At 41.1% G+C, this 144,179-nt stretch overlaps 4 protein-coding genes and 2 pseudogenes across 14 annotated transcripts; 3 read left to right on the top strand and 3 right to left on the bottom strand.

The window, feature by feature from the left end:
* Positions 1-5,526: 5,526 nt before the first annotated feature.
* Positions 5,527-6,181, bottom strand: LOC132431806 (frataxin, mitochondrial pseudogene; annotated as a pseudogene).
* An 8,400-nt stretch (positions 6,182-14,581) lies between these two features.
* DEK (DEK proto-oncogene) lies at positions 14,582-45,392 on the top strand. 2 transcript variants are annotated; one of them, XM_060023585.2, is made up of 11 exons: positions 14,582-14,950; positions 15,309-15,462; positions 18,732-18,833; positions 19,072-19,181; positions 20,537-20,631; positions 21,515-21,635; positions 25,905-26,093; positions 38,470-38,605; positions 38,910-39,058; positions 43,076-43,144; positions 43,827-45,392. In XM_060023585.2, the coding sequence occupies exons 2-11, from the start codon at positions 15,318-15,320 to the stop codon at positions 43,836-43,838; spliced, it is 1,128 nt and encodes a 375-aa protein (XP_059879568.1). In that variant the 5' UTR covers positions 14,582-14,950; positions 15,309-15,317; the 3' UTR covers positions 43,839-45,392. The 2 variants fall into 2 exon arrangements, with proteins under 2 accessions (XP_059879568.1, XP_059879571.1); XM_060023588.1 differs by lacking the exon at positions 14,582-14,950 and having other exon boundaries at positions 15,067-15,462.
* On the bottom strand, positions 35,538-37,585 carry LOC132432801 (large ribosomal subunit protein uL30 pseudogene; annotated as a pseudogene).
* Positions 45,393-47,304: 1,912 nt separating the features above from the next.
* On the bottom strand, positions 47,305-101,366 carry KDM1B (lysine demethylase 1B). Of its 7 annotated transcripts, XM_060023578.1 has the most exons (24): positions 101,236-101,366; positions 100,571-100,918; positions 99,736-99,824; positions 99,546-99,584; positions 97,622-97,721; positions 96,644-96,771; positions 95,457-95,546; positions 94,803-94,914; positions 91,780-91,896; positions 82,270-82,308; positions 78,813-79,017; positions 76,867-77,051; positions 74,116-74,292; positions 73,666-73,740; positions 70,361-70,498; positions 69,298-69,469; positions 66,412-66,539; positions 65,271-65,402; positions 64,798-64,872; positions 55,687-55,803; positions 54,830-54,955; positions 53,797-53,919; positions 51,865-52,017; positions 47,305-47,714 (listed from the first exon to the last, which is right to left on the bottom strand). In XM_060023578.1, exons 5-24 carry the CDS (start codon positions 97,706-97,708, stop codon positions 47,631-47,633), a joined length of 2,463 nt encoding a protein of 820 aa, XP_059879561.1. In that variant the 5' UTR covers positions 97,709-97,721; positions 99,546-99,584; positions 99,736-99,824; positions 100,571-100,918; positions 101,236-101,366; the 3' UTR covers positions 47,305-47,630. The 7 variants fall into 7 exon arrangements, with proteins under 7 accessions (XP_059879561.1, XP_059879566.1, XP_059879562.1 ...); XM_060023583.1 differs by lacking the exon at positions 99,546-99,584; XM_060023579.1 differs by lacking the exon at positions 99,736-99,824.
* Positions 101,367-101,574: 208 nt separating this feature from the next.
* TPMT (thiopurine S-methyltransferase) lies at positions 101,575-125,366 on the top strand. 4 transcript variants are annotated; one of them, XM_060021576.1, is made up of 9 exons: positions 101,575-101,649; positions 106,754-106,937; positions 107,964-108,056; positions 111,956-112,088; positions 115,436-115,488; positions 116,185-116,259; positions 120,577-120,662; positions 123,957-124,001; positions 124,431-125,366. In XM_060021576.1, the coding sequence occupies exons 2-9, from the start codon at positions 106,798-106,800 to the stop codon at positions 124,541-124,543; spliced, it is 738 nt and encodes a 245-aa protein (XP_059877559.1). In that variant the 5' UTR covers positions 101,575-101,649; positions 106,754-106,797; the 3' UTR covers positions 124,544-125,366. The 4 variants fall into 4 exon arrangements, with proteins under 4 accessions (XP_059877559.1, XP_059877561.1, XP_059877560.1 ...); XM_060021577.1 differs by lacking the exon at positions 101,575-101,649 and adding an exon at positions 101,667-101,802; XM_060021578.1 differs by lacking the exon at positions 116,185-116,259.
* Positions 125,367-129,651: 4,285 nt separating this feature from the next.
* NHLRC1 (NHL repeat containing E3 ubiquitin protein ligase 1) lies at positions 129,652-131,826 on the top strand. Its single transcript, XM_060021581.1, has one exon. The coding sequence runs from the start codon at positions 129,696-129,698 to the stop codon at positions 130,881-130,883; it is 1,188 nt and encodes a 395-aa protein (XP_059877564.1). The 5' UTR covers positions 129,652-129,695; the 3' UTR covers positions 130,884-131,826.
* The last annotated feature ends 12,353 nt before the right edge of the window (positions 131,827-144,179 follow it).

Here is a 144,179-nt window from a genome sequence, read left to right as displayed (position 1 = left end):
AAGTCCTTGGAGAGAGGAGCTCTTCCTGAAGGGACGTGGGGAGGGAGGAGAGTCAGCGTGAGAAACAATTGAGAAACAATAGAGGTAAATAGAAATTAGAGATAGAGAGAGAATGGTATGTTTGGGGGGTTGGGTTTTGTTGAGTTTTTTTACAAGATATTTTGTTTATACATAACTCTAGCTCATACAGTTCAAGGATAAAAAGAATGTTGATTTGTTACTGAGTAGTGGAGTAAATTAAAGGAAAATTGGACACACAGGAATCACTGATATATACATATTCCAAATTTCCTGCTTTGGGACAGCAAACCAGTGTGCTCCTACCCCAATAAAGAAGGAGCTCGCCTCTCCTTCTGAGAGAGTTGTTTTATTCCTATTATCTCTCACTCCTGCCATCTAATCGTCTTATGACCTGCCTCGATTTCAATCCATCTGTCGGAAATCAAAGTTCATGCTACTTGTACTAGGCCATGCTCTCTAGATTAGTTTAGGTCTTAGACACCTGTGGCTGCCCCGGTAGCTGAATTACCTTATGGTGTAAGCATGGTGGGCTGTAATCAGAAGATCTAAAGGAAAGCTTAAGTGCTAGTGCTAAGGTGTTTGGAGGTACCAGGGCTCCCTGCTAGACCTTCTCTCTACTCTGAGAGCACAGGGGCAGACGTAATATCCAGGGGGAAAGCTGGCTGACCAGAGCCAGAGGAGGAAAGCCAAACATTTTACCCCTAGCTTTGCTTGTTATTGTTTTGAGATCATTTGCTGCATTCTCTCTCCCTCTCTCTCTCTCTCTCTCTCTCTCTCTCTCCCTCTCCTCTTATTTCTACTATCCTCAATTTTCCTTCATATTTTTCCTTTCCTATTTCTCCTCTCCTCTTTTAATCTTTTTAAATTTTTGTTTTAAATTAATTAATTTATTTATTTTGCTCTTCGTTGCAGTGCGCAGGCTTCTCATTGTGGTGGCTTCTCTTGTTGCGGAGCACAGGCTCTAGGCATGCAGGCTTGCAAGTTGTGGTGCACGGGCTCAGTAGTTGTGGCTCGCGGGCCCTAGAGCGCAGGCTCAGTAATTGTGGTGCACAGGCTTAGTTCCTCCATGGCATGTGGGATCTTCCCAGGCCAGGGCTCGAACCCATATCCCCTGCATAGGCAGGCGGATTTTTTATTTTATTTTATTTTTTTGTGGTATGCGGGCCTCTCACTGTTGTGGCCTCTCCCGTCGCGGAGCACAGGCTCTGGACGCGCAGGCCCAGCGGCCATGGCTCACGGGCCCAGTTGCTCCGCGGCATGTGGGATCTTCCCAGATCGGGGCACGAACCCCTGTCCCCTGCATCGGCAGGCGGACTCTCAACCACTGCGCCACCAGGGAAGCCCGGCAGGCGGATTTTTAACCACTGCACCACCAGGGAAGTCCCTTCTCTTTCCTTTTTAACTCTCTCTACACTTCTCTTTTTCCTTCTTTCCTTTCTCCCTTTCCTCCTTTCTTCATTAATTGATTCACAGATATTTTTGTATCCAGTATCTAGTTTGTATCTATATAGTACAATCTACTCTGTTACTGGCATAAGTGCTGGATCTACAGAGAAAACCAAGGCAAGGGGCTAACCCTTGAATTCATAGCCAGTCGATGTATGAATGAGGACTCTATGGTTGCAGGTAATAGAAATGCAGTCAAGATAACTTGGGGGTCGGGGGGGAGGGGAAGTGTTTAAGAGGTAACAGGGCTGTCACCTGGGAGCCAAACATATGGATACAGACAGCAATCTGAAATGGGAATTGAATACAGTCCTGACTCTCTCTCCTTCCCTTCTCTTGATTCTCTTTTATCTTCATTCTCTCTCTCAATTCCTAATTCCCACGGAGGGGACTAACTGGCCTTACTTGGTCAGATGCCCAGTCAAGGAGGACAAGGTGTCAGGATCATGATGTAAAAACATGCCTACAAAAAGACATAAAGAACCTGAGTTTAGGGCTTCCCTGGTGGCGCAGTGGTTGAGAGTCCACCTGCCGATGCAGGGGACGCGGGTTCGTGCCCCGGTCCAGGAAGATCCCACATGCCGCGGAGCGCCTGGGCCCATGAGCCGTGGACGCTGAGCCTGCACATCCGGAGCCTGTGCTCCGCAACGGGAGAGGTCACAGCAGTGACAGGCCCGCGCACCACAAAAAAAAAAAAAAAAAAAAGAGAACCTGAGTTTAAGTCCTGACACCAGCTGCCCAGGCTGTCAGTGGTCGTGGCAGCACTTCTCAGTGGAGACAGTGCTTAGAGGGGTGCTTCACACAGAACACAGAGCCAGGGTCTGAGGCACGACCCAGCGGACACGTCTGAGGGTTGACCTTGACCGCCTGCGCACACCTCAGATCTCCCAGAGGAGCAATTTCTAAAGATCCGTGTGGCCATGTCGCAGGAAGCCTCTGCAGTGCTGTGCCTTTAACCCCTCTGCAGCACCTTCACATCTCCCCCTGAACTTTGACAGATACCGAAAGCCCCACAGGTGGGAGAAGTTACCTGTGTGCTGCCCACAAGCATGTAGACAGACCCCAGACTGGTTGGAACCAGGTTGATGATGCTGACTCCCAACTGCCTCACCACCAACCAATCAGAAGAATGTCCACAAGCTGATCCTGCCCGCCTCCTTGAACCATTACTATAAAACTCTTCACTACCCCTTCCAGGTCGGGACACAGTTTGGAGGGCATTAGCCTGCTGTGGCCCCCTTTGCCTGGCAAAGCAATAAAGCTATTCTTTTCTACTTCACCAATAAATAAATGAATAAGAGGGAATATCCTGGCAGTCCAGTGGTTAGGACTCGGTGCTTTCACTGCCGTGGCCCGGGTTCAATCCCTGGTCGGGAAACTAAGATCCTGCAAGCCACGCAGCGTGGCCAAAAATAAATAAATCAGTTAATTAATAAAAATAAAAAGAAGAGAGATTTGTCAGAGAATGGGTTTAGCTGTGATATGTTGAATTTCAGATATTAATAGGATATTAAGCAAGGAAATCTGATAGGCAATTATAAGAGTATGATGCTCAAAGAGAAAGTAAGTTGTTAAATATATTGATTTGGATTTTATTCATCTAGAGGTCATTGATACCAGGGGTGTGGACGAGATCACCCAAGAAAATCATGTCTAAGGAAAGAAGCAAGGGCCTATGGGGATCCCTGGAGAACACTAACATTTAAGAAGATAACAGATGCAAGATAGCCAGCAAAGGAGGAGACCCTAGAGAAAGCAATGTCATGCAAGTCAAGAGAAAAAGGTTTTGAAAGAAGGGGATGCTAAACAGTACCCAATGCTGCATAGAAATAAAGTAAAAGTATAGCAGTATTCAAAAGAAGTCTTTCAATTGCCTATTTGGAGATCATTACTGGTCTTTATGAGAGCAGTTTTAGTGGAGTGCTAGGAAAAGAAAGTACTGTACATTGCATGAGATTAAGGTTTCTTAATCTGAGCACTATTGATGTTTTGAACCAAATAATTCTTTGTTGCGTAGGCTGTCTTGTGCATTAAAGGATGTTTAAGCAGCGTCACAAGCCTCTACCCACTAGATGCCAGTAGCACCTCTCCCTACTTGGGACGGCCAAAAATGTCTCCAGACATTGCCAAATGTCCCCTGGGGGCATAATGCCCCCTCCCCCACTTGAGACTCACTGCATTAGATTGAGATGTGGATGAGACAGAGACAAAACAAATGTATTTTTCCAAAAAATATTATTAGGAGGCAGCATCATCTCTTTTTTAAATTTATTTATTTTATTTTATTAATTTTTGGCTATGTTGGGTCTTCGTTGCTGCGAGCGGGCTTTCTCTAGTTGCATCGAGCTGGGGTTGCTCTTCGTTGCGGTGCACGGGCTTCTCATTGCAGTGGCTCCTCTTGTTGCAGACCACGGGTTCTAGGCTCTCAGGCTTCAGTAGTTGTGGCTCACGGGCTCAGTAGCTGTGGCTCATGGGCTCTAGAGCGCAGGCTCAGTAGTTGTGGTGCAGGGGCTTAGTTGCTCTGCAACATGTGGGATCCTCCCGGACCAGGGCTTGAACCCGTGTTGCCTGCACTGGCAGGCGGATTCTTAACCACTGTGCCAGCAGGGAAGCCCAGCACCATCTTTGAAAAACCTTTTTCTTTTTGGTTTTTTTTTTTGGTGTTTTTTTTTTGGCTTATAAACAGAAATTTATTTCTCATAGCTCTGGAGGCTGGGAAGTCCAAGATCAAGGCCCCAGCAGACTGGGCGTCTGGTGAAGGTCTGCTTCCTGGTTCATAGACAGCTGTCTTCTTGCTGTGTCCTCACATGGTGAAAGGGATGAGGAAGCTCTCTGGAGTCTCTCTTATAAGGGCACTAATCTCATTTATGAGGGCTGTGATTGGGGGTTAGGATCAACACCTTAGCATTCAGCCTACAGCCCAGGCTTAGCACAGTAATGGCACAATAAAAGATGATTACTTGAACATGAATTCAACTGAAATTCAAGCTTAAAAAAAACTGTTCACTGTCATCTCCTCTACTAGAGGGAATTAAGCTGGCCTGTTAAGTTGCCTGAGGGGACCACTAAATGTCTAAATTGGGAATCGACTATATTCTATCCAGTTTAACCCTTTCTGTTTACACGGGGAAACAGAGGTCCAGGGAGTTCGAGAAACTGGCCCAGAGACAGACAACTACTTTTGTGCTGGGTCAAGTGTAAGACCAGGGTTCCTTTCATTAACACCAACATCTTTTCATTTATGTGGCCTTTCACAGTTTACCAAGCACCTCTCAGCTCCATGACCTCATTTATTATACTATATCCATGAGCTTACAGAGATGGCTTTTGGGGGATTTTTTGCATCCTCAGACCAGTGTTGCAATAGCTTATTCTATACTGACTCTTAAATTTAAAATATATATATGTACACACACATGTAAATGTATATGTAAAAATACATGTGTGTACACACATATGTACACATATATGCACATATGGAAGACACGGCACCACATCTCCCTGTGTCACCCCATGCGGGCCACACCGGGGCAGTCACAAAGCACCAACAGAAAATGGTCTTCGGTTTCAGAATTCCCGAGTTGCCACTGATGCTTCAATACTAAAGGGCTTGGAAGTGTTTACACTTTCAAGAGGAGTAGGAATGTTTTAGGCTTCCCTTTAATGAGTCTCATTTTGAGATAGAATGGCAAGGTTGGTCACTCTTCATGCAGTTTTTGTAGTAAGTCTTTCAGGGAATGAATGGTGAAGCCAATTCATTTATCCTCCTGGAATTTGTCTTTCTTCTTTTTCTTTGTTGTGAGGTTATATATTAAAGGTATGGGCATACAGACATTACGAAAGATAAGGGCTATCACGGGAGGGAGGAAATCAGACAATAAATCCAAAGAAACCTATGGAAATTAAAAACCTTAACTCAGGGGCAGGGCAAGAGGCGACACGGTCTTTTCACAGAGCCGTTACACATAATGCAACTGTCGTCAAAAGCAGGAATGGAGAAGACTAGACATTCAGCTGCAGAAGGAAGCTGGGGTCTTGGCTTTAGAGCTTTCACTGTCTTTAGCATTCGGCTGGGCAGCAAGTGCCTTTTCCAGAGCAGGCCAGAGAACATAAGTCCAGTTTGGTTTTTAAGGCTTGAGTCAGCTCTGTGGCCAGCAGCTCGTGGAGGGACACACCGTCGTGGGAGTACACCCAGTTTCTCCCAGTCCAGTCGTAACGCTTGCGGACACTGGATGGTGAAGACAACCAGATTTGCTCGTTTGTGGTCTGCTTGTTGATGACGTACGTTCCTAGATCTCCACCCAGTTTAATTCTTAAAACACCACTCCCAAAGGAGACATCATAGTCTTCAAATGTGTAAGGTTTGTCTGCAAGGTCTTCAAAAAAACTCTGCTAAGGAGTCCAGCGTCTCCTCGACCAGTCTTTCATAGGCGGTATTGTCCTGAGGGCCAGCGTCACCCAAAGTTCCCGTTGTCCTCAAATTCATCCAACAGACACACTGCTTTTTGACATTCAGGATCCGGTTGAGGCAGCAGAGACTCAGACTGGGCTGGCTGGGTGTGCCGGCCGCGGCGGTCCCGGTGCGCAGGCCCCGGCAGCCGTAGAGCTGGGGGTCCTTCGTTGGCCGCGGGGCCCCGGCGCGGGCCTAGGCAGAGCCCGGAGGCGCCGAGCGGAGCAAGAGGCTGGCGGCCGCTCGGCGCCCAAGCGTCCACATCGAAAAACCTTTTTCTTTTCCTAACTTGCAAACATCTGTTCATTCTAAATTTAATTTTTTAAACCCAAGCTGCCTATGGGGAAGATACCCACCCAAACTTTCTCTAGTTCCTTCAAATGAAGAATAAGTTTAAAAAAGAAATATTTTATTTATAGAAGTCTATAGACTCAAAATAGGAATTATCTTTCTTTCTTTATATTTATTTATTTTTGGCCATTTGGCTTGTGGGATCTTAGTTCCCCAACCAGGGATTGAACCCAGGCTCTCAGCAGTGAGAGAACAGAGTCCTAACCACTGGACCACCAGTGAATCCCCCCATAGGAATATTTTAGAGTTTCACGTCAATTTTTTAAGATAATGCTCTGTTTTGACAATCTTGTGACAATGTTGAGGATTTCTAGCCAACTTGTAGTGGAAAACACTTTTCTGCCTCTGATGTTATGATTCTACCAACAGTGATGGCATTTAATATAATCTAAACAATGTTAGTCCATAAGTAGAAAAGCCCCTTTCAACAGAGATGATTTTATTTTACAGAAAACAAGGGAAGTAATACCAAAGCTCTGTCGTCTCTATTTTTTTGGCCTCATTCCATGAAACAGTTGCTAAGGATATATTAATAAAATGTGTTGCAAATGATATTTGCTAAATTTAGAGCAAAATTAGATTCTAGGGTGAAAATTTGGTAACCACTTATCCTTTGTTCTCCAACTGTTATTGTCTTACCACCATATCCCTCACCTTCTCCTGCTGCTTACTTTGAATAGTCTTCTCTGGCCATCGTCCAAGCTAGAATATCCCATTTATCAACCAACTGGATATCGTTGCATTCACATATTTTCAAACCTAATCTCAAATTACTAACCTGCATATGATACTTTGGCTAACTCTACCAGAATAGAGTATGATATCTTGTTTTTAGAAGAACCAAATGTGTCACTATATTTATATTTATGACTGGGTTTAAAAGAGAATCTGGTCATCAGCTTATTCGAGCCACGTTAATTTACGGAGCTGGTATTGCTGGAAGGTCTTTAAATGGCATCCAGACAACAGACCCATGCCACTGTCTTAGAACCAAAAGGGGATGCATTTCAATTAAACACATATTTTAGAAGTATTTGTGTTAGGCACTGTGCCAAGGACTGGGAGAGAATAATAAGCATGGATGTGGTCCCTGCCCATGAAGCTTGTCGTCTGGGAAAGATAGATATGTGTGTAAGAAAGATAAGATGTCTGTGTGCAGTGGATGTAAAAACTTCTTAAGGCAGAAATGGAACCAATTTAAGAATCAGGGTTTTAACATTTCCAAAATTAAACCAACAAATATTTTTAAGCATGGTCCCCGTTGATCCCAACAGTACCTTATTTGGTTGTAATTATCATCCCCTCTGTGCAGAGAGAGCAAAGCTCACCAACTGTTCCATATGTGCCCCCATGTTGCCTAGATTCTTTGCAGTGAGGTGGGGTAGCATGACCCATCTGGTCACTAGCCAATGAGCAGAACCCTAGAGGAGCTGGTATGAGTTCGTGTCTTGCTCTATTCCCCTAACACTGTGAACACTCAGGACTCATATCGTGATGGTGGATCACAAGACCAAAAGGAGCCTAGGGCAATGAGTAAATCACAGGAAACGAAGCCCTGCAGAGTTGCCTGAACTGACCAAGAGTTTTATAGAGTGAGAAATAAACTTCTGTTAAACAAAATTGTTTAACTGCGGTTAAATAAACTTTTGCCAAAAGAACCTGTCTCATCCTAATGTACCGTCCCAACGCAATAAACAAAAAATGCTCTGAATCTTCATAATAAGAGTTTATTTTGGTTTGCATGCATTTGGCAAATCCCTATTGATCACTTACTATGCGTCAGGCCCTGCTTTAGGTGCCAAGAATACTGTGATGAACAAGACAAAGTCCCTGCAGCCACAAGGAGTATACATTTTAGTGGGGAAGACAGACAATAAGCAACTAAAAATTTCAGGTAGTGATAAATGCAACAAAAGAAACAAAGACCTTACTTCTTTTGTTGTTGTTGTTATAAATTTATTTATTTATTTTTATTTTTGGCTGCATTGGGTCTTTGCTGCTGTGCGCAGGCTTTCTCTAGTTGTGGCAGGCGGGGGCTGCTCTTCGTTGTGGTGCACAGGCTTCTCATTGCAGTGGCTTCTCTTGCTGCAGAGCACAGGCTCTATGCACACAGGCTTCAGTAGTTGTGGCACGAGGGCTCAGTAGTTGTGGCTCACGGACTGTAGAGCGCAGGCTCAGTAGTTGTGGCACATGGGCTTAGTTGCTCCCCGGCATGTGGGATCTTCCCGGACCAGGGCTCAAACCCGTGTCGCCTGCCTTGGCAGGCGAATTCTTAACCACTTGCCACCAGGGAAGTCCAAGACCTTACTTCTTAATCTTGCCCTATTTTCACCATGTCTCATCCCTCTCACATTGTTACTTTCCTCCCTATTCAACTCCTATTCTATGCTCCATCATTATGTTCATTGTCGCACCCATATCTTCAACTCACCCTTCTCTCCTCTCTTCATACTTGTCTGAAAAAAGGCCAACCTGGTTAAATCCAATTATTTGCCACCTTTATACCTAATCCTAGTAGCTGAATATGGCTGCAGAACAACAATAATCCTGACTGTTCTCACTTTGACTTCATGGCCACTAACCTCAATTGGTCCTCCTTGCCGCTGCCTGGCAACCCTACTACATTCTCTTGTCCACTCGTCTCCCATTCTCCTATATGACTAGCACACATTCCTCTCTCCTGAAACCTCCAACTGTCCTCTCCCACACTGACAGTCAATGATTTTGCTCCTGATTTCACTGAGAAGTTCAAAGGAATAAGAACTTCTGAAGTTCCCACAAATCTGCCAACCCCACCCACTGTCTAAAGCCATATCCTCTGTCTTCCCTTCTGCTACTACGTAGAAATTGTCCTAAGGACAGCTCCTCCACTTGTGTACTAGGTTCCGTTGCCTCTCATCTCCCATGTAGACATGAAGATGTGTCACCTAGATCCCCCTTCAAGGAAGGACCTGTTGCTCAGCTGCAGAGCCCGCAGTCAGCAGACAGCCTCCATGGTCAGCTTGTTCAGCGGCTGCCCCATCTGTGGTCAACTTCATCCCAGGTCATGACCTTCCTGGAGCAGCTTGCATGCAGTGACTGGGCAAGGCGGGGGTATAAAAGCTCAGCCACGGAGGACACTCTGAAGAGCTGTATTCACTCCAGAACTCCCCATGGAGTTGGCTGAAGCTTGGCCAGTTCTGCTTTACAGTTTGACCTCTTCCTCTGCCCACTCTTGCTTTCTCCCCCTTCCTTTCACAGGTACTGATTCCTAATCAATATCTGACACCCCAGATTCTGTTTCAGCATCTGCTTACAGAGCCCAACTTGACATACCAACTTTAGGTCAGCTCCAGCTATTGTCCCCTCCTTCTCTTTCATCACCAATTTCCCCCTCCCTACTGATTCATTTCCATCATCACATAAACATACAGTAATATCTCCCTACTTAAGAACCAAACTCCCAGGTCTTCCCTGGTGGCGCAGTGGTTAAGAATCTGCCTGCCAATGCAGGGGACATGGGTTTGAGCCCTGGTCCAGGAAGATCCCACATGCCGTGGAGCAACTAAACCCATGCGCCACAACTACTGAGCCTGCGCTCTAGAGCCCACGAGCCACAACTACTAGCCCACGTGCCACAACTACTGAAGTCCGCACGCCTAGGACGCATGCTCCGCAACAAGAGAAGCCACAGCAATGAGAAGCCCGTGCACCACAATGAAGAGTAGCCCCCTTTCGCTGCAACTAGAGAAAGCCCGTGCGCAGCAACCAAGACCCAACGCATCCAAAAATAAATGAATAAAATAACTTGATTAAAAAAAAAAAAAAGAACCAAACTCTCTTTGAGTTACTGCTCCATTTTTCTGCTCCCCCGAAATAGTAAAATTTCTGGAAAGTGTCTGATTCCATTCCTTACCTACCTGTCTCTCTCTAACCCCACTCCTGGCACCTTCATACTCACCACTGCAGAGAAACAACTCTTGTCAGTGCCATCATTCTTATAGCCAGCGGTCAATTCTGAGTGCTTATCTCACCTGACCTTTTAGTAGCTTTGACCCAGCTGATCGCTCTCTCAGCTTAGATACTTCTTAATCACTTAGCTTCTGAAGCTCGACATTTTCGCTTGATTTTCCTCCCACTTCACTGGGTTCAGTTGCTCCTTGTCGTCTCCTTGGCTGGTTCCACTTCCTCTCCTGAACCTCTAAACACTGGTGAGCTCCAGGGTACAATCTTGACCCTCTCCTCACCTCTGCTGATGTTCACTCTGTTAGTGTGCTCCTCCAGGCTCAGAGCTTTAAATACCATCTACTACGTGTTGACAACTCCTACATCTATATCTTGGGCTAGAGTTTCACCTGAATGGCAGACTTTCGTATCCAACTGCCTAGCCTGAATCTCCATTTGGATGTTAGCAGGAATCTCAGATCTAACAGGCCTAAAAAATAACTGACTTCCCTCTCCACTACCCCTTCCCCTCCCCTAATAAAAGCCCGCACCCTCCCCCAACCCCTGAGGTCTTCCTCATCTCAGCAAATACATACTCTGTTCTGGTTATTGAACCAAAAACCCAAGGTCATCATAACCCAAATTCAGTACTCTAGAGAATTCTTTAGAATATATCTAGTCTTTCTCCACTGCGCTCATTTACTTAAGATCTCTTTTCAAATGCCATCTTATTAACAAGATCTTCCTTAATTATCAAATATGTAAAATAAAATCCCATCCATCCTACTGGCCCTTCCTATCTCCTTTAACCTGCTTTACTTTCATAGCTATTTGTCATACAATAAATTCACTTGTTTGTTCACTGTCTCAACTAGAATGTAAACTTGAAGATGGCAGGGACTTAGTTCTAGTGACAGGCAGAGAGTAGGTGCTCAATAAATATTTTTTTTAAATTAATTAATTTTATTTTATTTATTTATTTTTGGCTGTGTTGGGTCTTTGTTGCTGCGCGTGGGCTTTCTCTAGTTGCGGAGAGCAGGGGCTACTCTTCGTTGCGGCGAGCAGGCTTCTCATTCTGGTGGCTTGTCTTATTGCAGAGCACAGGCTCTAGGCGCGCGGGCTTCAGTAGTTGTGGCACGTGGGCTCAGCAGTTGTGGCTCGTGGGCTCCAGAGCGCAGGCTCAGCAGTCATGGCGCACAGGCTTAGCTGCTCCACGGCATGTGGTATCTTCCCGGACCAGGGCTCGAACCTGTGTCCCCTGCACTGGCAGGCAGATTCTTAACCACTGCGCCACCAGGGAAGCCCCTCAATAAATATTTTTGAATGAATAAGTGAATGACTGAAAAAGAATGGAAAGGGAATAGTGATGCTATTGGGATAGAAGAAGCACTTGAGCATAGAGCTAAATGATGTGAAGGTAAAATCACTTGAAGATTCTGAGGGAAAAGCAGTCCTGGCAGAAAAAAGGTGGAGAGCCCAAAGGTAGGGGTGAGCTTGGCTTTATGGGGGAACATCAAAGGTATGTGTGGCTGAAACAGCCAAGAGTGTCAGAGAGATGAAACCAAGATTGTCAGCAACTGGATGATGTAGGACCTTATAAACCATGTGGACAAAAAAAAAATTGTTGCCTGCCATTTCAGTAAACAAAGAATGTTGCCTGTCATTCCAGTAAACAGCAAATGTTACCACCATCAAGCCATCAGCCACTGCACCCTGAGGGGAATTCAGGATACAGAAAAACAGGATACTGGCCCTAGATAGTTAAGATGTATTTCTAAGGACTTCCCTGGTGGCGCAGTGGTTAAGAATCTGCCTGCCAATGCAGGGGACACGGGTTCGAGCCCTGGTGCAGGAAGATCCCACGTGCTGCGGAGCAACTAAGCCTGTGTACCACAACTAATGAGCCTGCGCTCTAGAGCCCGTGTGCCACAACTACTGAAGCCCATGTGCCTAGAGCCGGTGCTCTGCAACAAGAGTAGCCACCGCAATGAGAAACCCGCGCACCGCATCGAAGAGTAGCCCCTGCTCACCGCAACTAGAGAAAGCCCGCGGGCAGCCACAAAGACCCAATGCAGCCAAAAATAAAAAATAAAAATAAATAAATTTATAACAACAACAAAAAAGAAGTAAGGTCTTTGATTCTTTTGTTGCATTTATCACTATCTGAAAATTTTAGTTGCTTATTGTCTGTCTTCCCCACTAAAATGTATACTCCTTGTGGCTGCAGGGACTTTGTCTTGTTCATCACAGTATTCTTGGCACCTAAAGCAGGGCCTGACGCATAGTAAGTGATCAGTAGGGATTTGCCAAATGCATGCAAACCAAAATAAACTCTTATTATGAAGATTCAGAGCATTTTTTGTTTATTGTGATGTGATGGTATATTAGGATGAGACAGGTTCTTTTGGCAAAAGTTTATTTAACAGCAGTTAAACAATTTTGTTTAACAGAAGTTTATTTCTCACTCACTGCAACTAGAGAAAGCCTGCATGCAGCAATAAAGACCCAATGCAGCCAAAAATAAAATAAATAATTTATTTATTTTTAAAAAAGAGATGCATTTCTAAGGAATGATTTCCAATGAGCCCAATCTCTTGCATCTTCCCATTCATAGAAAAGCAGTAAAATCATTAACTTGAGATATCTTTTTTTTGTGATTAGCAGTAATCTTTTGATGTTTGACTACATGTTTTTGTTTGGGTTTTGTTGTTGTTGTTTTGTGGGTTTCGTTCAGCAAAAACTCCTATATATCCTGGCTCTTCCCTTACTTATTCAGAGCAGTTCCTCAGAGCGATCTGAGAGGCTGTCTCCCAGGCCATAGTCCTCAGTAAGTTCCCTGAATAAAACATAACTCGAGGCTTCCCTGGTGGCACAGTGGTTGAGAATCTGCCTGCCAATGCAAGGGACACAGGTTTGAGCCCTGGTCTGGGAAGATCCCACATGCCGTGGAGCAACTAAGCTCGTGCACCATAACTACTGAGCTTGCGCTCCAGAGCCCGCGAGCCACAACTACTGAGTCCGCGTGCCACAACTACTGAAGCCCACGTGCCTAGAACTCGTGCTCTGCAACGAGAGAAGCCAGTGCAATGAGAAGCCGGTGCACCACGACGAAGAGTAGCCCCTGCTCGCCACAACTAGAGAAAAGCTCGGGCACAGCAATGAAGACCCAATGCAGTCAAAAATAAATTTATTAAAAAAAAAAAAAAAAGTAACTCGCAACTTTTAGGTTGTGCATTTTTCTTTGGTGGACAACCATAAGTATTTTGAATTTTATTCCAAGTATGATGGGGAATCGTTGGAGAGTCTTAAGCAAGCGAGTACCCAATCTGATAATTAAAACAAAAATACAAACAAATCACCTTGGCTGCTACGTGATTAGTAGGAGGTGGGGCTAGCAATGTGGAAGCCACTTGACCAGTGAGGGACTATGTCCAAATCCAAGCAACAGAGTGGACAGGAGCTGAGTGACATCAGTAGAGTGAAAAACGGTTTTAAATTTGAGAGTATAAGTGACAGGATTTGCTTATGTTTTCAGTACGGGCACAAAAGGAAAAAAGAAGATTCAAAGAAAATGTCTAACTTTTGCCTTACAAACCGGAGTCCATTCAGGGAAATTTAACTGATCATATTTCTGTTAAATTCATCCAGTAAAAGGATCCTGTGGGCAGACAGTGGTTGAGGACTTCGGGGTGGGGGGGCGGGAATGAAGGGAATCAAATACAGTAAGGGGGAGCATTTGGGCGGGGGGAAAGCACTGTGTTGTGTTTTGTTTTTTTTTAAACGAAGCCAAAAGATGAGTTTATTGCTAGGGTTTCGACCTGCAAGCCCGAAAACTCAAGGGTATGGGAGCAATGTGTTCACTTTTTTAAACGTTGAGTTTTAAAGGATTCTGCGGAGCTGGCCTAAACTCTGGGAGAAGAGCCTGGACTGGGTGATACCGTATTTCCTCTATTATAACTAACACACATGATTTCCCCCTACATTTACAGGTCTGGAAATCTTTTTCTCTCCGGTGACTGTGAATTTTCAACGTGGTAGGGGCTTTTCCCTTGCGGTGCACCTTACAAGCGACGGGGTCCTCCGAAATACAGCAGATTCGGAAGTCATCACCAGCGTGATCTCTGGGACCCAAATGAGATCGCTCACTTAGTTATTCCCCTCAACCTCTGGGAAATACTGTAGCAGCGACTTCACGGGATGTAAACTTCTTCACCACCCTCCGCCCGCCCCCTCGCGGACCCGCGGCCGCTCCTCTTTTCCGGGAACAAGCCACGGAGACAATACACATGCAGGCCCTCTAGCGTTCTTCCGCTCGGCGCCGCCTCGCCGGTCCCGCGCCCGCTCCCGCCCGCCGCCCGGGAAGCGGCCTGTCCGCTTTTCAGGCAGAACGCCGACCAGACGCCGGACGCCGCCGGGGGCCGCCTGGGAGCGCGCGGCCCCTGCGCCCGCGGCCAGGGCTACCCTCGCGCCCCCGCCCCAGCCTAGCCCGCCGGGGCTTCCCACAGAGGCGCCGGCCCGCCCCGCCTCCCCCACTCCGCGCGCGCCAACTCCCAGCTCACGGCCCTGATTGGCCGCCGCATTCCCGCTTTCCTTCCCGAACCGCCATTTTGAAAATCTTGTTGATTCTGGGCATTCGAGAGAGCGGCGCAAGCGTCACGCCAGCGAGCAGTCCGCGCGCGTCCTCCTCGGTGCCCGTCGCCACCGCCCGGAGCGTCTTCGTGCCCTCGCGCGCCAGGCCCGCGGCGGCCGAGACCCGTGGTGAGGGCCGCGTTGGCGAAGGACAGGCCGAGAGGGCGCGCGGGGCCCGCCCGCACCGCCGCGGCCATTTGGACGGCGGCCTGGGGCGGGGGAGGGGACGCGGGGCGGCCGGCGGCGCGGGCCGGGCGGTGGGAGGGGCGGCTAGGCGCCCGCGCTTTCCCGCCTCAGGACGGCCGGACTGCCTGCGGGGCAAGAGGGAAGCCGCCCCCGGGGAGTGAGAGCAGCAGACCCGGCTACGCTGGGAGGCAACTTTGCGGTCAGGTTTCCCGCGGCTCCCGGGGGCGGCCGGCTGGAGCCGCCGCGTCTTTCCAGCCGGGGGCGAGGGGACCGAGACGTGTGGCTTCCTTCCCGCTCGCAGGTCCACAGCATGTCCTCCTCCGGCCCTGCTGCGGAGGGAGAGGGAGCCCCCGCCCAGCCCGCGTCCGAGAAAGAGCCCGAAATGCCCGGCCCGAGAGAAGAAAGTGAAGAGGAGGACGAGGACGACGAGGAGGAGGAGGAAGAGGAAGAGAAAGGTGGGGAGGAAGTCTCGTTGCTAGTGATCGATTTTCCCGAAAACGGTTTTCTGGCTGTTTTTGCGCTTAGAGACGCTAAATCGGAGTGATTTTCAGTAGGAATGTTTGCGGAATTAGGGTTTTTCGTGTTGAGCAGTAGCAGAGAAAATAACTTTGGGAATTCCAATTTAAAAAAAATTACTCCTTCCGTTGTTACTACTTTGCAGTGCAGTTTACTTCTCGCCAGCAACAGAGAAGTTCATAACATTTTATCATTTGACAGGAAGTTTGTAAGTTTCAGATCTGTTTTTTTAAAACTGCTAGCCTTGGGAGTTCCTAAGGTAATGTTTTGTTTTTGCTAATTTAAGTACACGTCCTTTGCCTTTTGAAGTTATTGTAGGGTCCTAACTGAAATCATATATTAAGACTTGAAAAAGTTATTAATACGAGTCTTGGAAATATTTTAATAGTTTTAATGTATTTGCCGAACTTCAGCAGACGTTCTTTTCAAAGGCTTAGGGGAGTTACTTTCACGGGGAAACACCGGTGAAAGCTGTTGCTCCCTTAGAAAGTAGTTAAATACGAAAGCAGTGAATTGTGAAAGTTAAATGAGAGCTCAGAGCTGTCTCAGTTTTGGTGTTGAGAGAGAGCGGTAGTAGCCTATTTGGACGCACGAAACCGAGGAGCCTTAGAGAATTGAGTGGTATGCTGCGTCAGTTTATCCAGGATGCATGGGGCAGTGCCCCTTAGGTGTGCCCGCTTCCTAAAATGTTTCTAACCACTTAAAGCTCCGTGTCACAGATCTTATCCTTCTCTCGTGGTGTTAGCCCAATCTAGGTTTGTTTAATATTTGACTACCGCTCAACCAAACTTGGGAAGAGGTTTGAGGATTTCGTCCCAAACCCAGGTTTCACTGTCAATTTTTTTTTTTTTTTAAGTGTAAACCAGTCCACCGTCAGCACTTTTTATAAATACAATCTGGGTTGAGATTACACGGTGTGCCTTTTGTTTGTCTAAAGTGGTATGTGCTCTAAGGGGAAGCATGTCCACGTTTAAGTACAAAAACGCTTAGGAAAAATATGAATTATTTTTAAATTATTCATGATATAATAACTGGAAATTGGCCGCAGTATCTCACTACTAGTCCGAGACTTTCTCAGCGCTTTTTCCTCGAATTTTTGGTTTTGGATACCACCGAGATGATGAATTTCTTCACATCAGGAAGAAATTACAGAAGTCATGTAAAAATTCTGTAAATGACCGGTACAGTAATGCTAGGGAGATGGATGGCAGTTTAAATTGTGATTTTTTTTTTAACATGAAAATTAAAAAAAAAATAGCCCCAGGCAGTTCTATAGTTGTCCTAATTTATTATTGTTCTCCTTTTCCTCATGTGAGGTGTTTGTGGAGCAGTCGAAATTGTGGATGTTTTTATCCTACTTGGCCCTGAAAATTTAACTCTACTACTGAGGCATCATAGAAACAAGACACTGAAATTTGTGCCAAGTAAGGGGGTGAATTGACTTAGCTTGGCAGTGGTTTGGGGAGTGAGGGGAAGGGCGGTAGGAGATGCCTTGTAAAAGATGACCCCTAGGTTTCTGTCTTTGGCAGCTGGGTGGATAATACTGCCATTTTCTGAAAGGTAGAATTCATGAAGGTGAGTGAGTTTGGAGATGATTATGACTTCTGTTTCGGATGCCTTGAGTTTGGTGCCTGTAGGACATGAAGTGGAGCTGTTCAGTTGACAGCCTGAAGCTCAGGAGAAGGCTCTGGACTGGAGGTAGACCAGGAATGTCATTAGCTTATAGATGGTAATCAGCAGCAAGCAAAGGGCTTACATCACTCAGGGAAAGGAAGCGAAGTGGTCACCAGCGTTGGTTTAGGGTGCTTTCTTTCCTTGCCGCACACCATTGCCAGCATACACCTGCTGGAATCCCTTTCTTTTTACTAATTCTTTATGGGCAGATCCTTACGTCTCCAAATCTTACCTGTCCTTCAAAGCCAGATCCAGTGTTTTGGTCCTTTTTCCATAATCGAAAAAGAATTACTCTTTTATCAACTCAGAGAACTTTCAATTATATCTTTCTTAAAGTGTGTTATCATCTACTTTGGAGTATATTTGTGTCTCACGGACCCCAGTAGACATGATCTCTTTCAAGAAATATTCAGTTTCTTAATCTATTGATGCCTCCTTAGTATCTAGTGCAACTTGGCACAAAATAGGCATGCAGGTGAATGAGTGGAAGCACTTCCAGCAATCTATAGTGTCCTCTTATTTATCTGACTTTATCTCAGTCAGAAAGTAAGTGGGTTTTAGAAAATCCAGCCTAGGGACTACCCTGGTGGCTCAGTGGTTAAGAATCTGCCTGCCAGTGCAGGGGACACAGGTTCGAGCCCTGGTCCAGGAAGATCCCACATGCCTCAGAGCAGCTAAGCTCGTGTGCTACAACTACTGAGCCTGCGAGCCACAACTACTGAAGCCCGTGGGCCTAGAGCCCGTGCTCCGCAACAAGAGAAGCCACCGCAATGAGAAGCCTGCGCACCGCAACTAGAGAGAGCCTGTGCGCAGCAGTGAAGACCTAACACAGCCAAAAATAAAAAAAAGAAAATCCAGCATAATGTTTAAATTGTAAAATATATATATTACTTAGCTTAGGGAAAAAAAGCGGTACGGACTAAACATTGCAAAACTTTTTTACAGAGTTTTATGACCATTATTATGAACATCATTTATTGAACTACAAAGTAATGCCCTCCCAATTGATTGCCTTAAATGTAAACTTGTAGAATTTTACCCTAGCCATAGTAACTCCAGGCTGCTCTGCCTTACTGTTGCTTTTCTTCTGTCAGCTTACTAAATTATTGCTTTGCCCTGAATATCTCTTGAAGTTCTTAAAATCTCAATCTAAACTTGCTGTTTTCTGATGTACGGTAAATGGAATCCCAATTAATAGAATTATGTCTAGTCAAATCGTAGGTTTAATGAGTACCTTGGTGATTTTTCACAAATAAAGTGACTGGACTTCCATAGCAATAATTGTAGCTGGATAGAAGTTTGTTTGCTTTCTGATTTTTTTTTTAAAAACTGGTTCCCCTGTGGGGTTGCCAGGTAAGTAAAATGTTACTTTTAAAAAACTTCAGCGACGCTATTAACTTACCACGTATTTTCATCTCTGTTGTATCATTTACTTCTCAAAATCATGCTCAGGAGAAGAGTTTATGTTTATGTAATAAAGTTAATACCTTCTTTAAGCTTTTTGTTATTTAAGAAGTATTAAATTGATTTCTAGAAAAGAGTCTCATCGTGGAAGGCAAGAGGGAAAAGAAAAAAGTAGAGAGGTTGACAATGCAAGTCTCTTCCTTGCAAAGAGAGCCATTTACAATTGCACAAGGTGAGTTTATGTTCCTTTCATTTTATAATGAAAACGCCTAAATGTACAAAATGATGGATAGCAGTGCTTATTAGTTTTTAGTGTTTACTAAGTAGCAATATATAACTGGTGTAATTCTATTTAATTTGCCCTATTAGAACAAGTTATATGTAAATTATGCTGTAAAAAACAATTCTCATTAAATTAAATGTTCTAACACATAATGGGTATTTAACTTTAACATGGTATTTTTTCCTAGGAAAGGGGCAGAAACTTTGTGAAATTGAAAGGATACATTTTTTTCTGAGTAAGAAGAAAACGGATGAACTTAGAAATCTACATAAACTGCTTTACAACAGACCAGGCACAGTAAGACCTTTTTTATACCTTTTACCTAGTAGTATACTTATGTGTTAAAATACTTCACAATGGAAGCATAATTTTAGTTCTGGAAAGGACTTAAGCAATCAACTAGATCAATCTCCATACCATACAAGTGAGCCAGCTGACACACAGTTGAATGACTTATCACAGGACATGTAGCTGGATATTAGCCATTAGTATTTTAACATCCAGGGCTTTTCATACTGTAGTTGTTTTTAAGGCAAACTAAAATTTCACATTGTGAAATCAAAATTATGATGATTTTAGTGATTTTTAACTGTATTAGAAGAAATCTGTTTTTTGGATTTTTAAAAAATTAATTTATATTTATTCATTTATTTGGCTGTGCTGGGTCTTAGTTGTGGCACGCAGGATCTAGTTCCCTGACCAGGGATCAAACCCAGGCACCCTGTATTGGGAGCACGAAGTCTAACCGCTGGACCACGAGGGACCTCCCTTTTTTGGATGTTTCTAACCATTCAGAAATAAATGATTACAGCATATTGTATCTCATTTTGAGGAAATATCTGTTAAATTAGGTGGTAATTTTTTGCCAGTGTTAGAATAAATCAGTGTTTCATTTACTGAATTACTATACTGTACACACAACTTCAGTATTTCATATAAGTGAGGAGACTTTGAGCTGTGAGTGGACAAAGTAAAGTTTGACATTGTTTGATTGTCTGAAGCATGGTAAAATTAATTTTCATGTGTGTTACCTCAGTCGACGCTGACAACAATCTATAATCTACACAAGTCCCATTACTGCTAAATGGTATTAACTTTTGGAGGTGCTCTGTTCTTTTTAAAGAATCAATCCCTGACTTTCTGTTGGAAAATAAGAAATATTACTAGCAACTTGTATTATTTAAGGAAAGGACGTCATTTATTTTTTAATGTTATTTATTTATTTTGGCCACACCGCATGGCTTGTGGGATATTAGTTCCCTGACCGGGGACTGAACCCGGGCCCTTGGCAGTGAGAGCACGGAGCCCTAACCACTGGATCGCCAGGGAGTAGGCTGTCCTTTTAGTAACTTTCCACATTCCCTGGTGCTGTCAGGTAACATTTAGTTGTGGTTTTATAATTACTAGTAAAAATTCCCAGATGAAATTCATTTCAATTCAAATTGTTATTTTCAAAGAATTGAGTTTGAACACTTTATAATGTTAATATTTTAGTAGCAAATACAGTTTTCCAATGTGAAGAAAAAATGTTGAATACACCAATATTGTAGTGTGGAGACAGGTGTGAAAATAAGGTGTTGGCTTTGAAATTTTTCTTGTGTACATTACTGGGTAATAAATAGTAGCATTAATAATAGGAGAAACATTTTCAGGTGTCCTCATTAAAGAAGAATGTGGGTCAGTTCAGTGGATTTCCATTTGAAAAAGGAAGTATCCAATATAAAAAGAAGGAAGAAATGTTGAAAAAGTAAGTTATTTTTATAAATATCATAGTTAATGTGCTTCACACTTAATTTTAAACATTTAAATATAACTGCCCTTACATTTTCAGTAGACTGACGATTCTTTGCTTTAAATTCCAAGAGCATGTCATCATAAAGTATTAACTATTTCTGATAAATAGCGGCTGTCAAGATTATTGAAGACTCAAAAGACATTTTTGTTTCTTAGAAGAATGATACAGGTAAATCATTCACACAGTCCAAAATTCAGGAGGTCCAAAGGAAATGTAGTGAAAACTTCCATTCCTGTTCCCTGCCAGCCACTCTGTTCTCCCACTTATAGGTACCACTTAAACTATTTTGAAGTTAATCAACTTGATAGAAATCATTTCCATTCTAATGCAAACAAGATGATATATTCTTTAAAAAAAATTTTTTTAATGTGATGATATATTCTTATAAGAGTTTTTGTTTGTTAAGTCACTTGTAGTTTAAAAACTCTAAGTATTAAAGGTCATTACCTATACCTTCTTTGAGACATTGTCAGTAGGAATACTCAGGGGAAAATGTGTTGTTTAATCAGTCACCAGCCAGAAGAATTAACAAGTCTGAATTTTATCGTATTGAAAACTTTAGGTTATATTTCAGTGAACTAAGTGAATTTATTTTCATACCACCTTTAAGACTTAATTGGTAAATGATGTTTTCCATTTATTAATAATTACATCTGGTTGTATTTTGTGCAGTAGTCAAGATTATCAGGAGTACTTCTAAGATTCAGAGAAACATTGGCTGTTTTCTTAATATTTGTGGCTGAGCCAGTTTGGTTAGCTATTATCTTTATATTGTGGAGAATGTTTATAAACTTTCCTACATAATCACATTGGTTTCTTCCATTTTCTGTTTCAGATTTAGAAATGCCATGTTAAAGAGCATCTGCGAGGTTCTTGATTTGGAGCGATCAGGTGTAAATAGTGAACTGGTGAAAAGGATCTTGAATTTCTTAATGCATCCAAAGCCTTCTGGCAAAGTGAGGATCACTTTTTACTATTTCAGTAACAAATCAGTTATTTGTAGTGTCTCCATTCTCTTTTTTTCTGGAACATTTTAATTAGCATTGCTGTCAACATTCAGTAATATCTTTTACATTCAAAGAATATGCCTTCCGTTGACATATCTGCAACAATTTCATGACAGAAATAACAGAGAAGGCATACGGATGTGTTCTCCCTTCTCAGATGTAAAGGATGTAAGATTAAGAAAAATAATTGTTAACTAAATGTCAAATGGGACAGAAATACAAAGGAAGTATCCAGAGTTATGTATATAGAAGGCACTTGAAGGACAGAAACAGGTTGAGCTGAGGGTGAGGTGTTGGGCTGGTGAGGGAGAGTGTGCGACCTATAATCAGATCAGGAAAGGCAAGATGGTGTATTAAAGCTGGATATTTACTAGATACTGGAATAAGGTTATGAGAAAGTGACAGAAAAAAGCTGGCTCTTTGAAGTTTCTTGGACTGTATTTCCAGAATCATCAAGAGAGCCCAGGAGCTGGACAGGGAAGTAGAAGTCTTACAGTTTTCCCTACTCTTCTAAAATCTGGATTAGGTTTGCCCTGATTGTTCAACAGTAACAAAGGACATCACTGAGTTAAAATGTTTATTGAAGTATTAATTATATGACCTTGCATTTTCAGTTTGTTTTCAATCTTTTAGCAAATATTTTCATATTTTTTCATTTTGATAGGAAAGAAATTGGGAAGAGATCTAGAGGGCCTAGGAGTTCAGGGGAACACTATCAGTGAGGGGAGAAGGGCATTAAGATTAGAAATCAGAAAATAGCTCTGGGACTTTATTTTTGTCTGCTCTTGGTCCTGTTGACCATTAGCTGGATAGTGATACTTAAGGATATTTTTGTCATACAGCCACAAACTGAAGGCATATGGTAATGGGGGAGGAGGGGTTCTAGTTGATTTATTTAAAAGATGAGTTTGAACACTATTTCCCCAGAAGCAGTTACTAAGTTGCCTGAGATATGAGGGATATGTTTATATTCAACATTTCCTCAGTGATTTTCAAGTGTGTTAGTCTCAAGACCCCATTACCCTTTTAAAATCAATGAGGGCCTCAAGAGCTTTTGTTTATGTGGGTTATTTTGATATTTACTGTATTCTGAATTAAAACTGAAAAGTTCTAAACAGGCTCACTACATGTTAACAAAAGTAATATCTGTATGAAAAATAACTATACTTTACAAAATTTTAATGAGAAGAACGGCCTTCTGTTTTTGCAAATCTGTTTATGTCTGTCTTAAGAGAAGACAGCTCTCTTCTCATTTGCTTCTGCATTTCCTTCTGTTGCAATGTATTGATTTGCTTGAAGTACATGAAGAAAATCCAGCCACACACAGCTGTGTATCTAGAAAAAGGAAGGATATTTTAAAAACCCTTTCAGTTAATTATGGATAGTCTCCTTTGATATAACACCAAAACTCCACAGTGGGGAGGTTCTTAAAGGTTAGTTGTAATGTATCTAAAACCATGTTAATAAACTTGGACCTTTTACCTATGCATATTTTGTAATATGCACTCTCCATTTGGAAAATGTTGGTTCCCTGAATTATGCATATCTTCCAAATGCTGGCGCATTTCATTGAACACTGTCAAAAAGTCACATTCATTAATATAACCTTTGTCTCATCAGAAAAAAATATCTTTAGGTATTGGGAGGCTGTCAGTTCCATGATAGTGGATGTGAACTTTCCAAAATTTTAATTTTCACTTGAAATTTTGATATTTATCATTGGCACTACATACTGTCAGGTTTCTTTTGAGGTGACAGGCTCACATTTATTTCTGAGACTATGTCTGTCAAATACCTAAGTCTGAATAGGCATAGTTTTTTAATTATTCTTTTAAAAATGATATTCCATGAAAAAAGGTAGCTTAGTTCACTGCTCAGTTGTGCAAGTGCTTTTCTTTGAGGAGATCAGTGAACTTCCTTATGTAGCCAAAGTACTCTGTGTGTACCTCCGATTTTGTTATACAGATGTTATAAAGACATGTACTCAAAGGTTGAGAGTTAACACAGTATTTACTGTTTCATCAAGAACTGGTGTGTGGTTGTGAGGAATATAATGACTACAAACACAGTTTGCTGCCTCCATCTCGATAAGGTACCAGTAGGTTTACCCACCTTTGCTTTTTGCACAATTACTACAAATGTCAACGCAGTGAAAAGAGTGAATAAATAATGCCTTGGTATTATTATGAAAATAGTTCTGACCTTTTGGACTTCTGGAAAGGTCTCAGGAAACCGCAGGTTCCATGAACCAGACTTTGAGCACCACTGTTTTATCCTTTTTTATGGAATCTTACTCTTACATCCATTTTTCATATCTGATTCTGTGATGATTACTCCTTAGTCTGATGGTATCAATCTCAAGCTATTTTCTGTGCTACCATATGCTTCCATCATTTGAGGAAAACACTATAAAGTCATTAATACTAATTTTTTCTGCTCTAGGATAGTCTTAAAATTATTGATTTAACATTGTTTTACTATCTTTTTGTACTTCTAGTTTGACTGTTAATCAGATTTTGTTTCCAAAAAGGGATGATGCTCTTGACATTGGATTCTGATTGATAGATTCAGCTATTTTTAGAACCAGTATAGGAAAGCTCTAAGGCATTTATATATTATTACTTTTTAAAAATGAAAGTCTCTTCGTTTATTTTTAGAAGTTGCATTTTCTTGATGGGTTTCTTGAATGATGCAACATTCTTTCACTTTCTTGTATAAATTTATCCAGCACCCATTCCAGTCCTCATCTTACTGATTTCACATGCAGATTATATTCTTATAACCTGCATCTGGTTTCTGAGCTGACATAGGGATATCACATTTTTCAAATACATTCATGTCTTGGATTTCATTTAGTGAGTAGTGAGAGTTTGGACGGTGAGTTACCTTTTCTCCAAACAAGCATATCAAAGAATTTATCCAGATGGATTTGGTTCCTGGTAATAGGTGGTAATGGCAGTAGTTCACATAACAAGGTTATCTGTATACATTCTAGGAGGTTTCTTGTGGAGAACCTCTCTGAGAAATATCTTTGGTCCACTGACTTATTTTCTGGAGGTACCTAGATTGGCTGTTTCCCAGTCTGTCTTTAGAGAAGGGTAGGTCGTTTGGGCAAGCTAGAGGCCGTCCTGTGGGTTGTAGATAGCCTGAAAATGCCACATTACACAAAGCAGCCACCTTTTCTTAATTTTTGTACAGGTAACATTGACCCCTAAGACTGAAATTTCCTGGAAGAGAAGGGACCTGTGGTTCTGCTAGTTTCATGAGACATGCTTAGAGTTACCAGTAACATTTACACAATCGCGTATCTTAAGGTTACGTTACAGAATTTTCCTTATTGTAGAAAATAACATAGGCAAAAATAAAGACAAAAGATGCCCATGATTTTAGAAGTAAATAATTTTAATTCCTTAGTCTTTTCAGATCCTTTATGCAAGGTTATTTTATAGTTTTCAATTTCAGAAGTTAGTAAATACTCCCCTAAGAAAGCATTTAAAAATTAAATTTTTTAGTTAATTAAATTATTTTCCTCATGTGACCTCTGCTTTTTAAATATACATGGTTTAATTGAATATCAGAGTAATGGCAGGGGCACTTATTCTGTGGTTCTTAATTCATTTCATAATTAACATACTCAACACTTATTGCATATTTAAAATCATCAGTGAGAATATAATCCTGGCATTATTGAAAGTAGAACCCATAGGTAATATGAATATAAACTATATGTTTCATCAATTCAAGATGTGTAAAGTGAGGTTTTATTTCCTTTATGGATGATTCCTCCTGGTCGATTAGTGGGTCCCCTAAAGCAAGAAGGCAGTGACAGTTTTAATGCTTGTAGGAGTGAAATAAATAGCAAGTCTAACTGAAAATATCATCTTGATGAAGTATAAACAAATATCTGAACTTAACACAGTGTGCACTTGGGCTTCTAGTCCCATATCAGAATGTAGAACACATACTTCTTTCAAATATGTGAAGAGTCTCTTGCCTAGAACCTAAGGTTCTAAAAAAATGAAAGGGTGTTGGTAGTGCAGACAAAAAGGTTGATTTGACACGTGAAGTTAAAGATGAATTCTCTGTAAAGCTGCTAAGCTTGGAAATAAAATTTCTTGAGACAGGAACAAGAAGAATTGAGTTGAGAAGTAGTTATCAAAAAGATGTGATTGACTTGGAAATATAATAGCTCATTGATGTTATCCTTATTTTATGCAGCCATTGCCAAAATCTAAAAAAACTTCTAGCAAAGGCAACAAGAAGGAACGGAACAGTTCTGGAATGTCCAGGAAAGCTAAGCGAACCAAATGTCCTGAAATTCTGTCAGATGAATCTAGCAGTGATGAAGAGGAAAAGAAAAACAAAGAAGAGTCTTCAGATGATGAAGATAAAGAAAGTGAAGAGGAGGTAAAATGTTGGGGTTTTTTCCTCATTTCTTTCCATGGAGAGAGTTAAATACTCCTGCTATATAATAGATTAAGACAGAAAGCATAGATTTGAAGGAACTATATGTGTACCATGTTGGTTGTTTTTAATTCCAAAGACACAGAAAGGATTAAGTGTAAACCCTTTCTTTCCCTTAAGGAGCTTTTAGTTTTATTGCCATGCCAGAGTGTAAGAGTTGGAAAAGAATGAAGTTGCTGTGCACTGTGTTTGAGCTGGATCTTGAAGACTAGAGTAGGTAAATGAAGGGGGAGGAGTACATATCCTGACAGGAACACAAAGGAGACTTTTAAAGAAATGTTTCATAGTATATTAATACTTTATGATTGACTTGTACCATTTTATTCTGCTTTATGCAAAAAGCAAGGGGTTTAAGGACCACCGTTTTATCTCAGTTTGGGATTATTTAATGAGACTAGTGGCATTTGAAGTTTATTTGATTGGTGGGCAAATTTTGTGTCACTTAGGAATGCCTGTCAGTTTCTTTTACTTGGCAGTATTTATAAAATGTTGAGAATGTTTAGTTTCCGAAGAAAAACTTTGGGAAGCGGAGAGCTGCTGAACCATGTAAGGGGTTAGCTTTACCTCTCCTTAATATCTTCAATCAAGTAGATGAGGGAGAGGGTACAAGGAGGTGATTTCCTGTTATTGTTAACAGTGTTTTGCTGGCTCTGTTTTGACTTGTTTTGGTGCTCTCTTTAATGATCAGAACTTGCTGTGTAAATTGGGTAATCCCCCTTGTCTTATGTAGGGGCTTGATTAATGTGGCTTGACATTTTGGACGAAGATGATTCTTTGGTGTTGGAGGGGGCTGTCTTGTGCATTGCAGAGTATTTGTCCACTAGATGCCGGTAGCACATTCCTGCCCCCAGCCTCCAGCTGTGAAAACCAAAACTGTCTCTAGACATTGCCAAATGTCCCCTGAGGGCAAAATCACCTTCAGTTGATAACTGCTGGATTAGAGAGAATAAAGATGTGGTGAACGGTGATTTTATAGGTGTGCATTTTGTGTATACTTGTCTTTAGGTATTTAAAATCCATGCTTGTTTTAAGGTCAGATTTTATAAAGACTTCTATAAAGCTAAGTGTAGAATGCTTCATAATTTTAAAGAGGATACTACAGATCCAGCAGGTGTTTCATAACTAGTATCTTAATATATTTTTGGTATGAAGGAAGATGAGTAATCTGAGCACTAGCGTTTTTATGGAATAGATTTTAAGGACATGTAGGAGGAAAACGTGTTATTTATATGTGGATATAAATAGTGGCAATTTTGCAGTAATAGATTTCCTCATTCAGCAAATTTTGGGTTATCTACTATTGTGTATTCACTACGCACGCTTCCCAAGACCTTTTTAAAGGCAGACTTAAAGCATGAAAAGTTGTCGTAGAATATAAACATCTAATTTTTTTTGTAGAAGCAAGATGATTAGCATGGCCTTTGGAAACTGGGTTCAAATCCCAGCTGTACTCTGATTGTCACTGTTTGACTTTGGGCAAGTTACTTGTAAATTCTGTACCTCAGTTTCCCACCTTTAAAATGGGGATAATGATAGTACCAGCCTCCAAGGGTTGTATTAAGTGCCTTTATTTAAAGCACTTAAGAGTAGTACTTGGCACAAGTACTATATAAGTATTAGCTGCTGCTGTTACTATTAGTATTAAGATGACATTTTACCATATGCAAGATTTATAAATCCAGTCTTCTTGTCATTACTAAGGTGCAGGTTAAAAAGTGAGGATATTTTACACTCGTTTTCTCATTTGCTTTCCAGATTATTGTCCCTTTGTTCTGAATAGAGTTAGTTGACATCTGTGAATGTAGATGACTCCTGATTTATAACCATATTGGTTCCTGGATAATGATCACAAATGGAACTGTTCCACTACAGATCAAAGCCTTTCTTTCTTCATTGCCTTAAATGAGGATCATTTGCTAGAAACCCAGGTCAAATGATGAAAATCCATGGAGAAAAAAAAACACAAAAATGCCGTTCAGACATTAAGTATGTAAAGCCACACAGTCTAAAAGCTATATCATAATGCTCTGTTTTCTGCTTTGGTTTTTCTACTTGGACTGGTATTGACAGACTTCATAAAATATAATGTCAGTAAAATCTAGACTGAGAAATCTTTTCTTTTCCTGATAAATCACCCTCTAGCAAACATAGGTATTCTTCATTGCTTTAAAGACTCCTTCAAATTTAGGGCCATCCTCCTCAAAAACTTTATTTCTGATTCCATTGCTGTGAAAGGCTCTGATTGCCTTTGAAAGGTAAGTGTTGGCAGGAAGGATAGTATTTCTATAGTAACTTTGTTTTCCCTTATTCTGTTGTTTTGAGGAGTCTGTTAAATGGCATCCTTGTTAGGGACTTCATAAACTGAGGTATTTTTGGTCAATACTATGAAAAGACCTCTTTTCTAAGAGGCTATACAGAGGAATTGCAGGTTGATTGGAAAAGTTGAGGATTGCTTATAGATGTAATTTTTTTTTTTTTTTTTTTTTTGTGGTACGCGGGCCTCTCACTGTTGTGGCCTCTCCCGTTGCGGAGCACAGGCTCCGGATGCGCAGGCACAGCGGCCATGGCTCATGGGCCCAGCTGCTCTGCGGCATGTGGGATCTTCCCGGACCGGGGCACGAACCCGCGTCCCCTGCATCGGCAGGTGGACTCTCAACCACTGCGCCACCAGGGAAGCCCTATAGATGTAATGTTTTTTGCAGATTTTTTTTCATGGAAAATTACTGGGTTAATATTATTTATTTTTATTTCCTGAAATGAATTTTTCCTTCATAGATAAGAGTTCTCCCTGTTAAGATCAGCTGCTTGTTATTTTAGATTCTTGGAGTAAATAACTGAACTTGTTTCTTGTTTCCTCTGTAAATTGAGAGCTTTGGACCAAATAATCTGTATCATATTGCTGAAGTCAGAAGTTTTAAGCAGAAATCCAGTTCAAGTTATAGTTGTTCATTAGCCAGTTATATGAGGCTGAATATTATTCACCTGCTACTTTCCATATTTAGCTGTGTGAAAGAGTAGGATACTTAATTTATAAGTAAATATTATTTTAAAATGTGTGTTTGTAATCACTGAAAACTGCAGTTGAAACAGAATTGACAGGGTTTTTGTTTTTCTTTTTAAGTCTTTTATATGAAATATGTCACATTTAGCATGTTAGCCAGCAATTGCTAAGACATTTTGTTTGAGGTTCTCTGTACCTATACCTCTGTTTCTATGATATGCAGCGAGCGGTTCCCAGTGATTTTTAATTCTCTTTTTCTTTAGAATTAATTCACATAAGGAGGTGCTCTTTCTGAGTGTGACCTGGGTAATAATTCCTTTATAAAAGAGCTGGTCTAAACTTCTTTATCACCTTGGCTCTTGGACATTTGCTTACTTAGGGCAGTAGAAGGAGAGCAATTTGGAACCAGGAAGAAACTGATAGATGAGATTTCTTTAGAATGAGAGAATAGAGGTTTAATTATTTTCTGTAAACTTATTATGAAAATCAACTGATTTACACATTGGAGTAGATCTTTAGGGGAGGATTCCTGAAATGAACCAGTGAGATTAAACCATACTGAGGCATGCCATTCACAACAGGTATTACCTTAGGTACAGAGAAATTATTGAGAGTACAGAAAAAAGAACGGAGAAGCAGTGCTCTCCACATTAGAGAAAACAATTCTAATTATATTTTAGACCCTTAAAAGCTAGCTTAATGCTTCTTCAGTTTTTGTTTCCTAGTGTTTTTATAAATACTCTTTATCTCTAGGAAAGTATAAAACAAACTATAGATATTTACTTTGTGAGTATTGAATTTATCTGAATGTTCCCAGATACATCAGGAATATCTTCAGCTCTGAATACTTAAAAGCCCTACTGATAATGTCCAAAACAGGAGTTCCCTTTTTCTTTCAGGACAAGAAGTCCGCAGAGAGGCAATTCTGGGCTAGTAGAGTGGCTCAAGAAAGGTACTAAGAATTTGGGGACTGTCTCTTCCTGAGCCACCATCTTTACATGTGGCATTAAACCTCATGATCTCAGGATGATTGTTTTACCTTTAGGCATTGTATCCCTGTTCCAGATAAAAAAAGAGTAAAGGGATTTCTTCTAGTGATGTTTTGGCTTTTTCCCCCACTGGCAGGGATACCTTTTACCAGAGATCTCCAGGTACATCTCATTGGCCAGAACTTTTTACCCAGCCACCTCTAGTTGTAGGGGAGGCTAGTAAGACCCAAGTGTTAGCTTTCCTGCATCTATAAGAGGAAGGCAGATAAAAAGTGTGATGTTGAGTGAGCCGTCCTACAATGTTTACCAAGTGAGAGAAATTTTCAGTTATAGTTTTGATAAACATTTGGGCCATTTGAGAAATTATTTGGTAGTGGTGGGAGGGTGAACGTGAAAGCTTTGTTAGTCCTTAAATATGTTCTAAAAAATAAGAATTCCCCCATCTCTATCTGATCAGAGGAATTACAGAATTATATAAACTATTGAAACCTTTTGCTGGAAGGCAAAATTGAATAATTACCATAATAAAATCTGTTTAGGGTTAAACTTGCTTTCATAATCTTTTGTGGAATATAGCAAGGTTTGCACATTCTTTACTCTTGGCACTCTTGAGTTTTCTCAGCCAAGTTGTTAAAAGAATAGTGTATTTTAAGCTAATACTTATTTTGTTCATCTGTTCACCCAGTACAACCTTTCTGCTGTGAGGACAGGATTCTGGCTCTGTGACAGGCGTCTTTTTTGGAGACCCTCCTTCAATAGCCCTGCTGCCTATAAAAGATAGGTAAGCCTTCTCCCAAGAATTTTTTTTTGCCTTCCTTCAAAAAGTGCTCGTGTCATTCCTCTGATTCTATACCTTCACGGTTATCAGACACATGGAAAATCTCCTTCAAATTTTTAAAAATTTATATTACTACAGTACATTGTAAAAAGTTTAGATGACAGTACATTGTACTACCTGAAATTAATGGCAGCTCTCAGTTTTATCTGTTTCCCTTTAGCATGTAAAAAATACCTACAGTACTGGATGGTCCTGATTGAACCACTCACAGCATATTCAAAAATGGCAAGCCAGAATCTTAGAAATAAATCCTATGAGAATTTGGAAACTAGCTTTTTCTTTTTCACCTAATTTTTTCCCATACATTTTGCTAAAAGACTCACAGTCTTGCCTCCTATTTGATTAAATAACAAAGGTGTTAAGTATCATAAGTACTTCCAAGGTTTTTGCTTTATAATGCCACGTATTGTGTTTAATTACTGAAATATTCAGAATATTTTTAAAAAGACTTAAAATAGGGGGCCAGTACTTGGTTTTTAATGTAATCACTTTTCGATTGCTCAGTTCAATAAATTGAGAGTGTGCTAAGTGCTGTTGGGGTTACAGAAAATATTTTCCTACCCAAATACCATTTGATTGACGCTTAATATAGGATTTCAAAAGAAAGAGAACCTCTCTGTTGATGAGTGAAAGCTCTGGGGAGAGATGGAAGAAATACCAATTGAAATTGACCTTGGGGATAGAAAGGAAAGTTGGACACGTGAACAAAGATGGGGAGTAGGAAAGTACTGTGACAGACACGCTTGTTTGTGGTTAGGTAGTTTGTCCAGAAGTAAAGCAGTTAGAGATGAAGCTAGAGCAACGTACCTTGAAGCCAGACTATAGAGAACCCACGTGGTTGGGCATGGCTGTGTAATACAACCTTTGGGGGTAGATTGATCATTCTCCTTCCTTCAGAATGGTTGTCTTATTCTACCTGAGCATTTTGCTAAGTGGGGAAAAGAGACATGGCCTCTGTCTTCCAGGAACTGACAGTCTATCTGGGGAGAAGTACCACTCATTCCATAAGCATTTATTGGTATGTAACAAGGAGGATACTATTGAGATCTGCTGTGTGCCATGTACTTTCACATCTTGCTTCTTATTTAGTCTTGACTCCATGAGAGAAGGTGATATATCCTCATTTTTGTACTTTGAGGATATAATAACCAACTTTCCAGAGCTTTAGGTCATACTTTTTGTCTTCAGCTCTATGTCCAAATCTGATTTTAAGCAGTAGCTTTAGGAAAGTTAATATGGGCATATATCCACTTCTGCTGGAAAAAATTTAAAACTAAAAGCTATTGACATAAAGGATCCTATTGATCTCTTTATCTGGCTCTGTCTTTCCCCTATATGTCTCCAGTAGTTCATGATCTAGACTAGGAGTTGGCAGACTATGGCCTGTATGCCAGATCCGTTTTTCTGGTACAGCCGAGAAGCTAAGAATGGTTTTTCCATTTTTTAAATATTTGTAAAAAAAAAAGGTGAATGTACAACAATGACCATATGAACCAGCAAAAGCTAAAATATTTACTGTCTGGCACTTCATAGAAAAGGCTTGGTGACAGATCTAGACCATATATTTCTCTCTCATTTTACTGTGGTGCTTTTAAAAAATACATGGGTCCCCAGGCTGCACACTTGATTTTTTTTCTCTCTCTCTTAAATGCACAACCTATTCAGGTAAGTTGTGCCAGAAGACTGATACTAAAAATCAAGAAGTTTGGCTAACTGCTATTGATAGAAAAAATGTTTGTCTTAGCAAGCAGAGTGATTCTAATGAAATAGAACCTCAGGGTTGGAATAGATCGTTAAAGTTATCTAGTCTTCAAGGATCTTTTCCCATCCCAGTTTTCCAAATAGTTACATAGCAACTGCTGTGTGCCAGTTCTAAGCTCTGCAGTGGAGATCAAGAGACAAATAAGAGTCTCTGTGTTAAGCCGTTCAATCTAGTTGGTAGGAGGGGAGCGGTCAAAGATTAGGAGGGAGAAAGTACAGTAAGGTATAACTTAAGAGCTAAGAAAGTGGTTTGCTCAAGATGGAGTATTTAACTCTTTCTAGAAGCAGGTAGGGAGCAAAGATCCAGACAGGGAAACGTCATAGGAAGTAGCAATTTGATCTGAGCCTTAAAGGATAAACAGGAGAGGTTGGCATAACAAAAGAAAGATTTGGAGAAAACTATGCAAAATTGGATTACACCCATCTTGGCTTCAAAAAAAAAAAAATTTTTTTTAAAGAAATGATCTTGAGCCCATACAAAGTTAGGAGGTGAGGGCCAGAGACAGCCCTGATACCGAGTTTGGTTGTCCTTTGTTGCCCTTCTATATTTTCTGCCAACATTTTTTATTCATTGTTATTATCAGTAACATTTGTATGTAACAGAAAAAGTTAAATTTAACAGTATGATAAATAGATTATGATATCATTGACTTACTGCATTGGTTTAGTTCAGTAGTTTCACCTCTGGCTTAAAGAAATACATAGGTACATTAGTCATTTCTATAAGCAACTAATGCAGCAGGAGGCACACTGAATTTAATCAAGGTCTTGCTTCTTACTAGCTGTAAGACATTGGCTCACTTAACTATACAGATAAATTTTCCTTATTTATAATGAGATCAACTGTCTTTGGATTTTTTGTGTGTGTGCTTTGTTTTGTTTTTTAGGTCATAGATCGTGTATGTGAAAATAGTGCTATACAAATGCCTTTTTTCTTTTTCCTTTTAATTACATTTTTAACCATGTCCTGGGTTCAGAGTACAGGTAAACCAGATCCTGCAAACGATATACAGAGGTGAACATGACAAGAAATATTTACATGGCTACTTTATGGCGAACACTCTTTTGGTTGTTAGGGACAGATAGAGCTAAATTAGATAGGTGTCTCTTCTTGTGGAGGTTGTCAGATAACGCCCTTAAGAAACTTGTAGTGTAGTGGGAGAAGAGACATGCAACCACCTACAGTTTAAAAAACATAAATACGTTAAATATTTCTTTGGTGCCTTTTATGTATTCACTCATTTGATCCTCACAAAATTTTACAAACATGGCCATAGTTTGTCAAATCTGCAATGCCTGTAAGGCATCATTTTAATGTAGATTGCAAAATGTACCCCAGGATCTGAGATAAGGTGTGGGAGGGGGGAGTGTTAAATTTAGCAAAGTCTGGTATTATTACCTCCAGTTTTACAGATGCGGAATCAGATACAGAAGGGTAAGTGACTTGCCTGAGAATGCAAAATTAGTCACTGGTGGAGTCAGGATTTGAACCAAGGAAGTTTGGCTCTAAAAACTTGTGTTCTAATTCACTGCTTCACAGTGCCTTCCAGAAAGAAGGGGCAAATGAATTGTAGGTCAAGTACTGTGGGATTACAGATTAATCAAGTTGGTGGTATTATAAAAGATTTGGAGGAGGTGATTGCTAAGTTGGGTTGAGACTCATGAGTGAGGTTTTCCTAAGTACAGGAGGGGGAATGAAAGTAATGAAGACTTGAAAGGTCATGTAAAATTTAAGTAGGCATGTTTTTTAACTTTACTTCTCAGTTCTCCCAGGGCCCCTTTTCATTACCTTGGAAATACCAGATTGCCATGTTTGCCTTAACTGCCAAAAATTGTACGTTGGGTTCCAATATCAAGGTCTGTCTTTTGAGATGCCCTGTTTCCCAAAGTTACCTTTTTTTCCTATACATAATATCTCATCTTCAGGGCAGCTCAAATGATTCTTAGCAGCTGCAGGGCTAAAGCACATGATGTGAGTTATTTATCTGATTGCCTCCCTGCTCAAGATGAAACCCATAAGTATGAGTTTCTACAGTTTATTTTACTACCCAGTTCTCACTGTTTCCCCATGCCAACACTTACCAGTATGAAAAAGATACTTTACTGAATTCCTACCTTAAGTTTGTCACAGAGTAATTTGTAACTGGTTACTAAAGATAAGCGAATTCCAGTGTAAATAACATAATTTGTTATTACAGAGATTCGGTTATTTGTGGGTCCAGTTCTACCAGAATGTAATGAAATAAGCATGATGTATCATGGTTAGTTAACACAGGTGTCACTGAGGCAGTCCTACTGCTATTCTATGTATCTATTCTATGTGTTTGCCTTTTAAAGAAAACTTCAGGTTATTGGAGGAAATTACATTTGTATGATGAAAGAATTCCTTTACAAAAGGAAGCACTAATAATAGTAGTAATAGCTAATATTTATTGTTTCCTCTGTGCCCAGCACCATTAAAAGTACTTTTGTGTATTAATGTACTTACTCCCCCTAAGACTGAGTATTATGATTTCCCTCATTTTATAAACAAGGGAACTAGGGCCCAGAGATGTACTAGGTCTAGAATTTGAAACTAGGCAGCTTGCCTCCAGAGCCTACACTCTTATCTATTAGTTTGTATCTTCTATAGTACTTCTGACAGTATGTTTGCAACCTTTTTGTTAATAGATGATAATAGGCTAGTTGTCCTTTTAAAAAACTGTAGAACACTCTCCCTTTTAGAAGATTTAAATATAGAAAGAAGCTTAAATTTAATTTTTTTTTGTTTGTCCAGTTGTAACTTTTTTTTTTTTTTTTTTTTCAATTTGAGAGCAGTCACTGTTTATTAACTGACCGGATTACAAAAATAATCATGGTAGATACCTTAGTTCATCCTTCTTATAAGTCTGTTGATCTGGTCTTCCCTGTTGCCAGCATCTCCACCTTCTACAAAATGGGTAGTCTTTTTCTTCATTCCACCTCGTGGAGAAGACAATTAGAAGGGCCACAGGAAGTTGTTTGCTTCTTTGAAACATTTTCCAACAGTATAGATCTCATGAATCAGATCCTCCATGCAGATAATACCGTATTTGCCAAGAGATCGAGCAATCAACACGTTATCCGTCAGGGCAATTCGCTTCTTGTTGATTTTGCCATAACCACGCTTGTAGATCAATTCATTTACTGACTTCAGGTTTGGGTACCCCCATGCAATGTATGGTTCCACAATTCTCAGCATGTTAATTGAAGCCTTGTTGAGCTTCACAAAGGTGCCATTGAAAATCTGACGGAGGCGAAGAAGCTGCAACACCTTTCGAACCTTGGGGCTCACACCATTGATACCTCTGATCCTGATGACAAATGCCAATTTGGGTTCCGCGGGTACGTAGAAGTTGCCAGCTTTTCTTGCCATCCTAGCCATTCGAATCTCAGTTCTGTACATCTGCTGGTACTCCTTGTGATAGTGCTTAGCTTTTTCATAGATGAGCTTCCTCCTTGCCTTTCGAAGCATCTTCTGGGCAAATTTCTTTCTCAGGCGCTTGATCCTAAGCTCTGCGAAATTCTTTCGCTTTTTCTTAAAGGTTTCTGGCACAGCAGGAACCTTCTTTTTCTTCTCCTCAGCACCTTCCATGGTTCCAGCCGGGAAAGAGGCCAATTGTAACATTTTTTAAAAATTTATTTTATTTATTTATTTATTTGGCTGTGTTGGGTCTTTGTTTCTGTGCGAGGGCTTTCTCTAGTTGCGGCGAGCGGGGACCACTCTTCATCGCGGTGCACGGGCCTCACTGTCGCAGCCTCTCTTGTTGTGGAGCACAGGCTCCAGATGCGCAGGCTCAGCGGCCATGGCTCACGGGCCCAGTTGCTCCGCGGCATGTGGGACCTTCCCAGACCAGGGCTCGAACCCGTGTCCCCTGCATTGGCAGGCAGACTCTCAACCACTGCGCCACCAGGGAAGCCCCAATAGTAACATTTTATGGAGATGGCTTGATTATGCTTTATTTATCACTGCACAGTTTTATGCTTTATCCAATTATTACTACTCCCAAATGCAGGTTTAAAAATGGCACCATAGTGTGTGTTCTTTCTAAAATTTTACCTTATACCCTGGCCTTTAAAGGCTCTGAAAGCATTTTAATCATCTGATTCTAACTCTCTGATTTGAATGGGGATCAAGTGGTAATGCTTATAACATTGTTGCTCTCCCTTCCTCATCCCCCCCCATGCTTTCTGTAATAACTTAAGTTTATTATAAAATATTTGAATGACCCGCAGGTCCAGATTTTATTAACCTTTGACTGATGAGTGATATGTAATAGTCATTATTCTGTGTATTAAGTGCATCAACAGAACTTATGAAGTTTTTAGTATTTCCTTTCAGAGCCTCGTGTGGTTCTTAGGAATTAAGTGGATGCTTAGTAAACTTAAAACTTAGTTCAGGTTAGTCATAGAAAATTGATGAACCATTGATGCCTTTCCAGCAACCCCCGTGTCTGGAACACCTGAGAATTAGGAAAAAAGTATAAATGGCCTCTAAATAGCAAAAATCCATAGGTGAAGCTTATAGACTTTATTTTTAGAAGCATGTTGGCCCTTTGACGCTGCTTAAATCCATTTTTTTAGTCGCAGTTAAACTAGATAGGTTAGCTAGTTTCCGGCCAACAGTGTATTATTGAGGTAGTGTAGGGTGACACTACACTTAAGTAAATATGTACCGTGGATGGCAGTGTAGCAAAAGGAAAGACAAGCACTAAAATCCAATGAACTTCACTTAGAAATAGCTTGAGCCCACCTAAGTTTAGAACAGGTTGGTCTATGTACTTTAATTTTTCTTTACGTTCAACATAATGTCTCTGTCCTTAAAAAAAAAAAAGGTTGAATTTTGATGATAATCTGAAATTCAGAGTATAAAACATTTGGAGAAACATTCTGTCAAAAGTGATTTGCGGTGTTTTTGGTGTGTAAAGATGAGATTTTAAGTTATCTTGAGGTACTTGCCTTATATACAGGTACTTTTACCTTCAGGAACATTAATGAATTAACGTTTCCTAATTTCATAGACTCTGCTTAAGACAAAGTTACAGTGAACGATAATTTTGTCATTTTAATCTAACCGTATGTGTATACTTTGCTTTTATTTTATTATCTGTGAGTTAGTGTAAGAAAACAAGTTCTGGAGTCAGATCTATTTGAATCTCACTTCTTTATTTTATTATGTGACTGGACAAAACCTCTCTGAGCCTTCGTTTCCTCATACATTTATAAATAGTTTTTGAGCAGCTCCTTTGCACCATGCACTGTTATAGGAGTTAGAGATATGTCAGTGAAAACAAAAAGGTCAAAAAAATCCATGTCCTCATGGAACTTACCTTTTAGTTGGGAGAGACTGACAATAAATAACAGAATATTAATAGTACCTATATTTTAGAGTTTTTTTCAAGATTAAGGTCTGATGGGGTAGACCTTAGTTAAGGGAGGGGTAGACAGTTTTCTATCCATAGTGTGTAATAAATGTGAGCACCTAGTAATTTTAATGTTTGATTCTTGACCTCACCTGACTAGTCTCGTGTTGGGATAAAATTAAGTTCATTGAGTGTATTAGTCATCTCAAAAATTAATAATTAGTAATAATTTTTCATTGGTGATATTGAACACATTAATTTTCTCTAATATTGTTGAGGGGTGTGGAGGAGTAGAGGGATCGCAGGTAATCTCTCATCAGTGTATGTACTTTGTTTTTCTTTCCAACAGCCACCAAAAAAGACATCCAAAAGAGAAAAACCCAAACAGAAAGCCACTTCTAAAAGTAAAAAGTCTGTAAAAAGTGCTAATGTTAAGAAGGCAGATAGCAGTACCACCAAGAAGAATCAAAATAGTTCCAAAAAAGGTATGTTAGAAATGACACATTTTCAGCAGCCTAAAGATATACATTATATGCTATAATACAGGTTTTTTTGTTTTGTTTTTTTATAATACAGTTTTTAAGCATGCGTGGAAAATAGGTAAACTCTGAGGAACATTTGAGGGGGGAAAATAGTATACCAGTGTTTTAGTTTTTAATTTTTTAATCTAATACCTTTTCAAGGATCTGATGAATACTTACAGAATTCTTCCTAATGTGTCTTGAATATTAATTTACTTTGCTTTATAAGAAAAATTTATTTTCATGTCATAAAATGTCTTACTTTTAGAAAGTGAATCTGAGGATAGTTCAGATGATGAACCTTTAATTAAAAAATTGAAGAAGCCTCCTACAGATGAAGAGTTAAAGGAAACAGTAAAGAAATTATTGGCCAGTGCTAACTTGGAGGAAGTCACAATGAAACAGATTTGCAAAGAGGTAATTGGACAAATGCTGAGATCATTTTGCTTCTGTTTGAAAAATTCTTTCACCCATCCCTCACTTGGAAGCTAGATTCTTATGTGCATTCATTCATTGAACAAATATTTATTGAACTACCACATGCCAGGTATTCTTACAGGTGCTGGGATACCACTTTCAGTAAAATAGTCAAAACCTGTCCTATTGGAGTCATTTCGTAAATAACATTTGAATGTATCCAGTGAGTAAAGTTAAGGTAATACATTTCAAACTCCGTAGATGTTCTTTTCCTGATCTAGCAACTATTTTTATTGATGCACCCCTAGATTATGTTAGTTTAAATAAGCAGGATCTTGTGGACCACCTTATTTTCAATATTACTATGATAAATGAGATGTTATAGATTAGGTTCTTAGCTCAAACTTCTCTTAAGTTCTTCTGATGCTTCTCAGGAAATGAAATGATCTAGTCTTGAATATGATTCTGTAGCGATTCCATACTGTAGACCAAAATTGGAAGGTTTTAAAATCTAGTTTCTTATGGTAAAATGAAATTAAAATTTGAAATGTACCAAAGGTGGAATATTCTTTACCTTTTTAAGACATACTGTTTTTCTTATTCAGCATTCGCTGAGCCTCTGCTACATATCAGGCACTGGGATAGATGTTAGAGGGGGAGCAGGAGAAGCCATTATTTGGCTTCGGGGTCTTGTGTAATCTAGTGGGTAGAAAGAGGCAGCTGTTTTAGTCACTTAGTACAGTGTGTGAGAGCTGTGTTAGAAGAGTACAGAGGGTGCCACACCACCACAGAACAGAGGGTACCTGCTTGGGAATGGGGGTTGGGGGAGTCTGAAAAGGCATCTTGGAAGAGGTCTTAGAGCTTCAGCTTTCATACAATTGAGGAACATCAACACATTCACATAAAACATGACACGTAATGACTGCGAGGAATAATCATTAGTTTAATTTGCAAGGAATAGTCATTAGTTTAATTTGGCTGAAGACTAGAGTTGGAAGGAATTCTTCACAGAAGTTAGGAGAGAATACTAAAGAATTCTGCAGATTTTATATGTGTTGTTACAGAGTTTGATTTTTCTCCTTGAAGCTAATGAGGAATTGGGAGGCAGGGTAGGTTATTGAAAGGTATTTGGCAGGAGCAGTCTAGGATGACTCTTAAAAAAAAAAAAAAAAAGATTTTTATTTTTTAAGGGTCATCCTAGACACATCAAGAAGAACGGACTGGTGAAGAATGAGACAAGAGTCAAGAGAAACCTTTACATCATAATCAGAGTTATAGGGCTGCCGTAATCCAAGTCTGAAATCGAGAGCCTGATCACAGGTTGCTCCGTGTGGGTGTAAGGGCTTGGGTGCATTAATCATAATAGGGAGTAGAACAAAAGGCTACCTCTTGAGGAAAAGATGAGTTTTGTTCTAGACATTTGAAGATGGATTATTTGAAACATCCAAGTGGGAGAAATGGTGAACATTGTAATTCTCCAAGGTAGGAGAGAAACCTAGACTAGGATATTGCTGGGAGTTAAAACCAGAAGATAAGGTGGCCTAGAGAAGAAGGTAAAGGATGAGAAAGGCAAAGGACAGACCTGGAGACCATTATCATCAGAGTTGGGAAGTAATTCCTACAAAATGTAAGAAATTGTAGAGTCAGTAGTAGAAGGAAGGCCAGAGAGAATAGTGCTGTAAAAGCCAAGCGAGGAGAGTTTCAAGAAGGGGCAGGGAGGGGTAGTTCCCTGCCTAAGAAAAGGTAATTAACTTATATGGGACATTGGACAATGGCTGTGGAAAGTCAGGTCACAGAAAAGAAACATAAATGACCTGTAAACGTGAAAACATTAACCTTCCCTACTAATGAGGAAGATAGAAATCAAAAGGAAATACTTTTGCTTATTAGCTTTAACAAAATCTTTATAAAGATTAACAGTTTTCAAGGTTGGCAGTGGAATAGGGAAACGTACTCTCATCCTTTAAGTTGTAATAACTTTGGCGAATAATTAGGTAGTATATTAAAATTTAAATGGCAAATACCCTTTAACCCAGCAATTCCGTTTCTAGGTCTGTATCCTAAAGACATAGTCACACCTGCACAAAATGATTTCAGTAATGTTAAGCGTGTCTGTAATACTGAAAAGTCAGAAACAACCTAAATGGCCATCAGTAGGAAAATGTTTAAACTGTACATCCATATTTTAGGAATATGAACTGTGTAGCAGTTCAAAAGAACATGGAAAACCTTCCAGGTATTGTCAGATTTTTAAAACAGAGGTATTTCCCTATTTGTGTAAATACAGAAAAATTATATTGCCATTGATATATTTATATGTTTGTATATAAACTCATTTTTAAAGGTCTGGAAGAATACACAGCAAATTGATAACTGGTTTCCTTTAGGGGAGAGGAACAAGGGCAGACTGGAAGGAAGATTGAAGGGAGACTAGTTCTGTTCATTTGAATGAGTTTTGTGAATACATTTGTGTAATTTTAAGGGGATTGTTAATAACATGGAGAGGTCAGGTGAGAAGAACGTAAGGGTTTTTTTTGGACTCAGCAATTAAGAGACAGTTGTTCACATAATAGCAGTTTTGAAGGGTGGTAAATGCCAGGGTTGTTCCTGGGACTGGGAATTAATAGTGAGGAAAGTGAAAGCTTCTGATTTAGTAGTTAAATTGGGGGAAGATACAAGTTGATAAAATACTTTTTAAGGTCAGAGGGGAGTGGAAGCATGCGTTAGGCTAAGGGACAATTCTGGGAAAGAAGATGAAGGTACAGGAGCATTGAGTGTTGGGTCCCTGCAGAGGTAGAGGAAACAGGACTGTTGATGAATCCAGACACAAATGAACTGGAGGAGAACAGGCACGTCAGGAAGTTGAAGGAATTCATAGTAATGGCTTCTTGGCTGAGAGCAGGAGTGTGGGACACTTGAATAAGGGGATGAAATTGCCACTGATGAGAATGTAAAGGGGGACCTGATTAGAAATCCTTGGGATTTCTAGGGAGGCTTTGACATTGAGTACCAAGTGGGACCATTTTTTTTTTTAACTTTATTCAAGTATAGTTGATAAAATGGAACCATTCTTTTCAAATTTGTTACATTTTCGCATTTGTTACATTTTCAGAATTTAACCATATAAAAGTTGGTAGTTAGACCAATTAAGGGTTGGAGTTTTACAGAGAAAGAACAAAGGGCAAACAATTAGAGTAATGTAAATGATTGACTATATTTGCAGAGGTTGGCAAACTACAGCCTGTGGGCCTTTGTAACACAGACATACACCCATCCCTTTAAGTGTTGTCTATGGTAGCTTTTATGCTACAATGACATAATTGAGTAGTTGTGACGGAAACTGTCACTGGATAGCTGAAATCATTTACTGTCTAGCCCTCTACAGAAAACACTTGCTGACCTTGAATTAGACAATAGGAGTGAAGCCAGCTTGGTGTATATGGCAGTTCAGGACCAGAAGTCATTGTGAAGCCAAGCAGGAGGTATCAAGTTGGAAAATTTAGAGAGTAAAAATTTAGGAGTGGAGGACTCAGTGATGCAACTGGATCTCAGTGATGCAGCTTTGGGGAGGGGATTGAGCAATGCTCTGGGGGCTGAAATTCATTAGAGTTGAAGTTCAGCAATCATAAGTAGTGTTAAGATGATGTAACAGAAAAAATAAGAGGATACCTAAAATATCTGATAGATAACCTACCAATATAAAGAATTTAATCCATTTAACCTAAGGTCTATCTAGAAGTTTTCCTCATCCATGTTTATTGTTAGTTCAACTGAAACTCCCACTTTTATAAAACACTGAGAATGTTTTCATGCTAGTTTACTGCTCTATATACAGTATTATTGAAACTACTCATTTGTTGTAGAATGCTACATGGTGAACCACTGGTGGTTAGAACGTACTATTCAAACGTACATGCAGCTCTTGTCCATGGCACACATTTCTTCATTATCCAAAGATAGAGAATATTATTGGATTTTTAAATCTACTTTTAACATTGTTTTTCCTTTTCACTATAGGTATATGAAAATTATCCTGCTTATGACTTAACTGAAAGAAAAGAGTTCATAAAAACAACTGTTAAAGAGGTAACTATATCCAACTTTTCGAACTTGGATCATTTTGGACTTACAAGACAAAAGAAATTACATGTATCAAATACTGCGTGTTTTTCAAAATATTTATGTCACTAAATATCACGTGATGCTCAGATTTCCTCAAAATGGGAAAGATAGTTATTTTCATTCCCATTTTAGAGCTTAAAAATAAAGTTTGAACATTAGTGACAAAACCTGGCCTCAGATGAAGATGTGGGTTCAGTGTACATGGGTAGCTGGGCATCTCAGAGTTCATACAACCACTTGAGCACATGTTCCTTTCTGTCCACCAGTTAAAGGCAGGAGAAGATCAACAGTAGCTGTAGTCTTATATTGATCCCAGCTGATTTCCCAAGGTCACAGTAGTAAAATAGAAGTTAAAAAATAAAATGAGGGCTTTCCTGGTGGCTCAGTGGTTGAGAGTTCACCTGCCGATGCAGGGGATACGGGTTCGTGCCCCAGCCCCGGTCCGGGAGGATCCCATGTGCCGCGGAGCGGCTGGACCCATGAGCCATGGCTGCTGGGCCTGCACGTCCGGGGCCTGTGCTCCGCAGCGGGAGAGGCCACAGCGGTGAGAGGCCCGCGTACCACAAAAAAAAAATAAAATGAGGTTTTATGTGTTCCAACTGTTGTATGTTGGGTATGAGGAAATAACGTTTCTCTTTCATTACAGCTAATTTCTTAAGAGGACAGAAACAGATGACCTGTACCCATGGATTTAAAGATCTGATTTATACCATTATACCAGCAAAGAGAATGTATTTCCTTTTCTAAATCTTTGCAAGCATTGTGTTGGTAGAACTTCCTTCTGACCTTTTTATCTTGAGTGTTAGGTGAATTTGCGTTTGCCATTTTAAATTGCATTTCTATGCAGTTTTTAGTTTAAATTTTTGCATGGCAGTAATTGTCCCTTGCTTTTATAGTTGTATTTTGTACATTTTGGATTTCTTTATATAAGACTATAGATTCTTGAACTGTTGTAGTTTTTAGTGTGCGCGCAATATTAGCTTAAGACATACTTTTAATCTTAGAACAGAAACGATCATAACTGGCATTTATACATGCAGAGACTATTGCAGTATTTAGCATATGAAATATTTTGAATACACATCTGTCAGTGTGAAAGCTCAGTGTGTGTTCATCATATTAAAAATACACAAGCTTCAGCCGTCCAGATGACTGAATCAGAACTTTTCTCCTGCATGTGTATATATGTCAAATTGTCAGCATGACAAGAGTGACAGATGTTATTTTTGTATTTTTAAAAACGAATTTGTTGTATATAAAGTTTTTTTATTTCTTTTGTGCAGATCAATTTTTAAACTCATATAAGTACGTATCTTTACAGTTATTATAAACTATGAAACGTCAGTGTTCAGCCAGATGGTATGACGGAGCAGTGAAAGTCAGAATTCAGTGAAGAAAATACTGAAGGAACATATAGTTCTCTGCTTTGCCTTGGAAGTGTCATCAATTTATAGTTTTAGTGTTAACCCTGCAACAGTGTCTGTAGATACATTTTATAGTGAGGATAGACCAAAATCAACACATCAAAACTTCAAAAATTTGGGAGAGTTGGATTAAGTAGAAGCACATTTTGCTTATAATAAATGAACTGATTTTTATTAACTGCTTTTGCCCATATAAAATGCTGATATTTACAGGAAACCTGGCCACGTTTATAATTATGGTGAAAGTACCAGTTGTAATTCCAGATTAAGATAATGTGTAGACAGTAGTGGGTATCTGACAAAGTATTTCTCAAGTGATAACAGACTTATTTTTAACATTAAAGAAACTTAATGTATTTGTGGAATCAGGGGTGTTAGGCTTTAAATTTTGGCCAATTAGGATTCTAGGTGATCAACGTATGGACCACTCCTGAATGAGACTAATTTTGTCTTTTAACTTAACTGTCTTAATCGGTTTATTAAATTATCTCTTAATTTTAAAATAAAACATGCTGCTTATACAAGAATTAGGCCTTTGATAAACCATTGAGTGTTTAAAATATCTTTGCATCATAGAACAGAAATATATAAAATTGATATGTTGACTGTTAACAGGTGTTTTCACAGGTTTGACTTGTTTCTTGATAAAGTTATTAAGACATTAGAGAAAGGTATACTTAATACAAATTAATGGAATAAACAACTAAATGAGACTTAATAATTGGCATTTGGTTTTAAATATTTAATTTGTTCCTATAAACCTTGTCAATAAAAATAATAAATCACCACCTGTCTCTTTGCATTTGATGTTTTAACATGTATTTCAGAATAGAGATTTTTAAATGGATTTAGCCCCATAGCCTATATAATTTGGAGTGCTCGTCAGTGGTAACTGACTGATTTTACTTTGAATTAAATACATTACAAAGAAATCCCTAGGGAAAACTTGAAGTGCTCTCATGAAACTAAGTTGATCAAAGTTAACAATTATGCGTGACCATTTACTTGAAAGGGATATGCAGTAATGCCTATGACCTAAGAAGTCTAAAGATGGTTTAGAGGTTGAGGGGATTGATTTGGTGTATGTGAAAGTTTGTGGTGAAGATGTATCTGCTTAAGAGTGTGCATTCACCACTACAGTGCACAGTGTATTTGAAAAACAAGTTTTATTAAGCAGTTTTACACAATCAGCGGTTCACAGTCTGCAGTTCAAACAAACATTGTGTATATTCACTGCTACTCAATTACAAAATCTTCAGACAGCAGTGAAAAACATACTCAAATAACTCAAGAAGAAAAAGGTACCGTGGTTCTTTAAAGAACAAAATGTTAGTTGATGTCACTTGAGACAGGAAATGAGGGGTTTTTAAAAAAATTTACCATACTTTATTTAGGTAGGTTTTCCCCTTGTTTGCTTATAGCACTGTACAAGTTTAAGTGCCCAGAAACTAAAGTAGTAATGTACTGTGAACCATTTCACCTTAAAATATTTTGCATTTATCACTCGACACATGCTATTCTTTTAACATTTTAATACATAAAACACTTGAAAACAGAATACTTCCCAATCAGTACCAATGAGTCTCATCAGATAACCTAAATATCAACATTTTCCTGTGTTAACCTTGAAACCAATATACTGCTATTTGCTTTCTTTCAGTTGTAGAATACTTTGCTGGGGAGGGAGGTGTGTCTCAGCTCTGTCTAAAGTTCACCGTATGTTCTTTCTATAAAATACGATTTCTACTTATAAGCTGACTTTAAATTTTAGAAATACCTAATATTTTGAAAAGTGGTTTTAAAGTCATTTTGAGTCCTTTTTTAAGCTGACCAATATATTGAAAGAATTATTCAAAGACTTTTTAAAACAAAAGCACATAAATTACCCATATTTCTAACCTGTAAACTGAAGTTTCCTGGCAAGATGGGCATCCTGAAGACCCTGAAATCAATGTTTATTTTTTCTTGTCATGAGTGAAAGAAGGAAAAAGTAAATATTTACCATGTACTCAGGCTTTTAAGATATGGCTTATAAAATGTGTAATATTTACCAGGATATTACACATTTTTCTGCAGTTTTCCAGTGGACCTGCCTATGGAATACTGAAAACGTAATTCTATAAAAAATATTCCTAGAGATGTAATCAGTTATTTTAAAAAGAGGCAGTGGGGAGAGGCTTAATTATTCTGACAAGATCCTTCTGCGAGTGGTTGCCAAAATTGAAGCTATTTAAAGTGTGCCATCCACCCAAACATGACTAAGAAAAATAGCCATATTCTATGTCTAAAGTATGAAGACCACACTAGCTCTTCCCAGTTCTCAGTGATACAATAACATGTACTGTTGAAGGAACTGAAAATTTTGCTGTTTTGCCAATGAGTGCACAAATCTAAAATTTTTTTATAAGATACCTGAATTTAAATTTCTTTTGAACACCCAATGGGAAGAAATATGTACAATATAAAATAGAAGTTTCATTTACCTTTGACTGAAGAGTTTGTGCTGTATTCAAAACGGAAAGATTTCTTTCTAAATTTTAAGTAAAAGCTCAATATTGGAGCTACATAAAACTCTTAAGGCTCATTGGCAAAGATACTGATAAATTGTCATAGAGGAAAAGTACATGGCTTTTTTTTTTTTTAATCCTGCTTGATTGACTTGGTTTCTAAATGTGTGAAAATTGGTCAGCCAAAAAAATGTCAGATTTAAAGGGAATCTCCAACCATGGAAGGATCATATCCAAGGTCTTAATTTAAGGTTATATTCTGCCTTATTCTGAGATCCGGAAGATTTAGTGCTAGTCAGACCTATGGAAAATGCCATTAAATATAAGTGCTTACAGAAGGATTCTTGGGGCTAGTGCTTTCAGAGTGGTAAAATGGGTTTACATTACCATGCCACCTTAGAACATTTCAGTTTTGCTACCCAGAGAGGATTTTTTGTTTGACTTTATCAAAGTGAGGTTTAACATGTTTTTCAGACTCTCCCATTTGGGAGAAGAAAGCTGGGTCCAGATAAATTCTGTTTAAAATGCCGCAATCTTACTTGCTTCTCGAACACCACTCAAATATGCCCCTGTAACAGTTTGTGGAAAATGCCTGTTTGTTGCCTGTAAAAAAAAAATAATTTTATAATTTGAGATCATGTATAAAGAATTTAGATGAAAATCAAAAGGTAAATACAAACTTACACTTTCTCTGATCCTCCTAAAATACAGACTGTTGTCGCTCCTGTGTGCTCACATGAACACTCTACTCACCCATCCATAGCACCATGTTTCACCAAATTTATTCTACGATATAGTCAGTGCTCCCGTGAAATACTGTGTGACATTCATTAAGATATTGTCTATGTGTGCCAGGTGCTGCAGTTAAGGATAATAAGACACAGTCCCCTCCCATCAGACAATCTTAGTTGTTAAAATCAGTGATAAGTAAAACAAGCACAAAAAGTGAATCACAGTTCATCCACGGCTGGAGTTTTGCTAGATGGGTATAACAGAAAGAGTTGGGTTACTCCAAGGTTAGATCAGTTCAACAGGAAGGGAAAAGACAAAAGGTGAGGACTGTCAACAGGAGAACCTCACTTTCAAGGAGGTTACAGTGGGAACAGAATAAGCAAACCAGGAGGACAGGAAACTTGAATTCATGACCGTTAGATATTAAAGACAAGGTCTGGGATGTGGTTATGGGGAAGAGTAGCTGAAATGGGAGTCGAGTAGGTCACAGAAAAGGGAGGATAAGAAACAGATGAAGTTCCACGTGAACTAATTTAGGTTCCATGTCACCTAAACTGATGAATGGAAAACATCCAGGTGCCAAAGACTTTAGTAAATGGGGGAATGACCAGGAGGTCAGTAGGAATACAGCTACGGGGGGAGGGGGGGAGAGTCACAGTGACAGAAACTTCAAAGAAATGGCTTTTATAAGAAGATGAGGTAACAACTGTATCAAAGCAGCAAAGGAAAGTCAAAAACTTCCAAACCCTGTTCATGACCCTTCGGCACATTAGTCTAATAGGGCCATCTCTTGGAAGCAGTTCACAGCTGTTGCCTGGAATGTAACCATTATGCTCTGTTCCTACAAAGTTGGCTCTTCACAGGCCAAGGAGGAATCAAAGACAGCTGTTTTTAAAATTACATTCTTCTGTAAAAATTCAAAAACCCTGAAGCGAAAAAATTAAAAACACTATTTTAGATGAACCAGGAAGACCTGTATAATCCCAAACTATAATATACAAAGTATGAAGGCAGATCAAAGAGTGCTGAGAATTCGTTTATTCTGCTAAACTGGGTGGATGTGTGTGTGTGGGGGTGGGAGATAGCAAAGGGAAACCAATTCACCCTGAAAAATCCTTCATAAATCTCAGCCATTGGTGCCATCATGGAGGCAGAGGCTTGGCAAGGGTGAAAAACTGAGGACTGGTTTAAAAGACTATGAAGAGCGGGACTTCCCTGGTGGTTAAGAATCCTGCCAATGCAGGCAACACAGGTGCCATCCCTGGTCCGGGAAGATCCCACGTGCTGCTGAGCAACTAAGAAACACAACTACTGAGCCTACAACTACTGAGCCACAACTACTGAGCCTGTGTTCTCAAGCCTGTACTCCACAACAAGAGAAGCCACGGCAATGAGAAGCCCACGCACTGCAATGAAGAGTAGCCCCCCGCTAGATGCAACTAGAGAAAGCCCATGCGCAACAATGAAGATGCAACATGGCCAAAACGAATAAAAAATAGAAAGAATTTGAAGAGCAATTTGGTCCCTCATCAGGTTCCCCACTCCCCCTACTGCAACCCCCAGGAGTTCTGAGGTACAGGGCAGGGGTGAGGTGCCAAACAAAATGCAATTAAATATAACTAAGAGTGAGGCTTCGAGTTCCCAGAATGCCAGGAGGTGAGCCTCTATCATGCAAACGAGAAACTAAGAGAAAAGAGCTATAGATAGATCATGATGTTTGGGCCCCCAACCTCCAGCTGACAAGCTTGCTGTAACCTTCAGTTGGCTTTTTAAAAAGTGCCTCACTCAAATCTGAACAGTCAAGGACTGGACATTCGGACATATGGGAGGCAAAGGCTAAAGTAAACAAAATAGGAACTCAGGAGCCATGTAAGGAACAAGTTACGAAGCAAGAAGAAAATGCTACCAAAAAGGAATAATCTTAGAACAAGAAAGTGCTCATAAAGTAAAGGAGCCAAAGTTTAAAAAATCGACTCAAGGGTTAGAATATAAAAAACAGCAAAGAGTAACAGCAAAGAAGATTAGAATCAATTCAACAGTTCCAATATATGAAATAGAAGATCTAGAAATAAGAGAAAAATTGTAGGAATGAAATGAGCAGAGTAAAAAAAATCTAGAGGATGAAGGACATGAGCTCCAAGATTATAAGGAATGCAAAAAAATGGCACAGAAAGGATTAGGAATTAGAACCACAAAACATTTCTCAACAGAAGTAAATCAAGAAAGAAGAAAGGCTGACCTCACACCCATTAGGACAGCCATCATAAAAAAATAGAAAATAGTAAGTGTTGCCGAGGATGTGGAGAAACTGGAACCCTTGTGTGCTGTTGGTGGGAAGGTAAAGTGGTGCAGCTGCTGTGGAAAAGAGTGGTGGTTCCTCAAAAAACTAAAAAACAGAACTAATATATGATGCAGCAATTCCACTTCTGGGTATACACCCAAAATAACTGAAAGCAGGTTCTCGAAGAAATATTTGTACACCCAGGTTCACAGCAGCATTATTCACAATAGCCAAAAAAGACAGAAGCAACTCAGGTGTCCATGACAGATGAACAAACTAAATGTGATAGGTGCATATAATGGAATATTACTCAGTCTTAAAAAAGAAGGATATTCTGACACATGCCACAACATGGATGAAACTTGAGGGCATTATGCTAAGCGAAATTAGCCAGTCACAAAAGGACAAATACTCTATTATGATTCCACTTATATGATGAGGGACCTAGAACAAATTCAGAGAGACAGACAGTAAGTTGAATGGTGTTTTCTGGGAGCTGGGGGAGGGGGAGTTGTACACAGTTTTGGTTCTGCAGTATAAAAATGTCCCGGAGATGGATGGTAGCAATGGTTGTACAACAGTGTGGATGTATTTAACGCCACTTAACTGGACACTTGAAGATAGTTAAGGTGGTAAATTTTGTTATGTGTTGTTTGCCACAATTTTAAAAATAAATATTAAAAAAAAGAAAAAAGAGAGGGATCTAGGAAATAAGAACCCCAAGCCTGGAAAGTGGTAAGGAGGAGTGCTGGGAGGACAGCTCTGCAGGGGTCCCTGGGATCAATCAGTGCAGCCTGGAGTAGAGGGAAGATGCCAGGAAAGGGGGCTTTGAGAAACAGAACCTACAGGCCGGCCACAGGGATTCAACTGTGAATTAGAGATGACTCAGGAAGGGGGAGGCTTTGGAATTTCCTGGTGGTCCAGTGGTTAAGACTCTGTGCTTCCACTGCAGGGGACACAGGTTCCATCCCTGGTCTGGGAACTAAGAGTCGTGTATACAACGTGGCCAAAAAAAAAAAAAAAAAAAAAAGGAGTGGGGAGGCTTAAGGAGTGGTATAAAAAGAATTAAGCTAGTGAAAGAAGAGGCCATTATGACCGAAGAGAAAACAGCTGTGTAAGAAAGGAATCAGTGAACGCCTTCCTTCCTGGCTCAGCAGTAAGCAGCCACACCATATAAGCACTGACACCAATTTAGTGAAAAGTGTTAAAAACCAGGGTGGGCTAAACCTTTAACCTGATAGGAAGTCGGGAGATATGTCTAACTTCTTAAATCAGAAGACAACAGTATAAAAATCTTAAAGCAGGGCTTCCCTGGTGGCGCAGTGGTTGAGAGTCCGCCTGACGATGCAGGGGACGCGGGTTCGTGCCCCGGTCCGGGAGGATCCCACATGCCGCGGAGCGGCTGGGCCCGTGAGCCATGGCCGCTGGGCCTGCGCATCCGGAGCCTGTGCTCCGCAACGGGAGAGGCCACAACAGTGAGAGGCCCGCGTACCGCAAAAAAAAAAACCCCAAAAAACAAAAAAACTTAAAGCATGAAGTAAATTCCAGAAGAAACAGGAGAAAGAGTTAAAAATGGCTGCTCGGGGAGTTTGAGGAGGGTGCTGTCAGGGTACCTGGGGCTTGTTGCCGTAAGACTTTTGACGGCATTTGATGTTACTTTTAAACTCTGGACATAGATCACTTTAATTAAAAGCAAGTGATCAAAATGAAAGCAATCGGGGTCAGAGTCCCCGTACACACCTCGCCAGCAAAAAAGATGGTTCCTTGTATTTCCTCAGCAAGGATGTCGTAGGCCTCACCACTGCCCCCTGTCTTCACGAAGCTGTATGCCATCTGGATCCAGGGGTCTGTGCTCCACCGGGTGACGAAATACTTCGTGGGATCTGGGACTTCCTGTGTCAAGTAGAAGGAATTGGAAAACGGGATCAAGAAGGGACTTAGACTTGATGCAACCCAATGTATAAAATTACAGTTCTTCCTCCATCTAGAAAGTAAGTTAATCCCTGTAGCATTCTGAGACAGCAGTTCTCAGCATGACCCTCCAGCCCCCTTGCTGCTCTGCCCAGGCGCCGTCTCTGCATTTTCCTCTTTTGCTGCCCCATCTCTCTGACCTTCCCCAGCACACACACATCTCCTCGCTTTAACACTTTATCCTTCTGCCAGAGATGCTTTCTCCCACCTACCAGGGGCCATCACCAACGGCTAAGAGTCCAGGCATTCCCCTTCCCATCGCCTGAAATGCGCTGGACCAGGGGAGGAAAGGGACGGGCAGGGTCTTAGGACCTCTAAGTGGAATTCTCAACAGGCTTCTCCACAAAGCAGCTACACAGGTTAGGTTTCACTCTACGTTTCAAATAATTTTCTAGGCTGACCTCTGCCAAGAGCCACCATGAAATAGATTTCTACGGAGCCTGTGTTAAGTTCCAAATAACTGATTTGAAAACAAATTTTTGAACAAAAGCCCCAAGCTAATAAGAACTACTGTGAGATAGAATCACATCATGTAAAATACGCAATACCCCGAGGGCCCCCCTTTCTTGAATGTATGTAACATTTGAGGCATTTTCATTTCTTTGTACTTCTCCTCCTTTATTTGAAAAAGTTACATGTCACGCCATTTATACTCTCCAGAGATTGTGAGATTTAGTAAACTGGCAACTAGAAAGTACCTTAAGCTTCTTGGAGAAAAGGGGGAGAAGAGACTCGCTGCAGGGTACAGAAAATTCTGGACAACGTCCCTTTGATTAGAAAACTGTCGTCAAAGCTTGCTAGGGTTTGGGTCAATACAGAATCTGTGGAAAATGCTGAGCCTTTTACCTCCTTAGGAAAGAATGGGGGTGTGCATGATGTGAGACAAAAGGGAGGAAGGCAATCATGTAAAAGGAGGAATGGGGTACTATTATGGGCTGCACTGTGTCCCCCCAAAATTCAGATGATGAAACCCTAACCCCCAGTACCTCAGAACGTGACTGTACTTGAGATGCGGCCTTTGACGAGGTAATTGAGTCAAAATGGGATCATTAGGGTGGACCTTAATCCAGTGTGACAGGTGTCCTTCTAAGAAGAGAGGATTAGAACACAGACAAGAGACAGAGCCGCGCCCATGTGAGGACACGGGGAAGGCAGCCATCTGGGAGCCAAGGAGCGAGGCCTCAGGAGAAACCGACCCCTTGATCTGGCGACACCTTGATCTTGGACTTCTAGCCTCCAGAATTGTGAGAAAATAAATTCCTGTTGCTTGAACTACCCAGTTTGTGGCATTTTGTTATGGCGGCCTGAGCAAACTAATCCAGGTACTTAAGTGGCAAGTTGGATACTGAAAGAAGTAAGAAGAATGTGGTCCACTGCCTCAAGCCCCTTCATGTCTGGTATTGACGGATTAGCTTTGGGTTCAAACCACTCCAAAGAGTGAAGTTAGCAGCAAGGGTGTCTTTCTCTCTCTTTTTTTTTAACATCTTTATTGGAGTATAATTGCTCTACAATGTTGCATTAGTTTCTGCTGTATAACAAAGTGAATCAGCTGTACGCCTACGTATATCCCCATATTCCCTCCCTCTTGCGTCTCCCTCCCTCCACCTCCCCATCCCACCCCTCTAGGTGGTCACAAAGCACCGAGCTGATCTCCCTGTGCTATGTGGCTAGTCTTTCTCTTTTCAAAGAGGGGTGTCTGACCTGCTCCTTGAAGAGCTCGCGCAGGGTGGCCATGCACTGCTGCAGCACCTGCTTGTCCTCCAGGCTCTTGACGGCCGCCACCGCCTCCCCCGCGATCACCGACATCAACACGCTGTGCTGCTTCTGGACACGTGACGGGAAAAGCACTTTACACTTTGGACTTCGGGCACCAAAGTCTCTAGACGCACAGTTCCAAACAGAGAAGGACCTCATTCTCACATCAAATGTCATCATTTCCTACTGTCCTGTAGCCTCCTTTCCATCACCCAGGCCACACATACTCATTATTCATTTACGCATTTTATTGTTCCCTGCTGGAAAAACTCCGGAAGTCATGTAAATATCAAATTCCGGGTTCTCTTGGCTTTTCCCTTCTAAGAACTTGTTTTAGAATAAGTAGAAAGACATTGAGAAAGGAAGTCTGCCAGTCAAATAATGGGAAAAAACCTTCTCAAACAGTAAGGACATTTTGCCCTTGGCTCCCATGTGGAACCTCTGAAGATAAAGTGTCTTGGAACAAAGAGGCAGGAGGAAAAACAACTGTGATTCTTTGGCAGGACATCACCACAACTGTCACTTGCAAAGCCCCAGGTATGTCCTCTCCTCGTGTTCCTTGCCCCACCAATCACATCTACCGACTCCCAGACCTGCCCTCACCTGCGCCAGGCATATCCCACCCCTAACCAGGGCTCCCTGGCGGACTCTTGGGGAGTACATTTCAAGTACCACTCGTTACTGTGCTGACACCAATTCTCCCTAAAAGGAATCCTTCCATCAGCCTGAAATAACACATTTCCACGGCAACAAATTCATTTCCCAGGAGGCAATATTAGTACTTTAAGAAAATATGGCAGATACTGGGGCTCTTTTCCTACAGGAAAATGTCCCATCCAAGTGTCCCCCCAGAATATAAACAGACATCTGGAGTGTCCACAATGTCCATTATCTCCTGGGCTGGACACATGAGTAGTTACCAAACCGAATTCTAAACTGTAATCAGGGAATTCACACCACATTCCACCAACGATTTTACCTGGGGATCCATGTCATAGAACACGGCAAAAAGCCCTCGCTTGCTGGCACTAGGAGGAACGTGACCAAAAAAGTCAGCCCCTTGAACTTTACTGTCCCAAAATCTATAGGGAAATTGCAAGGCAATCTGGAAAGCGAGCAAGAGAAAGGTGGTTAACAGCTTCTTGAAATCAGAAGTACAGCAATCTCTAAGAAGCCACCTATAGCTCTTACATACTTCAATTAAAAAAAAAAAAGATGTTCAAAAAACTCAAACATTTCTAAATATTCCCTTTCCATTCTCCTAACCTCCTTTGTTCTCTTTGTGACCATCTGGCTTTTTATGCCACTCAGTCCTGTACTCCCACAGATAATGGTGGGAACCACTGACAGCCTCTAGGCTAATCTGAAGATGCAGAGCATCCCTGAGACCTGGTCTTGAACCTTACGTCCATGAGATAAATTCTTACTAATCATAGGTCTGCTGGTATCTACTGTAGCGCTGAGAGATTCTGCTAAAGGAGCTTTTCAAGGCAAAGGAAGTATAAAACACTCTCGTCACTGGGGCTAATTAGTGCAGGGTAGACATGGAAAGCAGAAAAAAAAAAAAGAATTGCTTATTTATATACCCAGTTCAAATTCTGAATAACAAGAGTCATTCTCCTAAAATCAAAACTTGCAGACCTTAGCCAGCTCTCCTCTTTTTGTTTTGTTAATATCCTTTTATATTCTTCATGAACAATTACTCAAAGGAAAAGGAAATCTTCGAATTTGATTTGGATTCAAAAATTACCTGCTGCTTCCCAATATCAGAAGTTAAAGAACCCCTGTCATCTGATACTCATCTCTCTAGTTCTGAGGCTTAAGTAATTCAGTTACCTTTTCAATGATGCCTGCACCTAAGCTGTTGATAGCCTTCATCTTCTTGTCTGACAACGGTGGATTAAACTGAAGGGAACCTTTCTGCAGTAAGGCCAGGGGCACAGTGACTAACACCTGTGGGAAATAATGAACAGTTAACATACAAACAGCAACTGAATCTAATACTCAGTGGGTTCATTTCCAGGAAAATCTGCCCCCCCCCCCCGCCTTTTATTGCCAGTCATGAGATTATCAACATCCTATGTTGTTACACTGGTAAGAAGAATAACGGCCATGTACAGTTGTGCAGGCTGTTCACTGCACAAGAGTGGACTGGCTGAGCAGAAGCAACATTCATATGGAGGAATCGGCATTAAGGTTTTGATGCATTAATAACCCTGGGTAAGAAGAGTCAGCAGATCTCAATCCTGAAAAGCAATGCTGTAAGAGGAAATAGCCCTAAATACAGAGTCAGGAGAACCAGATTTTGTGTATCATTCCTGACACTTTCTAATGCGTGGCCAAGGTAATACCTGCCCTACTAACCTTAAAGGATTGGGGATATGCTTAAAACTAAAACTCTTACAATATACATCAGTATGCTTCATAAATGGTAAAGCACATCACAAACATTAGGGATTATTATAATCATGTAAAGCCACATACCTTTTTTTTTTAAAAGAGGAAACAATTTATTGCAGGTTTTCAACTAGTTTACAGAATCATTTAGAGCCTCCAAGAACAACTCACAAAACCAGACCATCAAAGAGAGCTGCTGTCTCTCCATACAATCAAGAAATTTCTGGTGAACCATCTGCTGAACAATCATCGACAGGAAGATGCTAGAACTCACCAAAAAAGATACCCCACATCCAAAGACAGAGGAGAAGCTGCAGTGAGATGGTAGGAGGGGTGCAATCACAATGAAATCAAATCCCATAGCTGCTGGGTGGGTGACTCACAAACTGGAGAGCACTTATACCACAGAAGTCCATCCACTGGAGTGAAGGTTCTGAGCCCCACGTCAGGTTCCCAACCTGGGGGTCCAGCAACAGCAGGAGGAATTTCTAGAGAATCAGACTTTGAGGGCTAGCAGGATTTGACTGCAGGACTCCAACAGGACTGGGGGAAACAGAGACTCCACTCTTGGAGGGCACACAAAGTAGTGTGCGCATCGGGACCCAGGGAAAGGAGCAGTGACCCCATAGGAGACTGAACCAGACCTACCTGCTAGTGTTGGAGGGTCTCCTGCAGAGGCGGGGGGTGGCTGTGGCTCACCGTGAGGACAAGGACACTGGCAGTGGAAGTTCTGGGAAGTACTCCTTGGCGTTTCAGTCCTCCCAGAGTCCACCATTAGCCCCACCAAAGAGCCGGGTAGGCTCCAGTGCTGGGTTGCCTCAAGCCAAACAACCAACAGGGAGGGAACCCAGCCCCACCCATCAGCAGACAAGAGGATTAAAGTTTTACTGAGCTCTGCTCACCAGAGCAACACCCAGCTCTACCCACCACCAGTCCCTCCCATCAGGAAGCTTGCACAAGCCTCTTAGATAGCCTCATACACCATAGGGCGGACAGCAGAAGCAAGAACTATAATTCTACAGACTGTGGAACAAAAAACACATTCACAGACAGATAGACAAGATGAAAAGGCAGAGGGCTATGTACCAGATGAAGGAAAAAGATAAAACCCCAGAAAAACAACTAAGTGAAGTGGAGATAGGCAACCTTCCAGAAAAAGAATTCAGAATAATGATAGTGAAGATGATCCAGGACCTCAGAAAAAGAATGGAGGCAAAGATCGAGAAGATGCAAGAAATGTTTAACAAAGACCTAGAAGAATTAAAGAACAAACAGAGATGAACAATACAATAATTGAAATGAAAAATACACTAGAAGGAATCAACAGCAGAATAACTGAGGCAGAAGAACGGAGAAGTGACCTGGAAGACAGAATGGTGGAATAAACAGCCGTGGAACAGAATAAAGGAAAAGAATGAAAAGAATCGAGGACAGTATCAGAGACCTCTGGGACAACATTAAATGCACCAACATTTGAATTATAGGGGTCCCAGATGAAGAAGGGAAAAAGAAGGGGACTGAGAAAATATTTGAAGAGATTCTAGTTGAAAATTTCCCTAACATGGGAAAGGAAATAGCCACCCAAGTCCAGGAAGCACAGAGAGTCCCAGGCAGGATAAACTCAAGGAGAAACACGCCGAGACACATAGTAATCAAAGTGACAAAAATTAAAGACACAGAAAAATTACTGAAAGCAACAAGGGAAAAATGACAACATACAAGGGAACTCCCATAAGGTTAACAGCTGATTTCTCAGCAGAAACTACAAGCCAGAAGGGAGTGGCATGATATATTTAAAGTGATGAAAAGGAAGAACCTACAACCAAGATTACTCCACCTGGCAAGGATCTCATTCAGATTTGATGGAGAAATCAAAAGCTTTACAGACAAGCAGAAGCTAAGAGAATTCAGCACCACCAAACCAGCCCTACAACAAATGCTAAAGGAACTTCTCTAAGTGGGAAACACAAGAGAAGGAAAGGACCTACAAAAACAAACCCAAAACAATTAAGAAAATGGTAATAGGAACATACATATCGATAATTACCTTAAATGTGAGAGGATTATATGCTCCAACCAAAAGACACAAGTTTGCTGAATGGATACAAAAACAAGAACCATAAATATGCTGTCTACAAGAGACCCACTTCAGACCTAGGGACACATACAGACTGAAAGTGAGAGGATGGAAAAAGAATTTCACGCAAACGGAAATCAAAAGAAAGCTGGAGTAGCAATTCTCATATCAGACAAAATCGACTTTAAAATAAAGGCTGTTACAGGAGACAAAGAAGGACACTACATAATGATCAAGGGAACTATCCAAGAAGAAGATATAACACCTGTAAATATTTATGCACCCACCATAGGAGCACCTCAATACATAAGGCAACTGCTAACAGCTATAAAAGAGGAAATCGACAGTAACACAATAATAGTGGGGGACTTTAACACCTCACTTACACCAATGGACAGATCATCAGGACAGAAAATTAATAAGGAAACACAAGTTTTATTTTATTTTATTTATTTATTTTTGTGGTACGTGGGCCTCTCACTGGTGTGGCCTCTCCCACAGGCTCCGGACGTGCAGGCTCAGCGGCCATGGCTCACGGACCCAGCCGCTCCACGGCACATGGGATCTTCCCGGACCGGGGCACGAACCCATGTCCCCTGCATTAGGCGGACTCTCAACCACTGCGCCACCAGGGAAGCCAAGGAAACACAAGTTTTAAATGACACAATAGACCAGATAGATTTAATTGATATTTATAGGACATTCCACCCCAAAACAGCAGATTATACTTTCTTCTCAAGTGCACATGGAATATTCTCCAGGATAGATCATATCCTGGGTCACAAATCAAGCCTCGGTAAATTTAAGAAAATTGAAATCATATCAAGCAACTTTTCCAACCACAACGCCATGAGATTAGAAGTCAATTACAGGGAGAAAAATGTAAAAAACACAACACATGGAGGTTAAACAATATGTTACTAAATAACCAAGAGATCACTGAAGAAATCAAAGAGGTAATCAAAAAATACCTAGAGACAAATGACAACGAAAACACGATGATCCAAAACCTATGGGATGCAGCAAAAACAGTTCTAAGAGGGAAGTTTATAGCAATACAATCCTACCTCAAGAAACAAGAAACATCTCAAATAAACAACCTAACCTTACACCTAAAGGAACTAAAGAACAAAACCCAAAGTTAGTAGAAGGAAAGAAATCATAAAGATCAGATAGAGATAAATGAACTAGAAACGAAGAAAACAATAGCAAAGATCAATAAAACTAAAAGCTAGTTCTTTGAGAAGATAAGCAAAATTGATAAACCTTTAGCCAGACTCATCAAGAAAAAGAGGGAGAGGACTCAAATCAATAAAATTAGAAATGAAAAAGGAGACATTACAACAGACACCACAGAAATACAAAGCATCATAAGAGACTACTACAAGCAACTCTATGCCAATAAAATGGACAACCTGGAAGAAATGGACAAATTCTTAGGAAGGTATAACCTTCCAAGACTGCACCAGAAAGAAACAGAAAATATGAACAGACCAATCACAAGCACTGAAACTGAAACTATGATTAAAAACCTTCAAACAAACAAAAGTCCGGGACCAGATGGCTTCAAAGGTGAATTCTATCAAACATTTTGAGAAGAGCTAACACTCATCCTTCTCAAACTCTTTCCAAAAGATTGCAGAGGAAGGAACACTTCCCAACTCATTCTATGAGGCCACCATCACCCTGATACCAAAACCAGACAAAGATACTACCAAAAAAGAAAATTACAGACCAATATCACCAATGAATATAGACTGAAAAATCCTCAACAAAATACTAGCAAACAGAATCCAACAACACATTAAAAGGATCATACACCATGATCAAGTGGGATTTATCCCAAGGATGCAAGGATTCTTCATTATACGCAAATCAATGAATGTGATATACGATATTAACAAACTGAAGAATAAAAACCATATGATCATCTCCATAGATGCAGAAAAAGCTTCTGACAAAATTCAACACCCATTTATGATAAAAACTCTCCAGAAAGTGGGCATAGAGGGAACCTACCTCAACATAATAAAGGCCATATATGACAAACCCACAGCAAACATCATTCTCAATGGTGAAAAACTGAAAGCATTTCCTCTAAGATCAGGAACAAGACAAGGATGTCCACTCTCATCACTATTATTCAACATAGTTTTGGAAGTCCTAGCCATGGCAATCAGAGAAGAAAAAGAAGTAAAAGGAATACAAATTGGACAAGAAGAAGTAAAACTGTCACTGTCTGCAGATGACATAATCCTATACATAGAGAATCCTAAAGATGCCACCCGAAAACTACTAGAGCTAATCAATGAACTTGGTAAAGTTGCAGGATACAAAATTAATGCACAGAAATCTCTTGCATTCCTATACACTAATGATGAAAAATCTGAAAGAGAAATTAAGGAAATACTCCCATTTACCATTGCAACAACAAGAATAAAATACCTAGGAATAAACCTACATAAGGTGGTAAAAGACCTATACTCAGAAAACTATACCACTGATGAAAGAAATCAAAGATGACACAAACAGATGGAGAGATATACCATGTTCTTGGATTGGAAGAATCAATATTGTGAAAGTGACTATACTACCCAAAGCGATCTACAGCTTCAACGCAATCCCTATCAAATTACCAGTGGCATTTATTACAGAGCTAGAACAAAAAATCTTAAAATTTGTAGGAGACACAAAAGACTCCGAATAGCCAAAGCAGTCTTGAGGGAAAAAAACACAGCTGGAGGAATCAGACTCCTTGACTTCTCACTATACTATAAAGCTACAGTAATCAAGACAATATGGTACTGGCACAAAAACAGAAATATAGAATGGAATGGAACAGGATAGAAAGCCCAGAGATAAACCCACACACCTATGGTCAACTAATCTATGACAAAGGAGGCAAGGATATACAGTGGAGAAAAGACAGTCTCTTCAATAAGTGGTGCTGGGAAAACTGGACACCTACATGTAAAAGAATGAAATTAGAACACTCCCTGACACCATACACAAAAATAAACTCAAAATGGATTAAAGACCTAAATGTAAGACTGGACACTATAAAACTCTCAGAGGAAAACATAGGAAGAACACTCTTTGACATAAATCACAGCAAGATCTTTTTTGATCCACCTCCTGGAGTAATGGAAATAAAACCAAAAATAAACATATGGGACCTAATGAAACTTAAAAGCTTTTGCACAGCAAAGGAAACTATAAACAAGAAGAAAAGACAACCCTCAAAATGGGAGAAAATATTTGCAAATGAATTAACGGACAAAGGATTAATCTCCAAAATATATAAACAGCTCATACAGCTCAATGTTAAAAAAACAGACAGCCCAATCAGAAAATGGGCAGAAGACCTAAATAGACATTTCTCCAAAGAAGACATACAGATGGCCAAGAAGCACATGAAAAGCTGCTCATCATCATTAATTATTAGAGAAATGCAAATCAAAACTACAGTGAGGTATCACCTCATACCAGTTAGTATGGGCATCATCAGAAAATCTACAAACAACAAATGTTGGAGAGGGTGTGGAGCAAAGGGAACCTTCTTGCACCGTTGGTGGGAATGTAAATTGATACAGCCACTATGGAGAACAGTATGGAGGTTCCTTAAAAAACTAAAAGTAGAATTACCATATGACCTAGCAATCCCACTCCTGGGCATATACACTGAGAAAACCATAATTCAAAAAGAGTCATGTACCACAATGTTCATTGCAGCACTATTTACAATAGCCAGGTCATGGAAGCAACCTAAATGCCCATCGACAGATGAATGGATAAAGAAGATGTGGCACATATATACAATGGAATATTACTCAGCCATAAAAAGGAATGAAATTGGATCATTTGTAGAGACGTGGATGGACCCAGAGACTGTCCTACAGAGTGAAGTAATTCAGAAAGAGAAAAACAAATATTGTATATTAACGCATATATGGAGAATCTAGAAAAATGGTACAGATGAACCGGTTTGCAGGGCAGAAATAGAGACAAAGATGTAGAGAGCAAATGTATGGACACCAAGGGGGGAAAGCGGCGGGGGGGGGGTGGTGGTGGTGGTGGGATGAATTGGGAGATTGGGATTGACATGTATACACTGATGTGTATAAAACAGATAATAAGAAAAAAAAAAAAGAAAAAGAAATTTCTGGCTCTAGAACCATGTTACCACTGTCACAGTCAGGAGCCATTACTACGGCTACCAGCTCCAGAAACATGCCACTTATCGAACAAGCTGCACCAGCAAAAAGGATACCTCATGCCCTGGCTCTTGACTTCCAGGTAGTAAATGAGTGGATCCTGGGACCTCTAATGTTCCGGCTGTGGAAGAACCCAACATCTAGACCATTTTGCTTGGCAGCAAAGGCAGCAGAAGTGAAGCAAAAGCCATACCACACCTCCCAAGTCTCATGCGAGTACATCTGACTGGCTAGACCCAATTCATATTTAGACCCTCGGCTGCAAGGGAGACTGGGAAATGTGTGTGTGTGTACGTGTGTACTTTCCATCATCTGCAGTACAGGATAACACAGTTGGATGGGAAAGGAGCTGAACACCAAGGACCATATCGACTGCTACCCTCATCAAAGATGTAGTCTATTGAAACCCCAACTCCAGGATCACTGGAAGTTCAGAGCTCTTCCTGTGATTTTGTCACTATTTTCTGCCACGTGAAAATTTTATAAAATATAAAACATGTTCTCTCTCCTCAATGTGGTTATAGATAATAGCCACCATGCAACAAAAAGAAAAAAAGAAAAAAAGGAACAATTACACTCTTGGGTATATAAGACTATAAGTAAATAAGATCTAGATGTTTTCTTAATGACAAAAAAAAAAAAAAAAAAAGCTTTCAGAAACACACAAACTCAGGTAAACAAATAGGCAAAAGATATAAACATACCCCGGTAAGGAACTAACGCTAGGTCTCAGTGGAAGCAGCCTAGACTGAATTACAGTTTGTTAAGTGTTTATCGGTGTATGCTGTTGGGTTGGAGATCTTTCACTTATAAGCTGGGGAAGCTTTCAATTGAAACTCTGTGATTTGTGCTGACTACTAAAAATAAACACACTTGCTTTTCGCATTTCAGAGCAGGCTTTGAATCACAGCCTGAAACTATGTTCTAATTATTCTAAAGAGCCAGAATACAAAGAAAGAAAGCAAATATGCCTGGTCAGGGTCAGGCAGAGGGTGACCCAGCAGGGTAAGCACACCTAGCATGTTGTCCTGGATGCAAAGAAGCAAAGTCACAAAATACCAGACGTTGAGCCATCAGCCGACTTCCAATTTTATAAGGTGATATTAAAAAAATTTTTTTACCACCAGGAAGAATGTTAGATATTAGCCTGATTCTCACCTGGGGACTCACAGATAAGAACACTGTTGCCCAGTGGTTCTTAACTCTGGTCGCATGTTGGAATCACTTGGGAAGCTTTAAAAATACGACCAGATCAATTCAGCAAGAATCTCTGCAGGGTGGGGCTTGGCAAGCTTTCTTTTTAAGCACCTCCCAGGTGATTCTAAGGTGCAGCCAGGATTGAGAACTACTGCTACTCCAAAGCCTATATGACCAATACTCACTATCCAGCTAGTAAATGGCAGGAATAATGTGAGGAAACATCCCCCTGGGCTCATACACTCTACCCCGTCTTTCCCATTTGACAGGCAGTCCTTCATTTCTGTATGAATATCAAGGACTGTGAAATGTTTTTTTAGCTAGCTGAAAAGCATAAAACACAGCTAGTTTAGGAACTTATGATGGTTCATCAATTACACTTTTTGGTAATCACTTCAGACATAACTAAATTTAAATAAATCTATGGGGTTTATTAATCCCCCTCCACCCCCAACACTTTATTTTCCAACACTACAGAAATCTCAGTGTGATTTCATAGATCACATTACAGCACCTTTCACTGTCCGCCTACTAAAGCTGTTTACAAAAAATTCAAATGATATAAAAGTACTTCTGCCACTTTCAAGATAAAAATGCAGAGTGTTCTTGAGCTGATTTAAAAAAAGTTTCCATGGTACAAACACAAAAAACACCACCAACTTGGAAACCACTGAATTACACAAAGTAAAACAGGTTTTTAAAATGCAGGACTTCTCAGAGCCTTTAATGTGCTCTTATTTAACCCTAAACTTAGACTGTAGTATATAATACTTTACAAACTAATTTGGCCAAGTTTTCTTCTCTTGTCAACTCTCAGAACTAATGTACCGTAGAACCCACTCTGAGAAACACTATTCAGAATTCCATCTGCCATGAATCTATATAGTGTTTGAATAATTAAATCTGATTTGCATATCCATACACAACAAGTAGAGATACAGAGCTCTCCAGAAATCGAACAAGGTTCTGGGCAGATTGCCAAAGGCAAACTGCTTGGTGGAAAACACTGGTCTCCCTTACTCCCAGGCCCCTGGCAGCACCTAGTGGAATCACAGCACTTACCTTTTGTGCTGTACACTCTGTCCCATCTGTAGTGGTAACTTGCACTTCATCTCCAGAATAATCAATACTCTTTACCTGCTCAAGAAAAGCAGTTATGAAAAACATAATAAGGGATGGAACCATATGATCCAGGATCCTTTCTAATTCTCTTATTATGGGAGTTTACATTTCCAAGGCCATGGCGAATCACTTCCTGGCATTCAGAGAACTAAACAACAGGTATTGCTACTTCAGGGAACTCTCACTCAGCCCCTTGATTATTAATGAAAATGCATCTCAGCCACTATTGTTTCCAAACAGCAGCAGCTACCTCGTCGACAAGGATAATGTGACTGATCATAGTATCAAAAGTATTTGCAGACACTGGCTGAACATCAGAGCAGGCACCTGTCTCCTGTGTAATCCACGTGCCCCAAACTTCACATTCTCCAAACACCACCAAACCAGAGCCTCCCACCACTGTGGACACTCACTGGAGATCTGAGCCGAATGTCCAGTCCCTCTGCCAGTTTTTCCAAGATGACGGAGTATCCGGGAGTGAGGAGGGTGTGGTCACCGGCAAACTGGGCAAAGAATTCATTGTGGTCCCAGGAGCGAGCAGACACCTGGGAAACATCAGGATAGGTTGGGAAACAAGAGGTGGTGTAAACCCTGGAGCCTGCACCTGAGGGACAAAAACAGGAGCCCCAAGGTGGGAAAGACCACCTCAGGCCAGAGGGCAGAGGGCAAAACAGAAAGGTGGGGGGGGGTGGGGCATGAATAGATAAACCCAGGTGGATACCGCTGCCAGGGAAAGGAGATCTCTCAATAAAGCACAGGAAAGCTTATTTTGGAACAAAAGGTAGACGTGATTTGGGCATGGGTACCACTCCCTGATAAAAATGAAAGGTGTATTATACATCAACAACCCTGGATAAGGAGAATTCCATGAGAGGAGAATTGCATTCAATCAACTCCATATATAAATATGCCACCTAGATGTCTTCAACATGGAAATTCCACAGACACTGAAATGCAGCATGATTTTGGAAAAGTGTGATTCCAATTGCAAAGAATCACCAAATGGAAACATGAATTGTTGTCCCTGCCCGCCCCACCAAAGAGGATTATTAACTGAGGGGTCATCCACAGAACCGCTGTTCAATGTACAGCATATCCAAGTATCGAGATCACAGTTGGTGACATGAATTAGGCAAGTTTAAATTTATTTTAGCAAGATGAACAGATCCTAATTGCAAAGATGCTCTATTCTGGTTTCTTAGGAGCAGTGTTTTCAGCCCACAGTTGCACAGAAATGGCTCGAGGGCCCCCAAGGAGGGCAAGGGGAAGGCAAGGACACTGGCTCTTGCCGCCTCCCTGACTCAGCCCAGCAGCCCTCCTGTATTCAGGTTTACGGACTGGGTGTCTTCACAGGTATGATTTGAAGACAGGTTTCTCTTGCTTTAAAAATTTTTTTTTTCAAAACCACTGTGGGTTTCATATACTCTAAAGTCCTGGTGTTTGATCTTTTAAACAGCAGACCCATTGTTCCCCGTTTATCCAGACCATCCCAGGCTAAATATCTCAATATATAAAACACACACATACACAGAAACAAGCGTCTTCAAAGCCCACCTGATGGAGGCTGCTGCCACAGGCATATTCCAGGTTACTGAGATGGAACTGAAGGACCTCCTCCTCCAGCTCACTGAACTGGATTCCAGACTCGTTAATAAAAGCTTTGTAGATCTCCTCTATCTTTTCTGCAATGGGAATGGAGCAAAGCAGAAAAAAAAACTTTAACATTATTCTCGAATTCCTTATCTTTTGCGTTCCACCTCCTTCAACCTGCAAGGCCCCAAACTTTCGAAGACCTTTCCCAGGTAAACTCAGGGGGAAAGAGCATCTGTCTTGATAAGGTTGGTTTCTCTCAGGAAGTAAAAGCTTATCTTAATGGGGAACAAAACTATGCAGGTTCTATGTCTTCAACCATGTTTCATTTCTGCTTAGTTGAGAGACTATTTCTTCTTTTGCTCAAGATAAAGGAAAAGTAACCCTTGCACATATAAAGACAGAGAGAGGATTCCCACTCCCTTTCTGGTCCTATTGCCATCACCTTAAAGTCAAGTTCTTATAACAGCTCACCTCAACTAAGAGACCTATCATAGACTGACTGCTGGCTATCTTCTCTCCCAAACATTCCAAATAGTCCATCATGGACTCTCATCATGCCAACCCTCTGGCTCAACACCTTTAATTACTGGTTCTCCATTGCCTATGTAATAAATTCCAAAAACCACAGCCAGACAGTGTTAGCACATTTTTAGCCTTTCCAAAGACAGCAAACACCACCTGTCCACTCACAGGCTCTGCTGCACTGCTGCTCAATCTTTTCCTGGAAATGCCAACCCTGCAAAGTCTGCTACTACCACACCCCTCCCTGGAATGCCCTCCCCACCCCAGTCCCATCCGTCCTTTACAGACCAGCGTCACCTGGTCACTACCAGCCTCAGGAATCGCTCCTTGGTTATCAACCCCCAGCACTTATTTATCCCATTCACCTGGAACTTCGTTCCAATGATTGGCTTAGATTCCTTTTTGGGGGGGGTGGGGGAAGGCTTGTGCCTGACAAAGTATAAGAATCTTAGCACAGGTTACTTCTTTATAACCTTCCCAGTGGTGACAACCACCCCACAGATACATTGCAGTCTCAAAGCTTCTATAAAGTATTGTGCACATGCTTGACTAGAAACAGAACGGAGCATCAGTTAACTTTTCTTTTTTTGACAACTCAAGGTTCTCATTAAAATGTTCCATTCTTATGTTAGACTGTAGTATGGGGATGTCTGTGGCACCTCTGTGCTAGGCTTTTGCCCCTAGACCACTGGGCTTTTTTCCACTTTTAATACCTTTTTGTAGCAATCCCATTCCTGCCTCCTGCTATGTGGTTTCTATTTTCCTTTAGGTTTTGTAGAGGTGTGGGAAGAACCAAGACTGCTAGAACAGTATAAACAGACTGAGAGAAGCCTCAGTGTGATCTCTACGTAAATAACATTTAAAAGCTTTTAGTATATTTGCTTTGTGAAATTCACTCTAGCTTCTTAGTATTTATATTTTTGTCTTTTCAGCTAAATGCTAATAAGGTGAGAGCTCAGACAGCTGAGATAGGGCCAGGCAGGTTCTAATTGTAACCTCAGGGAGAGATGTGCATACTATTATTGAAGCTTTTCCAAAAATATACTAATGAGATGAAACAACTACTTACACAGTAAGTGTTGCTGATCCTCCCTTAATAACTTGTTTTAAGTAAAGCCAAGACAAAGCAATATTGTTAACTTTTGTATTTGGTGGCCCTGAAAGAATTGTAAAGAAAAACGCCACCCAGCGACTATCACACATGTGCAAAAACACTAACCAGATTCTGACAACATAATGCAAGTACGCCTAGTCGCTGTCTTCATTTCCAGAAAATTCAACAACTCACCACTTGGTCTGGACACCACATTTGGTTAAATGTTCCCTGTCAACCCCAGTTAAGTTTCTAAAAATGTTCTGTTACGGTTTGTCAGTCAACACTTACTAAGGGCGATTAGAATGTGGGTTGGTCTCAGAGGCGAAGAATTGAGGTCGCGGTGGGGAGGGCGGGGGGCGAGGGGGGTTGGCGGCGTGGGGCAGGCGGGGAGAGAGGATAAAAAGAGGAGACAGACAGTCCCTGCTCTTGAGAAATGTACCCCAAACAGAGACAGAGTGTATTCCAGGATGGAGACTTGAGACCCCTTGCACAGAAACACATAGCTGAAGCAAATTAATACCCTGCCAATTGGATTCAAATGCTCGTACTGTAAGAAACTCCGACATGCTTCCAAGAATTACAAGTGAATACATTCAGGTCATGAAATTGTAGGTTAAACAAATATCAATTTAAGAAGCAATATAGTAAGATCTCAGCGGGCGCCCGCAGGGAAATGAGCTGTTACAGTCAGGTTTTCTAAAGGGTGAATATTGTCCATTTAGTACCAAAGCCTAAAAACTTTGAATTAAAGTTCTTAAATCATAATACAGAGTCTTGCATTCTTAAACAAAATATACTGGAAAAAAATCTTAACCTACTGTCCAAAAAAGAAAAGGAATCCTTTCACACAGGAACTCTTATCTAGAAGAGTCATTATGTGGTGGCTTGTTATTCACATAGAGCTTACCACATGCTTCCTTAAAAGTAAGCTCTTCTGGGAAATTGAAAATTAAACATTTAAATAATTTTCTTAAACACTGGCTATTGTGTAAAGAATTATGTGTGCGTATGTGCATGCGCGCGCGCGCACACACACACACACACACGCATCTAAAGGTCCCTGAGGCAGTTCTGCTCCCCTCTGTGGAATGGTCAGTTCAAAAGGAACGCTCCTGAGGACTATTCTTGTTGCATCCATCCAGGCTTGTGGATGAATGATGCTACCGCTAATCAAGCTCAGGTTAGAATGAGACTCAGATGGAACAATCAGAACATCATTCTCCCCATACCTCCTAAAGGGACATCTTGGAGCTGAGTCTTATCCTTCCTCCACTCAGAGACCACATCCAAGAGAGCATTAAAATGAAAATCCATGCGCTTGTCAATAGTGGGGTCAGTTATTCTTCCACCTTCCTGAATTAAGTCACATCTTTCTCCAAATTTATGCATGCTGATGCCAAGCTTCAAAATAATAAGAATAAGAAGGTGAAAAGTTTTCCCTGGAAAAAACAGGTACAGGTTCTAAGCTGAAATCAGACAGAGCTCTCATGGAGAAAAGGGTCTAGGACCTCTCAAAAACAAATGCTGATTGGGGAATGGCAGCAAAGTAAGGCAGTGAAAAACCAGCATGGAATCTGCGAATGTAAGCGTGCCAGCAACAGCTCCTATGCCACGCCCTCCACAGCTTTCCAGCCAGTATTTATCAATGTTTCAGACGCTAGAGCTGTGCACCGCCTCTCTCTGCTCTGACATCCTATTTCCTCTGTGGAATCTCATGTGAAAGAGCACACAAACACACGAACGCTCACAGAAGTTGTAATTGAATTGACTGTCAACAAATAGTTCAGAAAAATCCTTGGGCCTACCATAGGTCTTCAAAGACACTAGGTAGGTTTGCCTGATGAAAGATTTGATTCTCAGATAAACAATGAATACTTTTTTTTTTTAAGATAAGTATGTCCCAAATATTGCATGCAAAATATCCCGTGTAATATGTGGGACATACTTATACTAAAAAAATGATTGTTATTTATCTGAAAGTCAAATTTAAGTGGGCATTCTGTAATTTTGTTTGCTTAACCTGGCAACCCTAATCAAGTGGCCTGCGAATAACGCACAAATACAATTAAAGACCTTGGGGCGGGGGGGGGAATATTTTAAGTCCTCTAGTTCCACCTTCGCAGAAAGGAAGAACTATACTTGTTGTTATTTACTTTTCAGAGGGCGTGAGGGGGCAAGAAATCATTTTGGGGTTGTTACATATTATTTAGAAGCATATTAATACTGCACACAAGCAAACTGAGACCATTTTTTCTTTTCTTTATCTACAATACAAATCTTAAAGAAACCCACTTGTTCACACATTAGTGCTACTGGGTTGTTAATACAGCCGTTGACAATCTGGGCTCCTCGTCCCACTGTGACGCCTGTGAAAGACTTATCATCCCACACTCGGCCTCCAATTCTGTCTTTGGCCTCCAGGACAGTCACCTAAAAAGACAATCAGGGAAGCTGAATAGGATGCAGTATAAATGTACAGTGACATTGTTAAATGAGTTTCATATCCGGTTAATGTATTATTATATTATTAGAGAAACAACTTTAAAAAGAGGGCAGTGTGCATATGATCCAGGAATCCCACTCCTGGGCATACAACCAGACAAAACTATAATTCAAAAAGATACATGCGCCTCTATATTCATAGCAGCACTATTCACAATAGCCAAGATATGAAAACAACCTAAATGTCCAACGACGAATGCATAAAGAAGATGTGGTACACATATACAATGGAATACTACTTAGCCATAAAAAAGAATGAAATAATGCCATTTGCAGCAACATGGATGGACCTAGAGATGATCATACTAACTGAAGTACGTCAGAAAGAAAGACAACTACCATATGATATCACTTATATGTGGAATCTAAAATATGACACAAATGAACTTATTTACAAAACAGAAACAGACTCACAGACACAGAGAACAGACTTGTGGTTGCCAAGGGGGAGGGATGGACTGGGAGTTTGGGATTAGCAGATGCAAACTATTATATATAGAATGGATAAACAACAAGGTCCTACTGTAGAGCACAGGGAACTATATTCAATATCCTGTGATAAACCATAATGGAAAAGAATATGGAAAAGAATGTATACATACCTATATGTATAACTGAATCACTTTGCTGTACAGCAGAAATTAACACACTGTAAATCAACACTACTTCAATAAAATAAATTAAAAAAAAAAGAGGGCAGTGTGAATAGGAGCCCAAGTAGATGTTAAAAACAAACAACGCAAGCTCTAGCAAGGAGTAAGTGAGTGGTCTGCTGGAGAAGCCCCTCAAACTGTTTCCTCTCGAATCCCAAAATGATAAGACTGGATGAACTAGCATGTGAAATGCACATTGAAAGCTTTTATTAAATAGTATTCCATAAATTAAAAGGCACTCTTAAAAACTAAGTTAGGGGCTTGCCTGGTGGCACAGTGGTTGGGGGTCCGCCTGCCGATGCAGGGGACGCAGGTTCGTGCCCCGGTCCGGGAGGATCCCACATGCCGCGGAGCGCCTAGGCCCGTGAGCCATGGCCGCTGGGCCTGTGCATCCGGAGCCTGTGCTCCACAACGGGAGAGGCCACAGCAGTGAGAGGCCCGTGTATCGCAAAAAAAAAAAACTAAGTTAAAGAGGTGGTTTTGTCCTATGAAATATCTGTGTCTGTAGCAAAATTCCTTTAGCATTGTAAACAGGCCTTAACTTCCCTATGACTATTATTAAAAAAAAAAAATCATATGTCATTATATCTAAGTATGGCCTCACAGGCTTGGCCAAAGCAGGTTGGTCCCACCACACCCAGACCGTTTTATCTCCTCCAAATTTCTGATGCTGGTGGTGGTGGGAGCTGCTCTCAGGTGGACAGCCCCGTGGCTCAAAGAGCTTCACTGCCCTTGGTTGTGGTAACTGAAAATGTGAATCCTCTTCAGGGCAAAACCAGTCCTTTCATTTCTGGATCCCTAAAAGCACTTCTTCAAATTGCTCCAGGAGGTTCCCCGAGCTAAACATCTCTTAGGTTAGTAGGAGTCTACTTCCTAACCACGAGGGAGTGGGGTGACCTCCCCAGGGTCTCCTTAGAGAAAGGGGAGAATAACAGAGGTCCCCTAAATATGCTTCTTCCTTGGACCTATATTTCTCATTTTCTCCAACTAGAAAGGCTACAGCTTGTGATTCTCCCCTCCCCACCTTCTTTCTCTGACTTCAGATGAACTCAGAACCATCCGTTTCTAGTTTATTTTAGTCTATAAGAGGAAGGCTGAACATTAAAGACAGCACCCCTCCTAGACTTTGGCTAGGACTAACCTTCCTTGTAACATAATCTGTGGGTTTCCCAAGTGAAAAATGAACAAGAAACCTTGGCCCTAATATCTAATGCTGAAATACATAAATGACCAATTAAAACACCTCATAGCTTAATACCACTTAGACAATATTTTGAAATGCAAACAGACTTCTTATACATTCAACTCAGATTCTTCTGTTTTGTCAGCAATATATATAAGAATCCAAGACGTAGGTCTTGCATTCCACCAAAAGGAAAACCTCTTAGGCAGAGCCACTGGAAACTTTCTCATCGCCGAAACTCCTCCAGCAGAGAAAAACGTTGTGAAAAAGAAGTTGTTTCTTTCAGCCAGAGAGAATACAGCGAAAGACTAATTCAATTCTACCAAACTGATTTTCACATTTGGTTTAATGGAAGACCAAAGTCCTTGCAAAACAAGTTTTTAAAAAAGGAGAAATGAGTCAGACATAGCAAGTCCCAGAAATTTGGAAGATTTGAATGAATCTAATGGAAATTAGATACTGAATTGCACAATTTTTGTTTTTTTGTAATCGTCTCTATTTTGGCTAATTTTGAACAATTAGAATAAGGCAACATACTAGATAAAAAGAAATAATATCCTTCTCCTTGGGGAAGAAGGATACCTCAAAAATATACAGTACTTTAAAAGTCACATAATTCTGTCTTAACCCTGGATTAACTAATTCAATCCTGCTTCCAAAAGCAAAGATTGTTTGTTTTCAAAGTGTGATTTTCATAAGAAAATGTAACTGGATAGTTCATTAACTTTTATGCAGGAAATGGTGCATTTCCAAGCTGCTATTTGTTGTCTCAAACTATTGCAGAAACAAGGGCTTTTTCTTCACTGCTGTGTCAATAATGACATGTCAAGAATTTCTGCTTTTTAAATTTTACTTTTTATTTTATTTTTTGGCCACACCACATAGCATGCAGGATCTTAGTTCCCTGACCAGGGATCGAACCCGTGCCCCCTGCAGCAGGGGCGCAGAGTCTTAACCACTGGACCACCAGGGAAGTCCCAAGAATTTCTGCTTTAATATCATCTTAGAGTCTCTTGAGTCTTGCCCATCATAGTCTAAAATCCTCTCCAAAGCTGCTGGAGTTTCTATTTCCTCTACCTTTCTTCAATTAAACCAATTGCAAATTTTGTATCTTTTCTAGGATCTATTGTAAAGTTATAAAGATATAATGTATTTAGCATTCTTTGCTAAAATCAGGAACTAGTTTCCAAGTCTTAGAACATTCGGACCAAAGGAGCAGTTAACCATCTGTTTCCGCCTCCATGTCCCCCAAATCTTACCTTAATTCCAAAGTTATGCAGTTGCCTAGCAGCTGCTAATCCTGCTGGACCAGCTCCAATAATGATGACTGATTTCTTTAACAAAAAAAAAAAAAGAGAAAGAAAAGAAAAAGAAACAAAAATCCAATTAGAGCAATGGAAACAATGTAATAGAAGGTACTAGCTGCTGGGCAACGTTCGTTCATCTGTATTTCCTTGATGTCCTGTCTGTACAAGTTATTTCCCTGAAGAATACATTAGTACTTGTCCTGAGTCAGCCCTTCCTCCTTTCTACCGCCTAGAGGAATAGTGATTGATATTCTCTTCCCTTGGAGAAATGCATATTCTACAAAAGTCTTGCCTTCTAACTTTTATAGTGCTTACGGGAGTTTTACTTGTATTATGAACATTAATGTACTAGCATTTATCGTGACCGATGGTGGTGGTATTGCTAGAGCTACAGTCACCTACGTTGTGGTAATCTTTAGGAAGAAGATGCTGGTCGGTGCCGACGGTGAGAACTCCTGTGTTGATGAGACCTTTCCTCGTCATAAAATAAAGTATCCTCTCCACTTCCTGAACACATCGGATGCGCACGAGACCCCGGACGATGATGTGAGGAATACATTTCTGAGGAGTAAGAGCTTCCTGTGTTTGGAAATAAAACCAAACTGTTAAAACCAACCAACCAACCAAAAACAACTCTTGGTTCCTCAGAAAGTGAAACGTAGCATTACCGTATGATCCGGCAATTCCACTCCTATGTATTTACTGCAAAGAACTAAAAACATAGGTTCAAAAAAAATTCACAGCAGCACTATTCAAACTGCCAGGACAACCAAGTGTCCATCAGTGGATGAAAGGATAAAGGAAAGGTGGTCTATCCATACATGGAATATCATTTGGTCATAAAAAGAAATGAAGTGCTGATGCATGCTACAACAGGAATGAACCTTGAAAACATTATGCTGAGCAAAGAAGCTAGTTACAGAAGGCCACGTATTGTATGATTCCGTTTATATGAAATACCCAGAACAGGCAAATCTTATAGAGACAGAAAGTAGTTGTCAGAAGCTGGGGGAAGGGAGGAATGGGGAGTCTCTGCTTAATGGGTGTGGAGTTTCCTCTTGGGGTAATGAAAAAGTTCTAGAACTACATAGAAGTGATGGTTACACAATACTGTATACGTATTTAATGCCACTGAATTATCCATTTTACAATGGTTAAAAGGGTAAAAATGGTAAATTTTATGTTGTGTGTTTTACTACAATTAAAAAAAAAAACAACCTCTCCAGGTAATTGGAATCCATCATTTATCACTAAGATATAGTAAGACCAAAGGAAGGTCTGCCTGGCGAAGGAAAAAAAGGAGAAAGGGACAAAAGAAGCACATAGCAATCTGCATTTTATCACCTAAGTTTCCCCTCGCAGAGAATGACTGACCCGAATGACTGACCCAGGAGTGTGGAGGCAGACCATACCACAAATATATTCCTGATTCAATAAGTCACACAACAAAGGCCATTACAGAAACCCAGGATGCTGCTTGCACTGGCAGCAGAAAAAGCTGGACACTCATCACTGATAAGACATGGGGGGAATGGACTTAGGAACTTGTTAAAAAAAAAAAAAAAAAAAAGACACTGCCTTTCTCTTTTCACCCCAGCAGCTTTGGCAAGGCCTTGGTCTGTTTCAAAGAGTCAAGAGTAATGTGGCCTCTGCCCAGTGTCACGAAGTTAGAACAGGCTTGGGCCATGCTGGCGGTGGCGGAGTGGGGAGAGGGCCCACCCTGGCCTTTCCTCTACTTGTCCCCAAGCCCCAGCTCCAACAGAACCTGAACACAGGAAGATGACTATATACTCAAAATGTGAAAGAAATAACACGTACAACATTGGCTTGGATTGCTGCAGAAGATTAAAACACGTGTTGGTATTAATGACGTTAAAAAAAAAATCACGATGAAAGATCCCGCGCTCCGCAAAGAAAGATCCCGCATGCCACAACTAAGACCTGACGCAGCCATAAAAATAAAATAAATAAAGATTTAAAAAATCATTTCAAAGTCTGACCCCTTTAAAGCAACCATATTTGAGTTTTCCCACTAGAGTATTAAATAGATACAATACTTGCTATCTTATTACAAATTAAAATAGATCCACACTGATAAGTGGAGGATTTGTTTTTTTTATAAGATTCTTCTCCTGTATAAGTCAAATTTCAAAGTCAACTAAAAAGAAATGGGAAGAAAAATGAACCCAAGGCTGTTTCTGAAAAGTGCATCTTCACAACTTATTTACAGGAAATTCTGACCAGTTTTGTTTAGTTCAGCAAATGTTTATTGAATACCTCCCTCAAGCCTGCTGGAGAGGAAATGAATAATTCTACCTTGTCCAATCCACTCACCTGGGTGTAATTCATATAAACTGCATTTATAGCCAAAACTTAATCAAGTCATCTCAGACTGGAGTCTAATCCAGTGAAATACCGGGTTGGAACCGGAATATCTTTCTTTAACCAAGATTTCTTTGGCAGTCTTGTAAAATGTTCTGCATTCAGCAGGCACTCAGATAATTGCAGAAGAAATTAATAAATTGGAAAAAGACTAGCATCAGGAAAGCCTCTGCTTTAAAAAGAAAACAAAACTCGTGGTCCCGCCCTGCCCACCCTCTAATTTATCTTCATCCCTTTCAAGGGGGGCACTGTGTGAGGGCCCTAACATTTATTCAGTCCCAGCAAAAAGCGAATCGCTGGTCTCAGATGCTTGAGGATAATCAGGTGAGTCAGAATCCCTGCCCTCGAGGGGTTTATAATCCAATCTTTAATATTTTATTCTTTTTTCTCCTGGTATTGTCACTGGAACTCGTTGAACCAAATTTTGCACCATATAACTAGAGAGTGAAGAATTCTGATGACACATGGTCTAAAGTGGTGGTTCTCAGGAAGGGGAGACTTTGCCCCCATTTGGCAATATCTGGAGACATTTTTGGTTGTCACAACTGGGGGAAGGGGGTGCTATGGCATGTGGGGAGTAGAGGTCAGGGATGCTGCTTAAACATCCTACGATGCAGAGGACAGCCCCGACACAGAGAATATCCACCCAAATGTCAGGAGTCCTGAGGTGGAGACACCCGGATCCAAAGGTTCTGTCCACAGTCAAAGCAACTTCTCTCCTTAACAGAAATCTGTGTCCATGTGCTGCTGGCTAACACACCCTTCACTCACCTTGCAGTTAGTGTACCACAGGGCAAGGATGAGGTTCCTCAGAGCCAGGTACATGGTGGGGTCTCGGGAATATTCTGGGAACTCATAGAGCTCGTCCAGCTCCATCACGTCTGGCCTCACGCACAAGGCTTTGCCGCACTCGTTGGGCTGGTAGAAAGGCTGGAAGTACCGGTTCATGCCTGGAACTGAGAGAAGACACAGAATGGGCAAACCTCACAAGCTGTAAATTCTAAATCTGGCTAAATTGAAGAGCAAAAAGAAACCAGAAAGGAAAGCCTAGACAAGCTCCCCAGTCTGTCCTACATAAATATTTCCACTTCCTCTGTCCAGTTAGACAAAATAGGCGTGAATTAAACAATTTTTTTTTTCCCATTCGTTCTTCAAAAATTCAATTTCTGTGGCATGGAAATTTTTTTTTTTTTTAATTTTTTGGCCACGCCACACAGCATGTGGGATCTAGTTCCCCAACCAGGGATCAAACCTGTGTCCCCTGCATTGGAAGGACGGAGTCTTAACCACTGGACCACAGACCAGGGAAGTCTGGAATTTTTTTTTTTAATTTTTTACTGTGGTTAAAAAAAACACGTGCCATAAAATTTACCATCTTAATCATGTTTGAGTGTTACCATTCAGTAGTGTTCAGTATACTCACATTGTTTTCCAACAGATCTCCAGAACATCTTCATCTTGCAAGACCAAAATTCCAAGCCCAACTGAATGCCAAGTCCCCATGGAAATATATCTTAAAAGCAACTTTCACTGGAATTTTTCTGATTATAAAATTAATAGGTTCATAGAAGTAAATAACAATCACTAACTACTGATAATCCTTGAGCGGTGTTAACATTTAGGAGTATAGTCTAACCTTGGTTCTGTTTCTATGAATAGAGAATATAAATATAACTGATATTTTTTCTTACAAAGCCAGAAAAAAATGCAATAAAAAGGCTGTTTTTCCTACCTGCTTTTCAAGAACAGTGTCCCATGTCATTAAATATGACTTCAATGGACATATAATATTATCCTATTTATTATTTAACCACTGCCCTATTGCTGGGCACTTAAATTTCAGCCAATTACTTCACTATTATAAACAATGCCACACAAATCTTTGGACTTACTTTTGATAATCTTTGATAATTTATTTAGGATAAATTCCTACATCCAAAGAACATCTATTTTAAGGTTTTTGATTCATGTTGCCAAATTGTCCTTCATAAATGTATACACTAGTGGTATCTGAGTTGTCTGCTTTATTCCTCCTTCATTAATACTGGGATTTACCACTTCAGCTTTGATTTTGACCACACCTGCATTTTTAGAGGGCCCAGTGTTATTAGTTAAAAACCTTAAGATAGGGCTACAATGTCAAAACCTACTTGCACCATCAAAGATGAAGTTTGTTAGTGTGCAGGAGATGACCTACAATTCTTGCTTGTACACCAAGAATTCTGATGGAGAATTTTAAAGATCCCTTTAAAGTAAATGGTTATCAGTCTGCCTGCCTTGACCTGAAGTGTTTCCAAGAGTGGGTTGTTTGGCTGAGATTAGCAATGGCATAATTAGAAGCAGAAAGACTCGGGGAGAAAAAAGAAGGGTGGCTCATAGGGTCAAAACCTTCTTCTGGCATGTCAGAGTGAGTAGGTATTATCATCAAATTATGCAGCTATCCAACTTTCAAAGAAATGCTCGTTGAACTCCGTAGGCATGATTCCTGGACCAGTGTTACAGGCTTTCCCACTGACTGAGGGCAAAATTAACTGTCCAATATATACAAATGATACGAGTGATCCACAGTGAAACCAGATCCGTGAAATAATGAGGTGCTTTGTAGCAAGCTGCACACATTAAAAAAAAAAAATCTTTTCCGTTCTGCTCACCCACATATTTCCAGGGCAAGGGCGGAGGGAGGAGGGAAAGCGGGGAGGGCCAGGACCAGCTCTCACCCAGCACACAGGGGACTGCCTTGGAGTGCTCCAGCTTCCCAGGACTGGCATCGCTGGCCGTGCGGTGCGTGCTGGTGCAGGACGGGCTCATGCCAACGCAGTCGGGGTAGTAGGCAGAGAGCAGGGGTGCTGCCACGCTATCTTTCAGCAAAGGAGGTAGGATGAGCATGGAGTACCACCAATGGTTGGAAACTTCCGACACTCTCTGCAAGGGGGCAGAGCAAAACGAAGAGGGACAATGGCAACCAAGAAATGTACATGCAGATGGTTCTCGTCGTGTCATCCATTCTCATTCATCCTTAACCCTTCTACTCTGCCTTCTCCCACTCCATAGTCCTAGACCAGAGTTCTGCACAGGAAGATCAGAAACAAAAAATGCCTGATGAGACCTGGAGAGAATGTTTCCTAGGCTGAGTTTTTTCAGATCTTCAGCAACGGCCTCCCCCTTTCCCTCCCTCAAAAAACACCACCAACACCAGGTAAGTCTTAAAGCTACCCCCACTGACTCTACCGCAAGCCCAGGTTTGTTTGAGTCTGACATGAGAAACTTATTTCTGTTCCATAATCATTTATCACCCATCCCTTCCCCCTTTTAACTGAGGATCTAAAGATAACTGAAATTACAAAATTCAGCAGAAAAAACTATTCTCTGGAGTAGCAGTCCAAACAGTACTGCTTTTTGCCAGAGGCTACTAAAAAAACTTCAGAGGGAAAAGTACATGACAATCATCAAAATAAAATGCTCCATGTAGAACTGAATTGAAAAAGCTATTTTCAGTCTTAAAATATGTGATCATATTCCAGAGATGATTTAACATACGGAGCCATTCGATCAAAGCAGCCCCGTGATGACTAACTATTGTGATAAAAATAAAATTTACCTGGCTTCTAAAGCGAAACTGCCACATACCCTATGTTAGGCAGCCTTTGCTACACGTGATCTTGAATGTACGCTCCAGGAACTCTAGGAACCTGGTAGAGGAGAACTCTGGGCTCAGGGACCCTCTGATGCTAGTTATCCAGGCTCCACGCAAATGCCACTTGCCATCAAGCAGGGGTTTGTGATCTCAAGATGCATTTTATTTGCCCTTCAAAGTCCAAATCTGGGGCAAGCATTTTTCGGCTTACTACAAACCCTAACACCCCCCATAAGTTACTCCCAGCTGCTACACACATTTATTTTACTTGCCCGGCCCGTGAAGGCTTTTCAGTTTGCAATCTTTGTCCTCAAGGCTTGTTTTAGGTTTGGCTACCCTTGAGCAGCCTGTGCTGGACCAAAAAGAAGGAAAGCTTCAGTTCCTTCTCCAACACAGCAGGGCTGCCTCTATGGACCCCCTTCCTGGCTCCGACAGAGTAAAACTGGGTGTTCAGATCCTGACACTCGAAATGGACCAAAGAGGGCAGAATGTAGATGCCTTAAAAAAACAAGAACCCCCCAAAATTAAATAAAGTAAACCAACCAAAAAAAAGGGAGGAAAAAACAAAAACAAACCACATACCCAAGTGCTTCCCATTCTAATCCACTTCCTGGGCCTTGCAGCTGTGTTGGGAAATTAAGTCAGGACCCAAGAGAGACCCTGCCATTGCTACCTGCCCCAGGCTTTCTTCTCCTTGGAAGCCCACCTGAGGGCGCGCCAACCAGCCTCTGGCTTAGCGTAGGAGAAACTCAATGACTGGTAAACAAACACGTGGTCTTGCTATTCCGAGTGTGTTAGCACACTCACCATTCTGGGACACCTGACTATAATTTTGTCAATATGCCATCAAATGTTCCACTCTCGCTTTTAATACACATACCACTGAAGAAACTGTGCTGGATACAGTCAGTCTATTAGCATATTTAATGAAATGCCCACTACACTCGGTTAAAAAGTTGTCTCCCCAAATTCACGTCTACCCAGAACCTCAGAATGTGACCTTATTTGGAAACAAGGTCTTTGCAGATGTAATTTGTCACACTGTAGTACAGTGAACCCTAAATTCACTCTAATGTGTCCTTATAAGAAGAGAAGAGACACAGGGACCGGGAGACACACAAGAGGAAAAAGGTCATGTGAAGATGGAACAGAGATTGGAGTGATGTGGCTATAAGCCAAGGAATGCCAGGGATTGCTGGCAGTGCCAGAGCTGGAAAAGGCAAGGAAGAATCCTCCCCTAGAGACTTCAGTGGGAACACGGCCCTGCTAACACCCTAATTTCAGACTTACAGCCTCTGGAACTATGAGACAATAACCTTCTGTTGCTTTAAGCCCCCCAGGTGGTGGCAAGTTGTCCCAGCGGCCCTAGGAAACTAATACAGGCACTCAAAATTTAGAAACTGCTTTAAAGGTAACCCCAGAATCCATATGAATAGAAAAAGGGTAGCAGGTATAGGTGACATGGCTATAAACCTGCTCCGGACTCTTTCTTAACCAAAGACAAAAATAAATAACGGGCAGATGAATATCCAGGGACTCTTCCAAGCTTTTTAAAGTTCTTATATCCCAAGAATATGGCCTCTGTCCTAAAGTTCAGACTCCTTGCACGCAAAATGGGGAAATATTCTTAAGGTATTTGTAAGTGTTATTTAAAGTTATTTTGTCCTTTCTTTCTGTAATGTCATCCTGTGTACCCTAAATCCAGAAATTATTTAGGCCACTGCTTTACTATGGAAATGTTTGACGGTACCACTGTTTTTATTTTTTTAATGGGTCTGTGTGCGCACGCACGCACACACGCGGGCATCTCACACAGCCCTTTATGTAACAGAATAGATATGCTAGGCGTCAATTCTCCCTTTGCCTAAACATCAGTCACAGTCCCTGGGTTTCAGACATCTAGAAAAACTACAAACTATCTTGGATCGCTGTAATGCAGAATAACTCAGAAACTCAGAATTTTAAAAAATCATTTTCTGAAACAGCTATTGGATCTAGCTATGTGGCAAAATTGGCCAGCTCAGGTGGCAAAGTTTCCTAAGACAGATGAAATGTGATGAGGCTCTGCCAGCTGCTTCCCCTTCCACATCTGGGCAGGGATGGGACAAAGCAGTTATGCTGAGGTCAGAATACACAAAAACACTCTCACAGCTGAGTCTGGGCCAAGACCATCAAATTATGGGCCTCTTGTTCTCTTCCTGGAACGATTCAAGTGGAGAGAAGGTCATAAAGTCGCCCTTGAAAAACAAGTATAACAAGTCTAGTCCCTGTAGGAAGGCAAGGTGTCCGTTTCTTCCTTTTTGTTTCCTTTTAACATAGAGCAATAACATTTTAGTTTTTTTTTTTTTAAGTTGGGAGAGGATCACCCACAATACCACTATTGCTAGCATTTTCATCATGTTATCCTGTTAGATAAAAATCCCTTGGATCAGCAACCAAAAAAAAGAGAGATACTCATAAAACTGTTACTGTCATTTACTTATAGCACTTATCACTGAAGGCGTGACGCACTCTAGGCTAGAACATGCAGAAATACTCACGAGATCCTCTGGAAGGGAACAATGATCTGAGGTCTCAGGCTGCAAAAACAATACAAAAAACAAGCATTAATTAGGTTTAATTATAAAATATAGTCTTAAGTGTCAATTACCTTCAAGAAGATACCCCTTTTCACTGATTAGACTGGTTAAAAAAAAAAAAAGTGTGATAAAACACCGCATGAATGAGGGTACAGGGAAGACAGCCTCTCTTGTAAAGATGTCCTGGCTGGAAATCTAAAAGAATGTAACCACTCTGGAGAACAGTTTGACAAAATACGAAACTTTTAAATGCATGATAATTTGGCATTATCTTGTATCTATGCCCAGCAATTCCAGCCTTGCTATACAGACATACCTCAGAGACACTGTGGGTTCAGCTCCAGACCAACCATTGCAATAAAGCAAATATTGCAATAAAAGTGACTCAAACGAATTTTTTGGTTTCTCAGTGCATATAAAAGTTATGTTTACACTATGCTGTAGTTTACTAAGTGTGCAATAGCAAAAAAAAATTACCATACATACTTTAATTGGAAAATACTTTATTGCTAAAAATGCTAACCGTCAATGCAGGGTTGCCACAAACCTTCAATTTGTAAAAAAAAATGCATATCTGCGAAGCGCAAAAAAGCAAAGCACAATAAAACAGGGCACACCTGTGTTTTCTAGAGAGACCCTCATCCATGTGCACCAAGAGAAAGATTAGAAAATGTTCAAAGGAGCACTGTTTTTAAGAAACAGAAGATACACACAACCCAGAAGTCCATCGAGAGTAGAATGGAGAAATAAACTGTATTATAGTCAAGAGAATAAACTACAGCTACATGTTACAACATGGACGCCCCTCACAAACATAATGGTGAGCGAAAGAAGCCAGACCCCAGAGCATACATACTGTCTGACTCCATGTACATGAAGTTCAAAAGCAAGCAAAACAGCCATAGTGTTGTGAAGTCAGAGGGGTAAGTACAGATCCACAGCCGTACCACCCTGGATGTGCCTAGTCTCTCTGGTTTCAGAAGCTAAGCAGGGGTGGGCCTGGTTAGTACTTGCATGGGGGAGAAGAGTTAGTAGGTAGTTACTCTGGGGAGGCAAGGGATGGACTCTGTGAGTGAAAAGGGGTGCAAGGGGGCTTCTGAGGGGTTGGTAACTGTTCAGTGTCTTTACTGGGAGCTGGCTAAATGGGGACTCTGAAAATTCACTGAGCTATGCATTTTGACTTGTGCATTTTCTGTTTGTATGTGATATTTCAATGAAAAAAAGTTACCTAAATAAACTGAAGACTGGCATACCATATGGCCTGGGAAATCTGGCCCTTGGAATATATTCCAGAGAAACTCTTGCATGTGTGCATGCACTAGGAGAGACGTGCAAGAATGCTCACAGAGCGCTGTGTGTAGCAGCCGCAAACCAGAAACAACCCTCACACCTATGAACAGGAGAATAGACATGTTGGGGTAGATTCACACAACGCAAAACTACACAGCAGGGAAAATGAATGAACCAGACCTGCAGGCATCAACATGGATGCAGCGGAAAAACCTCAACGTTAAGTAAGAGAACAAAGCTCAGAGGAATACACACCATAGAATACAATTTACAACCAACATAAAAATATGCAAAACTTTACATGTTATTTAGAGTGTCATACGTATTTATCAACTCTGTAACAAAAAGCAGAGGAAAAATGAATACAAAATGCGAAATACTGTTTGCTCTTGTAGGAGAGGCAGAGGAAGAAAACTACTGGGGGGAACCCAGGGAGTTGCAGAAGCACTGGTAACGCTCTGTTTCTAAAACCAGGTTGGGGGGCACACAGTGAGTGTTCACCTTCATCCTTTATTCCTCACACACAAGTTATAAATACTCTACTGGGTCTAAGAATTATTTCATATTAAAAACAACTGGATAGGGACTTCCCTGGTGGTCCAGTGGTAAAGAATCCACCTTTCAATGCAGGGGACACGGCGGGTTCGATCCCTAGTCGGGGAGCCAAGATCCCACATGCTGCGGGGCAGCTGAGCCTATGCGGGGCAACTACTGAGCCCGCACACCACAACTACAGAGCCCACGCGCTCTGGAGCCCGCACACCACAACTAGAGAGAAGCCCGAGAAGCCCGTACGCCACAAAGAAGAGCCTGCGTGCTGCAATGAAAGATCCCGTGCGCCACAACTAAGACCCAATGCCAAAAATAAATAAATAATATTTTAAAAAACAAACAAACAAAAAACTGGATATACTTTGACACAGCAATTTTATTTCTAGGAACTGATACTACAAATACACTGAAAAATAGCACAGATACAAAGCTATTCATTACAGCACTCTCACTAACGGTAAATGTTTAAAAGTCACCTAAATGCCCTTCAGTCACACCAAATTCATCATGACATATCCATTCAGTGGACTATTTACTACACAGTCTTTAAAGAGAAAGAGGTCTTTACATACTGAAGCGTACGTCAAGATCTTTAAGAAGCATCTTTAAGAAATATTAAACGACAAAAAGCTCCAAAACAGTGTGTGTTGTTTGCTACGATTCTTTTTAATGCTGTTCTACAAATAAACCTTTCCAGACTTTGTCCTTGACAGAAGATCAAACTGAAAACCAAAAGGACTCTGGGTCAATAAACACCCTTTAAATAAATATTTCAAAAGTTCAGGCTCTGGGTGGTAATCAATCGCAATGGAGCAGGAGAGTCTCAAAGGAGGATTTCTTGGGCGGGGGTGGGGGAGGAGATTTAAAAGATGTGATACCATCCTTAGAGGCTAGGATCTAAGAAGATCATAAAGTCTTCAACATGAAGATGGATGGAAGAAGAGAAAGGCATTTAAGTTTTTCAAAAACAAGGACTCTGACACCTCCGAGCTCTCCTGGAAAAAAGTACTTGATGTTAAAATACATCCAAGCAGATGATGAATCAAAATAATGGGATAGAAGGAACTGTAGTAACAGAAATTGTGGGCAGCAGTAATTGCATATAAGTGCAAGAGTAAACAATGAATGGGATATGGTCATAGAAAAAAAGTGATATTCCAACAGAGCAAACTAAACTAACACAAAACAGCAAAACCCTAACAAAAATGGGAGAGAGAAAAAGGGGAGGTGGGCTGAAGTAAGGTGTCATTTACTTTTCCCTCTGTCTTAGCAGGGTGTCAATTGATACAACCTAAAATTGAAACATGCAATTTTGTTAAAAAGCTAGAGCGATTCCAACTTATCCTCATCATGTATTTTCTTAACCTTTTAGGGAGTTTTTAGAAACTACTATTTCTTGAGATGAAGAAATAACTGTCCTATGTCCAGCAATTTCGTATTTCACTTTGGCTTCTTTTACTTACTTTAAATTATGTTGTACTGAACTGAATCATTTTACATAAAACAAGCATATACAGCACTCCTCCTTAATATGAAGTTATCTATCTGCCAGGCTTTCTCCTTGTGTACATGCACGAATTCTCTTGAATGAATCTCATTTAATAATGGTTATTTCATGACGATGACTGCATGAATTTTTTTAATCTTTTTTTCTATATTGCTTGAATTTTTCAATGATAAACAAATATCATTTGTCTGAAAACAAACTCATTCTAAAGAAAACAGACTTTTCAAAAACTACACAGGGGCTTCCCTGGTGGCGCAGTGGTTGAGAGTCCGCCTGCCGATGCAGGGGATGTGGGTTCGTGCCCCGGTCCGGGCCGGGAGGATCCCACATACCGCGGAGTGGCTGGGCCCGTGAGCCATGGCCGCTGAGCCTGCGCGTCTGGAGCCTGTGCTCCGCAATGGGAGAGGCCACAACAGGGAGAGGCCCGTGTACCACAAAAAAAAAAAAAAACAAACGTAAATTGAAGAAATTGTAAATGACACACCTGAAGAAAAATCAAGTAATCAAAAAAAGCAACATGGATAATCTGAACAATTAGTAGAGATGAAGTCAAAGTTAGATTCAATTATCTGCAAGTGAAAAAGAGGAGAGATTATGGATAACTCTAAACAGTGGTTAAACCAAAGCACAGTACAAAATGATTTGAATGTGAACTTTTAATATAAAAATCACACCTAATATTTAGTAAGGTAACATTAGTATGCAAATATTCCTATATATATATATATATATATATATATATTTGGAACTGTTCAGAAACTTCACAGAAATAGGTTGAGTGAAAATGACCCAAAGGCTAGCATCTATTAAAACAGTCTGCTATTTTTGACTGCTCCTTGGCTGAACTCTTCTTCAAACGTTACAATAACATGCCACTGAGTCTACTTTTCCCTTGAGAAGTAATCTGGAGCACAGGTGCTGGTTAAGTTCAGTGCAACCATATTGTTCCCGCCAGCTGGACATGCTCCCCTTCACCACACAAGCTCACGGTCCCTTCATCACTCAAACCCCAGTTTCCTTTGGTGTACTCACTCAGTCTGGAAGATCAATTACCCATTCCCTCGGGGTAAGCCCCCTCCCATTTTTTTCTCTTCTATCCCTCAGAGAGGTCTTCTACTCTGGAGGCTGAGCTCAAGAATCAATTTAGGGCTAAACTGAAAGGTTTTAGAACAGGATTTGTTAATTCCGGGACCCTGACCCCTGACCCTGAAAGATCAATGCTTTCCACTCTTCACCCCCAAATCACCAATATCAACAATAAAAGGATTCCACCATAAATACCAGTGGCATTAAAAGGAGAATTAAGAGAACACTGCAAACAGCTTTAAGCTAACAAACTTGACAATGTAGATGAAACAGACAAATTTCTTGAAAAACACCATGTTCTAAAATGGATAGAATAAACCACCTAAGTAGCTATGTATCTGTTATAGAAACTGAATTTGTAATTTCAAAACTTCTCACAAAGAAATTGGTCCAAATGGCTTCACTAGTGAATTGTACCAAACACGAAATAAGAAATAATATTAACCATCCACAAACTTTTCAGTAATAGAGAAGGAAGATATACTTCTCATTTCATTTTATGAAGCCAGTGTAACTCTGACAGAAGAACCTGACAAGAACATTACAAGAAAAGAAAATGACAGAGACTAAACCTCATGAACACAGATACAAAATCCTTAACAAAATATTAGGAAACTGAATCCAACACAATGAAAGGATAATACATTGAGAACAAGTGGAATTTTTTTCCCCCAGGAATGCAAGGTTGCTTCAACATTCAAGAATCAGTGTAATTCACCACATTAACAGATTAAAGGAGAAAAACTGTATGATCATCATAAAAGATACAGAAAAAGTATTTGAAAAAATCTAACATCCTTTCATAATAAAAAGTTCTCAGCAAACTAGGAATACAAAGGAACTTCCTCAATCTGATAAAGGGCATTTGTGAAAAGCCACAGCCAACATTACACATGATGATAAAACACTGAACACATCACTCCTAAGCTCAGGAACAAGGCAAGGAAGTCTGCTCTTCCACTTCTATTCAGCTCTGTACTGGTGGTCCTGACCAATGCAATAAGGTAAGGGAAAAAAATGAGCAAAAGGATAGTTTTTTAAAAAAGCAAAACAGTCTTTATTCACAGTTGATATTGTAGAATTCCTCCCAACAAAAAAATCTACAAAAATATAAATGGAATTTAAAATGAAGTCAACAAAGTCTCTGGGTATAAAGTCAATATGCAAAATTAAACTGTATTTCTATATAACTGCAACAAACAACTTGAAAAGTTAAAAATAAATTCTACTTACAATCACAGAAAAAATAAGTATCTAGAAATAAATTTAACAGAATACATTCTCGGTGAAAACTAGAAAACACTGTTGGGAGAAATTAAAGACCCTGAAAAGATGGAGAGACAGACCACACCCATAGGTCAGAACAGGGGTCGGGAAACCTTTTATTTATTTATTTTTTTGAATTTTATTTTATTTTTTTTATACAGCAGGTTCTTATTAGTTACCTATTTTATACATATTAGTGTATATATGTCAACCCCAATTTCCCACCTCATCCTACCACCACCACTGTCCCCTTGCTCCCCACTTTGTGCCCATACATTTGGGGAAACCTTTTCTTTAAAAGGCCAGATGGGGGCTTCCCTGGTGGCACAGTGGTTGAGAATCCGCCTGCCGATGCAGGGGACACGGGTTCGTGCCCCGGTCCAGGAAGATCCCACATGCCGCGGAGCGGCTGCGCCCGTGAGCTATGGCCGCTGAGCCTGCGCGTCCGGAGCCTGTTGCCCCGCAACGGGAGAGGACACAACAGTGAGAGGCCCGAGTAACGCAAAAAATAAATAAATAAATAAAAGGCCAGATGGCAGATATTTTAGTTTCTGCGGATCACATGGTCTCTGTTGCAACTACTCTGCCACTGTAGTATGAAAGCAGTCATACACAATACATGATGAATGAGTATGGCTGTGTTCCAATAAAACTTTATTTACAAAAACAGGTGGAGGGGGCCAGATTTGACCCATGGGCCATAGTTTGCTGACCCCTGGATTAGAAGACAAAAAAATGTAAAGATGTCAATTCTCCTTCAAATAATTTATAGCTTCAATCCATTCCAATCAAAATTCTAAAAGTTTTTGTAAATACTGACAAGTTGATAACAAAATTTTTATAGAAATGTAAGGACCTAAAATAGCCTAAACAATCTTGGAAAAAAAAAAGTTGGAGGAATTTATACTACCTGAGTTACTATAAAGATACAATAATCAAGACAGCAGGGTACTGGGTTAAGGATAAACAAAGAGATCAATGGAATAGTGTCCAGAAATTGGCTACAGGTATGGCCAGCTGACTTTTTTATAATGTTGCCAAAATAATTCAATGGGAAAAAAATTGTCTTTTGGACAACTAGATACTTATATGAAAAAAATTTGAATCTTGACCCATATCTTACATCAAAACCAAAAATTAACTTGAGATAGACTAGTGTCCTAAATATAAAGGCTAAAATAATAAACCTCCTCAAAGAAAACATAGGAGGCTGTCCGTGCAAGTTGAGAGTTGCAATGATTTTGCAGAAAAAATACAAGAAGTTCTAAGCATAAAAAAAAAATGGATACATTAGGCTTCAAAATTTAAAAACTGCTCATCAAAGGGTCTATTAAGAAAATGAAAAGGCAAGGCAAAGACAGGGAAAAATATTCAAGATAACATATCTCATTTCCAGATTACATAAAGAACTCCTACAAGACAAGAGAAACCCAATTTTTAGGAGACTTGGACAAATATTTCTCCAAAGAGGAACTATGAACGGCCAATAAGCACATGAAAAGATGTTCCACATCACTAGTCATCAGGGAATTGCATTTTAAAACCACAATGATAAAACAATACATACCCATTAGAATGGCTGACATTAAAAAAAAAAAAAAAAAAGTACCACCTCCAAATGTTGTAGTCTTGGTACAACAACTGTGTAAAACCATTTGGTAGTTCCTTACACATAAATTTACCATATGACTCAGCAATTTCCTATGTATTTACCCTTCAGAAATGAAAACGTAAGTCCACAAAAACACTTGCACAGAATGTTCATACAGATTTATTCATAACAGCAAAAAATTTTAAACAACACAAATGCCTTTCAACAGGAGAATAAACAAATTGTGATACATCCATACAATGGAACACTGCTCAGCAATAAAAAGGAAAAAACTACTGATCCATGCAAGAACATGGATGAATCTCAAAAGCTGTTTTACTCGGTGAAAGAAACCAAACGCTAAAAAGTATATACTGACTGATTCCATTTTACAAAGTTCAAGAGCAGGCAAAACTCTGTTTAGGGTATGGCAGTCTAAATAGTGTTTGCCTCTGGAGGGAGGGAAGGAAATGACTGGAATTTTTTAGGGTGGTGGAAACATCGTGTATCTTGACTGGGGTACTGGCTACATAGTGTGGACATTATCCAAAACTCAATGAAATTCAATTAAGATCTGTGCATGTAATTACAATATGTAATTATACCGCAATTTTAAAAACAAGACATAATTTTACATTTATTAAAAATATCACCACTCAGTGTAGGTAAGGTTTTGATAAAATGATCACTCTGAGCTATAGTTCTTTAAACCTTTAAAAAGTTTTAGATATTTGTATCAAGTGCCTTAAAAAAATGCGCCTACCCTGGCGGTCCAGTGGTTAGGGCTCCGTGCCTCCAATGCAGGGGGCACGGGTTCGATTCCTGGTGGGGGAACTAAGATCCCACCTGCCACGTGGCGCGGCCAAAAAAAAGTGCCTACCATAAATACATAATCAAAGCACAAAAAAAGTTCTAGCAGGATAAATGAGTCGTTACGAATGGTTATCTATTAGGGTGGGAAGGAAGAGATGGTTAAGGGGCACTTTCATTTTTTATTTGTAAATTATATGTGTGTGTATATATTTACATATACATACATATATTCAATTTACTTTTTTTAAACCCGAGATTATATTCATGTAATAACTGTGTAAAATTTAAAACAATAAAACACAGAACTCCTAAATGTTCATACCCTTTTTCTCACCATTTCACTTTGCAAAATCTTCCAAATATATTTACAATAATTATGAGTCACTTTAATAATATTTGTATCTTAAATCCCAGGCTTTTAAAAACTTGATCATAAACTTTATAGAGCTTTTCATCATTTCTTTAAAAAGAAAATATTTTGCTCATGATAACCGCATATCTTTGTGAATATACAGCAAACCACTGAATTACATACTTTAAAAGGGTGAATTTTATGCTATGTGAATTAAATCAAAATTTTCAAAAAAGAAAGCCTCTTGCTTCTGAGATTACAATGATTCCTAATATTCTTTAATGTACTGATGGAACTAGAGACATTTTGTAGATGAGTGCTTTAACACATTTAAGCAATTAACACATTTTTAAACGCAAGTAATTATCAAATCCCAAAACAGGCACACTATACCAACTATGGAAGACTGCTAACAGTCCACACATATATATCTTTTTCGCCTTACTAACAAGATCCTAATTTTGATTCTGTTATAAAATATTTTCTTCCAGTTATAAAATATTTTATAAAATATAAAACACGCAACAGTTATAAAATATTTTCTTCCTTGGTCCCTACTGCTGTTCAGAGTAGCTGCATGATACTATTCTGGCCAATGAGCTATAAATAGAAATCTACTGCTGGAACTTCCAGGAAAGCTCCTGGTTTCCCAATAAAAGAGGGAGAGACTTGGTTTGGAATACCCCAGCCTTTCCCATCTTTTCTGCTTTGAAGTTGGAATGATGGCTGACAGTGCAGTAATGATCTTGTGACAGAACTGGAAACTAAAAGGAGACTTCCTTGGATACCTACACCAACTCTGGACTGCCTGTTTCTAAACTGCTTATAGTGAGAGAAAAATAAAAGCCTTATTAATTGGTTAAGCCATTGTAGTTGAGATTCTGTTATACGTAGGACAATATAATCCTGATACAATGATCAACAGAGTTATTGAAAAATATACACCATTATTATTTACTGACAACTAAACTAACACATCAATTAATTCAGAAGGAAAACCAACAGAGATCATACCTTAACAGCAGTATTTGGTTTCATACCACATCGGTACGTCCTTGCTATCTGTGGAGTCAGCTGGATTTCCTTGGTAAGTTGCCTCCATTTCCTACACTCAGGTTTTGTACATTGAACCTAGATGGAAAGTAAGAAGTCAAGATCAATGGGTTGGCACCTCGCGAGCTATAGCATTTCTATCTTCCACCTCTCACTTTGCCATCTTCTTCACATGATTTGGTCAACAACCATTCAGCACTTCCAAGTAAATACGTTTTCTTCCCCTTGCGCCATCGCCACCCATAAAATCCACTTTTACCCCATCAGTCTAATTTCTGATTCAATACTAGCTCAGGCCCCCAGAAGTGCAAAGGGGATCTTAGTACTGTTGTCAGAATGGCTTTCTAGCTCTAACCTAAGGAAACAGAGTTAAATTTAGTTGCAGGTAGTCAAAAAGTCTCACACTAAAAGCAATGTGGTATCCTGGATTGCATCCTGGAACAGTAAAAAGACACTAATGAAAACACTGAAGAAATCCAAATAAGTCTGTAACATACTTATTAGTACTGTACCAATGTTAAGTTCTTAGTTCAAAATATAATCCTGGTGTGTTAGATGATAACAGTAGGAGAAACTGGGTGAAGGATATACAGGAACTCTGTACTATCCTTGCAAATTTTCTATAAATTTAAAATTTTTCCAAAATAAAAAAGCATGCAGATATCCATCTGCAGAAGAATGAAGTTGGGCCCCTACTTAATACACATACAAAACTTAAAATGGATCAAACACCTTAATGTAAAGAGCTAAAATGATCAACTTCTTAGAAGAAAATATGAGTCAGTCTTCATGACCTCAGATTTGGCGTGGATTCTTAGATAGGACACCAGAAGCACAAGCATCAAAAGAAAAAATGGATAAACTGAACTTCATCAAAATTTAAAACTTCTGTGCACTAAAGGACACTATCAAGAAGTGAAAAGACAACCTAAAGAATAGGAGAAAATATTTGCAAATCACTTATCTGATCAGGGCCCAGTATCTAGAATAGATAAAGAACACTCACCATTCGACCACAAAAAGACAAACAACCCAATTTAAAAATGGGCAAAAGACTTGAATAGACATTTCTCCAAAGAAGATATACAAATGCCAGCAAGCACAGAAAAGGTGCATTAGTCATTAGGGAAATGCAAATTAAAACCAGGAGATACCACTTCATGCCCACTAACACAGCTATAATTTGTATTATTTATTTATTTATTTATTTTTGCAGTATGCGGGCCTCTCACTGTTGTGGCCTCTCCCGTCACGGAGCACAGGCTCCGGACACGCAGGCTCAGCGGCCATGGCTCATGGGCCCAGCCGCTCCGCGGCACGTGGGATCTTCCCGGACCGGGGCACGAACCCGTGTCCCCTGCATCGGCAGGCGGACTCTCAACCACTGCGCCACCAGGGAAGCCTCAAGACAGCTATAATTTAAAAAAATGGTAAACATGAGTTGGTGAGGATGTGGAGAAATCTGAACTCTCATACATTGCTGGTGGGAATGAGAGAGGGTGCAGCAGTTAGCTATGGAAAAGGGTTATCAGTTCCTCGAAAAGTTAAACATAGATTTACTATGATCCAGCAATTTCATTCCTAGGAATGTACCCAGAAGAACTGAAAACAGATGTTCAAAAATATTTGTATACAAATATTCACAGCAGCACTGTTTGCAGTAATTAAAAGGTAGAGATGACCCAAATGTCCATCAACAGATGAAGGGATAAGTAAAATGTGGCAAATCTATAGAGTGGAATATTATTCCCCCATGAAAAGGAATGAGGTCCTAATACATGCTACCACAAGGATGATTCTCAAGTGCACTACGTTAAGTGAATGAAGTCAAATATGAAAGGTCACACACTGCATGATTCCTTAATATAAAATATCTAAAATGGTAAATCCATAAAGACAGAAGGCAGATTAGTGGTTGCCAGGGGCTGGAGGCAGGGAGGAATGGGAGGTGACTGCTGAATGGGCACAGGTGTCCTTTGTGGATGTTGAAAATGTTTTGGAATTAGACAGAGGTGGTGGTTGCACAACATTGTGAATGTACTAAATGCCATTGAGGTGTACACTTTAAAATGGTTAATTTTATGTGAATTTTTTGTGAATTGAAAGTTATGTGGGGACTTCCCTGGTGGCTCAGTGGTTAAGAATCTGCCTGCCAAAGCGGAGGACACGGGTTCGAGCCCTGGTCCAGGAAGATCCCACATGCCACGGAGCAACTAAGCCTGTGTGCCACAACTACTGAGCCCAAGTGCCACAACTACTGAGCCTGTGCTCTAGAGCCCGTGCTCCACAACAAGAGAAGCCACCACAGCGAGAAGCACATGCACTGCAATGAAGAGTAGCCCCCCCTCGCCGCAACTAAAGAAAGCCCACTTGCAGCAATGAAGACCCAATGCAGCCAAAAATAAATAAATAAATAAATAAAATTTAAAGTTATGTGAATTTCACTTCAATTAAAAATTTTTTAAGTATGCAGAGAGAAGCTCAAATTACCTGTAATGTTAAATAAATTAGCAAATCATTTATTAAATGATGTTATATTTATATTATATATGCAATTGCTAAAATATGTTTTCAAAGAACAGCTAGATAGAAAAATGATATAAAGTTAAATTAATAAAAAAACTCAGTTAGCAAAAACTTACATGCAAAGTATGATTTTAAACCTAATTAGGATTTGTATATAAAGCATAAAATTGTGTTTAAACATACACAGAAAAACATGAATAGAAAAAAAGATGAGAGAGATATGGACCAAACACTGACTATCACCAGTTGGTAATGAGTCTTTAGTTTCTTCTTTACACCATAGGTTGAATTATGTGATTTCTGTACAAAAATCAAAAATGTGATTTGCTTTAACAGTTACAGAAAGAATAAATGTAATAAAAGAAAACTTTCCTAAAAATTGGTATTTTCATCCATTCCTCTTGCATTTAGCTCTACAAATCCTTTACAGAACAGTAAAGCGTTGTTATCTTCTTTACCCAGTAGGGAAGCTGCTGGTCTGCCATGAAAGCCTTGGGGCTAGGTTCAGTTTTTCCATTGCTAGTCCATATTTTTTTCCATGTAGTATATTTGTCATATCCATCCTTATGGCTGAAAAAGAATAAAAATAAATATATCAAGCTATAAGTTATTCAGGTTTTCAAAACAGGTGGCAGAAATCTTACATAAAGGACTTAACCAGCCATATTTTAAGGAGGGGGGTAGTTATCATGGCACCCATAAAACAGGTGGCATTCCTATCAGTTTTAGTCCTTAAAACTATCAAGAAGGGATGGTTACCTGTCTGTCCAGCACCCTCTAGTTGTCAGCATCCTCCCCCTAATCTTTGCATTCTGCCCCCATGCATTGGCACAGAAGCAGCAGCTCCTAGATTTTTCAGAATTTGCAAACTAAGGAGAATAACTGTCTCACAGCAGATGCTTTTTGAGCGCTGAGTGTGCACACACATAAGTGTACACACATGCAAACTACAGCATCAAAGTCCTGGCCCACCGGTAGTCAGCACAGGTGTGGCTGAAACAGTGGAATAATTCAGTAAGCCTGGGGGCTCAGTCATAACCATCTGACCCCCTCCACCACCCAAGCCACCATCCCTTCCACCACGGAAACCTCAAACAATTATCAGAACAAACCTTCTATAGTAATGGTCAAAGCACTCATTACAGAAATGCTCCCCACAGGAGAGGTGATACCACCGGGATGTGTAGCCATTTTTGGCACATCTGAAAACAGCAAAAACGGGTAGCTTTGGTAATGAATAAACATTTCTTCTTGTTTTGTTTTTTTTTTTAACATTTATCAAATCGTTTAAAAAAAAAATTAATCAAGCACCTCCTAGGAGCCCTTTTGCCTTACCTCCAACAGACAGAATTACAACAACCAGAATTATAACAGGGGAATCCTAACAACCAGATTACAACAAGGGAAATGGAAAGGCCAACTGATACATAACAGTGCATGGTGAGGACACAGGGACTTAGATCAGTGGTACCCATCAGAAGGGCCTGGGACTTAGCAGTGTTATCAAGACTCCACGGAGTGATGATAGGGTTTTAGACATGAAAGAAGGGATGCCAGTGGCCTTGCTGCATGTGAGTGAAGGAGCAAAGTGCGGTCTTTAGTAATAACATCTGGCCTGATACTAAACAGTGAACGAATCTGGCCAGCTGGAATGGGACCATCCAGCATGCAATCTAGTAAATACAACCTACCACACAGCTAATCATGTAGTCAAAGAAGGAAATATAATGCCACTATGAACAGTAACACCACCACCTCTTTGTGATTAAAAAAACAAAACAAAAAACCAAAAACAACAACAACAAAAAAACCCAGGATATGTTTTCCAGGTTTTACTGAATGTTAACTGAAGATTTTTCTCTGGAAGTAAAAGGTTATGCTTGGGTCATCCTAATAAGAATGGCAAGAGTACAGTTAGCTACACAGCTTTAATGAGACCTGTATATATCTGTTGGAGGAGAAGGTATGTTATATGAGGGAGAAAAGCAGCACAGGGAAATAAGCATATACTTGTCTCTCCAGGGAGGTCAAGGTTCTCTCTCCTCTGCCCCCACCTCTTACCCCCATCCCATCCTCAAACTGTCCCCCCTGCCATCCCCTACCACCAGAGGTACAGCCATTGTGGATGGGACTGGAGGACACGGATTGGCAGAGTTGGGCGTGCTGTATACAAAATGGGCAGACAATGTCTCTGTTGTTGGATAACAAGTATCTCTATGTATCTTCAGGAAGACTATCTTTGAGGATGAAGGCTCTCACCCGCAGGAAGGTGAGGCCAAGACCTGCCATCTAAACAGACCTTTCAGAAGCGCTGGCAAAGCACACGGGACATGCGGCTGTACAGCCGGCTTTTTCGCATTTCCTGTACTTCTTCTCTGACCCACCATCTTCATCCTCGTCTGCCGTCTCTGTGGCCTTTTTCTTCACCTGAGAAAGAACCAGCTGAGGTTAAGAGCACACCGGCAGGGCCAAAGGTAAAGGCGGTGGGAGGTTTACTACTGAAATCACTTCCACGTTAGAAGTTCTAAACGTGAAGATCAACAGCATCCTGGCAGTGGGGGAGGGGTTGATGATACAGCCATTTCCCTGAGACTGCACTGTGCAAATAACTCGCTAATTTGCTAGAAATTTAGAACTAGCACTTTAACAACAGCTCTCTGAGTAGAGAACTAAAATGCGTATGAGCTTCTCTCAGGAAAAAGCTGTTTCAACTATACTTCAATAAAAAAGTTAAAAAATTTTTAAAAAGCTGTGCCATCAGAAATAAAAGCCACTCTCAAATCAAGATTTTTTTCTTTACTTAGTTATATCCTCTCAGTATTATAGATTTTAAAAACTAGACAAATTCTAGAAAAAGAATTCCATCATTCAATATTTTTCTTTAAAAAAAAAAAAGGTCCTACAAGAGAGATGGCTGCAAGTAACCTGCTAACAGCACCCAACCAACTACAAGCTGAGGTCCAAATTCCTATGAATGACACCAAGCGAAGCATGATCTGGCCCCAGCTCATATCCTGGAGGCAACCCTACAGCTGTGATTCTCTGAACACCCCATGCTGATTCACACTCTGCGCCTTTTATCTCCGTAGTTCCCTCTGCCAGATACACTTTTTTCCTACATTCTATCACTTTATCACACTGATTGTCCCAAGGTGAATTTCTTCACTAGACTGCAAGCCCCTTGAGGGCTGGAATTATATCAACTCTAATTCTTCACTCCCAATCACAGTAGCCTGTTGTTCAAAACAGGTGCATTGAATGAACAAATGAGTGATACCTGCCTACCGGAGCTCCTCAAAGGAAGGCTATCTGGAGAATGATCAAAAGGTGCTTTTTTCTTTGTCCTCCCCCGTGGGGTTGCCATTGTATCAGAAAATCTGAAAAAAAAAAACCAAACAAACATTACATATTAGCATCTGCTAATACTTTCAACACTCTGGAGTCAAGTTATTATGTAATTTAGTTGGTAAGAGTGTATGTTCCGCAGTCAGATGGCCTGAGTGTGAAGCTATTGCTTTCAAGTTACTTAAGCTCGCTAAGACTACACCTCAGTGTCCTCATATATAAAATGGGCACAGCCAGAGTGTACCCTAGCATTGGTGTGAAGATTAAGTAAAATAACTAATTTAAAGCACCAGGTCTGGTATAAGTACTCAGTAAATGTTATCCATTAGTAGTATGTATATTTACATATAAAAATGTAACCACACGAATGACCAATAAACAACTGACACTACTGTTTATAAAATTCAATGAGTAAAAATATCTCATTTTTGTTTGTAATATTCCTCTATCTCACTGCATCTTCTTAGTTCCTGAATTTTGCTCTCTTATTATACTTTAAAAAGAACACTCATTCATTCCTTCTCAATAAAACCCAACAAATAAATCTCAGGCACACTGTCTAGTCACTACTGAATATAGGAATCTGGGTTAGATAGTCACTAATATCTTCCACTGGACAAATTTTATGAGTTCTCCAACTAGTCTAATAACAGCACAGTTAAAGAAACATTAAGAACCAAAAGTCTACAAGAAAAATAATGCATAAAACCATGAATGATTAAGTTATCATATTAGTATTTTTCAATTAAATTCGATAAGGAATGAAAAATGCTTCGCATAAGTATGCAACAGTGTATGGATCCTACAATTATCACACAACTCCTTCCCTGCTCTATATTTACTACACACACATACACTTACACAAAACGATAGCATGAGAAATAAACAGGACATACCTATGGATAAGAAAATGGAAAGTGGAAAAGTGTTTTTATCTTAAGATACAAATCCCACATATATGATCTTAATCCTGGGGAAAAGCTTTAAAGGGCCTGTAGTCCTATTGTTTCACTATAAAGTGTAATCCTATTGTTTGCACTAACATTCATAAGCACATTTTTCATGGATTATTAACATCACGTGTGAAGACTTTCAGTCTGCCATCTATAACAACTTTGAGAAACCTTGACACCGATGTTATGGATGGTTTTTCTTTGACTCAGTCTTCACTTTCTCAAAACCATTATGTTAGCTGTGAACCAATATACCTTACGCATATTTTGAAATGCATTACAGTTAACCATTAAAAAAAAATTGCCATTAGTGCCACAGCACTCATTATGCAGTTGGATAAAGAACTAATGATTTTAAAAGTACTACTGTCTACCTATACTTATACCCAGAGGAGGCTTTCTGGATCACATTTTCAAAATTTTGTCCAATCTAACCAATCTTTTTATGTAAAACATATATCCCACATTATTAATAAAATGGACCATGAATAAAGCATGTGTAAACACGTATACAGTATATCTTAAGTATTGCAGCAAAAATATTTGAGTCTAATGTGGGGTTTAGGGACATAAATAAAATCAGGTTCATGCAACATTTGAAAGTGTTACCTGGGCAAGAAAGCACTCTCAAAAGAAAGCTCTCCCAAAAGAAAGCATAGATTCTGGAAATTTCATCAAACATTTTAACCCAACTGTATACTGAAAAACATGTATTTGATTGCAATGAAGAAATATGTAATTCAAGAAATGGTTAACAGGAAATGAAAACATTAGCTATAAAAGCCATAAAGAAATCTGTGTTGTCTGGGAAAAATATGATTGAAGATTTTTAGGGCAGTAATTTTGTCTCAGTTAATTATACAATTAACAGTTATGTACCTTCATCCTTTTTTTGACACTTACTGTAATCTCTGTATTTTCACTGTTGCTGGGTTCTTGGGGCTTAAAATAGAGGAAAAATATTTAAGTTGGAAGGACTACAGTTAATTGTGCTTTTAAATATAGTCTTAGAAATATGATCAAAAGTGTCATTAAAACAAATTAGTTTACTGGAAGTGCTTTCCCACCTGGTTCTTCAAATTAATAAACTCACCTAACGTTAAGTATGATCAATTTGTTTCAGGTTCAATATGACTTTATAGGCATATTTCTTCTTAATTTTAAATTCATAGCTTTGGTTTTCTTTCAATGTGACAAAAGAAAGAAAAAAATGGTTGGGAGGGCATAAATATATAGATGAACATATCAATGTCTAGATTTCTACTTTAATAATTCCCAGGATTTTTTCAGAAGTAGCTTACTCAAAAAGCTTTTTTAAAAGACACAGAATTCATAAAAATATGAATCTAAAGAACTCCAGGTTGGAATAAAAATTTATAGTGGTGTTAGCATAATTTCTCAAAACTGGACAAAATACTAGAAACTTCTTCAGAGACAAAAAGAGCAAAAGTTTCCCTTTGGGCCACCTGAAATTCTACCCACAATAATCAAATTTTCCGAAATATGGATCCAGTTCAATTGCCCGAATGCTTTGTTGACTACTTTCTCTGCGTGGAAGATAATTATTAATGGTCATTTTCTCCTGTACCTCCTGACGAAACCGTCCCTCCCACTCGCTTTCCTTTTACTAAAATAGGTTAAAAAAAAAAAAAAAACCAACCAAAGTGTAAAAGCCTCGAGTTGCGTGTGCACAGGTGGAGTGACGGATCTCCCCAAAGGGAGTGGTCTATGGACGCCCGTACGCTCTCCCGAGGGAGGGCTGGGCCTCCAGCTGGCTAGGTTCCAGATCACGCAACCCCAACTCATTACAGCTGGGCCTGCCCATTCCTTCCTCTTTCACCTGCCGGCTGCTAGGCTGTTGACTAACAGCTACCGTAATCGGGCCGCCCCCTAGGGGTCCCGGGTCCCGGCGGAGTTACCCCAGCAACCTGGCAATGCAGATCGCGTCTCAACGCGTGGTCGCGGCGCCGCAGTCGAACTAATAACACCTGCGAGGCCGTGCCGGCTCCTCGGCGCCACGCTCTTGGCTGGGAAGAACAGCCAGGGAGTTCCTACTCCCGGACTGTAGGTCCCCCGCCTACTCCCCGCAGCAGGTACTCCCCAGGTGACAGGGCACTGACAGCCCCCAGGAGGGAGCCCCAACGTTCCCTGTGCCAGATGCAGCAGCCACGCTTTCTGAAAAGCTTTCTCGTCTCTTCTCCGAAGTCGAAGCAACAGCCTCTCCGGGCTCACCTTTGCTCTGGAGGCGTGCAAGGAGTCGCGGCGAGAAGGCACCGCTGTACAGAAAGGAAATATTGCGGGGAGGGGGGGTTAGGAGAAACCCGCAGCACCGCGATGAACCGGGGAACCCGGTCGCTGCAACACCCCAGCCCGGGAATTCCCCCTTTCTCAGGCTGGGATCCCCACCTCTCACCCCCTACCAATCCGGGGAAGGAGGTATAGCCCCGAGGGCACCGGTCCGCCTCCCACCCGGGCAAGGAGCGCTGCACAGGGGCAGGAGAGCGTGCACCCCGGCCAAGCTGCTTTGTGCAGAGCTGTCACCCGAAATCCACCGCCGCCCTCACGCCCGCCCCCGGAGCCGCGTGCCCCCCACCTCAGAGCGCAGGCGAGACCTCGCGCGCCGCCCAGAGCTGCGGGCGCCTCTCCGAAGCCGCGCGCCGAGCGCACGAGACTGCAGGATCCGCGCAGCGAGCCGCAGCCCCCGCTCGGCCGCCGCCGCCGCTGCTTCCGCCCCTGTCACGACGTGACCCGGGGTGGGAGGAGCCGGCGGGAAGAGGGAGGAGTAGGGTCCCCGCCTTCGCCTTCGCCGCGCTACTCGCCCCGCCCTGGCCATTTCCGCCGCTGAGCAAGCCGGGGAGCGTGGGGAGGGGGGCGGGGTCTGTGCGCCACGGGAGGGGCGGGTCCGGGGGCGGGTCCAATAGCAGGGCTGAGCCTGGGGCTTAGGGACTCAGCCGGTGAGGCCCGCGGCAGCGCCAGAACCAGCAGCAGGCGACGGACAGCGCACAAGGTAGGCTCCGCCGGGTGCAGAGAGGGTGCGATGACCAATGGGACGTTTGCTAGGTGTGAGTGTGTGATCGGATTCCGGAACGGGGCGTCCCAGCCATCCGCGCCCTGAAATGGGCTCAGGGAGCCGAGTGGGAACGAGGAATAACGAGATCAGGTAGTGAATGATCTTTCTGAGTCCATGGTTAAAGTGACCCCAAAGCATTGTCGGGTATTGTTGATTTTAAGAAAAGAGAAGTACTTGCCGGGACAGTGAGGGGAACTGGGGTGCTGTAAATATTGTCTTGCTCCATGGTAATTGCATAGGTTGTATGCATGTATAAAAATTCACTGAGCCATACTCTTAAAATTTGTGCACTTTAGGGAAGTTATTCTTCAATTTACCAAAATTTTAAAATAAATCTAAAGCAGAAACATGCTTTTTGAAAAGGTGAGGAGGAAACCAGTCTTGGGAGTCCACCCAAGGAGAACTTGGGCGACCAAACTAGCACATCTGCTATTTCTGTGTATGGGTAAGAATGATTGTGAAATTTGCCTTTTCTGATTCTTATAATTTTGCACTTGTATCTTGCTTGTAGAAAGAAACTTCTTATTTCCCCAGAAAAGGATGCGGACAAGTTAAGTACAGGTTGAGAAGCTATGAGAACACCTAAGAAGTGATTAAGTTATATTCATGATGTTAAGTTATATTTCAAGTTTGTGTGAGAGGGGTAGAGTTGAACAATTCCAGGCTGCCCTGGCTTAGTGATAAAATTATGCTACCCTTTTGTTTTAAGTAGAGAACTGTTTATGAAGGCTCAAGTTCAGGTTCCAAAGTTTCTGGCTGAATGTGGAAATGGGAAAACTGCAACTTTCTTTTGCTTTTCTGTACCCAATACATCAGATACTTCCCTCTGACCTCTCAGAAAACCCTGAGCATCACCTCTTGACATCATCAGGGCCTTGCAAAAGCCATTTGTTAACAAGTTTGCTGGGAAGTGAATTTGTGTTCCCAATTCCAAGAGAGGTGCCTTCTCCTTAAATCCTAAGCACACTGAAGCCAAGTTTTGCCATAAAGGGAACTTTTCCTTGAATAACTGCTTTTCCATGAATAATGATTCATGGATGAATCATTAAATTAACTCCACCAAGAATAGCCTGCTAGTGTAATCCAAACTAAATTAGTTTCACTAATGACTCAAAGGATATGTTACAGCTATTGTGCTGTATCGTCCTCACATGACAAATTTCACGTTGAAAGGACAGACATTTTCCTCATACCTTCAGGTAGATTTGCAGTTATGTTCACATGTCCTTTTTCCTCAGTTCCCTTTGTAAAAGGGGGGAAAAAAAGGAACAAAGAATGTTGCTCATCAACCAGTTATACTAAGGGTTAAAACACAACCCCCTGCAGAGGGTGATGTACCCCAGGCGATTTAGGACTTCAGGAGGGAAAATAAGGGTGAGGCATTCTGGGTTTTGTATAAATGGCCCCTAGATAGCATGCCTCAGGGAGAATTTCAATGGCCCCAGATTCTTGCATCTTCTTGTACATAGAAATCACTAAAATCATTCACTTGAGGTATCTGTTCTTTGTGATTAAAAGTAATCTTTTGGGCTTCCCTGGTGGCGTAGTGGTTGAGAGTCCGCCTGCCGATGCAGGGGACACGGGTTCGTGCCCCGGTCCGGGAAGATCCCACATGCCACGGAGCGGCTAGGTCCGTGAGCCATGGCCGCTGAGCCTGCGCGTCCGGAGCCTGTTGCTCCGCAACAGGAGAGGCCACAACAGTGAGAGGCCCGCGTACCGCAAAAAAAAAACACAAAAAAACAACAACAAAACAAAACAAAAAGTAATCTTTTACCAAAATGTGTGCTAGACTACATGTTTTTCCTAGTCAAAAAAAAAAAATCTTATACATGTGGAACATATATATTTGGAGCAGTTCCTCAGAGGTATCTGAAAGGCTCTCTCCCAGGCTATCATCCTCAGTAAGGTCCCCGAATAAAATTGAAACTCACAACTCTTATGTTGTGTGTTTTTCTTTAGGTCAACGCCTTTGTGTGCATTTTCCCATACCAAAAACAAAAGCTATAAGAAAATTATTTGAAAATGCAAACTTGTAGGGTAGAGACGGGATATTGAATCTGTGCATCTACTTTTGCTTCCTCCTGAAACTCCACCAAAACAACAGTAGGATTTTTAAAGACATAAAGGGAAGACAGAAGAAAAGATAAAAGCAATAAAAATTTGAAACTAGAAAGCAGATGGACGAGTGATAAAGGATTTTGCAGACTGAAGAAAGCTAAATTCTAAACCAGCAATGGGGAAAGCCAATGAGCAATCCTATTTGCATTATAGAATCCCCCAATGCTCAGGAATTAGCAGCACCAGGTACCTCAGGGAGATGGAAGGGTATGGTTGAAATTAGGAGTATTGCTTGAAATTCTGGTTCCTAAAAGGCTAAGTCCGCAGATCCCTTTCCCAATTCCCTGCAACCACGTATCTCTTCTTCACCACACCAGCAGACTTTGGGGGGTTTATTCCCTGGAGAGGGTACAGTCTTTGGACTGGGAAGATACAGTTCACAGTTGGGGGTGGGAGTACCATACTGAAAATATGGGGATTAATTGAACACAGGCAAACTGAATGCTGGGGCCCTTTCCCACTTTTATCCTTTTCTCGTGTGAGTATAGAACCATAGTCCCAAGGACTCAAACTTTCAACGGGAATTGGGAAGTCCATCTTTGGAAAGTCTGATGAGTCCAAAGAGAATAAAGATAATGACATCTAAGTTTCCAAATAATATTTATTCATATTATCCTACAGAGAAGCTTACAGACAATAAGCCCCATCCACAAACTTAAACTTATAATCAGCTTTTTGGTATTTACTCTTAAATGTGAGTAGATAATAAGAATTGCTAGGAATTTGAGGACAGTCACTAGTTTGAAAGATAGAAAACAAAACCAACAGAAAAAAATGACTCAGTAACAGACCATGCAGGTAAATAAGAGAAAATATTATATACATTCTATACATGAAGTAACAACAAAATAAAATGAAAAGAGAACATCAGAAACAAAAAGGAGCTCTTGAGAATTAAAGACTTGAGAGCAGAAAAGAAAAACTAAATAGCAAGGTAGAAAGATAAAAATAAGGTGGGCTGTCAGAAAATAGGACAAAACGATGAAGAGTTGGAAAATAGAAAAAAATATGAGAAATTTAGAGCATTGGGTCAAGAGCTTCTACAACCATAAAAAGGGGTCCGAGAAAGAGAAATAGAAAAAAAGGACCAAAATCATCATCTGAATAATTCAAGAATTTTTCCATAATTGAACGATATGAGCTTCCAGATTAAAAGAAGTCAGCCAGATGGATGAAAGCAGACCCAGGGTAAGGCATAGAATTACGAAATTGCAAAAACTAAGGGGCAAAGAAAAGCTTTGGGAGAGAGAAAAATATTGGCCACATGGAAAATATCAAGATCCAAATGTCTTTGAATTTAAGCAGTAACGCTACAAGCTAGATGACAAGGGAATGATTTCTTCAGAATTGTGAGAGAAAATGTTTTCTAACTAAGAATTCTTACCCAGCAAAACTATACATCGAGGATGGGGAATAAATAGTGTGGAGACATTTTCTACATGCAAAATTGCCAAAAGCCTTTTCTCCCATGCACTCTTTCTCAGAAAGCTGCCAAAGGTTGTATTTTACCAATATAAGGGTGGTAACCAAAGAAAAGGAAAATAGCCAATAGAGGAAACAGGAGATTCATCAAAAGATAAGAAGGAAGGCTCCAGGATGGTGGTAGATAAAGATCGCAGAAGGCTAACTGTGTGCCAGGAGAAGACAGCATCCAGGTCAGAAGGCTATTCTCTGAGATGACATTGATAGGATATCTGATAAGCGAAGAGATTGAGAGTGTATTGACAGGAGATTGGGAGAACTTAGAGTTGAATTAGTAATAAATATATTGAAATTTTATAAATGAAAAAGCCAGATAGTTATTAACTACAGAATAAAAAGTTGTACAGGAAAGGAAAAGTAATCATAGAATTCTATATGGCTTACCTGTGAATAGTATTTACCTAGTCCTAATAATGTGAACTTGAAATGTTTAATCACGAATATGCTATATCTATATGGAAAGGATAGGAAAAATGAGAAGGTGGTGTGTGTGTGTTGGGAAGTTGAAAGAGGACTAAATGCTTATTTTTCTAGATGCTTCCTAGAAATAAAAAATTAAGAAGATACAAAATAAGCATGCTATTTGAGTTATATTTTGAGTTATATTTCAAGATTCAGCTAAAAGAGTTAAAGATGTTTGTCTCATTGGAAATGGGGACTGCTGCTTTCATAGCTCTGTTGAACTCTGAGCATTATAACATTGATTAAAAAAATAAGAAGTAAACATTAAAGGAAATTTTAAAAATTGAAGAGTGAGATGCTAGGAAAGATTCTAAGCTTACAAAAGTTATAATGCCTGTTTTTTTTTTTTTTGCCCTGTCTCTTTTTTTTAAACTTAAATTCTTTTACTCTAAGATGTAATTCAATTTATTTAAAGATCTTTCCTAATGTGTATTATGAGATATGCCTCTACCATCAGATTCACTGAAAAGTAATTTTTTGTATAGCTTTTCCGTGAATATTGAAATATTTTTAAATAAGCCATACTGCTGGGACTTCCCTGGTGGCACAGTGGTTAAGAATCCGCCTGCCAATGCAGGGGACACGGGTTCAAGCCCTGATCTGGAAGATCCCACATGCCGCGGAGCAACTAAGCCCATGTGCCACAACTACTGAGCCTGCGCTCTAGGACCCGCGAGCCACAACTACTGAAGCCCGCGCGCCTAGAGCCCGTGCTCCGCAACAAGAGAAGCCACTGCAGTGAGAAGCCCGTGCACCGCAACGAAGAGTAGCCCCCGCTCGCTGCAACTAGAGAAAGCCCGCGCACAGCAACGAAGAACAAACACAGCCATAAATAAATAAATAAATAAATAAATAAATAAATAAATAAATAAATAAATAAAATAAAAGCCGTACTGCTGAGAATAATAGGTTTTTTCTTCATTCATCAATAGAATTGAAATGCACTTAAGTGACAACCTTGCAAACATTTTCCACTTAGGCATTGGAGACATTTGTTTCTGAGTCAAAGCTATCTACAAAACCATGGCTAATACAAGAGCAGTACTTGATGCTGAAGAGTACCCCAACACTGAGGTACAGAAAAACCGAGTGCTAACTCTGGAAGAATGGCAAGAGAAGTGGGTGAATCACAAAATTGCATTTCACCAAGAACGAGGACATCAGTAAGAAATGTTTACGTTTCTTTATATCAAATGTTGGTCTATAACAGAAATGCTCTATCAGAAACTGACTTTGGAAATAGAAATAATAATATAGATATCCATTATTTGATTTTAAGATGCACATTTTTAGATGTTCACATTGGAGCATCTCTGAAATCAGGATGCATCTGTGGCATGTCATAGGTGAATTGGTAGTGATATTTCTTCTCATGGAGTATAAGTAATGGTGTGACTTACAGTTGATGACATCTTAGATTTATGAAATATGTCTTTTTTTTAATCCCCTATAACATTTATTTGTTGGGCATACATGTTTATACATACGCAGATGCTCAGGTTATATTAATGCTGGCATCTCTTTATGCTGAAAAGTGGTGGTGTTCTGACTTTGCTTTCCAATAGCATGTGTTCAAATGTTAAAGTATTATCTATATGGTAGAAGAAAGAAGTTGAGAGAAATTAATCAGTGAGCTGAATGCTAAGCAATGTAATAGTAGTAGTAGTAGTGGGCTTTGAAGCAGCAGCAATAAAGATGGGTCAGTGCTGAGTAAAGTGGTCGTGACAGATGTTCCTTCTTCCAGGCAGCCACCCTGACTGCCCAGGGGACATCATTATTATTATTACATTTGCACACTAAGTAATAGTTGGGGTATCATCCTAGAACCATTGTATGAGTTATCTCTGTCATGTAGCTGGCCTTAGAAGACACACACACACACGTATACATTTTCAAAACATATCAAACAAGGAAAAATTAATTTTTTATGTTTAATTACTAATCAGGAAAGCCCCAGGTTTGAGTCACATTAACTGCTTGCCAGTTACCTGACTGAGCAAGTTGCTTAACCTTCCTGTTTCTTCATGTATAAACTGGAGACTTTAATGAATAATGTTACCTACTTCATAAAGTTGTTGGGAAATATTAAGTGAGGTAATACATGAAATGTACTTAGCATTGTAAAATTGTAGTCCTTTCCTCTGTGTCTTGGGCTAATTAAAACAAACAATTTTTTTTTTTCTCCCCAGGCTATTAAAGAAGCATTTGGATACTTTTCTTAAAGGCGCGAAAGAACTGAGGGTATTTTTTCCTCTTTGTGGAAAAGCAGTTGAGATGAAATGGTATGAACAGATAAGCATGAACGTACTTTCTTGTCTTGATGATAAACACTTTGGGTGAATAATAGGATGTAAGTTTAAAAAATTCCATTCTCAGGAAATGCACAGGGATTCTATATTTTTAGTAGACTAATACTGATGGGTTCATAGAGGAAGTACTCTCAAACAGGAAGACAGTGCAGAAACAGAGGGGAGAACTAGTCTTTCTGTATTGAGTTTCTAAGCAAAAGAATTAGTCTACAACCAAAGTGGTGGGGGAGGCAAAGGATGGGACCAGCCTTCCCTCTTAAATTTCCTTCATCTTTGTGGTGGTTTAGTTTTTGTAGGTGGTTTTGGAATGTAACTAAGTTAATTTTAGGTATTTTAAATAGAGGTGGACAGAAAAGCTCAAAATGAATTAGAGCTTTTTGGCAAAACTGTGTATAGTCCACAGTTCAGCTCAATTCTCCCGCCCCTCTACGAGCACATAGGAGGTTTTGTTTTCATGAATCATTGCTAATAAAATCAGTGATAAAGAAAGTATTTCTTGTGAGTAATTCTCTCTTGTGAGAATTCATTTTAATTCACAAGCCACTGTCACTATGGGTTACCCTAAAGTCACAAACCTGGCAATCGTTTCCTATACAGAATTTGTTGTAATGATAATGTACGGAGGCTATCGTACATGCCAAGACATAAGCTTGTATAAGCTTGAACGTTGAGAACTTTGATCGTCAAGCAGGAAAGAAAAATAAAATATATGAAAATGATTAGTAAATGAAAAATATAGTAACTTAAAAATGCTCTCTGCCCTACATAAATACAGGTGGGCAAACTACAGAACATGTGTGCATTGGGAGTGGATTTCTGAGCGGGGATGGTGGCATTTTTGCAGCCAGCCCCCTGCTCCCTCAACTTGTAGCTGAGAGCATTTGTGAGTGGCTGCTGTGGCTTAAGATTCTTGGGTGGCCACGAAATTGAGAACATTATATCCTAACCAACTCACTGAAGCAGAAGAAAGAATTACTTTGCAAACTACCTGCAAGAAAAACATTAACTCTATGAGCAGATTGTCTTTTTGCTGTGTCATAAGTGATAACAATCTAGTTCTAGCAGAGGCTTTGATACAAGGTTAGAAAATGGTATTATGAAACAGCCAATTAAATGTGATTGTTGAAGATTTAGGGTCTAAAGTCCTTTGTAATAAAAATGCCAGAACTAAGCTACTGTAATTGTATAAAAGTTATTATATTAGAGGATTTTTCACTTAGGTAACAAATTTGTATATTAAGGTCTATACAGATATCAGATGTGAATAGATAAACTATGAGCTGAAGCCCAAAAGCATTAACATAAAATGTTGAAGACATTTCCTTAGGTTTTGGGTTTCTTTTAGGACAATATATTCCAGTAGAATCCAGCCTATGCCAGTCTATAGTAGGCTATGGTTCATTTTTCCATATATTGAGTAGAAGTAAAAATCCATGCAGCTGGTTTGGGTAACTTTTTTGTTTATATTTTATAACTTCAAAAAATGTATGGAGAATAAAAAAAAAATATTCCATGTATGTTAACTTACAAATTTCCCAGGAAATGTGAAAGACAAGTTATTAATATGTATGTTTTAGAACTATAAACAGTTCATGTTCTGATCACATTTTTGAAAGTGTGTCCTCTTGTGTAGGGAATAGGTACCATCAGTTCTGCTATTATTCAATTGTTTTGAAAATGCTAATTGCATTCTAACTCCACTAATACATTAAGGAACAATTTGAGCATGGTTTCAATTTCACATCTGCTTATATGTAATTTTGTCTGCAAGAAACATGAGGTGAAACACCCAGCTCTACTAAACCGTGTACAAATAGACAAAATGCACCCATGCACAAACCTCAACTATCTCCCTGATACCTCAGTTCACCTCGGTGTGCTGTGAGCCACTTGCTCCCATTCACAGCCAGTGTTGGAACTTTCCACGGCTGCCAATAATCCCCCTTCCGTTACTTTACAATAACTTGAAAGCTGCAGCCCTTCCAACGCCTACAAGTCTACAAGTAAACTTCAGGTCTCTCTCAAGGTAGAGTGCCATGTTGTAGTATTTATATATTTTGTAACCATTTAACATGTAAAACTGTGCCACCATGTCTATTAGGTTCTTGTCTTTTTTCTTTTTAATGTGGCACTAAGTTTTTTCTTCTTAAGTACTATTTAATCCATTTTATTTCTAAATACTGTTTAATTACATATTATTGAGAAAATCCTGATTCACAGAGATGAGTTATGGCAAATGTGCAGTAGCTTTTTCTTAAAAAAAAAAAAAACCTTTTTAAAAATTAAGGTATAATTGACATACAACATTATGTTAGTTTTAGGTGTACAATATGATTTGATATTTGTATATACATATATTGCGAAATGATCACCCTAATAAATCTAGTTAATCAATACATAGTTACAGAACTACATAGTGTTGTGTGTGATAAGAACTTTTAAAATCTACTCTCTTAGCAACTTTCAAATATGCAATACAATGCTACTAACTATAGTTACCGTGTTGTACATTACATCCCCATGACCTATTTATTTTATAACTGAAAATTTGTACCTTTTGACTTCCTTCACCCATTTCACCCATTGCTCACCCCCAGCCTCTGGCAACTGCCAATCTGGTCTCTGTATCTATGAGCCTGTTTCTGGTTTTTGTTTTCTTTTGATTCCACATATAAGTGAGATTAGAAGCTGTTTGTCTGTGTCTGACTCATTTCACTTAGCATAATGCCCTCAGAGTCCATCCATGTTGTCATAAATGGCAAGATTTCAATTGTTTATGGCTGAATATACTCCATTAGGACAAAGCTGTTTAATGTGTACTCCAACCCCCATTTTCCCCATAAGCCTCATGATTTTTACTGCATGATCTTGCATGGTGTGTGATTTTTAAAAATGCATATGTTGGGCTTCCCTGGTGGAGCAGTGGTTGAGAGTCCACCTGCCGATGCAGGAGACATGGGTTCGTGCCCCGGTCTGGGAAGATCCCACATGCCGCAGAGCGGCTGGGCCCGTGAGCCATGGCTGCTGAGCCCGCGCGTCCGGAGCCTGTGCTCCGCAACGGGAGAGGCCACAACAGTGAGAGGCCCGCGTACCGCAAAAAAAAAAAAAAGCATATGTTGCATAACTGACTTATGTGTTTATTTAATGTAACATAAAATCAATACTGTACCTGGGTATTTGTGCCACTAGTGCTGTTTTCTTTGAAGTCTAAGATCCCAAGACTGAATTCTGTAATTATAAACCTTACCAGAAAAATACTGGTAAGCTTTTGCGTATGGTAATCAAATAAATTTTTGGATAGGGTTTAGTGTAAGTGGAAATTATAAGATTATTATAGAAATGGATGATAATGTTCTAGAGCCGAGTGCTCCAGTACGGTATCTACCAGCCCCATGTGGCTGTTTAAACTAAGTCACACGAGCCACGTCTCAGGGCTCAATAGCCTATGTGGTTAGTGGCTGCTGGATTGGACAACACAGGTACAGATTTTTCCATCATCACTGAAAGTTTTAATGGACAGAGCTGATTTAGAGAACTTGAAAAGCATATCTAATTCATAGGATGCTTTTAAATCAGAAACTCTTCCAGTCAAATCCATTTGTAGTAAATCAACATGTTAAGGTATAATTTTCCAAACTGTTAAATTTTTCCTAAGGTCATATAAATCATTTTTTCAGAATTCCACATAGCATAAGGTTTGAGAACATATAGATCCACTTTCTGTGTATCTACATGTTCTGTGAAACGTTGTGAGTCTGAATTCAAATAAATCCCTTAAAATTAAGGAAAATGTATGCTTATTGGTACATATCCTTTTACTTAGTACTGTATTTGAAATAAAAATTTAAGTGTAATTATATGATTTTATGCAGGTTTGCAGACCGAGGACACAGTGTAGTTGGTGTGGAAATCAGTGAACTTGGGATACGGGAATTTTTTACGGAGCAGAATCTTTCTTACTCAGAAGAACAAATTATGGAAATTCCTGGAGCCAAAGTATTCAAGGTGTGTTTTGATCTTGGTAAATAGTTATTTCCATACCCCCAGAAGAAGGTTTTTCTCAGCATGAGTAAGTGAGGATACTATACAAGTGTCAGATGACCCCACTTTATCACCAGATTCACCTGGATATTATACAGTGTAAGGAGCATAAAAAGATAGACAGTAGCTAGGTGTGAACAAATATATATAAAAGCCAAGGTCAAAGCTTATTTGTCGTGATTTTGGTTTGGGTTTGTTTGATTTTTAATTTATAAACAGGTGTTTCTGAGAACCTGTCTTGTGCCACACCCTGCATAAGACACTGAAGAGATGAAAACACAGTCCCTGCCCTAAAGAATCGCTTAGCTTAGGACAGAAGAGAAACAGAGGAGGCTGTTTGTCATACATGGAGCGAAGTGTAATGACACGGGGTATTAAGGGAACAGAGAGGAATGTTTCCTAACCCAGCCTGAGCTTCCTGAAGTGTGGTGACAGATAGGGCTAGGACAGGCAGAGAGTCAGGTCATCCAGTCCAGATGTCCTGTAAAGCTGGTACCTGAACGTGACACAGCCAGCTTTTCTTTTGTGACCGACCACCCTTGTGGCCTCAAGGGAAGGGCAGTAGCCTCCTGGCAAAGAGACCAGATAGGAGGTTGTGAGCAGTGGTCCAGGAAAGAGATCCTGAAGGGCTGCACCAGGAGAGCGATGGGGCACTTAGAGGAACAGATAGATTAAAATGATGTTTAGGGTGTCAAACTGGGAGGATTTAGTGATTAATTGAGTGGGAATCCAGGGGGTGGTGAGTTCACATTTCCAGCTCAGATGACTGGTTGGATAGCAGAGAATAAAGGAGAAGCAAGTTGAAGAGCAGAGAAAATGAGTTTTGTTCTGGAGGTGAGTTTAAAAGACCTGTGGCGTGATGAAGGGATAACTGGCAAACGTCTCTGAAGCATGCGCCAAGCATTTGGGCTGGAAATGATAGATTTGGGAGTTGTCCTCCTCCTGTGACCAGAATGATCCAGTGGAACTGCTTCGCTAGCTTGGGGTAGTAATGTGGAAATAAACAGAGACCACCCAAATGAGAACAAGCAGAGGCTGTCAATTCAGAGGGAGTCGCCAATTGAATTTGTCAGAGGCTCAAAGCCTGGCAGGGGGGTAGGAGAGCTTTCTAGAGAAAAATGCGAAGGCTTCTGGTGCTGTTGGCTAACTAGAAGCGGCATCCCTTGTGATTGGTTTGGGAAGCGTATTTGATTTTGAGCTAGAAGAGAGGCATAGGGGTGGAGGGGAGGCGTAAAAATCAGGGAGGCTGGCAGTCATTGACCACGTCCTGCAAGGCTGTGGTTAGGCTTCCCTGGCTAGTTGGTGCAGAGGTTATGGGTCCGAGCTCTTACCAGATGTGGTCTGGCCACCATCCGTCTGTACATTCGGTCTCTCGCAAAGCACTCTCTTTTCTAAATATTGAAATTAATTGCTCAGGTCACTAGGAAACTTGAGAGGACTTTATTTTACAGCTTCCTCCCACTCCATTCTGAGATCATCTAAGAATTGCTGTTTGCTCAGTCCGGAGAGGCTAGTCCTCTTCCAGACTCCTTGGAGGAAGTGGTTCTCAGCCCTGGTGGCACATTTGAAATTATCTGTGGATCTTTTAAAATTCCTAGTGCCAAGGCCTTGCCTCCAGCTAATTCAGTCAGAACCTCTAGAGATGGGGCCTGGCATCAGGTCTATTTAAAGCTCCTGGGGGATTCCAGTCTGCAGCCAAGGTTAAGATTCACGGGCTGTTTCCCTGCCTCCAGACCCCTTCCTCTCAGGGCTGACCCCCACTGTGCTTCCAGACTGGTCTTCAAAGACCCGCCCACCTCTGTTGCACCTTATTTCAGAATAAAATCCAACATTTTCACATCCTGAAGTACATCTCCTACCCTGCTCCTCCCCCCACCTCCCAGACTTCTCACCTCCCACACCCGTGATGTCAGCAGATGCATCCAGCCAGTTCTTCCGCCACCTTTTGTTCCGCCTTTCCTGGTGAGGAAAAGCAGTGAGTTCCCTGCTCTGTCTGCTCTGTTCCCACAGTCCTGGGCACACAACCAGAACAGTACAGCCCATTCTGTACCGTGATGGTTCTTTGTTCCTGCACCTCTCTGCTCCACCAGGCTGTCCTCACTGGGGTCAGAGACTGTCAAATTCACTGCAGTATCTAGATACTTGGGCTAGTCCTGTCTACAAGGTGCTCAGGAAATAAATGCTCATCAGTCAGTGAATGAAAGAGAGGACACTGGGGAGTCAATACAACTGCACTTTTCAGGAGTAACTTTTTTTTTTTTTTTTTTGCGGTACGCGGGCCTCTCACTGTTGTGGCCTCTCCCGTTGCGGAGCACAGGCTCCGGACACGCAGGCTCAGCGGCCATGGCTCACGGGCCCAGCCGCTCTGCGGCATGTGGGATCTTCCCAGACCGGGGCACGAACCCGTGTCCCCTGCATCGGCAGGCGGACTCTCAACCACTGCGCCACCAGGGAAGCCCTTCATGAGTAACTTTTAAAATGTCTGTCCTTTCTCTCTCAGTCTGCCTGGTAATTGATTGATGTGTATACTTGTCATTAGGGGGTCAAAATATTAGGATTTTGCTAAAGTAAACATTGCTAAACTATAACAAGCCCCAAAATGAGTAACAGTTAACTGATCTTCAGGATTAACCAATCTGATTTTCCTTTTTGGGTTGATCCAAAAGAACCCTATATAGGTTTTTAATTTTAAAAAGTCCCATTAAAAATTATTTTCAGTAAAATTGTGTTTTATTTTCAGTTAAAAAAATATTTGCATAGGTTGCAAGGTGCAGGAAGTGAGGGGGGAAAGATAGAGAGGAATTCACCAAAATGATTAAAATCACTGTGTTCAAAGGGTGGCATGCAGGGTTTTTCTTTATTCTATAAATTCTCTGCAGCATGGTCCATATTTATTTCAAAATTTAAAAAAAATTTATATTTTTTATAGATTAGTGTTTTTTAAAAATATGTTATTTATTTATTTGGCTGCGTTGGGTCTTAGTTGCGGCATGCAGGATCTTTAGTTGCAGCACATGAACTCTTAGTTGCGGCATGTGGGATCTAGTTCCCTGACCAGGGATTGAACCCAGGCCCCCTGCTCTGGGAGCGCGGAGTCTTAGCCACTGGACCACCAGGGAAGTCCCCCAAAAATAAAAATTTAAAGTAAGATGTCTAAAAAAATTGTTTGCCGTGAAATTATGTTCTTTATGTTTAATTACACATTCTTTCTCTACCACCCATGTGCTGCTTTGCCCCTCTTTTTTTTCCCTTGACCATTCAAGTACCTCCTAATTAAGTAGAATTTTTTTTTCTTGACTTTTTCATTGCAGAGTTCTTCAGGGAACATCTCATTGTACTGTTGCAGTCTTTTTGATCTTCCCAGGTAGGACTGATGTCTACCTCTGCACTTTTAAAACCTCGAGTGTTTGCTAGGCAATGCTGGGGTGGGCTGAGGGTCTTTTTATCACTCCCATTCCCTTGCGTAGCACCCATGAAGCACTGATTTGAGTCTCTGTTCTGCAGTTATTTTTAACTGCAGCCTGTATGTCTGCACACTTGATATCTTTGCCCTTGGGTAGCTGCTAGGCTCTGGAAAAATTATTAGGACCCTAGGAAGGTAGGGAAAAGGAGGGGAGAGCAAGAAAGTGTCTTCCACTTCACACCTGTGTCTGTAACAGAAATGCATTTCAGGGTGTGGACGGAGGTGAGAGCTCATCTCCTAAAAGTCCCTGATACCTGTTCCAGGGGCTGGGAGGAGAGTTGTCTCAAACTGTCCCTTGTTCCTCCTTTGTGCCCCCAAGTCCAAGCTGCTGCCACCAGCTCCTAGATCTAGGAGGAGATGGACAGCTACATACACACACACACACACACACACACACACACACACACACACACACACACACACACACACACACACACACACACACCAGCATATCCCTAGAGACTCTGAGGAAAAGCAGATGTGAGATCCCAGTTCCTTAACAGCTGGTGAGGTTCTGACATGTGCCATGGGGAACACTATGTTGTTAAAGATTTTATTTTTCTTACATAAATTTTTTTATCTTTTTCTTTCTGGTAGAGCAAATATTGGCAAATTTGACAGAATTTGGGATAGAGGAGCATTAGTCGCTATTAATCCAGGTGATCGCAAACGGTTAGTGATTTGGCTCCTTTAATTATGTTGTTTTTTCCCCCTTTTTTAGCCTCCTTAATTTGCTATATTGTACTTTTTCTGGTTTCCAGAAGATTACTAGACTTCTGCTAGTTTGAAATAGCTTATTGTATTTGGAATTAGAAGACCTATATCCAATAGCATCTTGGTCTAAAAAGTATAGGATTTGGCCACGGGAACATGGGTGCAAGGCTTGTGGCTCTGTCACTTCTAAGCTGTATTGCCCTGGTCAAAGAATTCAACTTCTCTACACTTTAGTTTACTCCTCTGCAAAACTGTAATTTTCCTACTAATACCACCCTCACCACCTCCACTGAGAGTACCAGGTAATACTTGTTCACTCCTTGCCATGTGCCAGGCTTTCTTAAAATACCTTATGTGAAACAACACAATTTATCCACCAAGCAACCCTGTGAGGTATTGTGCTATCATTATTCCCATTTTACAGATGAGGAAACTAAGGTCAAAGAGGTTAAGTTACTTGTCCAAAGTGCGGCAGCAAGTACGTGACAGAATTGAGATTAAAACCCAAGGACTTTGGCTTTAAAGTCACGCCCATGACTAGGCCCCCTCACACGGTTGTTGTGGGAATGGAAAGAAATAACACGTGTAACAAGTGCCGTGTTGACCCTAAATGACTGCTTAAATATTAGCTGCTATTGTATTAGAGCTTTTGGTCTAGATATTTTGGGTGACCATTCTTTTGTACCTGGTCTTATTAGAAAATAAAATTAAAATATGCGAAAGTATACTGAGTAAAATGTGACCCCTCCTGTGTACTTTCCAACCCAAATATCATTCACAGCCTTACTTGGGTGTAACACATAAATACTGAATTACTTCGTTGTATGGAGGCAGACTCAACATATCAGCAAAAGGAAATTTCTCTTTTAAAAATGAATTGTTTGGGACTTCCCTGGCAGTCCCAAACTGGTTAAGACTCCGAGCTTCCGTGGCAGGGGGCGCAGGGGGTTCAATACCTGGTTGGGGAACTAGGATCCCGCATGCTGCACACGGGCCAAAAAAAAAAAGAATTGTGTGGTGAGTAAGGCTTGTTGCCAAACCTAATCTTATTTTAATTAGACATTGCCACATCCTCTTTTTTTTTTTAAAAGATTTAATTTTATTTATTTTTGGCTGCACTGGGTCTTCGTTGCTGCACAAGGGCTTTCTCTAGTTGTGGCGAGCGGGGGCTACTCTTTGTGGTGGTGCACGGGCTTCTCCTTGCGGTGGCTTCTCTTGTTATGGTGCACGGGCTCTAGAGCTCAGGCTCAGTAGTTGTGGTGCACGGGCTTAGTTGCTCCATGGCATGTGGGATCTTCCCGGACCAGGGCTCGAACCCATGTCCCCTGCATTGGCAGGCGGATTCTTAACCACTGCATCACCAGGGAAGTTCCACATCCTCTTAATATATATTTTCCTCTGGTGATAATTCACACCCCTTTTTCCCTTTTCTTTCTGACACCTTCCTCCTTTCTCTCTTCTCTGGGACCCTCACCTTCCTCACATGCCTAGAAGTCATCATTCCCGGAGGGACCATCCTCAGCACGGCTGTGCTGTCCTCTCTCCTGTACTTGCTCCTTCAAAGATTGCTTCAGTTCTCCTATTACTTTCGTTCTGGTATTCAACAAATACACATTAAGTTCCTACTATGTCTAAATACACATGATGTTGGGGAAATAACTGAACAAGTCGCGCATGGTATTGGCCCTTGCTGTTTCTGTATTTCCAGCTCTGTTCTTTCTCCTAAACACCCACATCCCATATCCAGTGTCTGCTCGGCATTTCCCTGTGACATCAGTGTCCGTCATCAACTCAAAAGTACCACCTGTGACTTCTGCGTCTCCATAAAACACCACATTTATACACTAAACTCAGTTCTGCTGAGTCTCTAAGATCGTAGGTGTTCCCCGCTTCCTAAGGTTGTCTACCCTCTTCCTCGAGGTTAGTCTCTCTGCAGGCTTTGGTTGCGTCACTCAGATCCCCAAGGCAGTGGGGAGCAAACCCGAAATCACAAAGCTCACTCTATAGACCGTGCACCTTGTGTTCAGTTATTTCTCCACCATCTGGCTTAATTTTTATAGATAATGATATCATCTGGCATAATAATAAATATAAATATATGTATATAAAATTTTAGCACATAGTAGGAGCTTAATAAATATTTGTTGAGTAAATGAGTGAAAACAAACCTGACTCAAAGCAAGGAAAATATACTGTTTCCCACCAGCCACCATTGCCTCCTCTCTCCTAGAAATAAAGGCCATCTAAGTGGCCTCTGAACTGTTTAGTTCATGGTAAGAAAGAGTCATGAGGCCCCTCCAGAGCTCTTGGAGAATCTAGTTCTAGTTTGGTCACAGACTCTGTCTTCCTGGTCCCCCTCTTCTCTTTCCTCCCCTTCCAGGCGTGTGTGTGTGTGTGTGTGTGTGTGTGTGTGTGTGTGTGTGTGTGTGTGTGTGTGTGTGTGTGTGTCTTGTCACAGCCCCAAGAATGCCTTGGCCTTTGTTTCCGGAATAACTGCTTATTTTGAGCCATTAGGAAGATAAATGACTTTATCTTAGCATTTACAGTACTTAGTACTTTTTCCCAGTCCTGCTGAGATTACATATGGGCGAGAACGGATGTGGTTTCTGCTGTGACTCTCAGGTTTCTTGCCTACCATCAATCATACCTCTCATTTTTCTGAATTTTTGAGGCTGGTGGACAGAGAAAGTCCGCATTCCAAGAGGAAGGATGCCTGTGAGTCCTCTGAAACCCTGCCAAACCTGTCTGACCGATCACTTCATGGGGACAGCAAGTCCCTCCTTTCTTAAGAAGAAGAATCTAAAGTTAAAAAGTAAAGGTTTCTGCTCAGAAGTTTGCTTAGGTCTGATTCTTTCACTTGCAAGGAAGAGTGTGACCAGCCCAAGCCAGCTCAAGTTTTAAGGGAGCTTATGTTGAGGATGCTAACGGAATAAGCTACCGACCCGAGCATTTACCACGTACCAGGCAGTGTTCTAAGCACTTTATGTGTGTGCACTCATGGAATTCTCACAACCACCTGTGAGTTGGTTACTAGTTTTATCCCCATTTTACAGATGAGAAAACTGAGGCACAGAGAGGTTAAGACTTTGCCAAGCTTACATAGCCCGTAAGTGGAGGGGCTGGACTTTGAGCTCAGGGACCTTGCAGAGTCCGTACTCCTAACCCCCATGCAGGACCGCCTCCCTGATTTCTCCCAGGGCTCCGGACAGGGATGGCAGCACAGCCGGCCCCATGGAAAGAGCCAAGGCTCCTCACTCAGAGCTGTGCAGCTCGTCTACCTCTGTCTGTCTGTCTGTTTCTCATGGCCTCTTACCTCCCTGTGCATGCCTCCTCTGCCCTCCTGCCTCAGCACTCAGCTTCCTCTGCTCCAGCCTCCACCCAGCACAGAAACTCCAGCGTTTGGTCCAATGACCACAGCGAACTAGCAGCTCCTCTTTGGATCTCTTAACTCAGTTTCCCAGTGGAGTCATCTGATTGGTCCAACTTGTCATTCTGTACCAGACCCAGGTCTGGCTCCTGGTCTGTCTGCTGATGGGCCCTGTTAGGGCAGGTCCCCACTCTGAACCCATCAGACACGGCTAGGAAGTGGCATCACCTGCTCCTCAGGACACCTACTCCAAAGGATAGTTGCCGTAGCACTCAGGGTTTATGCCACCCGTGCAGAACTGTAATGTCATAGTACCTTGAATTTTGGCTTGTTTATTAGTCTTATCTCTCTCCAACTAAAGAGAGGAAAGGGACTGTGTTTTGTACCTCTTACCCGTGCCCCCGCTGATGACCCCGTCATCCAGGATATTTGTTAAGCTGCAGCATCCCAGGCCCCACAGCAAACCTACTGACTCAGTCTTGGGATGAATGAAGCTCGAGCATCTCTTCTCCCAGCAGGTGCCCAGGTAATCTTGATACCAGCCTGGTCTAGGAACCACTGCCCCAAAGCTGGCAGTGCTTCGGGAAATATACGTTCAAAGCTGATGGGCCTCCGGGGACCACATCACGTTGGAAGGAGCCTCTGTTCTGCTTAATTTGACATCTTCTGGTCTGATGGGCTCCAGAGCCAGGCCTCCTTTGGATTCCCATCCTTCGCTATTTCCCAGCTTAGGCAGGTAACGTCATTTGCTGAGCCCATTTATAGCTTTTTAGAATGAGAATCTACTTCATGTGATTTTTTAGGAGAGTTAAACTCAGTAATAGAGATGAAAGGAAAAGCTGGCTTCCCTCCCTGCCTCTCGTTCTTTGTAAAGAAATGTAACACATGCCTTTCAATGTTCTTTTCAGCTATGCAGATATAATGTTGTCCCTAACAAGAACTGGGTTTCAGTACCTCTTGTCTGTTTTTTCTTACGATCCAACTAAACATGCAGGTAAAGTTTCTTGTTCTTTTTTCCAGTTGCCTTGTTTCGTGATTTAACTCTATGACTTGGATAACATTATTTTCTCCTGTGAGGCATACTGCTGATACACACGCAGTCTGTGTCATCCATGGTGGTGGGGATGGGATGTATTGGGCTGACGCCTACAAATACATCCTCATAGGAGGATGGGGTGAGACGTGGACGTGGGGAGGTAGGGGTGTGCAGGAAAATCTCTAAACTATTGCTGTTTTTAATTTCTGGAACTTTATAATTTATTGCATTTAAAATATAACTGTATTTGTTTTGAACGTGTAGAAGGGATGTTTTCTTCTGGATTCATTTAAATGTGTTTGAACATTAAAGCCTGACCTTTTTTCTTTTAACATCTTTATTGGAGTATAATTGCTTTACAATGGCGTGTTAGTTTCTGCTTTATAACAAAGTGAATCAGCTATACCTATACATATATCCCCATATCTCCTCCCTCTTGCGTCTCCCTCCCACCCTCCCTATCTCACCCCTCTAGGTGGTCACAGAGCACTGACCTGATCTCCCTGTGCTATGCGGCTGCTTCCCACTAGCTGTCTATTTTACGTTTGGTACTGTATATGTGTCCATGCCACTCTCTCACCTTGTCCCAGCTTACCTTTCCCCGTCGCTGTGTCCTCAAGTCCATTCTCTATGTCTGCGTCTTTATTCCTGTCCTGCCCCTAGGTTCTTCAGAAGCATTTTTTTTTAGATTCCATATATATGTGTTAGCACACGGTATTTGTTTTTCTCTTTCTGACTTACTTCACTCTGTATGACAGTCTCTAGGTCCATCCATCTCACTACAAATAACTCAATTTCGTTCCTTTTTATGGCTGAGTAATATTCCATTGTATATATGTGCCACATCTTCTTTAACCATTCATCTGTCGATGGACACTTAGGTTGCTTCCATGTCCTGGTATTGTAAATAGAGCTGCAGTGGACATTGTGGTACATGACTCTTTTTGAATTATGGTTTTCTCAGGGTATATGCCCAGTAGTAGGATTGCTGGGTCGTATGGTAGTTCTATTTTTAGTTTTATTAGGAACCTCCATACTGTTCTCCATAGTGGCTGTATCAATTTACATTCCCACCAACAGTGCAAGAAGGTTCCCTTTTCTCCACACCCTCTCCAGCATTTATTGTTTGTAGATTTTTTGATGATGGCCATTCATTCTGACTGGTGTGAGACGATATCTCATTGTGGTTATTTTTTTTTTGCTGTACGTGGGCCTCACTATTGTGGCCTGTCCTGTTGCGGAGCACAGGCTCCGGACGCGCAGGCTCAGCGGCCATGGCTCACGGGCACAGCCACTCCGCGGCATGTGGGATCTTCCCGGACTGGGGCACAAACCCGTGTCCCTTACATCGGCAGGCAGACTCTCAACCACTGCGCCACCAGGGAAGCCCCTCATTGTGGTTTTGATTTGCATTTCTCTAATGATTAATGATGTGGAGCATTATTTCATGTGTTCGTTGGCAATCTGTATGTCTTCTTTGGAGAAATGTCTACTTAGGTCTTCTGCCCACTGTTGGATTGGGTTGTTTGTTTTTTTGATATTGAGCTGCCTGAGCTGCTTGTAAATTTTGGAGATTAATCCTTTGTCAGTTGCTTCATTTGCAAATATTTTCTCCCATTCTGAGGGTTGTCTTTTCATCTTGTTTATGGTTTCCTTTCCTGTGCAAAAGCTTTTAAGTTTCATTAGGTCCCATTTGTTGATTTTTGTTTTTATTTCCATTTCTCTAGGAGGTGGGTCAAAAAGGATCTTGCTGTGATTTATGTCATAGAGTGTTCTGCCTAGTGTTTTCCTCTAAGAGTTTTATAGTGTTTGGCCTTACATTTAGGTGTTTGGCCTTACATTTAGGTCTTTAATCCATTTTGAGTTTATTCTTGTGTATGGTGTTAGGGAGTGTTCTAATTTCATTCTTTTACATGTAGCTGTCCAGTTTTCCCCGCACCACTTATTGAAGAGGCTGTCTTTTCTCCATTGTATATTCTTGCCTCCTTTATCAAAATTAATGTGACCATATGGGCCTGGGTTTATCTCTGGGCTTTCTATCCTGTTCCATTGATCTATATTTCTGTTTTTGTGCCAGTACCATATTGTCTTGATTACTGTAGCTTTGTAGTATAGTCTGAAGTCAGGGAGCCTGATTCCTCCAGCTCCGTTTTTCTTCCTCAAGATTGTTTTGGCTATTTGGGGTCTTTTGTGTTTCCATACAAATTGTGAAATTGTTTGTTCTAGTTCTGTGAAAAATGCCAGCGGTAGTTTGATAGGGATTGCATTGAATCTGTAGATTGCTTTGGGTAGTAGAGTCATTTTCACAATGTTGATTCTTCCGATCAAAGAACATGGTATATCTCTCCATCTATTTGTATCATCTTTAATTTCTTTCATCAGTGTCTTATAGTTTTCTGCATACAGGTCTTTTGTCTCCTTACGTAGGTTTATTCCTAGGTATTTTATTCTTTTTGTTGCAAAGCCTGATCTTTAAGTCATGGCTTTTCAGGAAGAAGTGAAAACGAAGTACATACACTTTTAATTTGTAAAAATACCCTATTTGATTTTTAATTGAGCCTTTTTAAAAAAGTGCTTTGTGTTAGTACTATTTTTTTCTGTTTGAATAAGTCAGATCTTAAAAACTCATTAAAAGATGAGACCTAGTGTCCATAATTAAGTCTGGGACAATCAGATGGAAATAGAAAATAAGTAACAGGATGTCAGCTCTGTGAATGTGATGTAAGTTCCCTTCCTGAACAGTAGGCCTAAGGAAGGGCCTGTAGGAAGAAGATAGAACAGGCCTTGTCTGGGGTGGAGGCTAAGAATTCCCTTCTAGGAAGGGGCAGAAGCTATTTCTTCTAAAGTAAATGGCCCACAGAAAAGTGGGCAGAGTTTGTAGATTGAGGGTAAGTGCAGGAGTGGTAGAAAATCTCTACCCTGGAAGCAGGAAGCCCCAAGGAAATTTGTTCATGAACTCCACTCTGATTTTCCTGTTCCCAAGTTCCAGCTGACTCAGCCATCTCATGTAAGCTGGAGATGGGCAGCTAACATTACCAGTCCCCTCAGTAAGCCAGTCTTTGGTATCAGATGTGCAAAAGAAGCAGCAGAAGAACCTGTCACATCCTCACCTATCTGGATAATTGAGTTATGTATGGAATGTGTATACCAAGGTCATTGGAAATAAGCTGAGAAGTGGGCCCTGAGAATTTATTTTTCTTTACAATTAGATCTATTAGAATTTATTCTTCACCATGTTTCTCTTTTACTTAGGTCCACCATTTTACGTTCCAGATGCTGAAATTAGAACATTGTTTGGTAAGTTACAGACATGTGCTGTAACTTTTGAAATAAAGTCAACAGTTAACTGTTTTGAGCTATTAGCAAACTATTAATATCTAGAAGTATATAAAATTTAAAAGTCAGAAGCCAGTTAATTGGAGACTATTATATCCAAAAAAGGAACCCATCTCTGTAATAGGACTTTTTAGCTAAATGGTATGCTTATGTTAAAGACATCTGAATTCTTCTACAGAGATGGTATGTTTATTTTAGCTCTTAGGAGTTATAAGTGATAATAACAATTCAGAGTGCGAAAATTTACCCTTAATATTTATTTCCCCATGTTCATTAAAAAGAAAGAAAAGATCTTCAGTACACACTCTTTTAAAAACCATCTGATATGTTTTTAGAACTGGTTGCATTCTTCATAAAGTTTTAACTTGTCACACTTTCTTTTTGTTTCAGGTTCAGTGTGCAATATTCATTGTCTGGAGAAGGTTGATGCTTTTGAAGAAGGACATAAAAGTTGGGGAATTGACTACATTATTGAAAAGTTATATCTATTTATAGAAAAGTAAATGAGACGTAAATAGAAGCAAGTAATATCAACATGTTTTTGAGCAATTGAAAATTGTGCTAAGGCATGAAAATATAATAGGTGACTTTTGGAAAAAAATTCTTCACAAATCACATCACAGATCTTTGCTCAAAAATGCTTATAACTTTTTAGGAAAAAAAACATGTACTTTGGAAAAGAGACTGATTGGGGGGCGAAAGATTATACCTGTGTGTCTTACTTACAGATTGCAAGAATTTTTTACAATCAGCATGTATTACTTGTATAATTAAAGAATAAAAGAAAAATATAATGCATATAACTTAAATATAATAGACAGAAACATTGGCATTCTTTACGAAATTTAGAACCATTGAGTAAATGTAACACTTTAATGGGGTCCAAGGTAAAAGATAATGGTCTAAGACATTACATAAACATTAATTTTTACTGTAAACCCTCATATTGTACTCAATCCTAGCACTCCTTTTCACATTTTTTCTCCTTATATAATTTTATATATGGCAGAATGAAGAAATAAACTTTTAAATTAATGAAATTAACCAATCTATATGGAAAAAATATTTTTCCCAAACTGTAAAAAGTATCTTTAAAAGTTGTTTTCTGTGTTTGGCAGTTTTTTGTTTCTCGTAATTTAATCTTGTTTAAATGATAGTCTTACGAAGTGCAGTGTACTTAGGGCTGGATTCATGTCTGTTCATTATGAAAGTTTAGATTCAAAACTTTTCAGTTTTTCATTAAAAATCAAATTTTGATAAATCAGACATTCCTTTCTTACTGCACTACCTAATATTTAAATGATTTAGATTGTTTAGCTCATGTTAATGGGATGGTGTGTATTATAAAAATTATTTCATTGTGTGTTTATGAAAATTTCAGAAACTTTGAAATCTCCAGCGTCTCACTTTCAACCATACATCTCCAGCTCATTTTTCTGTGTGTGCTCAAAACCTTCGAGCCTGCAGCACTTTCCCCTCCCCACGAAATCCCTCACCCCTGAAGCCAAGCACGTGGGGCATGAGTTGTGAAATTAGATAGGTGGTCAGAGTGGGTGCTGGAAGACCAGGTGCCCTTGGGGGAGAGCAAAGCTGGAGACCAGAACCCAGGTTGGGTCCAAGGAACCACACAGGTGATAGAGCTCTGCCTGTTAAGGAGGTGCCCGGAGGCTGCCTGAAACTCAAAGCCCACCAACCCAGGAGGGATTCAGGTTCGTAATGGTAGCAAGCTTTTGCTCCTGTAAGCTCACAAGCCCATGCTAAAGCGCCTACAGTCTGCTCCTTCTCTGTTCAAAGGTTGCACCTCTCCTCCCGGACTGAGATGCTTCTATGTGGCTTGCTCTCTTCCTTTCTCTCGTCATTGTCAGGTACAATCTGAGATGTAACTGTGTTACATCTTTCTCTCATTATTGTCAGGTACAATCTGAGATGTAACTGTGTCATTGGACTCGTTCTGGGATTCCTTCTCAACTGCATGTATGTGGCATGTCTTCCCACACTCACAAAACCAGCAGTCCATGTGCCTAAGCACTAACTCCCTCCCCCAGACTCCTCAGCCTGTCGCCTTCCGCCCCATCCTCTCTGCTGTAACCACCCTGAGCTGGGTCTCCATTTCCCCCGCTCTGCCGCGTGGTCCTTTGCACAGGAGTCAGCCACTGACCACAAGATGTATTCTTCAAATCCTTTGCCTCCACAGGCCTCAGGGCTTGTTCTAGGTGGAAGGAGGAAGAGATGGTCATGCTATTCCAGGACCCTCTAAGTAAGAAGTATTGGAGGGAAGCACAGAGGAAATCCATGGAGACTTCGCCATGGAGGAGGGATGATTCTTCATAGGAAACTCAGAATGTTAGAGTTAAGACTTAGGGCATCGCTTCTTTTTTTTTTTTAATTTATTTTTGGCTGCGACGGGTCTTAGTTATGGCACGCGGGATCTTCGTTGTGGTGCGTGGGCTTCTCTCTGGTTGTGGCGTGTGGGTTTTCTCTTCTCTAGTTGTGGCGCGCAGGCTCCAGGGCACGTGGGCTCTCCAGCTGAGGCACACGAGCTCAGTAGTTGTGGCACGTGGGCTTAGTTGCCCTGCGGCATGTGGGATCTTAGTTACCTGACCAGGGATCAAACCCACGTCCCCTGCATTGGAAGGCAGATTCTTTACCACTGGGCCACCAGTGAAGTCCCCAGGGCATTTCTCTTATTAATCAGTGTATATATGCGATGAGGATTGCACTATATAAGGTATTTGAGAAACCTTTCAACATTGACTCTAGAGATAAGCAAGTGCTATTTTCCTAGCAATACTTCCTATAAATAGTAGAGAATCATCAAAGGAAAGGTATAACATTGGAGTTTGCTGCCTGTAAGTAGTATCCTTTTAAGTATTCATTAGTTTGTCCATTTAAAAAACATGTATTGACTCCTGCTGTGTACCAGGCATGCGCTAGGTAGGCACTGCGGATATGGTTCCTGCTCTCCTAGAACTTAGTTTCTGTCTTCAGAAAAAGAAAGAAAGGATGAAGATAAAGAGCAATTTTAAGATTGGATAAAAAGAAACTGGACTCTACACTTGGTAAAGTACAAAAAGGACAAGTGAAAAGGGAAGGGACGGTGTGGGTTGGGTTGACAGGAACGCTGGAACAGAATTTGTGTTTAACTCCATGGAGAGGCAGCAAACAGTGAAGAAAATGATTGCTAACGATGCCCAGCTAGAATGTGGGGATCCTCAGTGTGAAAGACGCAAACCTACTTGTGTTTAGTTCAGAAGCTTTGTGTCACTGAGAAAGCTTTAACTCTGATCAAACGCCACAAAATTACATTTCCATACTTCAAATTTACCAATTAGAGTCTTGACAGCAAATCGTCAGGGTGAATTGTCAGTGTATGTGCCACAATGCTTTCCAGAACCGCTTTGCTAACTACCAAGTGGCAGAGCGATGACTGTGAACATTCTCAAATAAGTCGTATTTATTGCAGATTTGTCTGGTTTACCTCGCTAAACACCGCCAGCCTCTTGGTGCAGTACTACTGGTTGCCGCACGGGGACAGCACAGGATCAAGAAGAAGAAGGCAGGCTACTCACCAAGCAGAGCTCCTCTCTACTGAGAATCACACTCAATGGCAAGACGTCGCTGAGGGGTGGGGTAGAAGCTCCGTCACAGTCAGCAAGGAGTTGGGGGTCTTTGGATTCGTTTTAAAACAATGTTGGAGCAGAGGCAAGTTAGAAGCACCTTCAAGCATCAATGAAATCCGTATGAAAAGCATCTTGAGAAGGTAATTAATCACAGACTTGGTCTAGATCTCTGTTCCCCGCAGTAACCGCCAGCTGCATGTGGTTACTGAATGGAATTAGGATGTGCTGTGGGTTTGAAATACATACTGGACTTTACTTAGTACTAAAAAAAAAAAAAAAAAAAAAAAGAGTAAAATATCTCTAATAATTTTTACAGTGATTACATGTCATAAGGATATCATTTGGGATATTTTGGATGAAATAAAATACGCAATTAAATTCATTTTATTAGTTTCTTTTTTTCCTTTTTTTCCTTTTTAAAATGTGGCTACTAGAAAATTTAATATTCTATACATGGCTCTCATTATATATCTTTTAGTACTAATTCTAAAAATATTCCATTTTTAGATGGGATTTAGATTTCCTGAATGTTTTTCTTGACTTAAGGATGACTTCAGAAAGTAATTTCTATTTGGAATGAAAATGTATGGTAGTCTGAAATTATAATATTAAGTTGGTTACTGTGTCCCAATACACAGATAATCTTTGAATCTTGTAACACTGCATAAGAAAATGTTCTTTCTTGTCTTACATTAAAGCTTCCTCCAGGGGATTTAATGCGATAAAAATCCCTTGTTTTCTCAGAAGTCTAGCAAATAAGAGGGTGAATGATCACGGTAATTATCTCTAAATGAGGAGAAGTGATCTGATAAGTGGTTTTGCCAAAGACAATGTTCACGTGATCCATTGAGGGGAGACTCCTGAAAATGATTGCTTGTAGTACCACAGCGATTCCTGAGAGAGATTGTGCTATCTCCTGTTTGAGGATCTTTGAACATATTGTAGATTCTCTGTGCTTTCCATATTGATTGAGGTGGAAAGAATTTAACCTGCTGTCATGTGTGGGACTGTCATATCACAGTGATTCTCAAACTTGGCTGCACGTGATAAGCCCCTAGGAAGCTTTAAAAAAATCCCAGCTGCCCAGCCCACACCCTGGACAAATTAATCTTTGGAGGATGAAACCCAGGTATTTACCATGTGCAACCAAGTTTGAAAAGACTGGTATAGTTAAGAGTGTGGGCTCTGCAGTCAAATCCTGGCCACTTCCTAGCCACGTGACCCTGAGTAAGAAACTTAACCTCTACAAACACTATGGTAGAAAATGGGTGATGAAAGTAACACACCTAGTAGGATTGTCATGTGGTTTAAATAAGATAACCTATGGAAACCACTTAAAAGAGGGCAGCCATGGAGTAAGTTTATTATGAACTAATAGCTTTCTTCTTTCATATTAATTTCTCTGGGAGACATTCCCAGCCATAGTCCCCGCCTTTACACAAATTCATCTAGTGGATTGCATGTATTTTCCTATAACATTGCTTCATTCATACATAAATTCATTTTACAAGTAGTCATGAAGCATCTACTGTACTCCGAGAGTGATAGAAGACCCAAAGGAAGTACGTGCACCTGCCTCACCCCCTTGGATTTTAATTTCCCTTGTACGTCTGTGTTTTCCCAGTCAGATCATAAGCATCGTGAGCTCTGAGACCAGGTTTCATGCCTGGCCAGCCCCAGGCCCCAGCACCCAGCGCTGCCGACGGGAAACTGCAGGGCACTCTGCTGGGTACCAGGGAGCAACCCGCTTGTCCTCAATATGTATGTTTCCTCAAGTGTAAATTGGAGATAGTCCATCCATGACTGTTGTGAAGATTACAGGTCTGACCACGCGCTGTGGATACAGCTTGTCAGTGTCCACTGTCAGACCCTCAGGATGCAGTGCCCACCAGGGGGCAGCAGGTCTCGGCCGAACGGCCGGCCGCCGTCGACGTCAGGACCAGCGCCCCGCCCCGTGACCGTGACCCCGGGCGGCGCGGGGGCAGCGTACAGCTCCGCAGGCTGCCGGGGCGGCGGGAGTCCTTCAGGCCGCGCGATGGGTGCCGAGGCTTCCGGGAGCGGGCCAGCGCTGCGGGAGCTGGTGCGCGAGGCCGAGACCAGCCTGCTCGAGTGCAAGGTGTGCTTTGAGCGGTTCGGCCACCGCCAGCAGCGGCGCCCACGCAACCTGCCCTGCGGCCACGTGGTCTGCCTGGCCTGCGTGGCCGCCCTGGCGCACCCGCGGACGCTGGCCCTCGAGTGCCCCTTCTGCCGGCGAGCCTGCAGGGGCTGCGACACCAGCGACTGTCTGCCGGTGCTGCACCTCCTGGAGCTCCTGGGCTCCGCGCTGCGCCCGGCCCCAGCGGCCCCGCGCGCCGCCCCCTCCGCCCCCGGGGTCCTCACCTGCCACCACGCCTTCGGAGGCTGGGGGACCCTGGTCAACCCCACTGGGCTGGCGCTGTGTCCTAAGACGGGGCGGGTCGTGGTGGTGCACGACGGCAGGAGGCGTGTCAAGATCTTTGACGCGGGGGGAGGATGTGCGCATCAGTTTGGAGAGAAGGGGGACGCTGCTCAGGACATTAGGTATCCACTTGACGTCACCGTCACAAACGACTGCCATGTGGTTGTCACCGACGCCGGCGACCGCTCCATCAAAGTGTTTGACTTTTTTGGCCAGATTAAGCTTGTCATCGGAGGCCAGTTCTCCTTGCCTTGGGGTGTGGAGACCACCCCTCAGAATGGGGTCATGGTAACTGATGCGGAGGCGGGGTCCCTGCACCTCCTGGAAATCGACTTTCCAGAAGGGGTCCTCCGGAGAACTGAACGGTTGCAAACTCACCTGTGCCATCCCCGGGGGGTGGCGGTGTCCTGGCTCACCGGGGCCATTGCGGTCCTAGAGCACCCCCTGGCTGTGGGGACCGGGGCCTGCAGCACCACGGTGAAGGTGTTCAGCGCAAGTATGCAGCTCATCGGCCAGGTGGATGCCTTTGGGCTGAGCCTCTTTTTCCCCTCCAAAATAACCGCCTCCGCTGTGACCTTTGATCACCAGGGGAACGTGATTGTTGCCGATACTTCTAATCTGGCTGTCCTATGCTTAGGAAAACCTGAGGAGTTTCCAGTACTGAAGCCCATCATCACCCACGGTCTTTCCCATCCTGTGGCACTGACCTTTACCAAGGAAAATTCTCTTCTTGTGCTGGACAGTGCAGCCCATTCTATAAAAGTCTATAAGGTTGACTGGGGGTGATGGTGGGAGTCTTGGGGCCTGGCATCAGACGCCCTGGAGCTGCCACTGCTGAATTGTTGAACCCTGGATAAATTACTTAATCTCATCTGTTCAACAGAGATAATTATAAGTGCCTGGTAGACTTACAAAGGTTGGGATAATTATTAAAGGATAATAATTAAATCTACGATTTATGGATTATGTACTCCCTGTGCTAAGAAATTTGCTAATATTAGCTCCTTTAATCCTTACAATTACCCAATTTCTATTATGAATCCCATTTTAGAGATGAGAAAACTGAGACCCAGAGAGCTTAAGTGATTTACCCAAGGTCACATTTACTTACTATGACAGTCACAAATGGAACTCAATTCTGACTCCAAAACCCCTTGCTCTTAAATAAGATAACAGATGTGGAAAAATATATGTGGGTGTATATTGTTGCTATGTGTACTCTATTTACAGGTAGCTATTTAGTTAGATGCACAGAGAAAGGAGACTTTATAGAGTTCAAGAGAAAAAGGATTTTGTGGTGGACATCAGTTTAGTTCAACTTGCAGTTCCTTTGGTGGCTCATTAGATGGAGTTACTGTGGATCCTGAGTTACTTGAATAAGAAAAACTATTGAAATTGCTTATTCAAAAGGTCAACGCGTATCTTAGTACCTGTATCTCCTCCGCTGTAGGTACTCAGGAAATACTACTTGGTTTGTTGAGAAAGGCTTGTGTTGACGTAAGTTCTAAACTCCTGCGGAACGCTCTACCCCTATACTCTGTGTTAGAGGGCTGGATGTTATTTCTGTTCATGTTAATAAAGAGATAAGTCACCACAATCAGTTCATGGCAGAAATGATTTTGCCTGCCTTTTTATGATCAGTGGTAACCTGAAGCACTTTGGTGATGGGGTTTTTCTCTGTCCAGTTTAAATCTGTCTCATGTGTTGCAAACACTGTGTACTCAATAAACAATTCCCTTGATCCTGAGTCAGCATTTAGCCACTGGTAAACAGTTAAATACTTCTTGAATTGAAATATAGCCTTGACCAAGGCAATTCCTGCTTCAACGTTGCAATTGATTAAGTGAATAGGTGGAAATTTCGGGTGAAGTGGCCAGTTCTTTGTAAGTTGTGTGTGTTTAGCTAGTGTAAACATTTCAGAGTTGAGGGCTGTTGGAATAGTACCAAATAACTGACACCTCAGAAGCAGCAGAAAAAATTTTTTCTCAGGGAGAAAATATTGGTTCTGAAAGGTGAGAGTTTGTTTTAGGTAATAGCTGATGCTTTATCAGCAATAGGCTTCTATTTTACAAAGCATTTTAATAGATAGAATGTACATTCTAGGAATAGCCCCCAAATTATGAATAAGATTATAGTTTGTCCTGAAAGAGTGAGCTTGGCTCCCGTGCCAGTCCACAGAAGCCCATTTTGCTTCAATGCGCCCATCATGCAGTGCTAATAAGATTTCAGGTACCCTGGACTGATCACCATTTGTAAACGCATTCCAGATAGGGATTCTGGGAACAGCCCCAAGCCCTCACGCTCACCCAACCCTTAGAAATCGCCTTTGGGTCTGTGACATCACAGGTATTCTGGGTTGCGTAACAAGAAAAGTTGTCTCAGGCGGAGATACGGGTTCAGACTTGGTCATTTGTGAGTAGGGCAACCGTGGATTGACCTTAAAAACATTTTCCTCGGGAACAATGACATTTTATTATTATTTTTTATTTATTTATTTTAAACCTTTATTTTTTATAAATTCATTTTATTTATTTGTTTGGGTGCGTTGGGTCTTCGTTTCTGTGCAAGGGCTTTCTCTGGTTGCGGCGAGCAGGAACCACTCTTCATCGCGGTGCGCGGGCCTCTCACTGTCGCGGCCTCTCCTGTTGCGGAGCACAGACTCCAGATGCGCAGGCTCAGTAGTTGTGGCTCATGGGCCCAGTTGCTCTGCAGCATGTGGGATCTTCCCAGACCAGGGCTCAAACCCGTGTCCCCTGCATTGGCAGGCAGACTCTCAACCACTGCACCACCAGGGAAGCCCCAACAATGACATTTTAATGGCCTCCGGGTCAGTTGAGCCAATCAAGGCACCTTCTCCTATTTGGAATTATCAGTGGCATCGTATTTGCCTATAGAGCTGTGCGTATGTCCTTTTCAGGCCACGTGTGGTCTATGAAGCACGTGTGGAAATATCACTTGTTACCATGTGGATTACCCAACCGGAAGAATGGGGCATGAGTTCCTAAAATGATGTGGGAGCGAATCAGAGAGGTGATAACAAGTGACCTTGTTAACGGCTGCCTCTACTTGGCACATGAACAGGCTCGGGAGTGGGTGCACATGCTGAAGGAACAGGTTCAGTAACCCGCAAGGCAGATGCTAACTTCACCTTCTGGGCTGTGTTCTTTAAAGCAAGCTGGTTAAAGGGCTCAAACCATGCCGCACTGAACTCCAGGTTGTTAGAGGAATTGGAGAGTCTGAGGTAGGCAGGAGGAAGTAATCACAGCAGAAAGTAAACGGTTCCAAGGTGATGGAGGAGAGTTGGAATGACTCTCCAGAGACCAGAGACCAGGGGTAAATGGAGAAGGAGAAGGAACAGACTTTTCCTGAATGTCCCCCTCAGTCATGTGCCCTTAGGCCAGCACTGCCCACCCCGCGCCACCTGGTGAATCCAGAAAAGCAAGCAACGGCACACTCAGCGGCGCTCACATCACCTTCCATCTGTTCTAGTTCTGCTCGATACCTGATCCTTGGATTATCCGTCTCCTGTTTTTGACCTTGTTCTGCCCTCTGGACTTGCCACCTGGACTTGATTTTCTCAGTCTTTTTCCTTGGCATTTTCTAAGGACTTTGGTTCAGCGTCATAAATCTTCCCTTAGCAAGACACACTCCGGATCCCAGAACCCAAAGCATCACCATTTTGCTTGTGCCTCGTCTAGACCTTTCCTGCTAAGTGGAGTGCAGACCTCATTGAAAGTGAATTATGTGCCTTTTGAGGAAGAAGCAGTATTCCATATACCTCAGAAAAGCGAGGAAGAACCCCTGATGATAGCAATTGAATCATCCTACACCTGCCGCAGAAAGAAGAAATGTAGACTGGTGGCTAGTGCTCTACTAGTAGTGACCACTGTGGTGGCGTGCCATGGTTAATAAGGACGTGAACTGTTTTCTTGAAGACTATGTAGAAAATATGATAAGGAGGCTGCCACAACTCACCACAGCTACCGTGCTGAACGACGATGGTGTCTGCTGTGCCCACGACCCCTTCTAAGGAAAACCTCCCCTCCCACAGGCCCCGCTGATGAGCCAGCCCTCGGCCACCATATTTCCTACTACCCGACCCCCTCCAGCAATAGCTGATTGGATTAGGGGTGCGCACCCAACTGAAGAATAGCCTGTTCATTAATGTCCCATCAAATATATTAATTAGACCAGGAAAGCGGCCTACAAATTGGCCTGGGATGAACAGGTTTTTCCAAAAAGGGGCAAGGAGTTCCAATTAGAGTCTTTTTATTGAGGCGGGGGTTGCCTGTTTCTTTTTTAATTGAAGTACAGTTGATTTACACTGTTGTGTTTCAAGTGTACAACAAAGTGATTCAGATATACATACATCCTTTTTTAGATTCTTTTCCCTTATAGGTTATTACAAAATATTGAGTATAGTTCCCTGTGCTATATAATCTATTTCCAGTTTCAAACCACTGATGGATAAATCTGGATGGACTGAAATTGGTGATATAGGAGGCCAATTCCATTACATTTTGGAGTTAATTTCCACAAAATTATACAGGCCCGTCTGGTGGACACTAAAATACAGATCTTTTTTTTTGTTTTTTAGATAAATTTATTTATTTGTTTGTTTTTGGCTGCGTTGGGTCTTCGTTGCTGTGCACGGGCTTTCTCTAGTTGTAGTGAGCGGGGGCTACTCTTCGTTGAGGTACGCGGGCTTCTCACTGCAGTGGCTTCTATCATTGCGGAGCACGGGCTCTAGAACGCAGGCTCAGTAATTGTAGCGCACGGGCTTAGTTGCTCTGCAGCATGTGGGATCTTCCCGGACCAGGGCTCAAACCTGTGTGCCGTGCATTGGCAGGCGGATTCTTAACCACTGCGCCACCAGGGAAGCCCTAAAATACAAATCTTAAAATTAGTAATTTTTTTTCTCTGACAAATCAGTAAGAAATACTTTATATAAATTTGCTGGAAGCACTATTTGTACATGTCAGACACGTGAGGATAGCCAAGTGCATTCTGATCATGGACGAAATTTATCAGTTCATGGAGTTTGTTTTCCTTTTTTGGTGATGTCTTTAGGTTTTAGCATTAAGGTTGTGCTGGCCTCATAAAATGAGTTGGGAAATGTTCCCTCCTCCTTTATTTCCTGAAAGAATTTGTGTGATATTGATGTCATTTCTTCTTAAATGTTTGATAGAGTTCACCAGTGAAATCTAGTGGCCTAGGAGATTTCTTGTGTGTGTGTGTGTGTGTGTGTGTGTGTGTGTGTCCAGAGTTTACAGTTGTTTTCTGTAGAAAGACGAGTTGGAGTTTACTCAGCCATACTGGAACAGGAAGTTTATCAATTAAAAAATAACTTTTAAATTTCTTTGATTTTTTTTGGCAAGCATTTATTCACTGAATATTTCCTGTGTGCTCATTTTGTGTTGAGCAAGGTGTGAAGCAGTGAGGACATGAAGGTTTCTAGGCACGGATGGTCTGCAGTGGAGATGGCCAAGCTAACCAGAAGAACACGGCACAGAAGTGTAAGTGCTCTGGAAAGCACGTGCTCAAGGCGCTAGGAAAAGTCAGCGCCCCAGATGGCCAGAACAGAGCCAGCATATTGGAAGAGATGATGTCACCCTAGAATTCCAGACTGATTAATGTCATAAATACTGGTCACTTCATCCAAAACAAACTAAACAGTTGTATTTAAGCCTGTGTTGTTTCTTCATGGTCCCGACATCACGGTCTACTTTTCTGTAGATGTAGCCAGTCGGGATTCTGGGACCATATAAAGAAGACAAAATGACAGCTGTGTTTCTGAGCATCAGGGGGTACTTTCTGATATTTTTACATTTAGCTAAACACCACAGTAGTAAATTTAGTAATATCTGCCCGGGTCAAAAGTGCCCCATTTGAACAAAGCCTATCTATTATTAAATAAAATCCATCCCGCAGTGAAACATTTTATAATCCTCTCCCACGTTTAGTCCTTTCCCATCATCCTGGCAGCCACAGATTTTATGGGAGGAGGAGTCAAAGGGACATAACAAATACTTCACTAATTCAGAGACTCTTGTCGTTGGAGGCATCCTCCTGTCTCCTGTGCTCTTGACATCTCTCGATGCTCAGCACCTGCTTGTTGTTAAATCAGGACCTTGCCAGACATCTTGGCATGAGGGTGTTACTCAAGTCCTCCCGTCCTCCAGCTTCAGCAACTCAGGGGGCATCGCTCCCATGCACTAACCACAGGATCAGATAGAGGCAAAATATTGAAAATAAAGACATTGCAAGTTTTCACCTGGAGCTTTTTTTTTTTTTTTTTTTTGCTGTACGCAGGCCTCTCACTGTTGTGGCCTCTCCTGTTGCGGAGCACAGGCTCCGGACGCGCAGGCTCAGCGGCCATGGCTCACGGGCCCAGCCGCTCTGCGGCATGTGGGATCTTCCCAGACCGGGGCACGAACCCGTGTCCCCTGCATCGGCAGGCGGACTCTCAACCACTGCGCCACCAGGGAAGCCCCACCTGGAGCTATTTTTAATGAATCGGAAACCGTCTGTGAAAAGAGATCAGAAACAGTGACTCATTTCAGAGAACAGTGTTGGAGAAATAGGGAGCCTTAGAATAGTTTCGGCTCCAGGCACCCAGCACTTGGTCAGGATATTCAGAAAAGCTTCTCCAATTCTGATGGAAACCACCCTAAATAATGTATTGATTTGATGGGATATTTCACAACTGAGTTCAGAGATATTTTTTTTCTGCCAGGGCATGTGTTAAGTTGTCTATAAGGTCCTATTTTTGTTGTGAAACTTGCCAAATAATTTATGAATAGTATTTAGCACCATCTCTTCATGTAATCACCGTCAGTGAAAGGCTTCCTGTCAGATTGTGACCTTCACTTGGGTTCCACGCTCTCTCTTCCAGCCAGGTTAACTCATTACCGTCTCCCTCGGGGGAGAACGGGCTCCCACCTGCAGCTGTTCTGCTGGTACACTCTGAAGCTGGCTCCTACCCCATCAGGAGCAGTATTAGAAGCTTCTAGTTAGAGGTTTTCCTGCTGGTGCCTGGGGTCTGCCATCCGGGGTATAGGCCTCGCTGCTGGCTACCATCTAGGCTAAATCAGCGGCCTTGACTTAGCTCTTACCCTCAGCTCTGTCATCCCAACCTGGATACTACATCTTGGTTCCAGCTTTGCCCTCGCTCTGCTCTTTTAGGCTTCCTTCCCTCTGTCTCTAGCTGTGACCTACTGTGACACTTTCTTACCTAACGCTGTTAGCGACCATGGAATGTATGAGGTTGAAGTTTTTTGGACCATTACAGGGAAGGAGGCAGAGGATAAGAAAATAGCAAGTGGAAATGGTACCAAGAATGACTGGCTTCTCACTGGCTGCAGTGGCTCTACTTTGGGTACCATCCTTCAGTTCTTATGTAGCCTTATCTCATTGTCACTATAGCCTAGGAAATAGTTGTTGTTGGCGTTTTTACAGATGAGGAAACTGAGGCACAGAGAGGTTAAGTAAATTGCTGAAGGTCATACAGACAGAGAGTAGATAAACTAATCTCTTTGAGCCTTCGTTTCTTTCTGTAGAACGCAAATTTAATAGTACCAACTTTCTAGAGTTGTGAGACCTACATAAGTTTATACGTGTGCAGCAGAACACAGGGTAAGCATTCAAATAATTCTTAGCATTATTTTGAAGCATTATTTTGAAGCATTATTTTGAAGCATTATTTTGCTTGAACCATTTGGGGGCAAGGCAATACCTCTGTTTTTAAGCATAGAAGTTAATGATTATGAAGCTTAGACCTGCAGGAAGCCATCTGTGCTCCGACATAGGGAGAGCCTGCCTGACAATGAAGCCCATAGAAAAGAAAGCAGAGCTGAGAGACTGAGGAAGATGACATCCATGTAGCATTGTTGAGTCCCCAATTTTTCTGTTCCCAAAGCTGGACGTAACCCTGGATGTCATGGTTATCTGAGCTGACAAACTCCCTGTTCTCCTGAAATAAGTTTGAGCTGGGTGTCTGTGACTTTCATCTAAAGGAGCCTCAAGAGAGTCCAAGGTGGAGGCTTCTAGAAAACATCACATATTACGAGGACTTTTCTTTACACCTTATGTCAAGTCAGCACAAAGCTGGTTTTCAGTCTATGCTCAGAGATCCACAATAGAAGAAAATGATTTGGCTCCCTTGAGTTTTGAGTGGGTTGTCAAACTACTAATAAATTGTTTGACTTTTTTGAGAAGTGGGAGGAGAGTCGCCTGATACCAATTGAAAGGATCTTTTTGAATTATCAGAGCTCCTTTGATACATAAGATTTTAAAGTTTGGTAGGATCATAGAAATGTTGATGTCTAAGTCCCTTACTTTCCAAATGAGTAAATTGAAGCCCGGAGAGGTTAAGTAACTTGGACAAGTGATTAATCTTCTTAGGAGAAAAACCAGAATTCTAAACCTTGCTGCTGTTTGAATTCTCTCTGATTTTGGATTTTCAGCAACATAAGCTGCACACAGCATTTTTTTCTACAGAGATATGCAGAATTGGAGAGAGTCAGCAGCTGATGTCAGCTCTCCTGACTCCTAACCTAGTTTGGTTTTCCCATTGTATCTTGCTTCTTCCTAAAAGTAAACACTTTTCTCGTAACCACCATTTTTCCTTATCATACTATAACGTATATAAGCATGTGACAAATATGTAGAGTAGAATTCTAGCCCTACAGGATGTTACTAGAATGGGGGTAATATGGAAAAAGAGGTTCTGTATTTAAATGAATTTATGAGTTAAATGGGTTTCTTTATTGCAGTAGATCTCAAAGCCATTAATAAGCTATTTTGTGCTATAAACTGCAAAATATAGGGAATGCTTAGAAACAGGATACAGTGTTTTCCAAACTGATCTGACCCCAGGTCTGCTGTTATGGGTAATGCTGTATTAGAAGCCTGAATTTTCACATTTCTTTTCCAAGGCTGAATATCTGCCTTTTCCCATAATTCCATTCTGCCCTTTTCTTTGGTGTTCTTTCTGGGTCTCCAGTTTTTAATTCTTACCTTCTATTCTAATCCTCCCTCCCAGCCTTCTGTCCCCCCCAAGTTTCTACATTTGGTTGCTTTTCTGGTTTTAATTCTCCTTCTCAGTCTCTTTGTGTGTGGCCTTTATCGGGAGAGGTAAAAAGCTATAATGAGACAATGTCTCTGGCGGGTTTAAGGAAGAATGACCAACTTGGGCTCACTCAGATCAGCCTTGACTTAATTGTATCTCAGTATTCCCACACCCTCAGGTGGGCTTGTGGGAAGGATACCGTCAAGGGCTTGCCCAGAAGTGCCACGAGAGCCACTGTCCCCCTTGTTGAATTCTCCTTGTCTTTGCAGGCACAAGGCCAGCAGTGGAACGTCTCTGCAAATTATCCAGCCATCCAGACGCTCTCTCCAGACATCAGGTAAAACACCCAGTTACACCTCTGCATTTAGCTTCTTCTCTCCTGATAAGGCACCACTCTGTGCAGGATGGCATTTACGCTTCGACGGGAAGAATCAGCCTCCCTGATTAAGACCTGAAGCAATTATCACTGAGTACGTTGCTGTCTTTTATCTTTCCCAAGTGTTCTTCTGTGTTTTCTACATTTGCCGTGTTGTGTCCACAGAATTCTAGCAGTAATTTTGAGCATGTTTTACACATGGGTATGATTTCTCTTCATTTACAGTTTTTACACTTAAAATCCCCTAATTTTCAACGTTCTTCACAGACCTCACAGCAGAGTTTCAAGTAGTACCGTGCTTCTTCTGTAGGATAAACAGTGTCAGAACCAACATTCACGCTGATCCAATTAAATAAATACCTCGTGATGTTTCTCCTTCTCACACTTTTTCCCCCAGCATTTTCCACATTCATTCTGAAACTGCGATGCATTCTATGCAAATCTCTCTTTTGAGGAGTTTCAGGTCTGTGGCCTCACTGTGGAGACCACAAAGCCAAACAGTCCATTTCCAAGGCCAGGTGTGAATTATTGACAGGTGGCGCTTTGGACAAACTTTATACTCATCAATGTTCATTTCAAATTTTGATACAATCTATAAGAGTAAATCAGAAAATATATTCTGAAATGTTGATGGTAAGTATACTTCTAGTGTTTTCTACTTTAATGGCTTTCCTAGAGACATACATACCTCTTTTACTCTTTTATCTTGAATCAGACCTTCCTATGGCTGATTCTTGCCACACAGTGCTGTCAGCTAGCAGCTGATCACGTGTCATCTTTAAGCATTGTGGTGTGTGTTGGGATTTGTTTGTAAGGAACGTTAAACTCTGATTGGCACATTGGTAGAGAACTGTGACCAGCCAGCAGAATATCCCGTGTACCCTTCTCCCAGCCTTGCCTCTGGGACTCACCAAATGGTGATACCCACTGCCTACTCATAAGGCACTCTCACAGGTGCAATTGAAGGAAACTATAGCAGAAATGACGCCTGATCTGATAACACCTACATCCAGGAAAGAAGAAGCTAAAGAAGGTTACTTCTGCTATGTACCTGAGACTCAGGTAACCTGATAAGTACTACGTGGCTGGCCATTAGTTTAAATAAATTACTTGTTTGGTCTCAGGTATCACATCAAGGTGTTAAATTTAATCTCTAAAGACTTATGTGGTTTGGACTCAGAATGTTGGGTAAACACAACTTCTTTCCCTTCTCGTGTTGCATCTAAACTCTATAACTGACCCAGATTTAAGGACTTGGCTGGGACAAGGAAAATTCCACAGGAAAATGTGAGGCAGAGTCTGGATTAAGTTCAGGATGTTTCCAGTTCTGGTCTGGCCCTTGATAGTGTAGCTTGTCCAACTTTCCTGGTTTTCTGTCTCTCTTGGGATCTGAATGAAACCTGAAAACCTTGGACAGTAGAGCATCGGACTTTGACCATGAGAGTCCGGGGTTGGAGTCTGTTCAAGACAATGTCTCTGTTCCTTTCTTCTAGCATAATAGATAAGGATAGCCTTATGCCTTCCTGAAATTCCCAGCACATAGTAATATAATATTAGGATACCTTCAGCTGCAGGTAACAGAAAACCCAACTCAAAATAGCATAAATAAGGACGTTTATTATCTTGTATCAGAATTCCAGAAGTAGGCTGGCTCTAAGGTGGGTCAAGTCAGCAGCTCAACAACATCATCAGCTACCCATGTTCATTATATCTTCCTGCTCTGACACCTTCAGGCTCGTGGCTCTCACAGTTGCAAGAGGACTGCCCTCATTCTAAGAGTCATACTCAATGGAAGAAGAGGAACCATTCCACCCCAACTCCCATCCTGTGCCATGCTTCATTTTAGGGGAAAATAACTCTTTTCTAGAAGCCATCACGTCACATTGACTAGACCAAGACATACAACCAATCCTAAGCCAATCACTGGCAAGAGAAGGGAGACTACCACTCGTGATAGATTTAGAACCATCGTTTGTACTCTTGGCAGCATTTCTGAATATTTGAGTCTAAGTAGGAAACTTCTAAAACTACCAGTGCCCAGGACCACCTTCAGACATTTTGATTTAATTGGTCAGGGGAGGGGAACCAGGCATGGGTATTTTTAAAGTTACCCCCAGTAACTCTAGTGTGCAGCCGGGATTGAGAACCACTGACTTAGATTAGTCAAGACTTATCCCTGAGCCACATCAGGAAGAAATGAAATCAGAGGTCAGCCAGGGGACAAGAGGAAATGGCTGTTGGATAGGCAGATGACAAAAAAATGTTTGTTGAAATTCTCCAGAGAAGATGCACAAATGGCTAGCAAGCAGATGAAAAGAAGCTCAGTATCACTAATCATTAGGAAAATGCGAATCAAAATCACAATGAGATACCACGTCACACCATCAGGATGGCTGTTATCAAAACATCAGAAAATAACAAGTGTTGTTGGAATGGGGAGAACTTGGAACCCTTGTGCACTGCTGGATAGAAGGTAAAATGGTGCAGCCACTGTGAGAAACAGTATGGTAGTTCCTCAAAAAATTAAACAGAATTACCATATCATCCAGCAATTCCACTTCTAGGTAGAGACCCTAAAGAACTGAAAGCAGGATCTGAAGAGATATTTGTCCATCCATGTTCACAGCAGCATTATTCACAATAGCCAAAATGTGGAAGCAGCTTAAGTGTCCACTGATAGACGAATGGATCAACAAAATGTGGTCTAAACATACAATGAAATATGATTCAGCCTTAACAAGGAAGGAGATTCTGATACATGCTACAACATGGACAAACCTTGAGAACATTATGCTGCGTGAAATAAGCTAGTCACAAAAGGACAAATACTGTATGACTCAGTCAAATCCACAGAGATGGAAAACAGAATGGGAGTTGCCAGGGGCTGGGGGAAGGGGGTAACAGGGTGTTGTTGTTTAATGTGCACAGAGTTTCAGTTTCACAAGATGAAAAGGGTTCTGGAGATGAATTGCACAACCATGAATATACTTACCGCTTCTGAACTGTGCATTTAAAGATGATGGTAAATTTGATATTGTGTATTTTGCCACAGCTGAAAAAAAAATGTTTGCTGAATAGATGCAGAGCTGAGAAAACCATTTGTCTTCTGTGCCAGTGACTTGGTGGTGGAGGACAAAGTGAAGAAGCTGCACAGGGCAGGGGAACTTGGAAAGCAACACATTGCATTTCTTCAAAGAGCAATGAACTTCCAATTCCAGTGATGTTTAAAAAGAGGGTGGTGGAAAATAAGAATTGAGAAATGCCAGGAGGAGCCTGCACCTAGATAGTTATCAGCCTTCAGGGGAGCCCCTGCCAGGTGTCCTTTGGCAAAATGCCCTACTGAGGACCTGGGAAGATGAGGCAGCCCGTGGCCCCGTGGACCGCAGGCCTCAGTGAGGATTTTGCAAGAGGCAGGTTGAGCAGATGTCTACTCACCCCTCACTTTTCCATTCTAATGAAGCCTCTGGGCAACCCTGAACTACTGGTGATAGCAAAGTCTCTTCAGTTTGGCTTCGGGCTGTGTATGAGGACTGATGTTTAAAGTTTGTTTTTTTGCCTGCGTTGGGTCTTTGTTGCTGCACGCGGGCTTTCTCTAGTTGCGGTGAGCGGGGGCTACTCTTTGTTGCGGTGCGTGGGCTTCTCATTGCGGTGGCTTCTCTTGTTGCGGAGCACGGGCCCTAGGCGCACGGGCTTCAGTAGTTGTGGCTCGCGGACTCTAGAGCACAGGCTCAGTAGTTGTGGCACATGGGCTTAATTGCTCCGCGGCATGTGGGATCTTCCTGGACCAGGGCTTGAACCTGTGTCCCCTGCGTTGGCAGGTGGATTCTTAACCACTGCACCACCAGGGAAGTTCCTGATGTTTAAATTTGAATGGGTCTGATGGAGAGGGAATTTATAGCCCTCAAGGGAAAATCATAAAGCCATACTTCTAAGCTCTGACTTGGTATAAGCTGGAAGCTCTCCAGACCCATCAGTCTCCCCTCTTGCATCTCTAGTCCAACATAAGCCATCTGCTCTGTTTCTCCCTGCTCACCACTCCCCAAGGAGTACGGATGGCAATCTGTAGGCCAGTGAAAACTGCCAGTTTTCCCTACCCTCCGCCCCCATTTCCACACCGCCTCGGCTCACGGTGTTTTTCCCAACACTTACCGGGACGGAGCACCTCATTAAATATTTTGGCTCAAGGGGGTTTTTCTTCCGGCTGTTGACAATGAAAGGAAAGTAGTCTTGTGCTAAAACAAAGAAACACTTGGAAATTTTCAAATTGCGTTTCCAGAAGTGTGGACAGCAATCCACCTGACTCAGAATTACCTGAAATAGGTGTTTAAAATGACACTTCCTGGGCTGTAACCTAGACCAACTGTTCCATGGTCTCTGGAGGTGGTACCCAGAAGCTGCCTTTTAACAAGGATCTCGGGTGCTTCTTAAGCCACTGAGGATTGAAACGCAGTCTTCAAAGGGAGGTGGCCAGAGAGAGGCTGCTGGTGAGTGACCTTGGGCCAAACAAGTACAGCAGCAAAGGAGGAAGCATTGACTGATTATCTCCTTGTAAGTCTTTTGTATATAATTGTCATTTAACGTTATCAATGGGAGCTTGTACAAGGCTGACTTGCCTAAAAAATCCGAGAAACTGGAA

Source organism: Delphinus delphis, chromosome 10 (assembly GCF_949987515.2).
Source record: "Delphinus delphis chromosome 10, mDelDel1.2, whole genome shotgun sequence".
Classification (NCBI taxonomy): Eukaryota; Metazoa; Chordata; class Mammalia; order Artiodactyla; family Delphinidae; genus Delphinus; species Delphinus delphis.
This window is presented reverse-complemented; position numbering and strand designations above follow the sequence as displayed.

Bases quoted from the DNA above. Each gene is read 5' to 3' on its own strand.
- KDM1B (XM_060023584.1), bottom strand. From the start codon at position 97,708: ATGGCAACCCCACGGGGGAGGACAAAGAAAAAAGCACCTTTTGATCAT. The intron at 96,772-97,621 runs GTATCACTCATT...GTTCTTTCTCAG, and splicing joins TGAGGAGCTCCGGTAGGCAG to GTGAAGAAAAAGGCCACAGA. The intron at 94,915-95,456 runs GTTTGTTCTGAT...ATTCTTTTTCAG, and splicing joins TTTGACCATTACTATAGAAG to CCATAAGGATGGATATGACA.
- TPMT (XM_060021576.1), top strand. From the start codon at position 106,798: ATGGCTAATACAAGAGCAGTACTTGATGCTGAAGAGTACCCCAACACT. The intron at 106,938-107,963 runs GTAAGAAATGTT...TTTTCTCCCCAG, and splicing joins CACCAAGAACGAGGACATCA to GCTATTAAAGAAGCATTTGG. The intron at 108,057-111,955 runs GTATGAACAGAT...GATTTTATGCAG, and splicing joins AAAGCAGTTGAGATGAAATG to GTTTGCAGACCGAGGACACA.
- NHLRC1 (XM_060021581.1), top strand. From the start codon at position 129,696: ATGGGTGCCGAGGCTTCCGGGAGCGGGCCAGCGCTGCGGGAGCTGGTG.
- DEK (XM_060023585.2), top strand. From the start codon at position 15,318: ATGTCCTCCTCCGGCCCTGCTGCGGAGGGAGAGGGAGCCCCCGCCCAG. The intron at 19,182-20,536 runs GTAAGACCTTTT...AAACATTTTCAG, and splicing joins TTTACAACAGACCAGGCACA to GTGTCCTCATTAAAGAAGAA. The intron at 38,606-38,909 runs GTATGTTAGAAA...TCTTACTTTTAG, and splicing joins TCAAAATAGTTCCAAAAAAG to AAAGTGAATCTGAGGATAGT.